The sequence below is a fragment of the Haematobia irritans genome, chromosome 1 (genome assembly GCF_050003625.1).
Source record: "Haematobia irritans isolate KBUSLIRL chromosome 1, ASM5000362v1, whole genome shotgun sequence".
Classification (NCBI taxonomy): domain Eukaryota; kingdom Metazoa; phylum Arthropoda; class Insecta; order Diptera; family Muscidae; genus Haematobia; species Haematobia irritans.
In genome coordinates, this window is record NC_134397.1 from 131,876,136 (window position 1) to 132,020,314 (window position 144,179).

The following is a 144,179-nucleotide window of genomic DNA, read 5'->3' on the forward strand; positions in this document are numbered from 1 at the left end:
CTTTTGAATCATAAAAGATGAGTATATTTCCTAACACTTCAAATCGAAAAAAATTGTGGGTACGATTGAAAATTAGTTATAAAATTAATTTGAGTTTTTGATGGTGATGTTGAGCTAAGAGAATACACTAACTGGCATTTTACTTTAATTCCTAATGGGGATGTAGTATATATTTGTACATAAGTAAAGGGCGGTACTATGTTTGCTTTTCGAGTTGAAATTTCCGCGGTTATTTTATTAAAATAGTACCATTAAAATCAGATCATTTTACTCAATTGATACGCATTGTCTTTTTCATCAAGTTTTGATTAAGATTTAACAAAAATATATTTGTTTTCAATATTTAAGAAAAAGTAATCGCAAAAATAAAGTGATTTTCAACTCGAAAACCGAAGATTGTACCGGCATTAAGTTAGGAATTATTAACTTCATAGGTGTTATTGCTGTCATATATTTCATATCGGCTTGTGAGTTTGGAAATTAAAGAAAAGCTACAGTTTGACAACGTTAATTCTCGAGGAAAATTGTATGTGGAGAAGTTATTAATATAAATTTTTCTAAACCCCATATTCAAAAAATGTAACGCAATCTTTAAAGCTACACAGAAAAAAATATCACCAGAATATTTCCAATTAAAAAGTTAATTGAAGTTGAATGTTTTTTCAATTAATAAATTAATTGATACAATTAACTTTTTAATCAAGATAGAAACATTAGGTTAATTAAGTCAATGATTGAAAATTTTAAAATTTTTAATTTAAAAAGTAATTGATAGGATTAACATTTTAATCAAATTCAGAAGACTAAGTCAGTTAAAAAAAGTAATGAACATTTCTTAATCAAAATAAAAACTCTAAACCAATTCAGAAAGTAGTTGAAAATAGTTACCTTTTTAAATAAAAAATTAATTGGGGTTTGCATTCAACATCAATTAAATTTTTAATTGAATCAATTAAAAAATTAATTGAAAATTGCTAATGACATCAATTAATTTTTTAATCAAGGATTTTTTCTATGCCCAATTAAAACTGTGATTGATACTATCATTTTCGTGATTGAAGACATTTCAATTAAAAAATTAATTGGATCAATTAATTTCGTGATTGAATCAGAAAAATATTTTTTTGTGTGTACTTTTACCATACAAACTTCCTTCGATAAGTAGTATGAGGAACGGTTCAACCATCTAGTTCAATATTATATGATAATCATATAAAATAATGTCCACAAATCAAATGGCCCACAAACTACTACACAGAAAAAAAATTCACGAAAATTTTTCCAATTAAAATTTGAATTGAGTTTTAAAAAATATTCAATTAAAAATTTTATTGATTCAACAAATTTTTTAATTGAAACAAAAATCAATCACAAAAGTTAATAGTATCAATTAATTTTTTAATTGAATCAATTAATTTTTTAATTGACCTTCAATTAATTTTTTAATTGATACTATCATTTCTGTGATTGAAGACATTTCAATTAAAAAATTAATTGCATCAATTAATTTCGTGATTGAATCAGAATTTTTTTTTTGTGTACAATACAAATTTCAACATTTTACGTCTATATCGTATTCGTGTTTTGAATATGGGCGTAAGATAGCAAAAATAGGATAAGAGCCAATTTTAAGAAAAGCCAATGTCAATAAGTTTGTATTTGATTGACTTTGGAATGTCGATTATAAAATGTGAAATATAACCGAATATAATGTCGAGATCTTTGAATACTTTATTTATTCATGCTAGTCAAAAGAACCGATGCATGTGGAAAATTACGAAATTGGGTGTTATTTAATCTTTTAAATTTTTGTCAATTATTCAGCATATTTAGAAAGGTCGACTTAGCTGATGGCCTCTGTAACCAATGTTTTTTCTAATATTATTTTTATATAATATAATAAATATATATAATATTGTTCTTATATTATGCTGCTATAAGTCTAATCTTGTAAATAAATAAAAAAATCTACTTTTCAATGAGGAGAATTCTGGGATCTTTGCACAATAGTGATCTTCTACAAAATGAATTCATTTCAAATTGTATACTTTTAATTAATTTCTATAGGTGGAATGAATTTGTCTGGTGTATATTTCACTCATGTGCGTTTCTGCCTCCTTATAATAGATTTTTCCAAACATTTTCCAATACCCACACCAAAAGCTCTGTGTACCTAGAGTTATATTATATATAGGGTATTCCAAAATGAAAAAAAAAATCACATTAATAACAATTTTTGACATCTGACGTAGCTAATATCACTTTAGAAATCTTCTTACCACATTATTTATTTAAAAAAATGTATGACGAAAAATTGAGCTCTAAACGGAAAAATATTCTATTCGGTTTCTTTAACAACATTGATAATCTTTTTCGATATTTGAAGGTTTTTTGCTAGAAAAAAAAAATAAACAAATAAATAGATTCGTTATTGGGAAGTTCAACTGCATATACATTTGGCTCTTCATGGTCTGTCATATGTTGTAAATTTGTGATATTAATGAATGTAAAATTTGGCAATCCCAAATTGTTTTATCAACTATATAAATGTCAAATTTCCTCGCATATATTGTTTTACCGAGAACCAAAGGATATTCATATTCCCCATGAAAATTCTATGAGAGACAAAGAATAACTTTTCAAAGAATTCTATTTTCATAGCCCCTTCAGAACACCAAAACACATACTGTTAAGACCTGAGATGCTCTGTAGAAAACTGCGACGTATTTGACATAAATTTAAAACATATTTTTCTTCAATCTCCAATTAATTTTTTCAGTAAATTATTAATCAATTTTGTAACAGCACCAACGTCAGTTAAAAAAAAATAATTGATCCAATTAAACAATTAATTGATACAATTAATTTTTGGTTAAATTTTTATCCGATACAAGTGTCTTCAAACAACCAAAACTCCACAAGAGGATTTTATGTCGTATGTTGCTAGATTTAACGAATTTCATAAACGCTTTCAATTATCTCAATGTAGTGCTGACCAATTCAAATGTTTAGTTTTTGTATGTGGGTTACAATCGAATGGGTTACAAAACGATGCTAGGCATTCCAAAAACACATTAATGGATTTGTGGTTCCATGCATTAAGGTAAACCGTAAAATCGTAATTTTTCACTATTACTTTCCTTTAATAATCCATTACAAAGAATATAAAATTTGTGAATAGTTGCTTTGGGCTATTCCCCAACAAGTTATAATAAAATTTGCATCAAAGAGGTATAAATTTATACTATTTTTACGGATTTATTTTTGATTTTAGCGGCTAAACTCGAACTTACTACCCACATTTACGCAAAATATTGTAATTTTCTTAATCACAAATGCAACGAAAGGACAAGTAAAGAAAGGTTGGAAATTTCTTCCATCAATACCGAGTCTGAATAAGTGGTAAGAAATCCCAAGCCTCATTATTGGATGAAAGGCTATAAATCTTTTTAATGAAGGAGGCTTTTTGACGTGGTATACTATTTAACCACAATTTACGAATGAATTTAATGTAAAGAAAAAATAATTTTGAGTTGATATCACGGTTACCACAGTTGGTAGAATTCTACCAAAAATGGTAGATTTTTTACTGTTTGGTAGATTGGTAGAATTCTTGATGTTTTGGTAGATTTTGGAAAATATTCCTTTATAAAAATGTTCTATAGAAGTAAAATGTTGGCAAAAATTTTCTATAGAAAAAAAATTGGCAAAATTTTCTATATAAATAAAATTTTGGTAAAATTTTCTATAGAAATAAAATGTTGCCAAAATTTTCTATAGAAATAATTTTTTTTGTTTGGTAGTTTTTTTGGTAGAATTTTCTCGGAATTTCGGTAGATTTTTTTGGCTCGAGTGGCAACCGTGGTTGAAATACCTGTAAAAATATAACCATCCAACCATCAATGTTTCTTTCTGGGTACTTTTAATACTTTTAGGCATATTTCTAAAAAGATTTTGTATAAAAGTAAAGTTGTTGTCATGTCGTTGTCTTATTTCGTGCAAATTTGCCGCAACCTTTGGTGGATATTTTCTTAGACATCATTTTAGAATCGATCACGAATTGTCGATGGGATTGAGTTAGGGGGATTGTGTCGACTAGGCAATATTGCCGACATAGTCATTATTTTATAATGTTGATCGGAAACAAAAACGTGTGTAAGAAGTATGTGTAACATTATGTTGGTCAATTATTCTAACTTTCATATTTATTTTCTTTTATGAATTCGCACAACAGTTTTGTTAGAATTTTGTAACGAGTACAATGTAAAAAGAAAAATTGAGTTTGGTTGATAATATTTATATACACACAAAAAATAATTTTTGGATTCAATCACGAAATTAATTGATTTTTGTTTTAATTAAAAAATTGTTGAATTAATTAAAATTTTAATTGGATATTTTTGAAACTTTAATTAAAATTTTAATTGGAAATATTTAGGAGTAATTTTTTTCTGTATTGGCACATCAACTCTAATGTATAAAACATGTGCTCAGTTTTGCAAAGTTAAGCCGAGAGAAGATATTTGTAATTTACTTTCTGTTAACAGGCTGTTAAAGCCAAGCGGGTTACATGAAAATGGCCGTTAATGATCAACAATTCTAATTTTTTTAGATACATTTTATATGTTATACCTTTAAATATTACATCCACCTCGAATTAATAAATTAATTGATACAATAAATGTTGTAATCAACATAGAAATATTAAGTTAATTAAGTCAATGATTGAAAATTTTAAAATTTTCAATAAAAAAATTAACTGATGGAATTAACTTGTTAATCAAACTCAGTTAAAAAAGTGATGGGAATTTGTTTTTAATTAAAAATTTATTTCAAATCAAATTAAAAACTCTAAGTCAATTCAGAAAGTAATTGAAAATAGTTACCTTTTACAATTAAAAAAATAATTGAGTTTTGCAATCAACATCAATAAAAGATTGAATTGAATCAATTAAAAACTTAATGAAATTATCTAATGAAATCAATTAATTTTTTATCAAGCCTTTTTTATGCCCAATTAAAAACGGTGCTTGATTCTATCGTTTTCGTAATTGAGGACATTTTAATTAAACAATTAATTGGATCAATTAATTTTGTGATTGCATCAGAAAAAATTTTGTGTATGTATTCTTAAAAGCTTATTTAAAGCGGTGTCTATCGACAAATATTTTGTTAGTTGGTATGGTTTAATTTGAGACTGCTTTTTCTTTTTGCCAGACTTGATGTATTAGCAAATTTTTTCGTCTATGTTTACTAAGTAATTTCTTTGAGTATAATATACAAAAATTATTATAGTAGTTTTTTTTTTTTTTTGATTAAAATTTCCTTACTCACAAACCAGCACCAATGTATATTAACACTGCAATATAGAAATATATCTCAACTTTTCGGATGCAAAAGTCTGTGTACATATATAGGTAATGATAAAAAAAGAAATTTTGGTTGTTTATAATTACATAATAATAATACAAAAAGAACAAAGATATAATTAAAAAACAAAAATTTTAATAATAATAATAATAATATAGTGGATGTGTTTGTGTTTTTCTTTTTTGCTTTTAAGCCATTAGATATCATTGAAAGAAATCAAATGATTGTTGTATATTATTGTTGTTATTGTTGCTAAAATTATTATTGCTGGTAAATCCTTTTTGTGGTTGGGTTGCTGGTTGCATCAGGTTATTCATTTGATTAAAATTTGCAAATTGTGATGACGGAATGTTATTCGGTGATGTTTTATTAATGAAAACACCTCCACCACCGATGACACCTGGTGAAATACCCGGTGATGTAGCTGTTGCAGCCCCAAAAGCAGCAAAATTACCCATCACTGGTGTAGTTTGTACTGCTAAAGGAGGCATTTGTGGTGACATTGTATTCATCATTTGTGGCATGTTATTGGGACTTTGCACTTTCAAAGCATTCATCGATAGAGCCGGAGCATTTGATTTATTCGCTTTACTCGAAAGTAAATTATCTAAATCTATTTTTAAATCGCCAGCTTTCAGATTGTCGGACCATGTTGAACCCACCTGAACATTGGCATTAGACATTGTACTATTTTCACCGGCAGTCAAGGGTGGTTGTTGTGTATTATTGTTGTTGTTAGCGCTAACTGGTTGCAGAAGGTTATTGCCCGCATTGGCAACTGTTGGAAGTATATTGTCTAAAATCGAAAAATAAAATTGAAAGTTTTAGCACAAAAATAATTCAAAGAAATTTCTATAAGTACTCATGTATAAAATATATTGATAAGTATAATTATAAACGATCTTAAGGACAGTAAAAGGGTTGGAAAATCTGTTCACACATACTATATTGGGGTATTCCATAAAATGTTTAACAATAAGCTAATAATTTAAATCAGAAGAACTGTTGGTGGTGCAATACATATAGCATAGATAGGCAAATATCATATTTAAGAATGGAAAAGGGAACTTTTATGGCCGTCCTCGAGAGTTCAAGGATTTTATTGTAGGTTTACTAAGCATATACTTATGTCAATATTTGTAGGTAATCTTTTCGCGATTTTAAGTTACAGGTCTTTTGACTATATTCCAAAACCCACCCCAATGGAGTCATCGGTATAGAAATCTATATAACTTTTATTCCCCAGGGTCTTTGTGCACCACGCTTCACTTCTGGGATCTCAGGTGTAAACACGCCACCTCTTAGTGAACAGTAAGAAGCCACAGTGGTTAGCATACCCGCCTTGTATATAAAGGGTAGTAGGTTCAATCCCAGTTATCGACCAAGCACCAAGAAATTTTTCTGCGGCATTTCGGATTGATTCAAAGTAATGAGAAACAACTCGGCTATAACAAAAGAGGCCCTTATCATTGAACCCATGTTCCGGATTACGAATTCGCAAAACGCAAAATTTTTAACTGAACGTAATCAATTAAAAAATTAACTGATATATTTAATTTGTTAATCAAAATAAAAAAGTCAATTAAGAAAATTATTGAAATTTTTACGTTTTAAATTAAACTCTGCATTATCCAAATTAAAATTTTAATTAAATAAAAAAATATTTCTAATAAAAAATATAATTGAACTTTTTGTTCGAAAATAATTATAATAGAAAAAATCATAAGAAAATATAAACTCTTATATAAATAAATACAAGAAAATTATTTCATCTAAAGGAAAAATAATTATAAATAATATAAAAAATAAACTATTATATTTCATGTTAGCCTGATACCGAAACAGGCAATTGACGTCCAAATACATTATATCTAATTATACAATTATTTTTCGAGCCATTGAAAAGAAAACGCCAGATACAAATCTATACACGCCTGGACTGTACATGCTTTGGTTCGGGCGAATGAACCTTTCCACAGCCTTTAGTATAGACCTGGCTGGGAGAGATAACTCAATTTTGGGCCCTTTATGCTAACTCCTTATGGAGAAAATATTTGGGAATTTACCTCTTACAAATTGAATCATCTTTTATCCCACTGTACATCATCTTTTCATATAACTTACAAGTCCTTTAATCTTATTTTTATTTCGTTTTGTTACATAGCAATGCAACAACACGAAATTTATTTTTAGAAAGCTAATTTGTTAGAATTCACCTAAGTGGTGAACAGTCGAACAATGCTTATTGTTTCTACAGTCAACTACAACAACATGTGACAAATTACAGAAACTGGTTTCCAGGATACAACAACAATTCTAACGCGTACATTAGTCGTGTTTTTCCTAGTTTTACGACGGGCTCATCGTTGCTTATTATATTTCATGTTCGCCTGATACCGAAACAGGCAATTGACGTCCAAATGCATTATATCTAATTATACAATTATTTTTCGAGCTTTATGGACAGATATAGATTATGGAACATGGTTAATAGAGCCATTGAAAAGAAAACGCCAGATACAAATCTATACACGCCTGGACTGTACATGTTTCGGTTCGGGCGAATGAACCTTTTTTTCCTTGCCCAAAAGTCGATAAACTTTTCAATGAAGTCATATTATCCTTATAATTAAGCGATTTCACTTAAAAATGGGTATCATAACATGAAAGAAAAAATGTTTGGCCTAAGGTCAACTTAACTTTAATAATTCAGAAAAATTCTTTAAATTTAGTGAAATTGTCTTTAAATTTGTTGTCTTTTTGCATCTTGACTACAAAGAAAAAATTCGTTCAAATATAGGACATGTTTTTCAACACTTTATTTTAAAAAGGTTTTTTACTTGAAACATAGCATAATTTCTACTGGAAGTCGATTCTTAATTTGGAAAATAAAGTTGTCGTTAACTCGTTTTTAAAGGACTTTGATAGCATATAAAGCTGAAAAAGCGAAAAATTAAAATTTACTTCCTAGAAGCAAGTACACAAAACCGAAATTTAAAAGAGAATTGTGTCTTAAAAGTATCCTTACTTGTATTCTCCGCTTCTTTGGCTCGGAATCAATACCGAATTTTTTAAAGTAAAGACAAAATCTTTGGAACCGGGCATGCTTCTTTTCAGTGTAGATAAAAAATAAACAATTAAAGATTTAGTTGTGTACTTCGACCAAAATCTATTAAATTAAAACATTATTGAAAGTGCCGAAGTAATGAATTAATTTTTTAATTGGTTCTTTAAAAATTTAATAGATTTTTTTTTGAAACACGCAATCAATTTTTAATTGATTATTTATTGTATTATTTATTATTATTCATAATTATTTTACCTTTACATGAAATAATTTTCTTGTATTTATACAAGAGTTTATATTTTCTTATAAATTTTCCGATTATAATTATTTCCGAATAAAAAGTTCAATTATATTTTTAAATAGAAATATTTCTTTATTAAATATATATTTTATTAAATATTTTTTAAAGGAAAAATAATTATGAATAAATAATACAATAAATAATCAAAAACTTAGTTGCGTATTACGAGCAAAATCTATTAAATTTTTAATTTTAATTTAATTTAGTATATTTTGGTCGAAATACGCAATGAATTTTTTTAATTGATTAATTATTGTATTATTTATTCATAATTATTTTTCCTTTAGAATAATTTCCCGATTGAATCAGAAAATGTTTTTTATTCGGTGCAGAGATAGTCCTTGTCATTGTGCTTAACATGGAATTGGGCAGCACTCAGTGATCGGGCAGCACTCAAGTTCACAAATGTGGTATCACAATGGACTGAATAGTCTAAGTGAGCCTGAAATATCGGGCTGCCTCCTAACCTAACCTAGTCCTTCGAAAACTATAAAGTTTTTGATGTACATTTATAACGTATTTTACTATTCGTCAAAGACATTCTTAATTTTAAAACATCTATCTTCCCTTTCCTTTTTGCCTTTTCAACTTTCTACTATGCAGCATTGCCAATTTTACTTTTTCAGCATTTTCTGGCATTTAAAGTATTTTAGGAGGAAAATCATTTGACGGTCTTTCACAAAAAAATATTTGTTTTTTTCTGACTTTTTTAGGGGAAAATCTAGCAGTTTTTGTTGTGCAATGGCGCTATGATACATACGAATCCTAGCGGAATCACCTCTGAATATAGCTGCAACAAGATATTCATTATAAAATTTCACCAATGTGCCAAAAGCGCGGACGTGAGTCGTGTCTTAACCCATTTCTTGCCATTGTACTCGCTTGAGTACAGAAAATTGGTAACATTTAATCTCGCAGAACTTTGTTTATAAATGAAATTAGGTAACGTTTCTTTTTGTTTTTTTGTGTTTATGTTTATATGTGAGAAGAAGTTAATTGTAAATATATAAATGAATTTAATTTTTTTATTTTAAATGATCTTGGCGTCTAATGGGTTAAAAAATCAACAAGTTTACGTTTCAAATTCCCAAATTGGTTCCGTGTCGAATTCTCTAATAGTCCAATTCTGAATAACAACTCCCTGGGGATTTTTTTCCTATTCCCTGCTGCACAGAAAAAAATATTTTTTGTCTTCAATTACGAAATTAATTGATCCAATTAATTTTTAATTGAAAATTCTTCAATCACGGAAATGATGCGAGATTAAATGTTACCAAATCAATTGAACAATTAATTGATATTTTAATATTTAGGTTAGGTTAGGTGGCAGCCCGATGTATCACATTGGTGAACTCTTTAAATATTTTAATATTTGTGATTGATTTTTATTTCTATTAAAAATTGTTGAATCAATTAAATATATAATTGAATATTTTTTAAATTCAATTAACATTTTAATTAGAAAATTTTTGGGTGTAGCTTAGGTTAGGTATAGTATCAGCCCGATATTTCAGGCTCACTTACTATTCACTTTAGGTCATTGTAATACGACAGTGGTGAACTTATTTCTTATAACTGAGTGCTGCCCAATTCTATGCTATGCTCACGATGTTCCACATTGCGGTAAAACCAATTAGAGAAGCTTTGAAACACTCGTAAATGTCACCAGCATTACTGAGAGGGGATAATCCATCGCTGAAAAAATTTTATGTTTGGTCGAAAATGAATTGAACCCACTAACTATTGCACCACGGTGGCTCCCTATTCCCTGTTGCCTATTTTCCTCAGGGAATGTTTCTCTTTTCCCTTATTCTAATGGGGAAACTCTTCCCTGGGAGAAAATTGGTATTACGAATGCATAAATGTGGAAAAACATTGACACTTTTTGGGAATAAATACTGGTGTACCCAATATGGGGTGTATAGGTCCATTTTTATACCCACCACCATAGAATGGTGACGGGGGTATAATAAGTTTGTCATTCCGTTTGTAACACATCGAAATATCGATTTCCGACTATATTATCGGACCATGTTTTTATATAGCCCCCATATAGACCGATCTCCAGATTTTATTCTTGGGCTTATAGAAACCGTAGTTTTTATCCATCTTGCCTCAAATTGGAAATCTAGAGGTATTTTAGGACCATAAAAAGGTATGCCGAAAATGGTGAGTATAGGTCCATGTTTTGATCTAGCCATCAGGTAGACCGATCTCCCGATATTACTTTTTGGGCTTCTAGAAACCGTAATTGTGGTCCACTTTGCCTGAAATTAAAAATCTGTTTTTAGGAATACAAATAAGTGTGCAATAAATGATTTTATTTTTTAGGCTTCTAGAATCCGTAGTTTTTATCCAATTTGCCTGAAATGAGAAAGTTCAAAGGAAATAATCCAAAAGAATACACATGTCATTTTGGGACCTTAAATATGAGAGCCGAAAATGGCGTGTATTGATCCATGTTTTGGTTTATCTCCCAAATAGACCGATCTCCCGATTTTACTTCTTGGACTTTAAGAAACCATAGTTTTTATCAAATTTGCATGAAATTTTAAAACTAGAAGTATTTTAGGAACATAAAGGGTGTGCCGAAAATGGTGAATATCGGACCATGTGCACTGATAATGAAAATTGCTTGAAACTGAATTATAGATTCCAGATTTTACTTCTGGTAATCATTTAAATAATGGGGGCAAAATCGACAGATGTTAGATTTTAAATCAAGGCGTTATTTCATTTTCATTTCATTGTCTTGCACACGATGTTTATGATTCCTCTAAAACTCAAACAAATATGGTTCTTATAAATCCAGTATCTGATCTAGTCTTCATAGGTAAAATCTTTGATTTATCTTCGGGAAGTGTACTGGTTGAACTGATCTGCTTGTCACCAAATCCCCAGAAATTTTCACAGGAAACTATAATATTTGATTCATGGTGGTGGGTATTTAAGATTCGGCCCGGCCGAACTTACTGCTTTATATACTTGTTTGGTATATGCCCTGTATGGACCGATCTCTCGATTTGATTTCTTGGGCTTCTAAACCGAAATTTTTATCCGATTTCCGATATTGGTTTAGGTTCCGGATATAGCCCCCATATAAAGCGACTCCCGATTTGAGGTGTTCGTCTTCTAGAAGCCGGTTTAAATTTTACCTGCAATTGGAAATCTTATGGTATTTTAGGACCACAAACAGGAGTGCCGAATATGGTGTGTATCGGCCCATGTTTTGGTACATGGGGCCTATACCAGACCGATCTCCCGATTTGACTCCTTGGGCTTATAGAAACATCTATTTTTATCCGATTGGCCTGAAATTTTAAATCTATTGTCCTATTTTAGACCCTCCAAGACCTGTGTCGAATTTATCGGTAATTTTTTCATAGAAAACGCATTGGTCAACCAAATAGCTCGAAACTAAAAGTAAAGTATCCAGATTTTACTTCCCATTTACTTCGAATAATGGGGGACAAGAATCTACAGAATATAGATTTTAAATAAAGGCTTTATTCCATAATTTTCTTGCACGCTTATACGAGATGTTTAAGATTCATATAAAAAATGGTTGTTATAAGTAAAGAACTTTATTAAATCATATATAGAAAATTAAAATTTAACTTGGAGAAACGTATCATTTGAACCGATCTTCTTGAGGTTGAAGTGTCTTAAAATACACCTGAAATTCTATATATTTTCAAGTAACCCGCTACGACGAGGAGATTTCAGAGGAAACTATTATATGTGATTTTTGGTGGTGGGTATCTAAGATTAGGGGGCCCAACCGAACGGCTTGTTACTTTATGAAAAAGAGTGCCACTTTTAAGAAATTTCTATGGGCAACCTCCAATTTTTTAAAAGCTTTTGTCCATATTAGGATTTTAAGAGGCAACCATAGTTTGTTTGTGGTTAAGATTTTTACTATTCATGCAAATACAAAACACAATAATTCATTCAACTGAAAAATTGTAGTTGAAGATAGCAGAGATCATTGTTAAATATTTGTCTACATTTTAAAAGATAGAAAATGGGGAAAAAAATGTAAAGCAGATTGTTATAATTTATGTGGAATAACTCCCATATATATGTATGTAGATAACTTTTTTTTGAAAAAATTGTAGAAAGTTAAAACAAAAGAAAATTTATTTCAAGCATTTGCTAGGATAAAGAAAACAAAGCAAAAATGTATAAAACAAAAGAAAACATTTAATGGTCGAAAGTGAATTCCTAGGCATTTCTAACATAAAAGAAGAGGATACATAGCGATACAAATTGTGTTTCAAAAAGCAATTAAGGTTTTTCTTATGTGATAGTGCAGCAGAAGCATTGCATATAATAGGCATTACATAAAGTTCAAAGGAAATAATCCAAAAGAATACACATGTCATGTACATTTCAGAAGATCTATATATGCATATCAATTGGTGTTCTTACTCTACTAAAGTGTGAGTATTTCGGATTATCCTTCATGTGAGGGCATTGCAGTTATAAGTTGTGTTTATTTGTTTTACCATATATATATATATAAAGTTGATTACCTAGTGGGTCCGCGGTTGTATTATTCCCGGTATGTTGAGAAAAGCTTTACATTTTGTAATGTAATGTTTCATATTTTGAGCAAAATGAAAATGAATAAATAATTAATAAAAAAATATAGTTGTGCTTAATTTCCAATTTTGAAAATAATTTAGTAAAACTTATATTAGAAAATAAAAAAAAAAACTTCTATAAAGTTTTTAATGAATAATAAAATACACATTTCCATTGAGATAGATAATTTTACAATAAATTGACAATACAGTTTTAGTAAAAATCAGCAATACATTATAAGGAAATATTAAATATCGTAATATTGGGTAGCTGAAAAATTCTTTTTCTAATCAAACTTCAATTCTTTTTTATATTTATACTGAACTTTATTGAACCAAAAAAAAATGTGATTGCCCGCAAATGATATTATACAATCAGTATTAAATTTAAAGTTCAACCATCCAGCTCATAGAGGATGGTTCCTTTCAATTGCACCAAACACTCAGTATAAAGTTTCGATGCGTCAATCCAGGCTTTGCGACAATTTTTTGAATATTATTAATGTAATTGATTCACTTTTCACCTCTTGTTACCATTCGCTTCTGATTTAATTGCTGTTGGGTCACTTAAGCTGTTCATAGAAAAGGGCGAAATGCATGTTTCACATTGAAATTTCCAGAATGGAAGCGAGTGTAAAACAGGAACTGATATAGAATCGTCTCCGTAAATCTTACAAATTTCATTGGTGGCTTGAGGATCCTTACAATTTAATTTTCAATTTTCTATTTATTCGAGCTTATTGAACAAGAAAATTAAGGGAATTGATACAATTAAGTTCTTGAACAGAAAATGCCAGATACCAATATTACAAGTCTGACTATAACAGGTTGGCTGATAAGTCCCCGGTCTGACACATAGATGGCGTCGCTAGTATTAAATACATACATATATATACATAGTACCAACTTTCAAATGATTCGTGTTAAAATTTGACGTCTGTAAGTCAATTAGTTTGTGAGATAGAGCGTCTTTTATGAAGCAACTTTTGTTATTGTGAAAAAAAAATGAAAAAAAAGGAATTTCGTGTTTTGATAAAATACTGTTTTCTGAAGGGAAAAAATACGGTGGAAACAAAAACTTGGCTTGACTCTGTCCCAGGGAAATCAACAATAATTGATTGGTATGCAAAATTCAAGCGTGGTGAAATGAGCACGTAGGACGGTGAACGCAGTGGACGCCCGAAAGAGGTGGTTACCGACGAAAACATCAAAAAAAATCCACAAAATGATTTTGAATGACCGTAAAATGAAGTTGATCGAGATAGCAGAGGCCTTAAAGATATCAAAAGAACGTGTTGGTCATATCATTCATCAATATTTGGATATGCGGAAGCTCTGTGCAAAATGGGTGCCGCGCGAGGCTCTTATTTGACCAAAAACAACAACGTGTTGATGATTCTGAGCGGTGTTTGCAGCTGTTAAATCGTAATACACCCGAGTTTTTCCGTCGATATGTGACAATGGATGAAACATCACTACACTCCTGAGTCCACTCGACAGTCGGCTGAGTGGACAGCGACGGGTGAACCGTCTCCGAATCGTGGAAAGACTCAAAAGTCAGCTGGCAAAGTAATGGCCTCTGTTTTCGAGATGCGCATGGAATAATTTTTATCGATTATCTTGAGAAAGGAGAAACCATCAACAGTGACTATCCGAAGTGTGGAAAGACTCAAAAGTCCGCTGGCAAAGTAATGGCCACTGTTTTTTGAGATGCGCATGGAATAATTTTTATCGATTATCTTGAGAAAGGAGAAACCATCAACAGTGACTATTATATGGCGTTATTGGAGCGTTTGAAGGTCGAAATCGAGGCAAAACGGCCCCATATGAAGAAGAAAAAAGTGTTGTTCCACCAAGACAACGCACCGTGCCACAAGTCATTGAGAACTGTGGCAAAAACTCATGAATTGGGCTTCGAATTGCTTCCCCACCACCGTATTCTCCAGATCTGGCCCCAGCGACTTTTTCTTGTTCTCAGACCTCAAAAGGATGCTCGCAGGGAAAAAATTTGGCTGCAATGAAGAGGTGATCGCCGCAACTGAGGCAAAATCGAAGGAGTACTACCAAAATGGTATCAAAAAATTGGAAGGTCGTTATAATCGTTGTATCGCTCTTGAAGGGAACTATGTTGAATAATAAAAACAAATTTTAACAAAAAATGTGTTTTTCTTTGTTAGACCGGGGACTTAACAGCCAACCTGTTACATATATTTCAGTTTAGGCTAATACACATTTCCATAGTCTTTAGTAAGATCTGGCCAGGTGAGATAATTCAATTTGGGTCTTATATGTTAATTTCTTATGAAAATTACACACGATTTCTTCATAATTTTCACAGTCGTAACATTTTTTAGACTTCTCAGAATATGGGACTCCAACGATTTATATTATAAAATGCGGAAAGTTTTTTCCGATTACTTTAATATTTTATAGAAAATGTGTCGATAGTGGTTTCAGCTTTAAGCCTTGAAATATTGTTTTCCACCATACTTAATATAATAAATTGAGTGAATGGAATATTTTCTTTAGAGTAATTCATAGCAATTTGCTACATCGGACTCTTAAAGCCTTTGAATTGCTTAAATAAATTGAAGTAAAAAATATAAATAAAAAGACATATTCTCCTTTCGACAACTAAACAAGATTTGTCAACTCTCTGTGCAGTGTTTAGCCATCGTAATTCCGGACCCTCCGATTATTGTTTATCATTAATAAAATAAAACAGGATATTCAATTATTACAAAATACTTATCTATTTAGTTACAAATTCATACGGTTTATATGTATAGATTGAAACAAAATAAATACAACAGAAGCAAACAACCAAATACAATAAACTTGAGGAAGATAGGAAATTGGCTTGCGTCATACCAAATGTTGCATTTACCATGTTAGTTCCATACATGTTCGTAATTCTTTTTATTTGTTTATCTTTTTTATTTTTTAAATGAAAAAACTTAATTTTCTTAATGAAATAATGTTAAATTTTAGGCAACAACAAAAAAATTACATTTTCCCGTTTAAGGAAATTTATTTCGTGCACTTAATTTCTTTTTATTTGCATTTTAATGCTATGTCAATACTTGTCGTATACGCGTTTGGTTCGAGTATGAAACTAACACGGTAAATGGTTTGATCCTGTCTCTGACATCAAAGTGAAAAAAAATACTAATAAATACAAATTTTATGGTTAACTCTTTGTACATTATTAACATTTTTACATTACAAAGCCCTTACTAGTGTAAGATGTACTCCTTTACTCTTGGATAGATAAAAACCCCATATGTTTTATAAGTAGATTTTTCTCAATTCTAAAAAAACGCACTACTTTCCACAACTAAAGGACTTTGTTTTTTAAGCAAACAACAAAAATCGGTTTTATCCAAAACATAGTGTTAGGTTAGGTTAGGTTAGGTGGCAGCCCAATGTATCAGGCTCAGTTAAGCTCAATGACAAGGGACCTCCTTTTTATAGCCGAGTCCGAACGGCGTTCCATATTGCAGTGAAACCACTTAGAGAAGCTTTGAAACACTCAGAAATGTCACCAGCATTACTGAGGTGGGATAATCCACCGCTGAAAAACTTTTTGGTGTTCGGTCGAAACAAGAATCGAACCCACGGTCGAAACAAGAATCGAACCCACCAAGGCGGGCATGCTAACCATTGTACCACGGTGGCTCCCATAGTGTTATACGGTGTTCTCACCAAGTATGTTTTGGGGTTTGAAATATTTTCCCTTTATAAGCACTTCAAAACGAGTCGTTTTCGCCATACTAAAAAACAAGTTCAAAACACAAGTTTTCCTCCAAAACACGTCAATTTTAGAATGTGAACCCACCTAATTTGGAATATACCCCGAATAACATACGATATTCCCAATATAGGTCAAAATATTGAAATAAATTTCATAGAAAAAAAACGGAATAAACAAAGGCTTTGAAGAACATGGACATGTGAAAATAACTTAAAAATTAGTTTCCCTTTGCGTTCGCGGTAATTATTTGAACATACGTTGCATATATGTGAATGTGGCAACCGTCAAACTAAAACATCTCAACTCGGTGTGAACGGTGAAATGTTTTGGAAAAGCGAATGAAGAAAACGAGTCAGTGGGAACATAGCATTATGTCCTCATATTTACTTAATATGGTAACACCAACTATTATCATTCAGTCCTGTCATCACGTTCTTATGATTGTTATTTTTGAAGTATCACAAAAGTCATAAAAGGCATAAAAATGGCGACAAAAGAAAAACGTAAAACAAAACCATGAATTTTCTAATTATCGCAAATTATTACACAGAACAATGGATGCTCGATACCTTTACAAAAGCTCAAGCGAGTTGATACAGAAAATTTCGCAAACCACAAATAACCAGCCCCAACAAACAACAAGTGAATGTCACAACTGGGTACACTTGCGTTGCACGGGACTCAAGACTGTAGGAGATTACAATCCTGCATTCATGTGTCTCATCTGTATGCGCCCGCCCTCATGTCGCACCCACCTGTAGTCACTGTAGCAAGGCTTTCATATATTATGACAACAAATCCGACATCACCGGTCATGACTTATCCCCCACATCTACACACCAATCACACACCACTTTTTCACCACCCACAAATCCGAGTCCTTCCGTAAACAACTGTATATCAAGTCCAGAGTCATGTCGGGCTTGTAGAAGGAAATTCACTAAGTCAGCTAAACCGATCCGGTGCTCCATTTGCAAGACCTCGACGCACCTGAGATACTCAGGCCTCAGGAATTCGGATCAATATACCCCTGACTTTGTTGGAAGAACCGAACAATTCCAGCGATTACCGACCATTGACGACAGCCATAGCACCACGACGATAATAGCTGAATCTTTCTTGCCAGCACATTCAGCAACACAGTCGATTCTTTCCACTGTTAGGAACCAGTTGAGTAGGCACAAAATCTAAAGTGGTGCTGCAATGGGTTGACAAGGAAGATTACTGAAATTACAGATTTCATGGACAAGAAGAGTATTCTCATAGCCGCACTCCAGGAGACTAAAATCTCCAGTAGGAATGGTCTCTATATCATCTTGCTACCCTGTTCTTAGACAAGACAGAGAAAGGAATTCTGGAGGGGGAATAGCCTTCGTTGTCCATAACTCTGTGAGATACAGGAGGGGGAATAGCCTTCGTTGTCCATGACTCTGTAAGATACAGACCCATGCCACTTACCACGACTGACCCGCATTTAGAGATACAGGGGATAACAATTCACGGTGGGGGAGGAAGATATATACTAAACGTATATATTCCTCCCGATTCGGCTTGCCAGACAGGATATAAGCCAATGCTGAGACCATACCTCAGTACTGAGCAAACCATCCTGTTAGGTGAACTGAATGCTCATCATGACAGTTGGTATACAGAGCTTGGATGTGTCGCCAGAGGAAAATTGATTGCGGATCAAGTGGAAGACACAGATTTCTGCGTGTTAAATGAAGACTACCCGACTCGAAAAACGGCCACGTGTCGCAGCCCTCCTGACGTCACCATGGTTAGCTCTGACTCGTATACCACCTCCCGATCACAGTAAATATCGACTTGGGAACAGACGCCGTTATTCCAGAGAAGAGAACGTTTATGAAATTTGGTAAAGCTAACTGGAAGCTATTTACCTCGCTGAGTACAAGTTTGCCACAACCCACTACCAACGTGAGTGCCGGCTGGAGAGAAATTCTTCAGTGATGTCTTGAAGAGAGCATGTAAAAGATGTATACCTGCGGATCCCATCCCCGACATGCGTCCGAACAAAATCGCTCTACGGAGGAAGAATGTAAACACAATTTGGTAGAATGTTCAAAGCAGTTTTCATTTGAAACGAAGCAAGTGCTCATTTTTCCAAGCCTAACGTTGATTTAATGAATTTTGACTTCAGGAATTGTGATGAGCTGGTACGGCCTTGTAACAAGCTCATCACAATATTACACTAATATTGAAAAACAATTTTTTATAGATTCAATTGAGTTTGAATTGTCAGATCATAATATAAACTGCGTTGAAAGTGCGAAATAGTGAATTTAAGTATGACGATTATCAAGTTAAAAGTGATATGTTGAATACTTATTTTGTGGAGTCGGTTCAGAGAGTCAGATCAGGCATTGAAGAATTCCCGAATGATAAACTCAATGATTTAGGAACAATGGGCACTTGCAATCAAAGGTGTCAGTATAATTACACGTCTATTGAGGAAATGCATGATGTTATTTTTGGCTTATCTCCTACTGAGAGTAGCAGACATGATGAGATATATCCTAAAGTCGTTTTAACATGTGTTAACATATTAACTCCAAGCTTGGTCCGGATTTTTAATGATATGGTATGGACATCAAATTATCCACAAATACTTAAAATACAATAAGTTGTTCCAATACCTAAGAAAAGTAATGCTGTCGAATTGAAAGATTTTCGTCCTATATCAATATTGCCTATAATTGGCATTCTTTTTGAGCGTTTATTACATAAACAACATTATATGTATTTGTCGGAAAATCGTTTATTGAATGATTATCAATATGGGTTTCGTAAGGGTTGTGGCACTGAAGAGGTAATTGTTAACGTTCATTGGTGTATCTGCAAAGGATTGGATGAGGGTCACAGGACTGTTGCTGGTGTATTTTACGATTTGTTGAAGACCTTCGATCTTGTCGATCACAATTTATTAATAAAAGAAGTTTAGTTTTTTTTGTGGAAGTGAATCGATAGTTATTTAAGTGATTGCAAACAATTTGTGCAATTTAAGAAACAGCCAAGTTCTATAATGGAGGTCAAGTACGGAGTACCCCAAGGTGGTGTCTTAGGGCCTTCTTTGGATGGTCTTACTTTGGATGGGAACATATTTATTTATATAGATGGCATTTGTCTTATGTATCCATATAACAATGATACCATGGTAAAACGTTTTATATAAAGCGAGATGCTTCGTTCATATTTGAGTTTGTTCGTCCCAACAAGCTCTTTGTAAATTTTGATAAGACTCAATGAGATTTAAGCCTCGTGTTAATGATAATTTCTTTAAAATTCATATTAACGGAAGGGAGATAGCGGAAGTTCCCACGGTTAGATACTTAGGTTTGTACTTACAAGGAAAACTTTCGTGGGATCAACATATACAGTACCTAAATTCTAAAATATCACCAGCTTTTGGCTTACTGTATACGTTTTGTGAGAAATCAAGAGGCGGCTAATACGAGTAATAATAATCTTCTAAAAGTAGCGTTGAGTCAATCTGAAACAAGCAGGCAGCGTATTGATCATATTGGTTTTAAACATTTTAATGATCTACCTCAATATTTAAAAGAGATTGAAAATCTTTCTATTTTTAAAACTAGTCTGAAGAAATACTTACTAGAGCTCCTGATATGATGTTTGTATTATTACATATTTCAGTTTTATATAATAAATTTTTGATAAATGAATTGTATTTAATTTTTGTTATTTTGTGAGCACATATAAATGTATGTTATATATTTTCAAGTCAGTCTCAATAATGTCTAATGGCGCAGAGACGTAGTAGAGCTAAGTTTTGTAATTTTTTCTCAATAACAATTATATAAAAAAACCGTAGGTAAAGTAGGTAAAAATAAAGCAACATTGAAAAATTAGGATTTATTTTAATTTTTAAAGACTTATTAACAGGTTGGCTGATAAGTCCTCGGTCTGACACATAGATGGCGTCGCTAGTATTAAATGCATATTATTTTTATAAAGTACCAATCTTCAAATGATTCGTGTCAAAATTTGACTTCTGTAAGTCAATTAGTTTGTGAGAGCGTCTTTTGTGAAGCAACTTTTGTTATTGTGAAAAAATGGAAAAAAGAAATTTCGTGTTTTGATAAAATACTGTTTTCTGAAGGGGAAAAATACGGTGGAAGCAAAAACTTGGCTTGATAATGAGTTTCCGGACTCTGCCCCAGGGAAATCAACAATAATTGATTGGTATGCAAAATTCAAGCGTGGTGAAGTGAGCACGGATGACGGACCGACGAAAACATCAGCAAAATCCACAAAATGATTTTGAATGACCGTAAAATGAAGTTGATCGAGATAGCAGAGGCCTTAAAAATATCAAAGGAACGTGTTGGTCATATCATTCATCAATATTTGGATTGCGGAAGCTCTGTGCAAAATGCGTGCCGCGCGAGCTCACATTCGACCAAAAACAACAACGTGTTGATGATTCTGAGCGGTGTTTGCAGCTGTTAACTCGTAATACACACGAGTTTTTCCGTCGATGAAATGGAGTCCAATCGACAGTTGGCTGAGTGGACAGCGACCGGTGAACCATCTCCGAAGCGTGGAAAGACTCAAAAGTCCGCTGGCAAAGTAATGACCTCTGTTTTTTGGGATGCGCATGGAATAATTTTTATCGATTATCTTGAGAAGGGAAAAACCATCAACCGTGACTATTATATGGCGTTATTGGAGCGTTTGAAGGTCGAAATCGCGGCAAAACGGCCCCATATGAAGAAGAAAAAAAGTGTTGTTCCACCAAGACAACGCACCGTGCCACACGTGATTGAGAACGATGGCAAACATTCATGAATCGGGCTTTGAATTGCTTCCCCACCCACCGTATTCTCCAGATCTGGCCCCCAGCGACTTTTTCTTGTTCTCAGACCTCAAAAGGATGCTCGCAGGGAAAAAAATTGGCTTCAATGAAGAGGTGATCGCCGAAACTGAGGCCTATTTTGAGGCAAAACCGAAGAAGTACTACCAAAATGGTATCAACAAATTGGAAATTCGTTATAATCGTTGTATCGCTCTTGAAGGGAACTATGTCGAATAATAAAAACGAATTTTGACCAAAAAATGTGTTTTTCTTTGTTAGGCCGGGGACTTATCAGCCAACCTGTTAAAAACATATTTGTTGACTAAAATTGACGGCTTTGCACGAAATGGATTTCCTTTTCTTTTATTTTGTAGCAAATATTTTCTTTCCATACAATAGATACCGGGAATCTTAAGGCTGATCTTTAACGATATATTATATTTTACAAATCTCTTGACTTTCTCTATACAAAGATCATGACCAGAGAATGAAGCCGCCAAAATATATCGACTCATCTCGACTCAAAATTAGACGCCAATCAATCAAAACCATTGGTTTAAATCAGAAAAATGTATTAATAATTGTGGTATTTTTTTCCGCACAAAATTCGTCAGTATCAAGTTGTTATAATAATTTTGCAAACATTTAGCTCAGAAAATTTGAATGATATTTAAATGTGATAGTAAAATTGGTTGTACAACTAATTTCATTACCATTCGGATAACTTCAAATTGATTTTATAATGAATAATTAATTTTCCGCCGCCGAATAGACAAATTTGTATCAGCTTAGCCGCCGCCGCTGACAAAAATGTGTCGGCTTCATTCTCTGATCATGACCACTGGTCTATATAAGCCGACGACAAAACCATATTGCAAAACATTTGAATATTTGTTCTTTAATATAAATTAGAAATTGAAGCCATTTATTGCGTGTGGTGGCAATATTTGTAGATCTCCCCTTGCCTATTAAAACAAAGCAAATTAATAATGAAACTTTATTTCAAGAATACGAAAAGAATCACTTCAAAAACGAATATTATACATATTCATAAAATCCAACTTAAAACTAATTCAATGTGCCTCTTCTTGAGGCTGCATTATTTTATAGCATGTGTTCAATATTTGTGCTGCAATTTCTCGACATTCCTCTGATGTTTCACCACCCACTAGAGGCGATTTTATAAAGTCCTCTAACCAATATCTCAAATCCAATAAACGCTCATTGAATTGATCCAGTAATATAAAGCCAGGTGTTGTCACCAAAGTAATGCCCAATAATTCCAGACATGACAAACGTATACGAGATTCTGGACTGAAACGTACAAACGAGCAAATATCGAATATTTCACGAGTCATGACAGGCAAGAGAGGGCAATTTTGGGCAGACATGACAAAAATCGATAGTGTATGGAGGAAATTAACCATAAGCATGGTATCTATGTCATGTGCCAAACGATCGTATTTAACGTATAACATTTGCTTGGTGCGATCTCCCCGTACTAGTGAAAAGAAAAATGTACCCACCACTGTGTGAAATCGATTTGGTTTGCCATTTGAGTTGGAAGCTTTGTTGTTTTTAGAAAAATATCTAGTGGTTTTCTCTTTCAGTCGAGCTCTAATGATTTGTTGGGCTTTGACCTCACGAATTTTCTGCTCATTTTCGAAATTAAATTTTCTCATAAAAACTTTCGTGGGGTTTCTGGCCATTACGGTAGCAGCATTATTGGTTTCCTGGTTTTGTTCTGTAGCTATTCCGGTTAATTCTTTTGCTGTTGCTGATAAAATTTGTAACATTAGAATGCGTAGATTAACACTGTAGCATGAGTTATCGGTATGGAATTGTCGACATAGATATTCAGCACATTCTGCTGGATGAGCACTACATATGGCCACACAACATTTAAATTTAGTTTCTTCGAAATTTTCATAGTAATATTGCATATCAAGGGGTAAAAACCGTTGCATTAAATCAACTGCCAAACTTGAATCGCAACGTGGTAATTGTGTTCTTATCAGTTGTTCCGCTGAAGTTAGGGCTGCTTCAAAAATTTCATAGTTTTCACATTTTGTAGAGAATGTCTGTAATAGATCGAAAAGGAATTTGGGTCTTTTTTCCATTAGCTGGGTTATATCATTGGACATGTCGTAAGGTTTCAAATCATCTTCGTCTTCATCATCATCAGAATCTAACTCCATTCTAGGTGATTTAGCAGGAGGCGCTGTTATATCCTCTTCTTTAAGTTCTATTGTGGGTGGAGCTTTGGTAGAGGGTTCAGAAGGCTGGTTGGATTTTATACTTTTGTTTGTCATAAATGATTGCAATAATTCTTCCAAATGTTTCTCATCTTTCTCATTGTTCATTACAGAGCTTTGTTTAAGTACTTCTTCCATTTCTTGGAGGGGTTTACCCTTTTCAGTCTCCATAATAGCTGTATAATCGAATTTTAATCTGTCTTCATCTTTAACATCTGGACTAGTCATTAAATTAAATATGATCTCCACACATTTCATACCAATATGTCTTTGTAAGGCATCTGGACACTCTAGATGGTGGCGTAGTCCTTGATGCAGTAACCGCTTTATATCATTGTCTTCAGCTGCTGCTGTAGAAGGACTAGTGTCACAATAAAATTTACCACATAGCATAAGCAGTTTGGTTAAATTAAAATGTTCGCTTTGGGAAAATTTCTGTAAAATTGTTCGTCTTGACCATATGCTTAAAATCGTTTCGAAAAGTTTCTTCAACATAGTCCAGTCAAGTTTTGCAATATAGTTTACCATGCCAATAAGACAATTGTTACTATCTGGTATTCTTTGTAGGGCCAACTTTTGCATAAAGCAAAATTCCCAAGATTCACAATCTTTGGCACATGGGCCCAGCATTTTATATAGATTCAAATCACCTTTTAGCATGCATAAAGTAAGTCGATATATGGCTATGCTATCATTAATTTGAGCAAAGATTTTATGGATTATATTTTGAGCTCGGGGAAGATTGCATAATGATTCAACAATCTGTAAGAACTCGAAAAGATTTGAATTCGAATCCACATCTTTACAAAACTCAATTACCAATCGACTCAATAAATCCGAAAGAAATTTTGTTTCAAAATACTTTTCATGCTCTTCACAGTGTATTAGAAACCATAAATCCTTAATAAAATGTTTCAACAACAGCTTGCAATAATTGTTTGTTAGGAATACATCACTGACTTTGCCTTGCAGAAGATTAGCACAGCGTGTTGGTAATGAAATCTGCATCTGCAGGAATTGTTTCACTTGAGCATTAAAATATTCAACTCTCTGTTCTGGTACAAATTCTATTGTATCCTTAAATTCCTCCAACAAAATCGCCTTTTCTTTGCACAAATGCAAATAAGAAATGAATAGCAGATTTTCATCTTCTAGTAGAAATTCAAATATTTCCATAATTGTCTGAGGTAGCTGGGGTAACTTTTCAATTAAACACGACCAAGATTCATATATGAAACGAAAATTATAATCAATTTTGAATACATTCAGAATGAAAAATTCCGCTTTGCCAATATCTCTTGGCCAATCTACACTGAAGAGTTTTAACATGGCTTGTAATAAATCAACATATTCATCTTCGGCGATTAAATGCCATGGTATCGTGGCCTTATCCAAATTGCATATTCTCTCGGCTGTTGTGAAACCTGGTAGACATCCTTTATACCACAGACCATTTAGAATTTCCTTCATCATGTCCACATCCTTAGAGCATTTAATTTGATTTAGGCTCTGTAATTGTATTATAGCTTCTTTTAGATATTCTTTTAGGTTAGGGGGAAATATAACATCCCTGTCAGTGGTATCATCATCCGCTGAAAGTGGAAAAATTGAAGGCATCCAATTGGCATATGTTTCCAATTAAAGAAATTATTTAATATGTAAGATTTCTTCTATTCAAAGAAATATTGAAACATATTTTTAAATTGTTTTACTAGTTGTACGTTTGTTTTTTTTTTTTTTTTCAAATAATACTTTTCAAAATCAATTACATGTGGAAATATCTACGTTTTTAGTACACATGCACTTAGAACTATTCGCATGACGAAAATACAAGCAAATCCGTAAAGTTCTTATCAAACCATACGGAATTGGACGATTTGAATATGATAACAATCGTTTAGCCGAAGCTCACTTTTCAACGTAATCTAAACGGTTCAATGATTATCAATTTAAGGCTTTAAAATATTTGGTATATATTTCAAACGATCCTATTAGAAGAGCGATGGGTACATTTTATACATCTCTTATGAAAATGGACCTTCTTTTTTGTTGCAGCAGTTCCGGCTTCATATTTTTAGAAATATTTGGAAACGACGTTACCTCTGATAAAATTGTTTGTGGTTAGGTTCTATGTGTTGCCCATACTTATTAATATCGACGAAATGTTCCGTAAAAATTAAGCTTAGGCGATTTTTTTTCGTGAACAATTTTCTATGAAAGGCTAATGTTGATTTTTAATCTATGTTTAATAATTTTTCAATGGAAATCAAAATTTTATATATCATATAACAGGTTGGCTGATAAGTCCCCGGTCTGACACATAGATGGCGTCGCTAGTATTAAATGCATATTATTTTTATATAGTACCAACCTTCAAATGATTCGTGTCAAAATTTGACGTCTGTAAGTCTATTAGTTTGTGAGATAGAGCGTCTTTTGTAAAGACACTTTTGTTATTGGTAAAAAAAATGGAAAAAAAGGAACTCCGGGTTTTGATAAAATACTGTTTTCTGAAGGGGAAAAATACGGTGGAAGCAAAAACTTGGCTTGATAATGAGTTTCCGGACTCTGCCCCAGGGAAATCAACAATAATTGATTGGTATGCTAAATTCAAGCGTGGTGAAATGACCACGGAGGACGGTGAACGCAGTGGACGCCCGAAAGAGGTGGTTACCGACGAAAACATCAAAAAAATCCCCAAAAATGATTTTGAATGTCCGTAAAATGAAGTTGATCGAGATAGCAGGAGCCTTAAAGATATCAAAGGAACGTGTTGGTCATATCATTCATCAATATTTGGATATGCGGAAGCTCTGTACAAAATGGGTGCCGCGCAAGCTCACATTTGACCAAAAACAACAATGTGTTGATGATTCTGGGCGGTGTTTGCAGCTGTTAACTCGTAATACACCCGAGTTTTTCCGTCGATATGTGACAATGGATGAAACATGGCTCCATCACTACACTCCTGAGTCCAATCGACAGTCGGCTGAGTGGACAGCGACCGGTGAACCGTCTCCGAAGCGTGGAAAGACTCAAAAGTCCGCTGGCAAAGTAATGGCCCATGTTTTTTGGGATGCGCATGGAATAATTTTTATCGATTATCTTGAGAACGGAAAACCATCAACAGTGACTATTATATGTTATTGGAGCGTTTGAAGGTCGAAATCGCGACAAAACGGCCCCATATGAAGAAGAAAAAAGTGTTCCACCAAGACAACGCACCGTGCCACAAGTCATTGAGAACGATGGCAAAAATGCATGAATTGGGCTTCGAATTGATTCCTCACCCACCGTATTCTCCAGACCTCAAAAGGATGCTCGCAGGGAAAAAAATTGGCTGCAATGAAGAGGTGATCGCCGAAACTGAGGCCTATTTTGAGGCAAAACCGAAGGAGTACTACCAAAATGGTATCAACAAATTGGAAGGTCGTTATAATCGTTGTATCGCTCTTGAAGGGAACTATGTTGAATAATAAAAACGAATTTTGACAAAAAATGTGTTTTTCTTTGTTAGACCGGGGACTTATCAGCCAACCTGTTAGACATATACATATTTTTATACCCTCCATCATAGCATAGAGACCTTATAAAGTATATATATTCTGTATTTGTTAGACCGGGGACTTAGCAGCCAACCTTTTATACATATACATATTTGTATACCGTTCATCATAGCATAGAGACCTTATAAAGTATATATATTCTGGGTCGTGGTGAAATTCTGAGCCAATCTAGCCACGTCCGTCTGCCCGTCGGACTGTTGAAATTACGCTAACTTTCGAAAGAAACATGCTATCTACTTGAAACGTTGTGCAAGTAATTGTTATTAATGTAGGTCGCATGATATTGCAAGTGGGCCATATCGGACCACTTTTGAAATAGCCCCCATAGAAACCGACCCCCAGATTTGACATCCAGATATGTGGTATATGACGTAAGAATATGCCCTCTAACAACCGTGCAAAAATTGATCCATATCAGTTCACAATTATATGTACCGATCCCTCTTGGCGTAAATTGGTTTAGATCATTCGATATATAGCCCCCGTAACCAATCGTTCCCTTGGATTTGACCTCCGAATCCTCTTGGAAGAGCAAATTTAAACATATAATATTCTACAATATAGGCTCCGTTCTGTCCTAAAATATGTATAGCTACTCTATAACAATCAGTGGTGTCGAGAAATAGCCAATTTTATTCAATGGATCACACACATCAAAACGGAAAATAATGACCAAACCAGTGTGGAATGGACCAATTACAATTTAGTAGACTCGACAGGGAAGTCGAGATTCGATCCCCCAGTGTTAATTGAAAAACGAATTTTCCAATTTAAGAATGTACTTTTTTTTAGACTAAAAAACAAAACCAAAATCGGGCAAGCAAAGTCGAATATCATCCAATTTTTCGTTTTATTTTCTAGTAAGAGTAACAGTAACAGAACATGAAGCAGACATAAGAAAAGGCAGACATACAACAGCTTTAGCACAACACTGCATTGAGTTGGGACATAAAGCAGACTTTGAGAGTGTCAAAATCTTAGACAAAGAGAGAAAGGAGAATAAACGTTATACTCTAGAGAGTCTACGAATACAACAAATAGTTCAATGTGCAATAAACAGAAAAGAAGACAAAGATAACACTAATGCTGCCTATACATTAGCTATTATTTAGTTTACGTCCAATCTTCTATGATCGTAGTCATAAGGAAAAACATCTGTGATATTTTAATTTAGTTTTGTAATTATTTTTGAAATTATTTTAAATATTTGTTTAATGTCGTGGTGTTCCTGTGCCGTTACTTTTTACAATTTAAAATTAATTCTAAAAAATATGACAAGAGACTAAATGTAAGTTTAGAGTTTAGCTTATGATACGCTACATAGAAGTAATTGTATGTTATTTTTTCTGTTTACAATATGGTTGCCAGATTTCAATAAGAAATTCATCCCAGAAGAAGTTGGAAATCACCAACGAAACGTCGGATGTAAATATGAAATAAAGTCTTTTTATTTGCATATTGAGAGACCTTGAAAGCCCATTTTAGAACAGGTCTAAAAACAACCACAAATTTCTAACTTTTATATAATTTTTACCATTTTTATACCCTTCACCACTACTGTGGTACAGGGTTTAGTAAGTTTGTGCATTTGTATGTAACGCCAAGAAGGAGTAATCATAGACCAACCTTTCAGTATACGGATCAGCTTAGAATTAAATTCTGAGTCGATTTAGCGATGTCTGTCTGTCTGTTGATGTATTTTTGTGTGCAAAGTACAGATCGCAGTTTTAGTCCGATTGTCCTAAAATTTGGTATAGGGTCCTGTTTCGGCTCAAAGACGATCTCTATTGATTTTGGAAAAAAATCGGTTCAGATTCAGACATAGCTGCCATATATTTTTCACCGATCTGGTCATAATTGGCGTGTATATCAACCGATCTTCCTCAAATTCCGAACATCCGAATATTTTATGAGTCTCGAAAAACGTGCAAAATATCAGCCAAATCGGTTCAGATTTAGATATAGCTCCCATATATAGCTTTCGCCCAATTTACACTCAATTGCCCACAGAGGCCAATTTTTTGCTCCGATTTAGTTGAAATTTTGCATAGGGAGTAGAATTAGCGTTGTAACTATGCGTGCCAAATTTGCTTGAAATCGGTTCAGATTTGGATATATCTCCCATATAAAGCTTTCGCCCGATTTACACTCATATGACCACAGAGGCAAATTTTTAACTCCGATTTAGTTGAAATTTTGCACAGGTAGTAGAATTAGCATTGTAGCTATGCGTGCCAAATTTGGTTGAAATCGGTTCAGATTTAGATATAGCTTCCATATATATGTTTTTCTGATTTCGACAAAAATGGTCAAAATACCAACATTTTCCTTGTAAAATCGCCACTGCTTAGTCGAAAAGTTGAAAAAATGACTCTAATTTTCTTAAACTTCTAATACATATATATCGAGCGATAAATCATAAATAAACTTTTGCGAAGTTTCCTTAAAATTGCTTCAGATTTAAATGTTTCCCATATTTTTTTACTAACATTGTGTTCCACCCTAGTGCATTAGCCGACATAAATTTTGAGTCTATAGATTTTGTAGAAGTCTATCAAATTCTGTCCAGATCGAGTGATATTTAAATGTATGTATTTGGTACAAACCTTTATATATAGCCCCCAACACGTTTGACGAATGTGATATGGTATCGAAAATTTAGATCTACTAAGTGGTGCAGGGTATAATATAGTCGGCCCCGCCCGACTTTAGACTTTCCTTACTTGTTTCTTTCATTTTTTATGATTTCATGAGTTACCAAAAAATCAAATGTTTTCCAAAATGTCCATAAATTCAGACCAATTCCGCAGACGAAGTACGAAATTTTGAAAATAGTTTCTTTATGATACAATATGGTAAGTATTGGGATATACTATACCCCCAAACTTAATCATAATGTATTGAATCAATGAATATAAATTCCATATATGATTAAACAATATTGCGATCAAAACCGCGATAATGCGGAATTCACATACGACACAAAACCAAATGCCGGAATATTAATATCTGGAACAGAGTATTTTTAGTAAAAAAAATCGAAACGAAATATGAGAAAATTTGCAACTGACACATGTTTTTTGCCGAAAGAAATATATGATTTATGAAATCTATAATATATACTTCATATGAGTAGGATGCGTCTGTATTAATCGCCAAGTACACTCGTTAAGGCATGTGTATTTTGTGTATATCTAAATACATACAGTTATGGGTTTTCTGCACTGTACTATGGATGCAAAAACCGACCATCAGAAAAATCGATTAATCGACTTTTTTGATTTGTAATTTATTTTTGGCCAAAATCGAATAAGTGACATATAGCTGCCGCCGACCATTTTATGTCATTTGACGCCGCCGCCGAATATATCGACTAACCTCCACTCAAATTTAGGCGCATATTAATCAAAAGTATTGATTTAAAATTATTAATACCACCACAAACAATATAAAATTGCCATAATAATTTTGCTGAGACGGTTTGAATGAAATGAAAATTTGATAGTACGCTAATCTCATTATCCATAACCATAAACTCAGTTTGAATTTATTAAGGATAACTGACCGCCACCAAATAGACAAATTAATATCTGCTTTGCCGTCAAGCCGACGTCGCCGGGGCAAACATTTAGTGTCAGCCGAAGTTGACAAAAATGGGGCCGTTTCATGGACGCCGACCATGGAATTTCTACTTTTAGATCGAATAAGTGACAATTCCTACACTGTACAAACCAACATTATTAAATTCCGATAACATTGATTTAAATACCATATACAAGCAAAATTTCCGATAAAATTTTTTTTGTCGATTCTTTGACAAATTCCAACACATTTCTTTCATTTTTTGTTAATTCTGTCGAACTTCTACAGAAATTCGAATTTAAACACAAAAATAAACCAGGACCCTGTGTGTATTAATGTGTTTAATAGTAAAGGCTGAATTACACACCATGCGTCAATCCGTGCGTTGATGGAAGGGTTGATTTTTTTCCGTTTGCGGCAGACTATTCGAGCTTTTGATTTCAAAGAGAAATTTGAACTCTTCAATCATCTATATTCAATCATCGTAATTCTACCTTAATTATTTTTTTGATAGTTAGTGTCTCACTGACGATGTGTAGAACTCGTTAAAGAGTTATACACTGTTTTCATTTTTTGTTTTTGTTTTGAGTCTGTTTCAAAATTGCACAAGTATTATGGTTATAGTTAGATTTAAGCCAAATTAAAAAAATAAAAAAATAAAAAAACATTAAAGAAAAGCAATGCTTATTCCTCAATTTCGGCATCAGAAAGTTTTCAAGCTAAAACTACTTCGTATAGAGGAAAAGTATAAAAAACAAACTTACCCATTGGCATACTTTGGTGAATCGAAAGATCTCCTAGACCAGCCAGTAGATCGGTAGCAGTTGTAGCACCCATGTTCGAAGTTATTGCTGCATTATTGGAATTTGATGATGCATTGAAAAGATCAAATGAATCATTCGCTGGGTTCGCGGTGGTGAGAAGGTTACCTTCTAAACCACCTGGTATTGTATTATTGCTGGTAGTTGAACTACCTTGGAATGCGGAAAAATCGGCAAAATCATCGCTAACCGTTGTAGAGGTTGCGACCAAACCGCTAGAGGGAGGATCTAACGATGAATTACCTCCAAACGCCGATGCAAAATCACCAAATTCTCCTTGAGGCTGTTCAACAGCACGCGGATTAAAATCGTCCAAATCATCATTTATGATAGCGGCGCTATTAAGAGTTTTTTCACTTTTCGGTGAGCATGTCGGGAATAGATTTTGAATGTTATTATTATTTGTGGCGGTTGTTGTATTATTGCTTTCCAAATCTGATATGCCCAAATTTAAATTGTTATTAACGGGTGAATATCCAATTAAATCATCATTATTCATATCAGCGGGAGTATCTCGATGAGTTGGCGAATGTATACCAGCCGCAGCATTTGATGACTTTTTGCCAAAACTCGCAGCAGCGCCCATATCAATTTTCTTATTGCCAACATTTGCTTTATTTTGAGGTTGTTTTGTCACCGGAGCTGATGTGTTTGTAGACATAGCAGACTTGGCAGGACGTATATTCATATTAATATTGCCAGATGTTTTTGTCTCCGTGGCAATTTCTGCAGGACTGGCACGATCATTGTAACGATAATTTCGTCTATTATGAGAAATAATAAGGAAAATATGTTTAATTTTTTTTGATGATGTTGATAGGAGGCCTACTATGTACTTTAAAACATGATAGTTATTTATCCGATACTTTAGTCAATTATTATTATTATTATTATTATTATTATTATTATTATTTTTTTTTTTTTTGATATCGAATATGCGGTTTCAGTAAATTCAAATTACTAACCTTGGACTGGGTGAATCACTATCGGAGAACTCTTTTTCGCCTTCATACTGAGCATCATCATCTTCGTAACGATCACCAGAACGAGCATCGGAATCTGTAAAAAAGTTTAAATTAAATGTTAAGCTTACGCTTCAATTTCGATTCGATGAAAATGAAGTTTTTTTTGAAGTACTAGCGCCGAAATCACTGTAGCAATGAAAAAATTTATATCAAAATCAATCCTTTCGGTCTTTTCGAATATGGAAAAGTCTGTAAATACATAAACTGCACGCCAAAAAAGCCAGCTTTTTTGTCTAGTAAACCGCTCCCTGACTCAACAAGTTAGAGATTAAGATCTATTATGCAATTGCTCGATGTTGTTTTCAGATACACAACTTTACCGAGAATTTTTGCTATTTAACATAATCTCTCCCTGCTGTCTCTATATATTTTGAGAAAATGTCCACAAACAGTAAATTCACTCACACTCCTAGTGTAGTGACTGGTATTTCAACCAGTGGCTACATGTCCTCAAATCTAATCTTACCATCTTTTTTTTGAAATATAGAAATGGAAATTAATCTGTATTGGTACTTACACCAATTTTCACCATGATCCGAACGTGATGTTCTCCAACCACCATCATTAAATCCACCACCGTAGCCACCGCCACGCACACCCATTACATCGCTGCTCATACCAATGTATTTGTCTTTATTCTTTTTGGCCTTTTTACGTTCTTCACGTAAACGATCATCGTCCTGTATAAAGTCTATCAGTTCTCTAACCTACAAGAAAAAAATAGAAAACCAACAACAAATAATTAAAATTCAAATCACATAGCTAACGTTGTGGTGTTTCTTACCTTATGCCTAACATTAATACCCTGATCTTTTCCACCTTCATCAGTGAAAGTGTAATTTTCCAAGGAACGTAAATCATAAATGTGCTCACGCGATGAAGTAACAACACGTTCTGAACCATTGCGTACGAGATAGTTTAACAATAATAAGCTCTATTGAGATTATAAAAAAAATCATTAGTTTTGTTTTGTTTTCTAATGGAAGATTTAAATTTTTTACTGTACCTTGTAAGTTCTTCTCCAGTTTGTTTTATTGTCTTGCAGCATACGTTTCCATAGCATTGACATTACTTCAGGGAATGTTTCATAGGAAAACGTTGCATGTGCTAATTCTTGCATAAGCGGACCAGTCGGACCCCATGGATCATCATTAGTGGCTTCACGAACTTTTCCTTCGATTTCGGTGTAGTTCATAACAACATTTGTGCTGTAATTAAATGGTATTAATTGACATAAAATTATTTAACTTCAACACAAAAACGTTTCAAAATATAAAAAAAAAACAAGTAAGTAAAGTCTAAAGTCGGGCGGGGCCGACTATATTATACCCTTCACCCCTATGTAGGCAAAAATTTGTGTTACCATCTCAACTACTTCACATTTGCTGGAAGCTATATAAAGGAAACAATTTTTTTACTTCTACAAAATCTCTAGAATTAACATTTAAATCGGCAAACGCTATCCAGTTAATTGGGAGGAAACTTCCATTGAAAATGGGTCTAAAATGTGTAACAGTCTACCATATTTCCCCAACTCTGGTGTACGTATATATGGGAGCTATATATAATCTGAACCGATTTTGACTAAATTTGACATGTATAGTTAGAATAATAATTCTGCTATCTATGCGAAATTTCACGTAAATGGGAGTATAACTTTGGCCCCCCTGGTCATATGAGTGCAAATCGGACGGAAGATATGTATGGGAGCCATATCTAAATCTGAACCGATTTCAACCAAATTTGACACAATTACCGATACTACTAAACGTACTCCTTGTGCGAAATTTGAAGCAAATCACGGCAAAAACCTGGGTTTTGAGGCCAAATAAGTTCAAATCGGACGAAAGATATAGTATATGGGAGCTATATCTAAATCTGAATCGATTTTGACCATATTTGGCACATGCAATAGTATCGTTAAAAGTACCGCTTGTGCAAAATTTGAAGTAAGTCAGGGCAAAACTCTGGCTTTTGTGGCCAAATAAGTTCAAATCGGGCGAAAATAAATTTGAACCGATTTCAATCAAATTTACCAAGCATTGCCAATTCTACTCTCTGTGCAAAATTTCACGAAGATCGGTAGTAAACTTTGGCCTCTGTGGTCATATGAGTCTAAATCGGATGTACGGTAATTCAAGAAAATCGGTTGATAAACACGCTAACTATGACCAAATCGGGGATAAATATATATGGCAGCTATATCTAAATCTGAACCGATTTTTTCCAAAACCAATAGCGATTGTCTCTGTCCCAAGAAACGGCCCTCTGCCACGATCGGACTTAAATTGCGAGCTGTACTTTGTGCACAAAATTACATATACACAGACGGACATCGCTAAATCGACTCAGAATTTAATTCTAAGCCGATCGGTATACTAAAAGATGGGTCTATGACCAGTATTTCTTGGCGTTACATACAAATGCACAAACTTATTACCACCACAGTAGTGATGAAGGGTATAAAAAAAGAGTACTAAAAACTATGAAAATCTATATATGTATATAATCCAAATTATATATTTGTAGTAAGCTCGGAAACAACAGATTTACTTGAAATTTTCGGAAACTTACGAGTGTGATCATGTGGTGAAAATAGGGTACCTCAATTTTCGATATTTGGCCGGGGAGATGGACCTCCCCTTGCCCGACTCTTTTAAAATTAGATCAAAGTTCTTCGATTTACTTGAAAATTTTAGGATAGGTTGTACAAAGATCCGCTACTTTATTTTTCGATATATGGTTGGGGAGTGGATCTCCCCTTGACCTACTTTACAGTGAAAAAACTAAACTTCTCCTATTTACTTGAAATTTGCAGATGACGTGGGCAGTGTTGCCAGTATTGGGGATTTGTCCCCCAATTGGGGATATGAAATTTTTTGGTTGGGGACTTGGGGGTTTTGTGGGAATTTTTTTTCGTTTCAGTATAATAAATTATTTTATTTTTATAATACAAATAATAATAATAATAATAAATTCTTTTATTTTTATAATACAAAAAAAGAAGCTCAGTACTGAAATTTGCTATGGGAGCCACCGTGGTACAATGGTTAGCACGACAGCCTTGCATTCACAAGGTCGTGATTTCGATTCCTGCTTCGACCGAACACGAAAAAGCGGTGCATTATCCCACCTCAGTAATGCTGGGACATTTCTGAGTGTTTCAAAGCTTCTCTAAGTGATTTCACTGCAATATAGAACGCCGTTCGGACTCTGGCTATCAAAAGGAGGTCCCTTGTCATTGACCTTAACATGGAATCGGGCAGCACTCAGTAATAAGAGAGAAATTCAGCACTGTGGTATCACAATGGACTGAATAGTCTAAGTGAACTTGATACATCGGGCTGCCACCTAACCTTGCTCATCTATTTTACGGCATAAACTAGGGTTCAAATGGAGAATTTGAACTAGAAACGGCAACAGGATTTCATTTTGCGGCCCTAGCACTGATTTATAATTTTAGTTAGCTTGGCTTTTCTACAAATGTGAAATCATTTAAAGTAGACTCAGGCCTAACGCTTGTATGACAATAATTTTATATTCCTTTTATTTTTAATTATTGCTGATTTACTACATTTTGTCAAAAACAAATTGGGGGTTTTTGTGGGGAATTTTAATTTAACCTGGGGATTTTTGGGGATGAAAGCATCTCAATTTGGGGACAAGAGCCAGAAAAATACTAGCAACACTGCACGTGGGGGAGGTTATGAAATTAATGTTGGTTACTTGATTTTTTTTATGTTTGAACGGGGAGTAGAGTGATCAAAACCGGTGGTCCGGTTTATCTTCTTACACCGATTGTCTGTTTTCGTGAAAAATCCCATTTTAAGTGGACCGGTAGAACCGGTGTTTTCAAAGTCCCAACAAACGGCTTTCGGTTTTTATATTTTCATTGTAAAATTGCAAAATTAACGCCTAATTTATTCATATACATCTGTTCTTTTTTTATTAAACAGCAATGAAAATTTACATTTACATTTACAATTTTAATAAATTATCGAATTATTTTTTCCCGTTGAATATCGAATTATTTTTTCCCGGTTAAGTTCTCCGATTTCCTTGAAATTTTCAAGGAAGGTTTGGGTGGCTTTTAGACAATGATCCGCTAATTTATTTTCTGATATTCGGTCGGGTATGGGGACAGTTTATGAAATTAATATGGGTTACCTGATTTTTTGATGGTTGAACGGGCAGGGAGATTCCCGTTTTCCTTACTTTTTTCAAAGCTCACTTAATTAAACGATTTACTTGAAATCCTTGAGATAATACTTCTCAAAGAATATCTAAAAATTTAACTTCATAATAAAATTTGAATTAAAATATCAATCAAAGTAAAAAAAAACTTGTTGATAATAACCAACGACCTCATGCCATCAACAGGTCTTTTAGAAAAAAACGTTTTGCTGACAAAATTTCAAAAAGAGTAATTCAACGTGTGCCTTCACTCATAGGAGTAATGCCATTATTAAATAAATTGACATTATAATAATGAAGAAATTCCAAAAACATGCATCAACAACAAATAGCAAGAAAACAAACAATCTGAACACACAATTGATATAGTGAAAGAACGAATAGATCGTCACGCCTTTCGGAGTTTTTTTTTTTTTTTTTTTTTAACAGAAATACCACAACAATACGAATAATTACATTGTTGTAGAGCATTGCTTTTAACTTGCCACCCACCACCCCAGCCATTGCTTGGTGTCTAGCATAGCGTGACGGAAATAAAACCTACTGTTTATTTCCGTCAATGGCAAGAATTTTATTTTACGACAACAACAAATTTATGGGCAATAAATGTAAATGCAGATACAATCAAGCTTTCATGCAAGCGAGCGAATGTATTTATTTCAAAAATTACTTTTTAAAATGGATATTTTATAAAATAATATTGGATTGACAGGTGCCATAATAAAAGAAAACAAGATTTGTAGTGTTATTTCTAACAATCTACTCGAAAAAGAGAATGGGACAATACTCGTTGGCAAGACGATAAACGATTGTTGCTCACATTTTATGTTTTTATTTTTTTCTCATTTCTTTTAACTGATAAGTTACGTTTATAGATAATTAACGTTATTCGTTTCGTTTTGTTAATAATTGTTTTATTTACTTATTTTATGATTAGACTTTTCTTGTAGTATTCACATGAATTGTGTAATATGAGACATTTTTGTTTCTTACACATCTTCGTAGATTTGGAAATCTTCATAGACATGGGAAAACTTGGGATGTGTTAAATTGTTTGTCATGGTTTTCTGGTATTTGCTTAATCAATTGTGGGGCATATTAAAGTTCCTTAGCTATAAGTGGAAATAACATTTTGTTTCTATTGTTTGTATCCTATACATTTGTTAAACGGATCCAGTTTAAATATGGCTTTAAAATTGGTACAACATAATATTATATATGTAGTAAAATATCGTTCTCATTAGTTCAGTTTTAGATATATTTCCGATCAGGAAGAGGATGCAGTATTTTTTTTTTTTGTACTCGTCTATATTGCACTGATGTTTTAGCCAATATTAAAATTTGGTATAGAAATATACGACCGAAAATTCGGCTCAATTTAAATATTGTACTTTACCTAAATATAGAGTGCCTGTTATTAAATGTTGGAACTACGATATTCACTTATTATTATCAAATTATCATTGCTCGTGTCTCCTACATGGCCTTTTCAAATATACTTTACTTTGCGTATGGCTTGTAGTGAGTATCAAAAAGTCGATATATCAAAATTTAAGATGTGTGAAATAAATAAATTCACGAGTTAAATTCGTGGTTTGTGTCTCAGCTAACCAAAATTCAAACTTGTGGAAAGAATTTATCCTGTGGAAGGCATTCTAAAAAAACGAGTTTTACCTAAAAAGAGGCAATTTAGTGGTGAAAAACTATTTTATATATAGGCATACCAAGCATTAGTGGTTTATTATTGAGCCATAAGGGATAACTGCTACTAACTATACAGTTGTATAAAAATGTCAAAAAATGCCTGATTTAATGGATATAAGATAGTAAAATGAAAACATCTAATGGGTACGAAAATGAGATTCTTAAATAACTTCAAAAGTCTCATGCACAGTATTTGGGCTATAGCGTCACCAGATATCGGCTATATATAGCCCCGATATTGGATCGTCTATATCTAAGAAGGAAGGAAGAAGAATTGGGTAGAAATATTCCAGTAGTAGATATTGGCCAGGGCATAACATAAAACCAAAATTTAAAAATCAAAAGTTTTATGAACAGTATTTGAGATATTAAATTCGCGAATTTATCTTCACACCCTTTCAAAATTTTACAAATAGGCTTTTCGAATTCTCGATAATTGGAAAATCGACTTTTGATGGCACATCTTAGGCCGGTTAGATGTGTTGTCAGCACAACTCAGCGTGATATGATTGTTGACGAAAGAAACTTGACTATTTGACTCCATAGCATCAACTGTCGAAACGAGAACCTTGAATATATTGGTACAAATTGCCACTGAAATCCTATTGGATTGACACATTGAAACTCGACCAATAATCGGCTTCGGCTCGCATTCGGCAAAATTCGACAATCGGCCACGATTCTGTGTTATGAAGTCGAAGCTTTTTGAATAAATTTTTCCATATTGATTTGTCCCAGTGTCGAATTTGTCAAAAGACCCAGTACGAATTAAACGTAAAAAATTCTTGTTTGTCATTATAATATAAAAGTACTGAATTTTGAATAATATGTCGGTTATTTCTAAAATAATATTATGAGATATGTACCGAATTACCTTTTATTGTTGTTTTTATGCGTTTGTTGAAAAAAATATGCTAATATTGAACTAAAACACACCAATGTCTTTAATTACAAATATCAGGAAAATAATCGGCTTCGGCCAAATATTCCACTTTGGTCGAGCTCTAGTACACATTTACTGAAATAAAATAATCAGAATAATCTGTTGTTCAACATATTCCCAAACATTTTCCTTTCTGATGTTCAAAATGAAACAGGTTCAAGTTTTTCCCAAACTGGTTTATGAGAACGTGTCTATGGGATGGTCCTACTAAATTGTCCTAGGATTTGTCCCTTGAAATGAGTCCAAGTCGTGCCCACAAGTGTAAATTTACCCCGTCAATGACAATGTAAAGTGGCCGGTCCCTTCCATACGTTTTGACCAGAAATGGTACTGGTCCATACACATCAGGGACTAGTTCTTAGCCATTGCTTCATTTTCCGTGGGGTAAGTTTTATATAAATTCAATTTATTTTAGATTGATGCTAGGAACATTTCTTTTAAGTAATAAACCTATAGTGACCATGTATTAATACGTAATTCTTTATATGAGTATCATAATTCTTTATATAATATCAAAAAAATTCGGCTTCGTCCAAATATCCCGCTTTGGTCGAGCTCTAGTACACATTTACTGAAATAAAATAATCAGAATAATCTGTTGTTCAACATATTCCCAAACATTTTCCTTTCTGATGCTCAAAATGAAACAGGTTCAATTTTTTCCCAAACTGGTTTATGAGGACGTGTCTATGGGATGGTCCTACTAAATTGTCCTAGGATTTGTCCCTTGAAATGAGTCCAAGTCGTGCCCACAAGTGTAAATTTACCCCGTCAATGACAATGTAAAGTGGCCGGTCCCTTCCATACGTTTTGACTAGAAATGGTACTGGTCCATACACATCAGGGACTAGTTCTTAGCCATTGCTTCATTTTCCGTGGGGTAAGTTTTATATAAATTCAATTTATTTATTTTAGATTGATGCTAGGAACATTTCTTTTAAGTAATAAACCTATAGTGACCATGTATTGATACGTAATTCTTTGTATGAGTATGGAATGATATATGCGATACATCAACACATTATCTACTCTACTATTATCGATTATTTATTATATCTTAATAAATTAGAAAAGTCGGCATTTTATGTTTCCTCACTTTGGTGCAACCATTCACATATGTAAGTCCCAAATATGGCGCTTGGTGGAAAACAGGTGGTCAATAAGACATACATGAATTGACAATTTATAAGAAGTGGGGTGGGCAAATTGTCAAGATGTTCAAAACAAAAAACACTTGACACAAGATATCGGCTGTAATGACGATACTAGATGATAGCGTTAAGATAAGATATAAAGGAAGGAAATCAAATTGATTCCTCAACGCTTGCACCAAGCTATGCTTAGACGACAAATAAAAACAAATATATGTATTTATATATTGAATGAGAACGTGTAGAAAAAGAGGAGTGTAGAAGAAAACCTGTACGAAAACGTTGTTTCCTACAAACTATGTCTCAATACAACAAAAGCAACAAACAAAATAGACACACAGAGCAAGTGCATAAGTTGTTTTGTCGCATTCTATGGTCGGAATGACAAGAAATGTCTGTTTGTTGGAGAAGAAGAAGCGACTAGACGGATTAAAGAGACATAGAGGGTGTGATGTGTGTATTCATGTTCGGCTATGTATTTGCAGGTTAGGCTGTCGTTAGTCGTTACCTTGACCAGATTTATGACACATATTTGTTAATTTGATTTACCACAAAGTCTGTCTTAATCGAAAGGCCCCACTTTGTGTGGGGGTACGTGATAGGCTACAATCATGATGCATGATTTTATTTCAATTGATCTCCCCACTTAAAATATAATTTCACTTACACTTTATCCGCCAATTCACGTACTTTCCACATATTTATGAATTTATCAACCATTTTGTAGAGTTAAAGTGGTGCTTCCCTTTTTGGTGTTATGGAATTTTATTTTATTAGAGCTGCTGTTATTCTTTTTCTTGCCACCACAGCTATTTCAGAAAAAATTAATATCACACATACAAGCACACACACTCCCAATCTTGGAATCCGAAAGAAAATTCTGTACTAGTATTTTTTTTTAAATGCCTTGTTACTTTCTTTTGAAGACTAGGTCTGGATTGTATCACTTATTAGCGCGTTTAATACTTTGGAATTGATAAAAAATTAAAAACGTTTTACAAAAAAGAATAAATCAAAGGAAATTAGCTGTCGTCGCCATCAATTTCTGCCAAGTAAGTTGGCAATTCATTATCGACTATTCATCAAGCATTGACTTTTCAAGTGGTATCGATTTCCATGGTTGATAACAAATTTATCGATGTTCTAATCCGATTACATATATTGCTAGTGGTAACACTAAAAAATGCATATGAGCGAAAAAAAACTCAAGCAAAGACTAGAATTGAAAGGATAAAGCTTGAATTCAATTTGAGAAAATTGAACACAATAGAATTCAACAATTCAACAACCATTTGGCAAAATAATCTTCAAATTAAGATCTATTACTATTATCTGATAATTTTCAATTTGAAAAACATTAAAAACTAGCAAAACATCATGAACGTCTCAGTAATAAATAAAATTTAGAAAAAAAAATAGTACAACCCTGCCAGCATTTCAAAGTTCCATTTCATCCTCATCGCTACCACAGACTCGTAAATGTCACCACAACCATCGCGAACTGTGATGGGGAAGTATATCAAAAAGTACAAAATGTACATGAAAGTATTTTGCCATCACTACTGTTAGAAGAGCCATTTTATTTTTTGTGAAACGCCAAGCGCAACCAGCTTGTTATATTTTATTTAAATAAAAACGAAAATAAAGTTCTGAAAACATAGATATTACGCTTAAAATTGTGAAAGGTATATGGTGAACAATTTTTGACTTTCGAAATGGAATAAAGTGATAGTTTTTCAAATATTTTTCCGGACACGCTGCCTCCATTGGGAATAATAGTATCGGCTGATAGACGCTACAACATTTAACTTACAACTTGTAACTCAACATCAATCTCTTATTAATGCATAAAAATGTGTTAAATGTGATGTGATAGTCGTATAAATGTTATATTTATGAGTATTTATAAATGTTTCATAAAATTAATAAACATCTAAACAATCGTGTTTTACTTGACCACAATGATTTTTTTACAACTATCTTAAAATGCACTTTCTCTGATTGTTTGAAGGGGCTCTTATTGGCGTCCTTCTAAATGTATCCAGAAGGGCTCCTAATAATTGCACTCATGCGATACTTTTTTGTAGTAACTTGGCGTGGTACAACTTCTCAATAGTGACGGCGCTTTTCCGAGGAGTTTTGGATATCGTATACGACTGTTTTCGACGTAGTGGGGATTCTCAGAAGCGCCCCCAAATTCAAAAAATGTTGGCAGGGAAGATTCACTTTTTTTCCTATTGGTTGCGCAAATTAGTAATGTCGCATTAAAAAAGGATGGCGTTGTTTTGGATATACGCTTTAGACAATACTGAAACTACATTCTTGGCTTAAACACATTCCTTAGCTTTAATATCCAGTATGTTTTTTTTTGGCTCTCAATGGGTCCAATTTCGAACCCACTCAAAAGCATTTGTGGGAGCAGGATAGTTTATTTTTCATCAGTAACGATTACTTCTGATGAAAAGTGGACTCAATACGAAAATCTCGAGCGAAAAAAATCATGTGGTTACTCCGGTCATGCCTTAACATCGACAGCAAAGCCGAATATCCATGAAAATAAACTTATGCTATAGCATAAACGGCCACCGTATTTGCAAAAGCACGGCAATGCGTAAAAGCTTGTTTGAAACACTCTAATAGAAAGTTGTACCCCACTCGGCTTATAGCCCAGACATTGTTCCTTCTGATTAGCAAATGTTCCGATCGATGACGCATGACCTGGCTGATCAGAATTTTAGTTCTTATGAGGAAGCAAAAAATTGGGTCAATTGGACAATATTACTACGATTAAACTGTTATTAATCTGTCACAATTTTCTTCGAAATAAATTGTCAAGCTTTTTAAAAACTCCTCAATTTGTTTAAATTGATGATACATATATCGACATTTATAATAATTTGATGCGCCTTAAATTGAAAATTGAGGATTGAATAGCTTGAGCAATGTTTGCTGATGTATCGTTCTGGGCAATGTGTTTCTTTACTTGAAAACGCGATTTTTCAACAATTTTCCCGCTTCAATTCAAGGCTTTCCTTGTAAAATATATTAGAAATATAAGGTGAGTACTATGTTCGGTTTTTTCACCAAAACACAAAATTGAAAGTACAATTATATTTATGAAGACGATTATATTGTTATCAAGTCTTGCCAAATAATGGATGGAAAAGATCCAAGGAATTGATTGCAAATAATGTTATATTTCTAAATTAATTAATTAAAAAAAGTAACCATGAAAACAAACTGGTTTTCAGCTTGAAAACTGAACATAGTACTCAGCTATATATGTAAACATATTTCTAATTGTTTGTTGTTTATTTTTGGATATTGCTATCATGACTTGTATCGATAACAACAGCAATGACATTCGATACAATCTGTCGAATTGTTGCCAATGCAGGCGCATTTTTGGTGGTATCGTTACCAACCGTATACAATGTAAATATCAATTTTGACAACCAGCTGATTCTTGTGTGCTGTCATTTTGAAGCCCCGTGCCGAGATTTTTACTCATCAATTCAAAAAAGTAAAATATAATGGGTTTCTCTATAAAAACTATAGCAAAAAGTTCGATATATTCAAATCTCCTATTTTAGGTTTCATTTAGAGTTTTTAGAAAGTTTATATTTGAGAAACCATTAACCACTTTTTCATTGAAAATTAAATGAAAACAAAGGTTATGTAAACTTTTATTCTCTTTGATTCCAGCAGCGGTAACCATAACTGTTGGAAAATAATCGCTTCAAAATGATGGGTCTAAGATTCTACTCTGCTTCGGCTACCCACTTGTTCAGGCGAGCAGCATTTGCTGGAACTAATGGGATGAGATCATCTTCAAATGTTACAGCTTTAGAGGCCGCAGCATCATCGAGTTCTAGTAGCAGTGCTCATAGCGGCAAGCAGTCTACTACGGCAGAAACCTCTACAGACGAGGGGGAATCATCAAAAAGACCAAAGTGTAAACAATTTCCTTAACACCACAATTTCCCAATTTACAGTAAGGTGATTTTTTTTTTATAGATTCTTTAGTAGCTGCCGCTTTTGAAAACCTCCAGAAAGAAGGCGCAACTAATACCAGCTCCGCTGCAGGTTCAGCATCAAATCAATCAACGGCAAACAACATTGATGAACGCATTAACAATGCCAAGACCATAAATGGTCTTCTGTCTGTATCCGAAGGCAATGCAACTCTTACTCGTAAACAAGCCTTAAGGATCGTATCAATTTTAGCCGAATGGAGTACAATGAATAAAGTGAAATTGAATGAATTTGAAAATGATTCCCGATTTCTGAAAGTATGTCGTATGCTTGGACGAACTGTGGGTAAAAATGGAAATGGTAATGGTGGTGGTGATGGTACTAATTCTCAGAAACGTATATCTGGATTCCGAACTGACGATCTCAATACGGTATTGGGTGTAGCTGGTGATGATGAGGCCGCAAAATTGATTGCCAGTATAAGTTTACCACAAATGGTTAAAGTTATGAGCACTTTAGCTTCGCGAAAACGAAGAAGTACTCCTCTACTACGCTCATTGGCCTTTAATATAAGCAGTGCGACTGAACATTTGGATTTGAAACAATGTGGAGATATATTCTTTGCCATGGCTACATTGAATTTTCAAGATTCTGTTTTAGCAGCTAAAGTATGTGCAGACATTCAGGTTGCTTTACCCAAAAACACAGATAAATCGGCTGTAATTGGATCTATTCTTACGAGTTTGGGTATTCTTAAGTACAGAGATTTGGGTAAGTTTAATGTAAATAACCGTTATATTGGTATGTGCGTAAGATCAGGAATATCTATCTGAGTGCATAGTTATTGGGAAAAACTTAGCTTCACCGATTGTCTAGCACAAGGCGGGCAAATTCTCGTTTCTGTTGTTCACGGTGATTGACCACCCCTTGTCAATTAATTAAAACCATCAGAAAAAATGAATGCATTTTTGAAATGTAAATAAATTATTCTGAACCCTGTAATGTAAATAATGGGGTTACCTACCTTCTTTGCGATTCAATTTTCTTAAATCCACATCGCTTTACAATTTTGTTCAAAATTTCCAGTGAAGGTGGTATTCTTTGAACAGAATATTGGATTAGTTTTGTAATTGGGAAAGAGAGTTTATTATAAGTGCCTTTGATCCGTTTAAAATATTCTGGAAACGTACAGAGGTACCTTGTGAAATTAAGATGTCTCTTTTATTAACGTAAGAACGGAGAGAGGTGACTGTTATAGCTTGGAATTTTGCAGGATACTATATAGGGAGTTTCGAGGTGACTGATGTATTTTCTTAACGAAATATCTCAAATGACGACCTAACATTTATCAGAGAACCTAATAACTGGACGGGATAGAGGACCTCGTCTTATATATCTGCATATCTGAAATCGTTCGAAAAGCAAGGGAAATGTAGGTAGTTTACATTGCCACCTTTTTAAAAGTTAATGTAACCTGATTCGCTTGAAGCGAAGAGCCCTTTTACACTATCACGTAAAGCCCCATGCTTTCTCATTCTCCAATTCTTTGCGACAATCTTTCCGCCCTGGCCTCAGTTTGGGGCAGGGATCCGGAGCGGTCCATTTTTTTCGCTCCGCTCCGCTCCCGCTCCGGAGAAAAAAAAACCGCTCCGCTCCTCGCTCCGCTCCGAGAAAAAAAAAATCGCTCCGCTCCTCTTCGAGAAAATTATAGTACAAACATTGTATTATTTGTTCAATTGAGTTTTATTTTATTTAGAAAAATCGGGCGGTACATATATGGGAGCTATAGCTAAATCTGAACCGATTTCGATGATTTTTTGCACATATAGTTAGTGCTATAGAAGATTACATTTCGCCAACTTTGAGTAAGATCGGTTGATAAATAAGGGTTTTATGACCTAATTTGACAAAATCGGGCGATACATATATATGGGACCTATATCTAAATCTGAACCGATTTCGATGAAATTTTCAGACTTAAAGGGTGATACAGAAGATTATTTTGTGCTAAATTTGACGACGATCGGTTAGTAAAAAAGTGCAACGTGACCCCATTTGTCGAAATCGGGCAATACATATATATGGGAGCTATATCTAAATTTGATCCGATTTCCTCCAAATTCAATAACGTTCGTCCTTGTGCCCAAAAAAACTCCCTGTACCAAATTTCATAAAAATCGGTTAATAATTGCGACCGAAATCCTGTGAACAACAAATACATGGACAGACGGACGGATGGACGGACGGACGCCAAGCGCTAGATCGACTCAGGAGGTGATTCTTAGTCGATCGGTATATATTTTATGGGGTCTAAAATCAATATTTCTTGTAGGCACATTTTTTGGCAGATCAAACTTATTATACCCTTACCACTATGTGGTTTAGGGTATAATGACTTTAAAACAATGTGTTGAAATATTTTATTAATTTTGAAGATTTTTTCAGAAATATTAAATCCATTTTGACTTCATTAAAACGAAATTTGCATTCATGTTAGGATACACATTTTTATGTCGAATCACTTAGCTATAAGGACAAACAGACTTCATTGAAAAGTTTAGAGACTTTTAGACAAGGAACAACTTTTTTTCAGAGAAATACGTCTTCTATTCTAAGCAAAATTCGTATTCGTATTTTAAGCATGTGAAATATTTGGCCTCCCGACAATATTCTTTGCGGTGCACCATCTACTATTTAATATGTGATAGAAACCAAATTTATGAAAATGGAACAAAATGGACCAAATTCTGTTTGGTCTGACCATAGGACCAAATTTAAAAATTAGAAATCTTTTGGAACAATTTTGGTCCGATCGGACCACACATTTTTCAACCAAAATTGAAACTATCCATAATTTTAATTAAATTTTCGAGAACTAATATCAGAAATAAGAGAATGCTAGGATATAGTACAATAGTAAAGCAAATGTGAATGAAAAAAAGCATGCCCGGTTCCAAAGATTTTGTCTTTACTTTAACAGTTTGGGTATTAATTCCGAGCCAAAGAAGCGGAGAATACAAGTAAGGATACTTTAAAGACGTAATTCTCTTTTAAATTTGGGGGTTATGTACTTGCTTCTAGGAAGCAAATGTTAATTTTTAATTTTTTTGGATTTTTTTTTCGTCAGTTGTTATCAAAATCCTTTAAAAACGAGTTAACGAGTTATTTTTCCCATATTAAGACTCGACTTCCAGTAGAAATTATGCTATGTTTCAAGTAAAAAGCGTCTTTAAAATAAAGTGTTGAAAAACATGTCTTATTTTTTAACGATTTTTTGCTTTGTAGGCAAGATGCAAAAAGGAAACAAATTTAAAGACAATTTTATTAATTTTAAAGAATTTTTCTTAATTATTAAAGTCACTTTGACCTTACCTCAAAAATTTTATCTTTCATGTTATGATACACATTTTTAAGTAAAATCACTTAATTATAAGGACATTACAACTTCATTCAAAAGTTTATTGCCTTTTGGACACGAAAAAAACTTTATTTTAGAGAAATGCGTCTTCCATGTTAAGCAAAATTTGCATTCTTATTCTAAGGACATGGAATCTTTGACTTCACGACAATATTTTTTTCAGTGTAGAAAACTAAAAAATTAAATATAAATAAGATCGTTTAATTGCATTTATTTGACGTTCATTACAAACATCTTTGTAGTAATACGGGATTAAATTGATCGAAAGTACTGTTTTTACTTTTACAACACATACTAGATATATATTTTGACATTTGCCGTTTTTGAAAACAATTACTAAAAAACACGTTGTGTTTTCCCCAATGTACGTACGTACAAAAATACATATCGTACATTTTAAACGTTTACTCACACTACGCTAAGTACTAGCTAAATCTGAAATTACCTACACAGTGTAATTTCAAAGTTACACATTTCATTCAAGTAAAATTTTATTCGGAGCGGAGCGGTTTTTCATTTGGAAACCGCTCCGCTCCCGCTCCGCTCCGGATTTTAGAAATGCCGCTCCCGCTCCGGCAAAAAAAGGGCTTGCTCCGCTCCGCTCCACGCTTCGCTCCGCTCCGGATCCCTGGTTTGGGGAAGCTAAAACACCTTATATGCAATTGTCCTTCTAATCTATATTATCTCCCTCTATTTCAATTTGCAGATATTATGGAATCTCTTACACAATGGACCATAAAACACATCGATATTTGCCGGCCACAAGACGTTAGTGCTCTCTTTCTTTCTTCAGCCATATTAAATTTTAAAAGTTCCAATATTGATGCTCTACAACAGAAACTTATTAAAACTATAGTACAGCAAGATTTCAGTAAAAGTATCGATTGGCTAAATCATGTGTGGGCATTAACAATGCTTGGCATGTGTAGCAATCAACATTTGGAAAGTGTTCTAAATAGTACATTTATTGAACAAATGCAAGCCGATAAGACGGGTCTGTCAGCTACCTCGAAGATGAAGCTACTCAATATCAATAGTTATGCCCAATTAGTGGCAACTGATTATAAAGGTTCTCTACTAGCCAAAGATAGTGTGGTATATAATGTACCAATGGCCCATCCGAAGGGAAAACAAGTTCTAGTTAATGGTTTGTTAGATGCTTTGAAGAGTTTATTACCTGCCAATAATCATGTGAATAGTTTGGTTGATAGTAAAATGGGATTCCTAATAGGTAAGTACACAACTAACAATTATGTTGCTTGTTTGGTACATCGAAAATTTTTGTTATTTGTGTTTTGTATTTGTTATTTTCATTTTTTCTCATTATATTTATTGTTTTTAAATGTACATATACGCTTATTAACTAAATATGTTGAGTTTGGTAAGACTGCCTTTAACGACTGGACCTGTATTTACAATTTTGAAATTTTTTATTCCTATAACAAGGTTTACTAATATTTATGTCCACATCGATTCTTCATATTGCATTTAATACCCATCGCCAATAGGCTGCATTAAGGTAGCTGGCTATTTTAAAATTACACAATAGATTTAGATAGCTGCAAACACATGCTGATATTTGTTTTTTTTTTCTCCGAAACAATCAACCATTTTGGAACAACAGAGACACTACTGATATGTTCGTAATTTGGTAATGATTTGTGATGATTCAAATCAAATTTGAAATTTTAATTTTTTAAGCGTACACAGAAAAAAATTTCACGAAAAATTTTCCAATTAAAGTTTTAATTGAGTTTTAAAAATATTCAATTAAAAATTTAATTGAATCAACAAATTTTTTAATTGAAACAAAAATCAATCACGAAAATTAATAGTATCAATTAATTTTTTAATTGGTTCAATTAATTTTTTAGTTGACCTTCAATTAATTTTTTAATTGATACTATCATTTCTGTGATTGAAGACATTTCAATTAAAAATTAATTGGATCAATTAATTTCGTGATTGAATCAGAAATTTTTTTTGTGTGTAGGATGTTTTTAGAAGGGACGAAGTTGTTGCTTCGTCAACAAGGTTGCCGCACAAGCAAACAATTATCTACCAATTATCTTAGAAAAATTCTACCAAATTTATAAAAATAGGATTGTACAATATTATGTATCTTGGAACTCATTGGAAAAGTTTTCATACATCGATGTCTTCATTCCAAAGTACGCTAAGTCTAAAAAGTGAATTTTGCAGGAAAGAAGTTCAATTTTTTTTTTTTGACCACCGTGGTGCAATGGTAACATGCCCGCCTTGCATACACAAGGTCGTGGGTTCGATTCCTGCTTCGACAGCGGTGGATTATCTCACCTCAGTAATGCTGTTGACATTTCTGGGGGTTTCAAAGCTTCTCTAAGTGGTTTCACTGTAATGTGGAACCCCGTTCGGAATCGGCTATAAAAAGGAGGTCCCTTGTCATTGGGCTTAACATGGAATCGGGCAGCACTCAGTGATAAGAGAGAAGTTCACCAATGTGGTATCACAACGGACTGAATAGTCTAAGTGAGCCTGATACATCGGGCTGCCACCTAACCTAACCTAAGATAATTGTACTGATATACTCCGTACACAAGTAGTAAAGGATTTTACGCTTTGAGTAATTTCGGGAATATATAAAAATTTGCTAAATTCTTTGTATAACGCCGACAATCACGATATAGTTGTTGCCAGTCTTTTCGTGCATGTCCGGGAGATTTAAATTTTAAAATAATTTTCTTGTCACTAGATCGTCCTTGAGTCCCAATAAACGTCCAGTTTCCTGACTAAAATGTTTATCCAATACTTGCAACAATATTTTTGATTCTAATTCGCTATATGAGCATTTACTAGTGTAAAAATGTTTTATTAAAGTAATTTTCCATAAAGGTGAGTATTAAGTTCGAGTTTAGACGCTAAAGCGAAAAATAAATCACTAAAAAAGGCATAAAATTATACATATTTGTTGCAAATTTTATTATAACTTGATGGGGAATAGTCCAAAGCAAATTTTCACAAAGCTTGTATTGCTTAAAATGGATAATAAAAAAAAGTAACCGTGAAAAAATGACGATTTTAGCGGCTAAACTCGAACTTAATACCCACCTTAAGGGTATATTTTATTTTACTTGGTGTTGAATTTTTTTGGTTTGCCTGGATTTTTTTATGATTTTTATTTATTATTATGCACTTTTTTACATTTCATATTTCATCTCATAAAACTAACTTGTTAAAGTTATTTTCGTTCTAATTTGTAATTTTCTTCGAGTTTATACTAATTCATATAAAATGCTTATAAATTTCATTGACATCTTCATTTCAATGATTTTGTATATGTGCTTGGTACGCTTGTTTGTATATTTGTAACTGTTAATAGCAATAAAAAAAATTAAAAAATGAAACGCAGCGAAATTTTAAAATACCAAATAATTTACAGATGCTATGTGTGTATTTGATGCGAAACGTAATCCTTTGCCCCTTGACAAGGAACATAAAGATGCTATCAAGTAAGTTTTGCTTTAGAATATAAACATGAAAAATATTAACAAAAAATGTTTTTTTTGCAGAGTGGCGTTAATTGTGGTCGATTATCATGATATATGTCATGGCACCCACAAATCGGCCACAGGTATAACATCGCTAAGCTTTGATCTGCTGGAGAAGAGTGGTTACAAAGTCATACCCATACCATATAATGAATTCAATACCAGCGATAAATTACTGAAGCGAGTGCAGTATTTGGAAAGTAAATTCAAGGCACTCATTAGTAGTAAATAAAATCAAAATAAACCTCCTCCCACAAACACCTTCTCTTATCGGAGAGAAAAATCTTAGTTTTTAATATAACCATTGTTAAAAAAAGAAAACAAGTGTCTATACTTACTTATGATTGATTTTGTTATTTATAATGCTAAAACGATCGAAACAAACAAAAGAAAACATACGGAAACCTAAACACAGTTTTTATTTTAGTTTACATTTTATTAAAATAATTTTAGTTGAAAATTTTACTAAACTTAAAAAAACAATTCTCGTGCACGATCGATTTTATTTCAGGAAATTACATAGAAAGTGGTGGACAATGTGATTTAGTGCATGTATGGGGATTGGTTTTAACAAATTTAAGATTTTTATTTTTTGAAAAATACAATAACATAAATATATTTAAGAAGCCAAAAGGTTTAGAAAACCGGATGGAACATAATACAAAAGAGCCTTTCTTTCAAAATTTATTATTCCAAATTGACATATTTTATTTCAAGGTAGGGTTTTGGTTAATGTTTATAATCTCCTTACAATAATTTACCCAAAGTATAATTGCGATCTGAGGGTTTTGCCTTAGAACGCATATCAACTCCTTTCTCTGAAGTCATGTGATCCACACGATTGTGACGTTGACGATTTAATCCTACATTCCACCATTGATTGGTTTCTGTAAATTCTACCGAAACTGTGGCCAAATTATGGAAAGCACTCTTGGCCAACATATGACGATTGGCAATTTCCAAACGAGTTTTAAGATCATAGACTTTTTCCAAATCCTCTACACGATTATGATTTCGGGTTTCGGTATCTGTTAGACATACACAATTCCAAGGTGACCACTCTTCGCTTTTATTCCAACGTGGTAATCTGTTCGAAATGAGATGAACACCAAAAATTCCAACTAAATCTCCTTTCAATTCCAAATAGTTACCTTAATCTTGCCAAATTATTGCATTTACTCAATACCGAATGCCCATGCCATATTTGATCCACTATGTGACGTATATCATCCACTTGCATAATGAAAGCACATGAGCTACTACAATGTTTCTTACGCTCATCACGTTGTATTGATCTTAGGATACCTGTATAAACAACGTTTTCTGTAGATGCCACCTGTATACAGAAAAAAGATTTTGGCATGTTTTGGGTTATCCGGTTTTCTCTGTGTCCTTCTTACCTTTAAATAATAACATTTCTTACAAGTGTCCACTTGAAATTGTCTTGTTCGTATGGCAAATTGTGAATATGGTTTTACTTGTTTACATACCCAGCACATACGATTTCCTTGTTCTGAAAATTCAAGTATAATAATTTTATGGGGACAAATTTATGTAAGCATATAAAATAAAACACACAAATACACCTAACCCCTAGGACAAGGTACGCATATTGTCAGTGAAAGAAATGAAAAACATATTGAGAAATTTAGATGGCATAGCGTTCATATCAAGTTCGAAGAAGCGGCTGGTTTTGTCTATAGCAATTCAGGAGTGAAGCATACAAATAGATGTCTCATGAGCTGAGTTGAATGACCTCATTCAATCTGGATTGCTGGAGCGTCAGGTGGCTATTAAGGCCCCAACTCAATCCCACGGCGCACAGTGGTTCCAAATCGGTTTTTAGAAATAATTCTGTAACTTTTGAACGATATCAACATAATTTTTCTGTGTGTGAAAGCTAAAGTGTTTTCCTCTAGGTTTGCATTTGTGGGTCCCTAGTGGGCCCACGGGCTTACCTGTAGGCGTTGAAAGTTGGTAACCTCGGGGGTATGAAATTTTGTTTTAGCTGTCAACGCAATTTTGAACCGATTTCGATGAAAACAAGTAAGTAAAGTCTAAAGTCGGGCGGGGCCGACTATATTATACCCTTCACCCCTATGTAGGCCAAAATGTGTGTTACCATCTCAACTACTTCACATTTGCTGGAAGCTATATAAAGGATACAATTTTTTTACTTCTACAAAATCTCTAGAATTTTTAAATCGGCTAACGCTATCCAGTTAATTGGAGGAAACTTCCATTGAAAATGGGTCTAAAATGTGTAACAGTCTACCATATTTCCCCAACTCTGGTGTACGTATATATGGGAGCTATATATAATCTGAACCTGATTTTGACTAAATTTGACATGTACCACTGTGGTATCACAATGGACTGAATAGTTTAAGTGAGCCTGATACATCGGGCTGCCACATAACCTAACCTAATCATAGTTAGAATAATAATTCTGCTATCTATGCGAAATTTCAAGTAAATGGGAGTATAACTTTGACCCCCTGGTCATATGAGTGCAAATCGGAGGAAGATATATATGGGAGTCATATCTAAATCTGAACCGATTTCAACCAAATTTGGCACAATTACCGATACTACTAAATGTACTCCTTGTGCGAAATTTGAAGCAAATCACGGCAAAACCCTGGATTTTGAGGCCATATAAGTTCAAATCGGACGAAAGATATATATGTATGGGAGCTATATCTAAATCTGAATCGATTTTGACCATATTTAGTACATACAATAGTATCGTTAAAAGTACCGCTTGTGCAAAATTTGAAGTAAGTCAGGGCAAAACTCTGGCTTTTGAGACCATATAAGTCCAAATCGGGCGAAAGATATATATGTGAGCTATATCTAAATCTGAACCGATTTTAACAAAATTTGACACACTTAACGATACTATTAAACGTACCTCTTGTGCAAAATTTGAAGCAAATCACGGCAAAAGTCTGGCTTTTGTGGCCATATAAGTTCAAATCGGACGAAAGATATATATGGGAGCTATATCTAAATTTGAACCGATTTCAATAAAATTTACCAAGCATTGGTAGAATGTCAATTCTACCCTCTGTGCAAAATTTCACGAAGATCGGTAGTAAACTTTTGCCTCTGTGGTCATATGAGTCTAAATCGGACGAAAGATATATATGGGAGCTATATCTAAATCTGAACCGATTTGCCTGATATTTTGCAAGATTTTCGGGATTCATAAAATATTTGGATGTACGGAAAAGAAAATCGGTTGATAAACACGCTAACTATGACCAATTCGGGGATAAATATATGAGGCAGCTATATCTAAATCTGAACCGATTTTTCCCAAAACCAATAGCGATTGTCTCTGTCCCAAGAAACGGCCCTATGCCAAATTTGAGGACGATCGGACTTAAATTGCGAGCTGTACTTTGTGCACAAAATTACATATACAGACAGACAGACGGACATCGCTAAATCGACTCAGAATTTAATTCTAAGCCGATCGGTATACTATAAGATGGGTCTATGACCACTATTTCTTGGCGTTACATACAAATGCACAAACTTATTATACCCTGTACCCCAGAAGTGGTGAAGGGTATAAAAAGAAACGAAGAAAAAAATGTGTGCTCATGTGTTTTAGATTAAAAGTTATAAAGTCCACAAATTAGAATTTCAAAAATATCGAATTTTGACCATTTTTTTTTTTGGAAAGAGGCACATACATTCTTTCTGGCGTAACATTTTTTTTGTAGATTTCTCCCAACCTTTTTTACTTGTTTCTTATAGACCACCAAATAAGGATACATTTTAAGCTTTTCTCGGCAATTTTGGTCAAGTAGTATAGGAATTCTTCTCCCCCCAAAATCGGCAATTTTTCAAAAAGAAAAAAAATTTTTTTTTCAAAAATTCTCATTCGGCAAAGCGTCGATTGCTTAGCCGATCTGTTTTCCAAAAAGCCCTATGTGTCGACTGTAAAAGGTAAAAGTTTTCAACATCCTACCAGTAAACAGCTGAGAAATATGCAAATTACAAAAAATAACGGTTTTTTAATATATGTCCCCACTTTGGGGATATTGGGGATTTTTGATACCAATTTTGGGAATGGTATATTTAGCAATATTTCTTAAAAAATCAAAAGTTATTAAGATTTCAATTCATAAAGGGTGATACGGTCAAAATTTGGTCAATATAAACTTGACGTATTTCTTTCAATTTTGCATTTAAAAAACCTGAACACCCCTCATTTTGAAGGTGTGTGTGTGTAGAATGTTGCTCCTGTTTTGATTTTGAAATTCACTCTTCAGTTGTCAAAATGCCGTCCAAGCAAGAAGAGCAGCGTATCAAAATTTTGCTCGCACATTGCGAAAATCGGAGCTACTCGCACGCAAAGCTGGCAAAATCGCTAAAAGTTGCCAAATCAACCGTTACAAATGTAATTAAAGTGTTTGGGGAACGTTTGTCGACAGCCAGGAAGTCTGGATCGGGGGGAAATCGAAAACCGGAAGCCGCTGAGACGACAAAGAGAGTTGCCGGTAGTTTCAAGCGAAACCCTAACCTCTCTCTCCGAGATGCCGCAAATAAGCTGGGTGTATCGTCTACAACCGTGCATCGAGCCAAAAAACGAGCCGTGAAAGAGTATTTGAATAAACGTCTGCTGCCTTTCCTGAAGAAACACGGTTGTTCCGTACTGTTTTGGCCGGATTTGTCATCTTGCCATTACGGTAAAAAGGCCATGGAGTGGTACGCCGCCAACAACGTGCAGGTGGTTCCCAAGAACCCTCCCAACACGCCAGAGCTCCGCCCAATTGAGAAATACTGGGCTATTGTCAAGCGGAACCTAAAGAAGGCAAAAAAATTGCTAAGGACGAGCAACAGTTCAGGGCAAACTGGCTTTCTGCGGCGAAGAAGATGGACAAGGTGGCTGTACAAAATCTGATGGCAGGTGTTAAGCGTGAGGCCCGGCAATTCGGATTTGGAAAAGCGAAAGCCTAACTGAATATTTTTCCTGAATTTTATACTAATTTAACTTGAAAAAGAAATTTAATTTGATTTTTTAAATAAACGATTTCACCGATTTACACGCGTTTTCCCTTGACCAAATTTTGACCGTATCACCCTTTAGAAATAAAGCTCTCTCAAATACCTTTCCAATGATGTATTATATTTATACCCGTGCTTATCCAAATGCGCCAAAAACTTGCACTAAACGGCATTAACTCGGGTAAAATAATGCAATTCTGCAAATGTACATTTATATGGGGGCTATACTTAAATCTGAACCGATTTAAATCAAACTCGGCACACTTGACGATACTATCAAATATACTTCTTGTGCAAAAGTTGAAGCAAACTCGGCATGCGTAGCTAGAATGTTAATTATGCTACCTGTGCAAAATTTTAAGTAAATCGGAGTAAAACTGTGGTCTCGGAGTGAAAATTTAGTTTCTGGTGGCCATGTAAGTGTATATCGGACAATATATATATGTATATGGGAGTATCTAAATCTGAACCGATTTCCACCAAATTTTGCACACTTGACTGTACTACTAATAAGACTCCTTGTGCAAAATTTCAAGCAAATCTATGTAAAAAAACAAGTATATATGGCCGTAAGTTCGGCCAGGCCGAAGCTTATGTACCCTCCACCATGGATTGCGTAGAAACTTGTACTAAAAACTGTCATCCACAATCGAATTACTTGGGTTGCGGTAAAGCTTGGCAATGTATCTTAAAACCTTCTAACTCCGTCTTGTAAATTGTAAGTAAGTCCATACGTGGTATATATTAAATCAAAAATAAAGACCGATTGAATGTATATAATTCAGTTTGACAAAATTTTCTATAGAAAAAAAATTTGACAAAATTTTCTATAGAAATAAATTTTTAGCAAAATTTTCTATAGAAACAAAATTTTCTATAGAAATAAAATTTTGACAAAATTTTCTATAGAAATAAAATTTTGACAAAATTTTCTATAGAAATAAAGTTTTGACAAAATTTTCTATAAAAATGAAATTTAACAAAATTTTCTATAGAAATAAAATTTTGACAAAATGTTCTATAGAAATAACATTTTGACAAAAATTTCTATAGAAATAAAATTTTGGTAGATTATTTTTGGCTCGAGTGGCAACCATGATTATGAACCGATATGGACCAATTTTTGTGTGATTGGAGATCGGCTATATATAACTATAGACCGATATGGATCAATTTTTGCATGGTTGTTAGAGACCATATACCAAAACCAGGTACCAAATTTCAGCCGGATCGGATGAAATTTGCTTCTTTCCGCAAAGCCAAATCTGGGGATCGGTTTATATGGGGGCTATATATAATGATGGACCGATGTGGACCAATTTTTGCATGATTGTTAGAGACCGTATACCAACACCATGTACCAAATTTCGGCCGGATCGGATGAAATATGATTCTCTTAGAGGCTCAGCAATCCAAATCTGAGGGTCCGTTTATATGGGGGCTATACGTAAAAGTGGACCAACCTACATTTCAATACCATCCGACCTACATCAATAACAACTACTTGTGCCAAGTTTCAAGTCGATGGCTTGTTTCGTTCGGAAGTTAGCGTGATTTCAACAGACGGACGGACGGACATGCTCAAATCGACTCAGAATTTCACCACGACCCAAAATATATATACTTTATGGGGTCTTAGAGCAATATTTCGATGTGTTACAAACGGAATGACAAAGTTAATAAACCCACATCCTATGGTGGAGGGTATAAAAACGGAACTTCTAGATTCAAAATACTGACCCAACTTTGTCAAAATTTTGCAAAATCTCATACCCCCGAGGTGACCAACTTTCAACGCCTACAGGTCAGCCCGTGGACCAACTAGTGACAAATTTGCAAACTTAGAAGAAAACACTTCAGCTTTCACACACAGAAAACATTATGTTGATATCATTATCAGTTCAAAAGTTACAGAATTATTTCCAAAAAAAAGCGATTTGGAACCACTGTGCGGCGGCGGGTTTTTTGTTCCGGATTGACCCAATGGGTCCAACTCATCCGCCAGTAGCTGCCACATCAGTGTACGTGCTGTTTGGTCCGTATTTTTGAGTTGGAGAAACCCGGAGAAACTTCTCTGTTTGCTGTTGGTACGAGTCGGGATAAAGGAAAACCCCGCACTATGGTACTATTCGGTTTGCCGAAACCTGATTCACCAGTCTTCGGTATCGGTGAGGTGTAACCGGTGCTTGGAATGAGTGCACTTCCGGAACTGCTCTGGCCCAACATCTCTGCGGGAGTATAGTCATAATGACTACGTGGCAGGATGTTGCGCCGACGTCATCAGACTATGTGACCCCCGACATCAGCACAACAATATTCTCCGCCGCAGCATCTTACACCCAATGTTGTTGTACCAGTTCCGGATAGTGCATCGTTTTTGCAATTGAATTGCAACGGGCTCCGATGTAAGATTAGTGAGATCATGGACTTTATGAATCGGAAAAGGATTAGGGTTGCGGCGATCCAAGGAATTAAGCTGAATGCCACCTGAAGCCTATGCCATTGTGATGGCAATGTGCTACGAAAGGATTGTACAAGAAGTGGAGGTGGTGGCCTGGCTTTCATATTACATCGTTCCGTGCAGTATAGACCTATCCAGCTTGTGCCAGAGACTAGTGGTCCGAGTCGGGATAGAGGAAAACCCCGGAACATGGTACTATTCGGTCTGCCGAAACTTGGTTCACCAGTGTTCCGTTTCGGTGAGGTGTAACCGGTGCGTGGAATGAGTGCACTTCCGGAACTGCTCTGACACAACATCTCTGCGGGAGTATAGTCATAAGGACTACGTGGCAGGATGTTGCGCCAACGTAATCAGACTATGTGACCCCCGACATCTTCAGCACAATAATTTTCTCCGCCGCAGCATCTTACACCCAACGTTGCAAAAACGATGCACTATCCGGAACAGGTACAAGTTCCGGATAGTGCATCGTTTTTGCAATTGAATTGCAACGGGCTCCGATGTAAGATTAGTGAGATCGTGGACTTTATGAATCGGAAAAGGATTAGGGTTGCGGCGATCCAAGGAACTAAGCTGAATGCCACTTGAAGCCTACGCCATTGATGGCAATGTGCTACGAAAGGATTGTACAAGAAGTGGAGGTGGTGGCCTGGCTTTCATATTACATCGTTCCGTGCAGTATAGACCTATCCAGCTTGTGCCAGAGACTAGTGAATGTATGGGGTAGCAGTCAAGCCTAGGGCTGCCGATGTAGAGCTATACAACGTGTATATACCGCCAGTTGGTAGGTGTGCTCCAGGTTATAGCCCATACATTGAGTGGCTGTTGGGTGACCAGAGAGGCATAGCTTTGGCAGAGCAGATATATGACTTCACATTTTCAACGGTGGCACCCACGAAAATTATGGGTAATGTTCGCCAGATATATCTTTAGCATCGCCTGGTCTGATTTCATAACCTCTGAACTTCGGACGTTTATCTACCAAAAGAAAGCCTACTGGGAAGGCTTCAGAGAATATACAGATCGCCGCATCAGTGAGCTCCCATCCCTCTCTCATGTTCATGTTGCCCAGAGGGTGTTCCGGGACATCATAAACGCTGCAGCCGCCCGATGGTCGAATTACCCAAGTGAGGCACAACTTCCCAGTAGAAGCGGCGGGACTCGCAGATGAGCGTGATGAACGCCGTCGTGCTAACCCTGCTGATCCTAGAATCAGGGAACTGAATCTAGTGGCGGTAACAGATGCGTAAAGATTTTCAACATATACATTATATTCCATGTTAAGCTCAATGACAAGGGACCTCCTTTTTATAGCCAAGTCCGAACGGCGTTCCACATTGCAGTGAAACCACTTAGAGAAGCTTTGAAACCCTCAGAAATGTCACCAGCATTAGGTTAGGTTAGGTTATGTGGCAGCTAGGCTTGCCAGATGGCCGGGATTCGCCTGGATTTTCCCGGAATTTCGTCTCTATGAAGTGTCCCGGATCTTTCACAAAATTTACCAAATATCCCGGAATTTCAATTACTCAAGGCATATGTTTTATTTTTTTTACATTTCTTAAAAATGACAACGATTTAAAATTAAATCGCTTTCAAAAATATTTTTGGTTTTGGATTTTCATACATTTTAAATGTACATTTGTTTGTCCGTTTTTGTACCATTTCATTTAATCTCACCACTTTGAGAAAAAAATCAAATCACTGTCTTGCGAATCATCAGCTGTCACTTGAGTAGTAAATGTAAAAAAAATATACGCAAATATCCAATTCACGTTTTTCTGCAAAATGCATTTTAACAAATTATAAGTCAAGTTTGTGCTCCCTGCCATCATTTCAAAGTTCGATTTTATCCCATGATTACCATAGACCCTTTAGTGACACTATAACAATCCCCAATTCGGATACGAAATATACCTAAAACCATGTCCATGGCGATATCCAAATTCCCAGTCCAGTCGAAAGCCACTACAAAAGAAGCAGCGATTGTCACCTCAGAGCTTAAGTTTGTTTGCCAAACCCGAAAGTAATATGCCAGTAAATATGAGTTTCGGTTTCCGTTTAAAAAAATATATTCCCAAAATTATTTACGTTTTATATAAAATCGTCGCAGCCATCTTGGGAGAAAGTTTCAGAGGCTCCAATATATTTAGGAATTTCAAAGCTTGCTGACAATTACGACTACGCCATGGCGTTTATGCAAATTTACCAAGTGATAAAATATGGGGAACTAATATCGAAAAATATGACTGTTTTTGCTTGTCCCGACAAATCCCGGAATGTACGGCGCAATGTCCCGGATTTCGGCAACCATCATCTGGCAACCCTAGTGGCAGCCCGGTGTATCAGGCTCACTTAGACTATTCAGACCATTGTGATACCACAGTGGTGAACTTCTCTCTTATCACTGAGTGCTGCCCTATTCCATGTTAAGCTCACTGACAAGGGACCTCCTTTTTTATAGCCGAGTCCGAACGGCGTTCCACATTCCAGTGAAACCACTTAGAGAAGCTTTGAAACCCTCAGAAATGTCACCAGCATTACTGAGGTGGGATAATCCACCGCTGAAAAACTTTTTGGTGTTCGGTCGTAGCAGGAATCGAACCCACGACCTTGTGTATACAAGGCGGGCATGCTAACCATTGCACCACGGTGGCTCACCAGCATTACTGAGGTGGGCTAATCCACAGCTGAAAAACTTTTTGGTGTTCGGTTGAAGCAGGGATATAACCCACGACCTTGTGTATGCAAGGCGGGTATGCTAACCATTGCACCACGGGGTATCATACAGACAGGTCTTTCTTCATTCACCAGTAGCCAAAATACTTGAGGCATTACACCTCTCGTGTGGCGTTTGATAAGCAGTTCCTCATTAGCAAACAAAGAATTGGGAACAACAATTTTTGGTGCAAAAAAAATTCTTAAGCTATTCGCTGTACCTGGAAGAAATATAAAGAGATTGTTCAAAAGACCTACAATCCAATACAATCGGTCGTCCCCTTATCTCCCAGTATTAGTGAAGTCTGATCGAGAAATCTCCAGGTTGTGCAAAGATTGATCGGATGTCGTTCAAAGATGCCGTAACAGCATGCGTTCAAAATGCTCTTATAAACTGCATTTGGGTAAAATACCATTGTACCTCAATGAAGTCAACTTCTGGACGTGCTATAGCCGTTCGGTTCGATTTTAGGAAGATGAATTAGCATTCACTCACCCGATCGCCGAAAACGAGTCAGAGAACGGTTCACAATGGCTCAGAGAACTATGTATTTATTCCTATCAGTCCAGTGTCGTATTGGGCATACTAAGGGGGATGAATGAAAGAGAGATGCCAAGGAAGATCAGATTGGTGCTATCCCAGCAACGATATGGAGTCTCTGGGAATATACAAACGTCTTATTTGGGGATCTCTCTTGAAATAATCTGGCGACCGTGGTGGCGAATTGCCTTTACATCTCGATGTCTACAGTTTTTCATATCATTCATTCGTTCCATAGCCATATCCGTAATTACAATCAGTATTTTACTCACTATGCGGCTTTGGTTCTCTATCGAATTTAATCAGCTCTAAAAATAGAATATTCTGGCGTTTTCGCAATATTTCCACATCGCAGTGTTTGGTGTAGACCAATAAATTACGTTCACGATCAAACAAATCGAAAAGCTTTAAGAGAGAAGAAAACATTAGAGAAATATCACAAAATTATGAAACTAGGAAAGGCATTTCCATACTAACCTCTCCGAAGTCGGGAAAATCCTGTTCGTTAACCAAAATTTCCCGAACTTTGTTAATTAAATCCAAACGTGCAGCTTTCTTTAGAGGTTTTTGCAAATCCTTGTAGATTTCGGTTAAAAAGCGTACCCTTTGTGTCCTCAACAAATCCAAGGTGACAATAGTATCTGGAGAGAGGGAGAGAGAAAAGAAAAATTTACATATGCTAAATTTGAATTTCTCCCAAATCAGGTACCTCCATAACCAACCCATTTAATAGGTTCTCCCATTTTCTTAAGCATTTGCTCCTGCCGATAATCTCTCATTGCTTCAGCTACCACTTGTCGCTGACGCTCAATGCCATTCAGCAATTGTATTTCTTTGTCCAGTAGAACATTGACCTCAGCCACTCTTGCTGGACCTTCATACATGCTGGCAATTCTTTTTAATTCGGCGATTTTCCATTTTTGTACCTCGCCATAAAGTAAATCAAAATCATCCTGAGTTCTTGGAAATTGTTTTGCCCTTTCCTCACGTTTTATACGTCTCTCTTGAACTTGTTGGAATGTCTCTTCTTCAGCTACACGATTGGCCACAAGGCGTCTATATGGTAAACGAAGAGTTTAAAGCAGATCAGAGATATTTTCAAATTCAGATGTACCTGTATTCCTGAGCACATTCACGCATCCACTTCATCCATTTGTAGCGGCGAAAATTGCGTTGTATCAAACGAATTTTACCCATTCTATTTTTGGCTCGTTCCTGTTGGGCGTAGGTGACATAATTTCCGGCAGTTATATAATAATCAGTAGCTTCCGACCAATATCGGACATTATTGCCATCCAACCAACATTGTGATGTTTGGTCATGCATTGTATCCTAAGTTGGGGAAAAAGCGGGAAAACATGGAATATTTATTGAACAAGAGCAGAGAAAGTTTTTTTTTGAAGCAGATGGGAAATTCGCAACTTTAGTCAAAAATACCCTATCACATTAATATTGATTTTTCACACCACCATTCAGATACATCGCGATGATGTTCAGATACTCTATGTTTCATATATGCACTTTATTTTCCATATTCGAATAAATAGGTGACGTTGTGATAGAAATGAAAAACCTTACGGGAGAGAACCGCATTGTTTAGATTTCGTTGATTTCAGAAAATACTTACAATTAATTTTACTTTATGCTCAAATGTTTGTGTGTCTCGACAGGCCAGAGTTTCCACTTTACATTTGTTGATGAATGGTCCTGTTTGGGTAAAGGCATCTAAATACTCTATACCTGTTAAATAGATGTAAATTTGAGAGTTTAGATCTTCTCTGCATAGACCTTTTGATTGGCAAATAAAAACTCTGAAGAGATAATTCCTGTAAAGAAATTGCAGAGAACTGGTATATGAGTGTGATTGAATTTTCAAGGGTCGATTTGATGTGTCATTTAGTTTGCGATGAATTTGAAACCGTTGCTCTGTACGTCAGATTGGCGTATATGGAAGAGAAGTCTAAGAGACATTTTGGTTCTTTGTGAAAGCGCTATTGATGTACTACACCGAAAGAACATTCTGCGTTAAAAAAAAATCTTCATAAAAAGTACGAAACATTTTCGTTGACATTATGAAGAAGTTTCATTGTAGTTGTAAAATTTCCGTTCGCGACATAAAATTGTCTCTGATAGTGTGTTTCCAGAGTATTCCTTTATTCAATTTTTTAATGCATGTCTATACAACTTCTCAACTGGGCGATAGGATGTTATGAATAAAAGTGAGGCAACAAATCTGAAAATTAGTCAAAAATGTAAGCTATAAAGTAGTGATGACATTTTGCAATCTTGTTAGTACAACCCATTGTACTTAAGATATTTTTTTCTAACTAGGAGGTTAGGTTAGGAATAGTGGCAACCCGATATTTCAGGCTCACTTAGACTATTCACTCTCTTATCACTGAGTGTTGGCAGTGTTGCAATTATTGGGGATTTTTCCCCAAATCGGGGATATTTTTTTCGTGGATGGGGACAAAATTTTTGAGTTGGGGACTTGGGGATTTGGTGGGGAATTTCCACAAATTTGGGGATTTTTGTGGGGAATTCTGGTCAGCATACCAAATCAGGTTTTGAGTTACGGTTTATATGAAATTCTTTACGTCTACATGCTTAAAAAGGGGCTTAAAGAAGTACAGAGAATCTTCAAAATATGAAGAAAAATTCTATTCCAAGAGTTACTTTACAATTTACTTTGTTTCTAAGAAATTTTTTATACCCTCCACCATAGGATGGGGGGTATATTAACTTTGTCATTCCGTTTGTAACACATCGAAATATTGCTCTAAGACCCCATAAAGTATATATATTCTGGGTCGTGGTGAAATTCTGAGTCGATCTGAGCATGTCCGTCCGTCCGTCTGTTGAAATCACGCTAACTTCCGAACGAAACTAGCTATTGACTTGAAACTTGGCACAAGTAGTTATTGATGTAGGTCGGATGGTATTGCAAATGGGACATATCGGTCCACTTTTACGTATAGCCCCCATATAAACGGACCCCCAAATTTGGCTTGCAGACCCTCTAAGAGAAGCAAATTTCATCCGATCCGGCTGAAATTTGATACATTGTGTTAGTATATTGTCTTTAACAACCATGCAAAAATTGGTCCACATCCGTCCATAATTATATATAGCCCCCATATAAACCCCACAAGTAGTTATTGATGTAGGTCGGATGGTATTGCAAATGGGACATATCGGTCCACTTTTACGTATAGCCCCCATATAAACGGACCCCCAAATTTGGCTTGCAGACCCTCTAAGAGAAGAAAATTTCATCCGATCCGGCTGAAATTTGGTACATGGTGTTAGTATATGGTCTCTAACAACTATGCAAAAATTGGTCTACATCGGTCAATAATTATATATATCCCCCATATAAACCGATCCCCAGATTTGGCTTGCGTAGCCTCTAAGAGTAGCAAATTCCATCCGATCCGGCTGAAATTTGGTACATTGTGTTAGTATATGGTCTTTAACAACCATGCAAAAATAGGTCCATATCGGTCCATAATTATATATAGCCCCCATATAAACCGATCCCCAGATTTGGCTTACGGAGCCTCTAAGAGAAGCAAATTTCATCCTATCCGGCTGAAATTTGGTACATTGTGTTAGTATATGGTCTTTAACAACCATGCAAAAATAGGTCCATATCGGTCCATAATTATATATAGCCCCCATATAAACCGATCCCCAGATTTGGCTTGCGGAGCCTCTAAGAGAAGCAAATTTCATCCTATCCGGCTGAAATTTGGTACATGGTGTTAGTATATGGTCTCTAATGACTATGCAAAAATTGGTCCACATCGGTGCATAATTATATATAGCTCCATATAAACCGATCGCCAGATTTGACCTCTGGAGCCTCTTGGAAGACCAAAATTAATCTGATTCAGTTGATATTTGGTACGTGGTGTTAATATATGTCCTCAAACTCCCATGCAAAAATTGGTCGAAATCGGTCCATAATTATGTACAGCCCCCATATAAACCGATCCCCAGATTTGACCTCCGGAGCCCCTTGGAAGAGCAAAATTCATCGGATTCGGTTGAAATTTGGTACGTGATGTTAGTATATGGTATATAACAACCATGCATGAATTGGTTCATATCAGTCCATAATTATATATAGTCCCCATATAAACCGATCCCCAGATTTGACCTTCGGTGCCTTGTGGAGAAGCAAAATTCGATCTGGTTGACATTTGGTACGTGGTGGTAGTATATGATATTTAACAACCATGCCAAAAGTGGTCCATATCAGTCCATAATCATATATAGCCCCCATACAAACCGATCCCGAGATTTGGTTTTGGAGCCTCTTGGAGGAGCACATTTCATCCGAGTCAGTTCAAATTTGGTACATTGTGCTAGTATGTGGCCGTTAACAACCATGCCTAACTAGGTCCATATCGGTCTATAGTTATATATAGCCCTCAGATAAATCGATCCATATCAAGTTCATAAAAATTGGTCCATATCAAGTTCATAATTCTATATAGCCTCCACATAAGCGACCCCCATATTTCAATTCTGGCTCCTTACGTACCGTGCATACCTTTTTGTCTAATATATACCACGTGTGGACTAACTCACAACTTAGAAAACGATTTAAGATACCACAACCCAAGTAATTCGATTGTGTATAACAGTCTTTCGTAGAAGTTTCTACACAATCCATGGTGGAGGGTACATAAGATTCGGCCTGGCCGAACTTACGGCCGTTTATACTTGTTACTATTGTGAAATTATTTCGTAAGGAGTTGGGTCGAAGTGTTGGCCCCTCATCTTTGAGTTACGGTTTATATGGAATTCTTTACTTCTACATGCTTAAAAAGGGGCTTAAAGAAGTACAGAGAATCTTCAAAATATGAAGAAAAATTCTATTCCAAGAGTTACTTTACAATTTACTTTGTTTCTAAGAAATTTTTTACTATTGTGAAATTATTTCGTAAGGAGTTTGGTCGAAGTGTTGGCCCCTCATCTGCATTCATCGCTGATTTGGAAAATATATATCAAATATATATAATAGAGTTCATTTCTTAGCTATTCAGAACTAAGTTTTGATTCGTAACTACACATGTTGACCCAACTTCTATTTTTATTTCTCGAGCATTTAGAAGATGATTTGCATAAGACACAAATTCGATGACTCTTCCCAGCAAAAAATGGAGCACTAATTCAGCAGGATTGTAAGGGAGAGAGGCAGTACCAACTGCTTACAAAACAACCGAATCAGCGCTGATTTTTGTGAGGGATGCTCGATTTAGAGCAGCTTCTACATAGCGCTGATATAATTGCTCATTTTAATAGCAATATTGCTCCGAAATGATATATGATCTTGAGTTTCCTATTTTATAGAATTGTTGGTACGAATGAAAACAGCACTACCTTTCATGCATCTATACTGCATGACTTGGTTGCAATAACGTAAACGAATGATCATAAACTAGTTTGATTACTCGTTTTTGCCACCGATTCGTGCAGTATGGATGCACTGCCTACTTTATTGTATACCAAAAAGCGTAACTAAACTCTTACTGCTGAAGTATTTTTTGCTGGGTTTATACCAATAATTAATTCTGATGAGGGATTCTATCAGTTAATATTTTGAGCACCCGTCTGATTTTTTGGATTTTGAAATCAATCTTATTGTAACTCGCAAACTGGTATAACAAAAATTGCATATTTTTACAATTTTTAGATTTTGACGGATTTTTTACAGCAGAGCTTATTCCTTTTTTCAAACAACTTGCCAAAAACTGTATGGGGGATTTTTGTGGGGAATTTTAAATTAAATTGGAGAGTTTTGGGGATGAAAGCGACTTATTTTGGGGACAAGAGCCCGAAAAATTCTGGCAACACTGTAGAGAAGCTTTGAAACACCCAGAAATGTTACCAGCTTTTTGGTGTATGCAAGGCGGGCATGCTAACCATTGCACCACAGTGGCTCCCAATTTTTCTAACTAAAAAACGTACGAACATTACGAAAACTGTTTCATTAGAAGTATCAAATTTTTTTATAAACAATACGAAATGTTTTGATAAAAAGTACGAAAGTTTTACATACAATTATGAAGAATAAATTTCGGTAAAAGAACGTAATATTTTCTTTTAATGAAAAGTTTCTTTAGTAGTAAAATAATGAAAAAAATTGTAATTTTAACGAAATTGTTCGTTCTTTTTACGAAAAGAACTCTTTCGGTGTACAAAACTCTGATATTTAAAACATTCGTAATTTTTGTGAAAAACTTTCGTACTTTTTATGAAACAGTTTCGTACTTTTCATAAAAAATTTTCCTACTTTTTATGAAAAGCTTTCGTACTTTCGCAATTTTTGTGAAAATGTTCCAACTTTTAGAAATAAATTTTATAGTCCGAGGTGCATTTGGTTGTAGTAACAAGTTTTGAAAAATGTCATCACTACTTTCATCTTAAATTTTTGAATAATTTTTAGTTTGGTTGCTTCACTTTTATTCATAGCATACTGTCACCCAAGTGAGAAATAGCATATTCGAGTACATTAAAAAATTGAATAAAGGAATATACTCAAGTACATTATCCAAGACAGTTTCAAAGAAAATGTATTTTTTATGAAGACAATTTAATGCAGAATGTTTCGTAAAATATTCATAAATTCGTAAAAACTTCATCACAAAAATCAAGAATTTTGAAGAAAGTTTCGTTAAAAGTACGAACTTTTTACGAAGAAAAGTTAATGTAGAATATTTCGTTGGAGTTTCATATATTCGCAAAATGTTCTTCTTAAAATTTACGAAAATTTCGTTGTTTTAATGAAGAATACACAGTTACAGTTAATGAAGAATTTTTCGTAAAATTAACGAAGAGATTTTTTTTTTCGGTGTAAGATGAGCTCAACAACACAGCTTCCGAAAAAGTAGTTTGGATCCCCAACTTATGATTCCAAAGTTGTGTAAGTTTGTTTCATCATAATAGGACACAGCCACAAATGTCATTGATCACGAAGAGTCAAAACGTACACAGAAAAAAATTTCACGAAAAATTTTCCAATTAAAATTTTAATTGAGTTTTAAAAAATATTCAATTAAAAATTTAATTGAATCAACAATTTTTTTTACTGAAACAAAAATCAATCACGAAAATTAATAGTAGCAATTAATTTTTTAATTGGATCAATTAATTTTTTAATTGACCTTCAACTAATTTTTTAATTGATACTATCATTTCTGTGATTGAAGACATTTCAATTAAAAATTAATTGGATCAATTAATTTCGTGATTGAATCTAAAAAAAAAATTTGTGTAGGTTAGGTGGCAGCCCAATGTATCAGGCTCACATAGACTATTCAGTCCATTGTGATACCACATTGGTGAACTTCTCTCTTATCACTGAGGGCTGCCCGATTCCATGTTAAACTCAATGACAAGGGACCTCCTTTTTATAGCCGAGTCCGAACGGCGTTCCACATTGCAGTGAAACCACTTAGAGAAGCTTTGAAACCCTCAGAAATGTCGTCAGCATTACTGAGGTGGGATAATCCAACACAGAAAAAATATCACCAAAATATTTCCAATTAAAAAGTTAATTGAAGTTGAAAATTTTTTCAATTAATAAATTAATTGATACAATTAACTTTTTAATAATGATAGAAACATTAAGTTAATTAAGTCAATGATTGAAAATTTTAAAATTTTTAATTAAAAAATTAATTGATACAATTAACTTTTTAATCGAATTCGGAAGACTAATTCAGTTAATTTTTAATTAAAAATGTATTTCAAACAATCATTTGTTAATCCAAATAAAAACTCTAAGCCAATCTAACTAAGTAATTAAAAATAGATACCTTTTTTAATTAATAAATTAATTGAGTTTTGCAATCAACATCAATTAAATTTTTAATTGAATCAATTAAAAAATTAATTGAATTTTGCTGAAAAAATCAATTAATTTTTTAATCAAGAATTTTTTCTATGCCCAATTAAAACTATGATTGATACTATCATTTTCGTGATTGAAGACATTTCAATTAAAAAATTAATTTGATCAATTAATTTGGTGATTGATTCAAGTAAAAAACGTCTTTAAAATAAAGTGTTGAAAAACATGTCCTATATTTGAGCGATTTTTTTGCTTTGTAGTCAAGATGCAAAAAGACAACAAATTTAAAGACAATTTCGTTAATTTTTAAAAATTTTTCTTAATTATTAAATTCAAGTTGACCTTAGCCCAAAAAAATTTTCTTTCATGTTATGATACCAATTTTTAAGTCCAATCACTTAATTATAAGGACAACACGACTTCATTGAAAAGTTTATCGACTTTTGGAGAAGGAAAAAAACGTTATATTAGAGAAATACGCCTTCTATTCTAAGCAAAATGTGCATTCGTATTTTAAAGACATGAACTCTTTGGCCTCACGACAATATTTTTTTCAGTGTATTTAAACTCAACAAAGGGAGCCACCGTGGTGCAATGGTTAGCATGCCCGCCTTGATTCACAAGGTCGTGGGTTCGATTCCTGCTACGACCGAACACCAAAAAATTTTTCAGCGGTGGATTATCCCACCTCAGTAATGCTGGTGACATTTCTGAGGGTTACAAAGCTTCACAGTGGTTTCACTGCAATGTGTAACGCCGTTCGGACTCGGCTATAAAAAGGAGGTCCCTTGTCATTGAGCTTAACATGGAATCGGGCAGCACTCAGTGATAAGAGAGAAGTTCACCACTGTGGTATCACAATGAACTGAATAGTCTAAGTGAGCCTGATACATCGGGTTGCCACATAACCTAACCTAACCTAACTCAACAAAAAATTTAAAATTCTCATAATTTGTAAAACCTTCTCAAAAGAACTTCCTTGGATGTGAAAAAGTCAACTTACACAGGTTCTAATCCGCCGCAAAGGTGAAATTTTTAATTTTTTCTATTGTTTTTTTATTTCCAATTTTTTTGGCGACATTTAATTGTCCAAAATTTGAATTTTGACTTTAAAGGTCAATTGGCGTATTTTATAAAATTGGTCCAAAATAACTTCATCGGAAGTGGGAAATCTTGGAGCCCGGAACGCTCTTAGAAGAAATGTTTGGGGAACATCTGTTGGGGCTCATTTTCATTATGACGCGTAACCCAACATGTTTGACCCTGCTTCATTTGGGTTTTAGGGCTGACTTTTATACCGCGAGTTGGAACTTTTATATGGAACAATGGATTAGAATTCAACAAAAAAAAAAGAAATTCCCACCAAAAATGGAATAATTCGGTAATTAACTACACCTTATACGCCCCAACAAAATAAAAGATGTTGCCAGTAATAAATCAGAGATCAAAGATACTCTTCTACAGATTCTTGCCAATGAGAAATGCATTAGCGTAGCTAGACAATTTTCCTAGGGGGGGCTATAGCCCCCCCTAGCTAGAAATTTATATTTCATTTATTTATATTTCAATTAATGTTTTATTTCATAAAAATGAATAAACAAATTAGACATCAAAATAACTCGAAAATTAATTTATAATAAAGCAACTAAAAGTAGTTCCACACATTTCCCAGCAAAAAAATTTGGAAGTTCTTCCAAAGGCACAACTTTAAAAGAATTTCCAGAAGATGTACTCCCAATGATGTTCTTTATTTTAACTACTCAGGAAGTTCTTTAAATTCAATTTCTGATAACTTGGTTTTTTCATACTTTTAATGGGAAATATTAACTTTTTTGTTTCAAATACCTTAAAAACGAAGTAAGAATTCATAAAATGGTACAAATAATTTAAATTTTGTCGAAAAAAATTCTAAATCCAATCTGAAAAACTTGTGAATTTTTGAAAATATTTGAGGTCAAACGTTTCCGATAAGCATTATGATCCATTAAAAATTATAAAAATTATTTATTTGACAAAATATAACAGAATTTTTTAATTTACATTCAAAACATTGAATTCGGATCACACCTAAAGAAGTGATGCAAATTCAGTGCAACGGCTGTTGAAATGGAGGACTTCCGTCCTATGACAAGCCCATGTTAAATTCATCGCTTCTTCGCCAATTTTGCACCGCTTCCGGATCCAAAAAGATCATTTTCATTACTTTTTTGGCGACGCTTTTTTGGCTGGGCTTGTTTATTTTTTATAAAAATGGAAAATCGTAAATAGGTTTTCAAATTCTGGGGGGGGCTAAAATTTTTCTGGGGGGGTCTAAGCCCCCTCCCCAGAGGCCTTCCTACGCTTATGGAGAAATGTTAACTTAGAATTTTATGCGTTAGTAAACTACACACAAAAAAACAAATTCTGATTCAATCACGAAATTAATTGATCCAATTAATTTTTTAATTGAAATGTCTTCAATCACAGAAATGATAGAATCAATTAAAAAATTAATTGACAGTCAATTAAAAAATTAATTGATCCAATTAAAAAGTTAATTGATACTAATAATTTGTGTGATTGATTTTTTCCCAATTAAATTTTTAATTGAATATTTTTTAAAACTCAATTAAGATTTTAATTTGAAAAATTTTAGTGAAATTTTTTTCTGTTAGTAAAAGGTTCAATAGTAAGGCTTTGATAGAAACCAAGATCCAAGATTTATATAACAGAAAAGCGAAGATATATAATTTGAAGAAACAGATAAGCCATGCAAGAATGAACTTCAATAGTCGCTTCGTCCTTATACCCAGCAAAAAAAGCGTCGCCAAAAAAGTAATTGTCTAAACTACAGTTTAGACTTATCTTTTATATTTATTATTTTATAACTTACATTTTTTAAACTGAAATCTACTTGAAATTTAATTGAATTATTGTGAATTATAATATTGATACAAGTTTAAGTCTTAAGTGAATTATCGATTAATTTCCCAAGCATATTATTGTGAATTATCAACTTTAAAACATGTATGTTTCTTGGTAGGTTTGTTAACATAAAATCTACAATTCAATTTTGCATCTCAAACGGTGAGCACAGGCAATAAACCAAACCTCCATAACTCTAACTCTTTTGTTTTCTCTATTTTATTGGTTTGTACCACTGTGGTGTCATAATTTCTCATATGCTGAGAAATTATGACAAAGATCTAACGTCCACAAATCTCCTAGCTCCAAAAGGTTATCCACATGTTGTTCCGCCCAGCTACCCACAAATACAGTCCACACACACTAAAGGAATTGGTGTCCACCTACTCATCTGCTTCGTCCACAATCCCCCCAAACCCCAATTCTAAACAGTAATGAAAATGTTCTTTTTGGATCCGGAAGTGGCGCAAAATTGACGCAGAAGCGATGAATTTAACATGGGCTTGTCATAGGACGGAAGTCATCCATTTCAACAGCCGTTGCACTGAATTCGCATCACTTCTTTAGTGTGATCCGAATTCAATGTTTTGGATGTAAATTAAAAAATTCTGTGATATTTTGTCGAATAAATAATTTTTATAATTTTTAATGGATTCTAACGCTTGTCAGAAACGTTTGACCTCAAATATTTTCAAAAATTCACAATTTTTTCAGATTGGATTTAGCATGTTTTTCGACAAAATTTAAATGATTTGTACCACTTTATGAATTCTTACTCTATTTTTAACCTATTTGAAACAATAAAATTTAAAATTACCCACTAAAAGTATGAAAAAACCAAGTTATAAAAAATTGAATGAAAAGAACTTCCTGCCTTTGGAAGAATTTCCACATTTTTTGCTGGGTAGTTAAGTGAAAACAAAATAAATTCAAATCTATTTTCTACTATCAATTATGCTATTTTTGGCTCGAAATCAATACCAAAATCATTAGTAGTAAAGACAAAATCTTTCGAACCGGACAAACTGAATATTAATCTGTTTGTTACACTTACCAGTATTTTTATCCAAATAACCACATAGAAATGGTTTTGAAATTGCTTTATTTTGTATTTCCACAACGATATTTTTAGGTTTTCCATTGCGTGAATCTTCCGGAGGTATATAAACCGTAATAAAATCGGGTAGGCGATGTTTACTAAAATGAGAAGAAACAAAAAAATACAATTTCTTGGACATGGGATACATACACTAAATTACTTGTAATAGACTTCCAAATCCAATTTTGGTTCACGTTCATTATCCTCATTCGGAGTTGCTGTATCTGTGGTCAAACTTTTACGTTTCTCTGTAGGTTTCAGAGACAAAGCATATTCATGGATACCAAAATCATCATTGTCAGTTTCACGTATACGACATTCATCCGATAGAATGCAATTATTTTGTGCTAGAACTAATAGGTCCGGAGCTACTTCAAAACGGCGTCCAATATCGACTTTAACTTCTCCCAGAGTCATACAGTTGGGATACACTTGAGCTATCACTTGGTTAATGGCTAAACGAAATTTCACCGTTACATTCTCGATGGTCACAATTTCATCCTGTTCATCTTCGGTATTTTTGCAAGAGGATATTTCTGCTGGAGTTTTTGTTGGTCGCGTAGAATTTGAAGATGTTGGTGATTCGTTTAAGGGATTTATTAATACTTCCTTTGTGGGTGTAGGTTTTAGCTCCACCTCATTAATGGTGGGCAATTTCGGTTCACAATTCATGATTGGTTATTCTCAAATAGTTATTTTATATTGGATTTATTTCCAGTTGTCAAATTATTTGAAGTTTTTTGTGTTATATTTTCCCTGTGGGGAAAATGCTTTAGACCCTTCTACAATTTACCACAGAATAAAATAAAGATATTTGTGTTGTACGTCATTATGCAGATAGGGGTAGACATATTCTAAACAACAACAGTTTCCTTGGCTGCAATAGCCATTCTATTCCTTGTTGATTCCGATTAATGTTAATAAATTCCATCGGAGTGTATGTAAAGGTATTTTGTCCATTAATTGAACCCGGGACGTACTTATAGGTATTTCTAATGTTAATTAATATGGGGTTTAGTCACATTAATGAGTTGACATAATATTGCACTGTGTTTTTCGTATAAAATATCAGATGTGTTGAGGATTTCCATGGATTTTTTAAGGAGTGATCACAAATGAACATTCTTATTAAAAGAAACTAAGTTAAAAACAAGTATATACGGCCGTAAGTTCGGCCAGGCCGAATCTTATGTACCCTCCACCATGGATTGCGTAGAAACTTCTGCGAAAGAATGTCATCCACAATAGAATTACTTGGGTTGTGGTATCTTAAAACTTCTTAACATCGTTAGTCCATACGTGGTATATATTAGACAAAAAAGTTATGTATTGGTAAGTCTACAAATAATTACGAATCGATATGGACTTTTTGCACGATACGTAGAGAGCCAGAATTGAAATATGGGGGTCGCTTATGTGGGGGCTATATACAATTATGAATTTCAACTGACTCGGATGAAATTTGCTCCTCCAAGAGGCTCCAAAACCAATTCTCGGGATCGGTTTATATGGGGGCTATATATGATTATAAACTGATATGGACCCCTTTTGGCATGGTTGTTAAATATCATATACTAACACCACGTACGAAATTTCAACCGAATCGGATGAATTTTGCTCTTCCAAGAGGCTCCGGAGGTCAAATCTGGGGATCGGTTTTTATGGGGCCTATATATAATTATTAACCGATGTGGACCAATTTTTGCATGGTCATTAGAGACCATACAATTACACCATGTACCAAATTTCAGCCGGATAGGATGAAATTTGCTTCTCTTGGAGGAATCGGAAACCAATTTGGGGGTCCGTTTATATGGGGGCTATATATAATTATAGACCGATGTGGACCAATTTTTGTTAGAGAACATATACTTACACCATGTACCAAATTTCAGCCGGTTCGGATGAAATTTGCTTCTCTTAGAGGCTCCGCAAGCCAAATCTGGGGATCGGTTTATATAGGGGCTATATATAATTATGGACCGATGTGGACCAATTTTTGCACGGTTGTTAGAGACCATATACTAACACCATGTACCAAATTTCAGCGGGATCGGATGAAATTTACTTCTCTTAGAGGATTCGGAAGCCAAATTTGGGAGTCCGTTTATATGGGGGCTATACGTGGCCCGTTTGCAATACCATCCGACCTACATCAATAACAACTACTTGTGCCAAGTTTCAAGTCAATAGCTTGTTCCGTTCGGAAGTTAGCGTGATTTCAACAGACGGACGGACGGACATGCTCAGATCGACTCAGAATTTCACCACGACCCAGAATATATACTTTATGAGGTCTTACAGCAATATTTCGATGTGTTACAAACGGAATGACAAAGTGAATATACCCCCATCCTATGGTGGAGAGTGTAATAAAAGTATTGTCATTCCTCAATTTTTATTGAAGGTCGCCCTACAACGAAAGAATTTTCTTCGTAAAATGAACGAAAAATGTCGTTAACAGTACAAAAGTTTCGTTCTTTTAACGAAATTTGTTCTTCATAATTGTATGTAAAACTTTCGTACTTTTTACGCAAATTTTTCGTACTGTTTATGATACAGTTTCGTACTTTTAATGAAACAGTTTTGTTTTTTTATGAAAAACTTTCGTACTTTTTGTGAAAAATGTTCGAACTTTTAGAATAAAAATTTATAGTCCAAAGTGCATTTGATTGTACACGGATGAAAAAGACTGCTTTTCATATGTTTGGCTATAAACATTATATGTTTGGAACACAAATTTTTAAACACAATATTTTTGAGTGCAAGCATATAATGTTCATAAACTAGCATAACATGTTTGGGACATATATGTTAATATGTTAGAACATATTATGTTTGGGACATAAAATGTTTGTAAATATATGTAATATGCTTGGATGCAAACATATATTAATTTAGAAATAGCCTATAAACATATATGTGTTTAGTAGCTTGGAGCGCTATTTAACAGGGAGCGATATTGAATTAAGTTGGTGGTTGTTGCTTGTTATTACAAAATTAACATTTTATTTTTCCTTGGGTAATTGATCAGCTACTTCTTTGATCCTTACAAACTGTGTGGTCCGCTGTTCGAATCCCTGTCCGGCAAAAGGTAAAATTAAAATAAAAAAATCATACAATTGAATAATTCCTTCTACAATGTTTGTATTACAGAAAAAGGTGCTAAGAACTAACAAATCTCGTGGAAGTGGGAAAGATGTGGGGGAATATACAATTGGGCAGAAACAAAATTTTGAGCATTCAGGTCGAAAACCTATGTTGTTAGCACCTATATTACCTGTTTATTTTCATAATTCATTATGATTGTAAATATATAAATAAATAAATAAAATTTTGAGCACAATATTGTTTGGGAGAATTTTTTTAAGCATATAATATTTTTGGGTGGAAAATGCTTCCAAACATATTATATGTTCACATAATAACATATTGTTTTTTGGAAGACAACATTATTGAATTTGGATGCAAAAATACAAAATGTTTGGAACTTAGACTACCCAAACATATATTGTTTAGACCAATATGCTTTCAAACATATTATATATTGGAAGAGATCAAACATATAAATGTTTGGGCAATACCCAAAAATGTATATGCTTGAAGCAAAATATGTTTGGGAGTATATGTTACAGAAGCGATTTTTTGTGAGCGTGTAGTAACAAGTTTAGAAAATGTCATCACTTCTTCATATTTTGAATAATTTTTAGTTTGGTTGATTCACTTTTATTCATAGCATGCTGTCAAAAAATTGAATAAAGGAATACACTCAAGCACATTACCAAAGACAATGTTATGTCATGAACGGAAATTTTGCAACTTCTATGAAACTTCTTCGTTATTTCAAAGAAAATGTTTTGTACATTTTATGAAGAAAATTTAACGCATAATGTTTCGTAAAATCTTCATAAATTCATAAAAACTTTTTCTCGAAAATCATGAAATTTGAAGAAAGTACGAACTTTTTACGAAGAAAAGTTAATGTAGAATATTTCGTAGACGTTTCGTATATTCGTAAAATGTTCTTCGTAAAATTTACGAAAATGAATGAAAATTTTACGAAGAACATTTTACGAATATACGAAACGTCTACGAAATTTTTCGAGAAAATTTCGGTGTAAAAAGAAGGCAGAATCTTGAAAAAGTTTCGAATTCTCTTGTGAAAATTATGCCAAGCAAATTAAGGGCAATGTATGGGCTATACAGCGGTTGGGTTAGGAATTCCCATTTGACACTGAAAAAAGTTCCGGTTTCAAAGATTTTGCCTTTAGACTAATGGTTTTGGTATTGATTCCGAGCCAAAGAAATGAAGAATTGAGGATATATACCTTTTAGACACAATTTTCTTGAAACTTGAGTTTTGCGTACTTGATACACCGAAAGAATTCTCTTCGTAAAAAGCACGAAAAATTTCGTTAAATGTACGAAATTTCTCATTGTTTTACAACCAAAGAAACTTTTCATTAATAGTATGAAATGTTACGTTATTTTATTTTTTATTTATTCTTCATAGTTGCAGTTTTTATGAAAAATGTTCGTACATTTTATGAAACAGTTTCGTACTTTTCGTACTTTTATGAAATATGTTCGTACCCATTGGTAGAAAAAAATGTATGATCTAAACTAGAGTTAGGTTAGGTTAGGTGGCAGCCCGATGTATCAGGCTCTCTTAGACTATTCAGCCCATTGTGATACCACATTGGTGAACTTCTCTCTTATCACTGAGTACTGCCCGATTCCATGTTAAGCTCAATGACAAGGGACCTCCTTTTTATAGCCGAGTCCGAACGGCGTTCCACATTGCAGTGAAACCACTTAGAGAAGTTTTGAGACCCTCAGAAATGTCACCAGCTTTACTGAGATGGGATAATCCACCGCTGAAAAACTTTTTGGTGTTCGGTCGAAGCAGGAATTGAACCCACGACCTTGTGTATGCAAGGCGGGCATGCTAACCATTGCACCACGGTGGCTCCCTAAACTAGAGTTGAGCGTGAGTAATATTTTACTCACGCTCACGCACACTCATGACGGAAAAATCTTACTCACGCACGATATTGTTTGGTAGGACTCACGCTCACGCACATTCATGAAAAGAAAATTTGTACTCTCGCACGAAAATGTCGTGACTCACGAAAAATACCGTGACTCACGAAAAATATCGTGACTAACGAAAAATGTCGTGACTCACGAATAATTTTATGAGTAATTTACCTTAGGGACGTGTCTGAAAATATGAGCATGATTAAAATCAAGAGCGTTATTAAACTCTTAACATCCCAGGTGTCACTAAAATTGAAAATGAATTCAACTCGTAAGCGTTTTATATCCGAGGGCGGGATTATTTTCGTCAGCGTATTTTTCCGAATTTCGTTACTCACGCACACTCACGAAGAAATTATTTTCGTGACTCACGCTCACGCTCGACATTTGGTTTCTTAATCACGCTCACGCATACTCACAACGTTGCCATCAGCGTGACTCAAAACTCACGCGTGAGTAACGACAATTTCATGTCACGTGCACACCTCTAGTCTAAACTGCGATTGGTTGTAGTAACAAGTTTGAAAAATGTCATCACCTTAAGTTTTTGAATAATTTTCAGTTTCGTCGCCTCATTTTTATTAACAATACCCTATGCCCCAAATGAGAAGTAGCATAGACATGCACTAAAAAAAAAATAAAAAAGGTATACACTGAAAAGCACATTATTAGGGACAATTTTATGTCACAAAAGAAAATTTGTTATCTTCAAATGAGACTTTATCGTAATTTCAACGAAAATGTTTCGTACTTTTTATGAAGAAATTTTAATGCTGAATGTTTCGTTCATAAAAATTTCTTCAAAAGAAGAAAAAGGTGAAATGTATAGAAAGTTTCGTTAGAAGTACAAACTTTTTACAAAGATAAGTATATTCGTAAAAATTTTCTCGTAAAACTTACGAAAATCAATAACATTTTCTTTGTTTTGATTAAGAATAGTTAATGAAGGATGTTTACGAAGTTAATTTGAACAATTTGGGGAAGTACTTCTTGCGTTTGACACGGGTCCTCATCGAGTAATGTATCTAATTCAGTATTTTCAAACTACATCGGTTCTCCAGGACGTACATTATCTTCCACATTCAGAAACACTTTTCTCCAACTTCAAGAACTTTGCAAGTACTTCTAAAGGCACAACTTAAAATGCACTTTAAAAAAATACCCTTCCAAAGATGTTCTATATTTTAACTACAGAGACAGTTCTTTTAACTCAATATTTTATAACTCTTTTTTTCATATTTTAATGGGTAATTTTAACTTTTTTTGTTTCAAAGAGGTTAAAAACAGAGTACAAATTAATAAAATGCTACAAATTATTTCAATTTTGTCGAAAAATATATACAATATCCATTCTAGAAAAATTCTGAACTTTTGAAAATTTTTGAAGTCAAACGTTTCAGACAAGCGTTAGAATGCACTGAAAAAAAATCATACTCGGTTCCAAAGATTTTGTCTTTACTTTAAAAAATTTGGTATTGATTCCGAGCCAAAGAAGCGGAGAATACAAGTAAGGATACTTTTAAGACACAATTCTCTTTTAAATTTAGGTTTTGTGTACTTGCTTCTAGGAAGCAAATTTTAATTTTTCGCTTTCTCAGCTTTTTTTCTTCATATGCTATCAAAGTCCTTTAAAAACGAGTTAACGGCAACTTTATTTTCCAAATTAGGACTCGACTTCCAGTAGAAATTATGCTATGTTTGAAGTAAAAAACTTCTTTAAAATAAAGTTTTGAAAAACAGGTCCCATATTTGAACGATTTTTTGCTTTGTAGTCAAGATGCAAAAAGACAACAAATTTAAAGACAATTTCATTAAATTTAAAGATTTTTTCTGAATTATTAAAGTCAAGTGGACCTTAGCCTATAAATTTTTTCTTTCACGCTAAGATACCCATTTTTAAGTCAAATCACTTAATTATAAGGACAATACGACTTCATTGAAATTCACATCCAAAACATTGAATTCGGATTACAACGGCTGTTGCGTTGTGGACATCCGTCCTATGACAAGGCCATGTTAAATTCATCGCTTTTGCGACAATTTTGCACCACTTCCGGATCCGAAAAGAACAGTTTCACTGCTTTTTGGCGACGCTTTTTTTGCTGAGTAAATAAAAACTTCCCACAAATGCTGTTGGGGTGACGAAACTTGACATATTGAATGCCAAACCAACTATTTTCTTTACACTCCGGGAAAATGGCAATATTAAAAATGAATGTTATAGAATGTATGTATATAGGTTCAGTATTGTCCCAGCAAGGAAATGTCCTCCTAAAGAAGTTATTTATTTTAACTATACAGGAAGTTTTTTTAATTCAATTTTTTATAACTCGCTTTTTTCATATTTTAATGGGTACTTTTAACTTTTTTGCCTCAATTAACATAGGTTAAAAACAGAGTAAGGTTAAAATTTTGTTGAAAAAATGCTAAATCCAATCTAGAAAAATTGCGAATTTTTGGAAATATTTGAGGTCAAACGTTTCAGACAAGCATTCGAATGCATTAAAAATCATAAAAAAATCTAAAAATTATTTATTTGGCAAAATATTATTTTTTTTAATTCACATCCAAAACATTGAATTCGGATTACACCTTAAGAAGTGATGCAAATTCAATTCAACGGCTGTTGCATTGTGGACATCCGTCGTATGACAAGCCCATGTTAAATTAATTGCTTCTGCGCTAATTTTGCATCAGTTCCGGATCCATAAAAAGAACATTTTAACTACTTTTTGGGCGACACGTTTTTGTTGTGGTCAGATATCTAAATTATAATTGTTAAATAAATTATAATTGTTAATTTTAGTCTCTAGAATGCGTTATGGCACCGAGACGATATTAATGTCCCAGCAAAAAAATGGAAGTTCTTCTAAAGGAACAACTTTAAAAGCACTTCCAAAAATGTCCTCCCAAATATGTTTTTTAGTTTAACTACAGAGGAAGTTCTTTTAATGCATTTTTTTCTAACTCACTTTTTTCACATTTTTAAAGGGTAGTTTTTAACTTTTTTTTGTTTCAAATAAGTTAAAAACTGAGTAAGAATTAATAAAATGGTACAAATTATTAAAATTTTGTCGAAAAAAATGCAATATCAATTCTAGAAAAATTGCGATTTTTTTAAATTTTTGAAGTCAGACAAGCGTTAGAATGCAAAAAAATCATAAAAATTAAATAAATTATTTATTTAGCAAAATATCACAAAAATGCATTCGTTTTGTTTGTTATTGTTGGCTTCTCTTCAATCGTTATTGTTGTTTTTTTTTATCTCAGCTTAAAGCCATGCATTGACTAAATTACAAGTGTAGCTTAACCAACAGAGGAAAAGTATGCTTGTCAAATTTATTTGGGCAAAGCTCTAATACTGCAAGATGGTTGGATGTACAGCTGTTTCGGAATTACCACATTCCTCATCAGCATCCTCTACTTGCAGCAAAACTATCAACCAATTATCAGAATAAATTCGGGTAATTCACTCAACCCAAAGTGAACTACACTTGAACCTCCCGAAAAAGGGTTTGATAGTCGGCTACTGCCTAAACAAATTTGCCAGCATATCTCTTTTCCTTTGCCAAACTCAAATCATCGATTTGAATGTATTTGGCTGGGTTTGTTTTTGAGCGTGCTTCCTCTATCTTCATTCGTTTTGTTTGTTATTGTTGGCTTCTCTTCAATCGTTATTGTTGTTTTTTTGATCTCAGCTTAAAGCCATGCATTGACTAAACTACAAGTGTAGCTTAACCAACAGAGGAAAAGTATGCTTGTCAAATTTATTTGGGCAAAGCCCTATAGACTGCAAGATGGTTGGATGTACATTTGACAAGCATACTTTTCCTCTGTTGGTTAAGCTACACTTGTAGTTTAGGCAATGCATGGATTTAAGCTGAGATCAAAAAAACAACAATAACGATTGAAGAGAAGCCAACAATAACAAACAAAACGAATGAAGATAGAGGAAGCACGCTCAAAAACAAACCCAGCCAAATACATTCAAATCGATGATTTGAGTTTGGCAAAGGAAAAGAGATATGCTGGCAAATTTGTTTAGGCAGTAGCCGACTATCAAACCCTTTTTTGGGAGGTTCAAGTGTAGTTCACTTTGGGTTGAGTGAATTACCCGAATTTATTCTGATAATTGGTTGATAGTTTTGCTGCAAGTAGAGGATGCTGATGAGGAATGTGGTAATTCCGAAACAGCTGTACATCCAACCATCTTGCAGTCTATAGGGCTTTGCCCAAATAAATTTGACAAGCATACTTTTCCTCTGTTGGTTAAGCTACACTTGTAGTTTAGTCAATGCATGGCTTTAAGCTGAGATCAAAAAAACAACAATATTCACAAAAATTTTTAATTCGCATCCAAAACACTGAATTCGGATCACACCTTAAGAAGTGATGCAAATTCAGTGCAACAGCTGTGGTGGACATCCGTCTTATGAGCCCATGTTAAATTCATCGCTTCTGCGCCAATTTTGCACCACTTCCTGATCCAAAAAGAGCATTTTCACTGCTTTTTTGGCGACGCTTTTTTTTATGGTTTTTTTTTTTGTAATTTCTACAATGAAGATAATAATAGAAAAAGACTCGCCCCAGCAGTACTTTCGCTTATACGTAGGTGTCCGAATTCTCTGATGGTATTATGGCTTATAAGTGGTGGTGTTGATGCTGTCGGTGTTAAATTGTTGTTATTTATCATCTTGGCCCTTAATGGCAAACAAATTAAATTTCTTGTTTTATTGGTGACATAGAAATGAAGAAGTGTTGAAAATGCTTTTAGATACCACCATTAATTTTCATACCATTTCTTTTTTTTTCATCTAACCGCTTTAGAGAATAATGTGTCAATTGGTTACTTATCAATAGATAGATATATCATTCTGTAAAATGAATGATGAAGCGGATAGTATGCTATAATATATAGTGTGGATGATATGTAATGCAACAAAGTAAAGCGCTATATCGTTATAATTTGTTTTGTTTTTATTTTTACTGTTCAAAAGCATAAAATGTCGAAAATAAAGGCAATTTTTTTGAGCTATTATCTTTTTGGCCTCAAAATTGGTACTCATTTAGTACCAGTGTTTGAAGTTTGCTCAAAAATGAGCTGAAAAAACATAAAAACCCTTTTTTTTTGATTGCCGTAGAACACATGCAGCTTGGCACTTTTATGAATATGGGTGCCGACATGACAGCTCCGCTCACAAGTGCCAATGAAATTAGCAGCACTATTCAAAAACTCGTAGAACTGTTCTATAAAATGAGGGTTGTTTTGAATTTTGTATACATAACATAGATGCCATATTGTAAATTATAAAAATTTTTCTCGGGAAACAATTGGAAATAAAATAAATAATAAACAACAATTGGAAAAGCAAGAAAACAACTGCAAATAAAAAAATATGAAAGTATGTGAAAAAGTTTAACAAAATTCATAATAACGCCCATATTCTTGAAAGTCAACGTAAACGTTATATCTACACGCAAAGAAAAAAAAAAACGTTTGGAAAACGTGTACCGAAAACATTTTTCTTTTGTTAGAGTTTTTTGAATTTTTTCGAAAATTTTAAACTTTTATCACCACAAAAATCCATTTGTTACAAAATTTGTATTTTTTCAATAAAAAAAAACAAATATTCTTGAATCAAGAACACAGTCCATTTCGTTTATATCAAGCACTGTTCTTTTCTAACTTGAAGTCTTTATTAAAACACATTTTACAGTTCATAGTAAAAATTTAATATAGTAGTATGTAATGTTGAACATCTTTTCGGAATTTTCCGAACATATCTGGAATATATGTAAAAAAAACAAGTATATACGGCCGCAAGTTCGGCCAGGCCGAATCTTATGTACCCACCACCATGGATTGCGTAGAAACTTCTACGAAAGACTGTCATCCACAATCGAATTACTTGGGTTGTGGTATCTTAAAACGTCTTATTCCTGCATGGTTGTTGGATACCATATACTAACATCACGTACCAAATTTCAACCGAATGGGAAGAATTTTGCTCTTCCAAGGGGCTCTGGAGGTCAAATCTGGGGATCGGTTTATATGGGGCCTATATATAATTATGGACCGATATCGACCAATTTTTGCATGGGAGTTTGAGGCCATATATTAACACCACGTACCAAATTTCAACTGAATCAGATGAATTTTGGTCTTCCAAGAGGTTCCGGAGGTCAAATCTGGTGATCGGTTTATATGGGGCTATATATAATTATGACCCGATGTGGACCAATTTTTGCATGGTTGTTAGAGACCATATATTAACATCACGTACCAAATTTCAGCCGGATCGGATGAAATTTGCTTCTCTTAGAGGCCTCGCAAGCCAAATCGGGGGATCGGTTTATATGGGGGCTATATATAATTATGGACCGATGTGGACCAATTTTTGCATGGTTGTTCGAGACCATATACCAACACCATGTACCAAATTTCAGCCGGATCGGATGAAATTTGCTTCTCTTAGAGGCCTCGCAAGCCAAATCGGGGGATCGGTTTATATGGGGGCTATATATAATTATGGACCGATGTGGACCAATTTTTGCATGGCCATTAGAGACCATATACTAACACCATGTACCAAATTTCAGACGGATCGGATGAAATTTGCTTCTCTTAGGGGCCTCGCAAGCAAAATCGGGGGATCGGTTTATATGGGGGCTATATATAATTATGGACCGATGTGGACCAATTTTTGCATGGTTGTTAGAGACCATATACTAACACCATGTACCAAATTTCAGCCGGATCGGATGAAATTTGCTTCTCTTAGGGGCCTCGCAAGCCAAATCGGGGGATCGGTTTATATGGGGGCTATATATAATTATGGACCGATGTGGACCAATTTTTGCATGGTTGTTAGAGACCATATACTAACACCATGTACCAAATTTCAGCCGGATCGGATGAAATTTGCTTCTCTTAGAGGCCTCGCAAGCCAAATTTTGGGGTCCGTTTATATGGGGGCTATACGTAAAAGTGGACCGATATGGCCCATTTGCAATACCATCCGACCTACATCAATAACAACTACTTGTGCCAAGTTTCAAGTCGATAGCTTGTTTCGTTCGGAAGTTAGCGTGATTTCAACAGACGGACGGACGGACGGACGGACGGACGGACGGACGGACATGCTCAGATCGACTCAGAATTTCACCACGACCCAGAATATATATACTTTATGGGGTCTTAGAGCAATATTTCGATGTGTTACAAACGGAATGACAAAGTTAATATACCCCCCATCCTATGGTGGTGGGTATAATTAGGTCGAAGCAGGGCTCGAACCTACGACCCACACCCAGAAAAAAGGGGCTCTAATGCCAACTGAACTTTATTTTAGTTCATGAAGATTAGTGATTTTGGTTAAATTTTGCACAATATGAGTAAATGTTCCTTATTTGAATAATTTTTTGCTAACTTTAATGACGTGAACTAAAAATAAGAAAAAAAGTTGTATATAAATATAGTGCACAATTTTACTAAAAAATAAAATAGTTCATTTTTTCCCAAAATGGCAAAAGTTTGCTTAAATTGAGATCATAAGTCTCTCAACTGGGTAAATTTTACTAAAATTCTACCTGTCTCGAACTTCGTACAGCGCTAAAGACATTTTAACAATTTTTAAATCCAATTTTTTCTTCCAACATATGAAATTTTCTTAAACAACAGAAAAAAATGATTTATTTTTAAAAAATTTCAATTTGACAAAAAGTATTAACTTATTTGTAACCTGTTGCAATTAGAAAACAATTTTAGTTAAAATTTTCTAAAATAAACCTACACGGTTGGGTCACTTTTTTTGGGTGCATGGCATGCAAGGCGGACGTAGCAACCACTGCTCCACGGTGCCCAACTATTTAAATGTTTGTTTCTGTTAAATAATCTTTGTTTAATTCGCTCGTGGGCGCGCCAAGCTATGCTATATTTATATAAAACTTATATGGATAATTATCTATTGATGACAATAACAGCTACGTAGCTCAGTGGATAGTGTGCTGGCTTACAAATTGCATGGTCCGCGGTTCGATTCTCCGTCCAGGCGAAAGGTAAAATTTAAAAAATTTATAAAACCGAATAATTTCTTCTACATTGTTTGTATTACAGAAAAAGGTGCTAAAAACTAAAAAACGTCGTGGAAGTGAGAAAATTTGAGGGAAAATGCCATTAACCAGAAAATATTGTTTTTTGAGTTAGTCTTTATGAAATTGTTTTTACATCCTGGAAAAGAAAAAAACGTTTATCACAAAAAGTATATACTTTTCTCTGAAAGAAACTTCCTTACAGCGAAAAGCAAATGAGAAACGAACTTTGTCTAAAATTTCGTTTGGGAGGAAAGAATTATTTTTTTGCGTGTACTATTACTATACAAATTCCTTCGATAAACTGTCTGTAAATTATTGTGTATATGAGCATAAATGTAAAGCGTCCTGGAAAGCGGTAATCAGTACAGTGTAGAACCAACTACGGCCCATTAAAAGAAAAATGTTTAAAAAACAATCAAGAATTTGTGGCATCTCCTTAACAACTGACTTTCGATGTTGTTGAATATGTGGTATTGACACTTACATATAAAATTTACAAAAGCTTTAAAATAACGGAAATGAAGAGAAATTTTGCCTGCAAAGAAAGTTTTGAAAATCAACAATTTGCCGTACAAAAATGGATATTGATAATTCGCCGTGGATATATTTTCAAACCAATGAAGAGTCTAGTGAAGCTGTTTGAAAAAAATGTAATCGATCAATGAAATCAATAAACTTTCATAGTGGCTTACTATCGTGGTTTAATATTTAGAGGGTTACATACAAATTGTATACGAACACAATTAAAAAATCAAATCAAAACTCACAACGTGTTTGCCTGTCTCCATTCATTTCATTTGTATTTCAACTTAAGGCCGGTATGCACCTCTAGCGAAAAGTTTCATTCCCATAAGAAATGCATTGCTATTTATGCTAACGAAATTTTCGGCAGCGTTCAATTTCGTAAGCTGATACGCACCTCTAATGAAAATAACAGGGTTGTCAGAAGCATATTTTGGCAGCAAACATTTAATTTATTACAATCATTGTGTGCGTAAAAGTTTTAAAAGGTCTGTAAATAATAAACTATTTATTTGAGGAATATTTGGAACATATATTAACAATTTTTAAAAGCGATTAGCTGTTTTAAAATTTGTGTACACAGCCCTGTTTTTTTGTTGTGGACTTTGCTACCGAAAATTTCGCTAAAGGTGCATACCGGCCTTTAAAAAAATACGCATATGGCATCACCAATTTCAATTTGTGCATGGACAAATTAGAAGAAGACGCAGTCTTGTCATTGCAAAACTGAAGCACCAGTTGTACTGCCGTACTGCCGTTTGCATCGGAAAATATCATAACATTTGTGTTTTTCATAAATTTCTGAATTAAAACCCATAAAAGCAATACCAAAACGATTATAGAAAATTAAAATAAAACGTATGGGTATAAGCGAATATTTATTATGGTTTTATGTGAATATTGCTGTTTTTACTTATTCCTGGGTAGAGCTGCCTTGGAAAAAATTGACAAATAAAACATTTTTTTGCTCATAGCCCTCTACACCTTGGCATTTGTTTTCTCTTTATAAGAGCACAAGGCTTAATCTTGTTATTCTCAATTATCTTTGATTTGTGTCATACATACTACTACATATTTTTTGTGTCACATATGAAAGAGCTGTGTGAGCAAGATTTTTTCGTTTAAATTAGCTCGTAAAGAGCATATTTTTCAGTGCCGCTCATTCGTTTTGGAACTTTATTCATAGGGCTCCGAGAGCAAGAGCTAAAAAACTGAACAGCCCTTTTTTAAAAAAAAAGTGCTGAGCCCGAGCCATTTCGAACACTGTTTAGTACCATTCTCTGGTCTAACCCTTTTATATTAACGTTAGTAAGAATCCAATCAAATTCTCTTATCTCTAATCTAATATGCAAAAAAAAAAATTAAAACACTTAATAATTCATGTGGGAAAACTTAATAAATAATATTTTTATTAAAATAAAATGATGATTTAAGATTTTGAGGCGTTAGATTATATTTAGGTCCAGCGTGGGCCACCTGTAATCGGAAGGGTCGTCCATTAAAGTAATAATCATGACGATCCAAACGATACACTTTACTCTCCGCCACATTACTGGGTTTCGAAGGTGTTGGCGAAGGTTTCGTTGTAACTACGGCTACAGGGATTTGGTTAAATGTGGATTCATGATGCGGCTTCTGATGATGTAGTTGCTGCTGCTGCTGCGGACCTCCAGATTGATAAAATGAATTTTGCAATTGTTGGTGATAATGTTTGTATGGATTTTGTGGTGGACTATAGTTCGGAAAATCTGTCGAAATGGGTCCATCGCCAAGTGATGAGGGTTCAACAAGGAGAGGTTTAATCTTCATCGGTTGATAATCGTAACCAATGCCAGGTATATAACGATATGGCAATGGTGGTATGGGTATATAATAGATACGTGAATCCTTTTTAGTTTTCTTTGTTTTTGGTCGATTTGGATATTTGCGCAATGTTAAGGGTTTCGTTGATACTATAAACTCCTTTAGGATATTCTCAACACTTGGACTTTCGAATATCACCTTGGAACCAAGTGCTGAGTTCATGGATTTCTCGGTGACATCGGCTAGAGAATTTGGATCGATTACATAGGAGGAGACTAGAAGAACAGGAGATATGATGAGAGTTGTGAGTAGTGTGCTAAACAGTGTAGATGTAGCAACAAAAATTCCTTTTTCTCTTGTCATTGGCATTCTGAAATGAGAGAAAATTATATCGTTATTATTCCGAGAAGAATTGAATGAAATATTTGGGTTAGATTGAAAAGAAAGAGTTGGAAATTAATCGAAAATTAATTGAAATTTTTAATCAAAATAAAAATCAACCGGACAAATTAATTGAATCAATTCATTTCTTTTTGAATCGATCAATTAATTTTTGATTGGGTATGAGACATCTCAATATAGGTTATAGGTATTATCATATAACATATGTGATTGAAGTACATGCAGAGAAGGAATATGATCAGCCCCTAGAGCGAAATGTTATCTTTGGATGGACAATAGAGGTGATCATATTGTGTATTACTAAAGTTGGTACAATTTTCTCCTTGGTACAATTAAAAAATTGATTTTGCATGCCTGAGTGACAGCAGTTGGCCTCTCTCCAATCGTTTTCGTTGCGGTGTTAAAAAGCAAGGTAGTGTTGCCGTTGCTAGCTCTAAAGAGCCAAATTGGCTTGTTTTTGAGCCGCTCGCTTTAACTGCAAACTTTAAAATTCAAGCAAAAGTTCTTTTAGTACAATTGCATCAAACGCTTAACTTATTCCAGTCTTCTTTGCAGAATATGAATTTTTAATACCTCTTCTTCCAACAAAATTGATTTTTAAAATTTGGTCTTTATTTAAGAATTTACCTTTCTTAGCTCTTTTTCAAAAAAGTCAAGGGCAACGCTAAAGGTAGGGACTCAAAATGATGTCAGTATGGATGCATTGAAGAAAGCCATTGCGCAGTAGATTACGTTAGGTCTGAATGCAACTCGTTTTCAAACGACTCCGAGCAATAGTTAAGGCAAAAAGTGGTCATATAGATTCAAAATAAATTTAGATTAAACAAGTATATACAGCAGTAAGTTCGGCCGGGCCGAATCTTAAACACCCACCACCATGAACCAAATATTAGGGGTTCCTTTGAAATTTCAGGAGGGCTTGAGGACTTGAGGACACTTCCCGAAGATAAATTTAAAGATTTCACCTATGAGGACTATATCAGATTCTGGATTTATAAGAACCATTTTTGTTTGAGTTTTAGAGGAATCATTAACATCTCTTGTAAGTGTGCAAGAAAATTATAAAATAACGTTTTGATTTGAAATCTTAAATCTGTAGAAGTAAAATCTGGAAATTTTACATTGAGTTTCAAGCAATTTTCATGATAAGTGCGCTTTCTACACCCTCAAGAAGTGAAGTCGGTCTATATGGAGGCATTACCAAATGGACCGATAAAAACTTAATCCGATACACGTTTTTGTGAGCCTAAAATACCAGAATATTTACAATTTAAGGCAAATCAGATAAAAACTACGGTTTCTAGAAGCCCAAGAAGTAAAATCGGGGAATCGGTCTATATGGAGGCTATACGAAAATATGGACCGATACTCACCATTTTCGGCACACCTCTTTATGGTCCTAAAATACCTCTAGATTTCCAATTTCAGACAAATTGGATAAAAACTACGGTTTCTATAAACCCAAGACCCCAAATCGGGAGGTCGTTTTATATGGGGACCATACCAAAACATGGACCGGTATAGCCCATCTTCGAACTTGACCTGCCTGCAGACAAAAGACGAGTTTGTGCAAAATTTCAGCACGATTGCTTCATTATTGAAGACTGTAGCGTGATTACAACAGACAGACGGACATCGTTATATCGTCTTAGAATTTCTCCCTGATGAAGAATATATATACTTTATATAGTCGGAAATCGATATTTCGATGTGTTACAAACGGAATGACAAACTTATTATTCCCCCGTCACCATTCTATGGTGGTGGGTATAAAAACAATACAAAAAATGGTCTTTTGAATTGAAATCCACAATATTTTCTCATAAAAAATACATTTCTGCTTATCATTGATTACTGTTATAGAGTGTAATAATTATCACATTAAAAAATCATTCACTTTTGCTACTTATAAAACATGCGAAATTAATTTCAGATTGAATTTCTACAATGGTGTCATTGTTGGTCATTTCCAACGGCTACAAAAAGCCCACAGCCTTAACCCACATAAGTTTTGCTTAATGCGAATTATCTGTAGCGGAATAAACGCCAAATCGAACAAAGCAAAATGAATTGAGAAATCGAAAGTATTCCCAAAAAATTCAATAAAACATTCGAGTAATTTCAAAACGACGACAACAAATCAATCTTATAACCCATTCGAATCAAATCGATTGACAATTTAATTACATTTCCAAACGAAACACTACCTCACTATGATACCAGATAATTTCACTTGTTTGCCATACAAATGATGGAGAATTTACGAATAATTCCTTAATCTAAAGTCGATCAATGACCATAGGCGAAAAGTAAACTTCTCGGATGATGATGATCAATAGACTCTATTCTCTTTTGGTTGGACAGAAAGTGTGTCACTACAAATTTCTATAATTTGTAGCAAATATTGTTTATAATCTTCTGCGACTTCACTCGCCCCCATTAAATACTATTGGTATCATATAATTTTTTTGTTAATAATTTTAGACAACTAAAGTAGTTAATGAGACGGAAATTTCTTCGGCTTCTTCTCATCTTCCATTTATTAAATTCGTTGTTATACTCTCCACAATGATACACTGAAAAAAATCGTGATTTAATTAAAAATATTATATTATCTATAGTGGAGCTGATATGGAAGTCTATAAGGAGCTGAATTTATTTGGATATTTATGCGCAGTAGTCTGTTTACTTTACACTGAAAAGCAAAGCTTGTCCAGTTCCAACACTGAAAACACAGTGAACCCACCAGGAAGAAAATTTCGGTTAATTTTAGAAAATTTTGAATATTTGTAGAAAATTTTAACTAAACAGTAAAAATACGAGGGCAGTTCGGAAACTTCTTAGCCTAGCACAAAATGCGTGCTGTCATTAAATATTTACATAAAAAAGGTTTATCGGGAGAAGAAATTCATAATGATATGGTGAATGTGTTAGGTGAAAGTGCTCCTTCATATGCAACAGTAAAAAATTGGGTTGCTGAATTTAAACGTGGTCGTACAAGCATTGAAGATGAACCACGTAGTGGACGTCCAAAAACAGCAACTACAACAGAAATTGTAGCCAAAGTGCATGATATGGTATTAAATGATCGACGAATAAAAGTGCGTGAAATTGCTAATATCATGGACATCTCAAATGATCGAGTCCATTTAATTTAGCATGAAGAACTACAGATGAGAAAGCTTTCTGCAAGATGAGTGCCGCTTTTGTTAACAGTCGATCAAAAACGCATAAGGATGAACATTTCTCAAGCTTGTTTGGCTCGTTTTAAACGAAATAAAATGGATTTTAAGCGTCGTTTCATAACTGTTGATGAGACATGGATCCACCACTATACTCCAGAGACAAAAGAACAATCCAAACAATGGACTGAAGTTGGAGGAAGTGCCCCAAAGAAGGCAAAAACAATTCAATCGGCTGGTAAGGTTATGGCAACGGTTTTTTGGGACTTCAAAGGTATTTTATTGATTGACTATCTGCAAAAGGGTAAAACAATAAATTCAGAGTACTATTGCAACCTTTTGGATCAATTAAATGTACAAATTCGAGAAAAACGTCCTGGCTTACAACACAAAAAAAAAAGAAATAATTTTTCATCAAGACAACGCACCAGCGCACAAGAGTGTTTTAACAATGGCTAAAATCAACGAATTAAAGTACGAGTTGCTTGACCACCCACCTTCCAGTGAATTTTACTTGTTCCCAAATCTAAAAAATTCCTTGTTGGCAAGCTCAAATGAAGATGCAATTACAGTTGTAAACCACTATTTTGAAGACCTTGAGGAAAACCATTTTAATCAAGGGATAGAATTGCTAGAAAAGCGTTAGACTAAGTGTATTGAAGTTTCAACAGATTATATTGAAAAATAAAAATATTTTGAAAAACTAACTATTCTCTTTCATTTATAGGCTAAGAAGTTTCCGAACCGCCCTCGTAAGTAAATATTTTTCGACAAATTCAAGAAAATTTATTAGACATAACTAAGTTGTTTCACTTGTTAAAGAAAATTTTTGTAGTTTGAAGGAAAAACTTGGAGTTCAAAATGGCAAGAATGTCTTTAGTGACATACGAAGTTCATGATGGACGCATTTTTTGTAAAATTTACAAATTTAAAGAAATTCGGAACTATTTTGTTGAAGACACGAATTTAGCTAATCTTTAGGCTTCATTTGAGTATATTTTTAATTTAACTAACGTAGTTAATTTAACTAACATACACAAAAAATTATTAGAGTAAAGGAAACTTTCTCCAAACATAATAATTCCATGAACTAAAATAAAGTTAAATTGGTTTTAGTGAAATAGAGAGTTCACTTTTTTGGAGTGAAGGATTTTGTCTTTACATGAATGATTATACCCTGCACCACACTGTGGAACAGGGTATTACAAGTTAGTGCATATGTTTGCAACACCCAGAAGGAGACGAGATAGACACAAGGTGTCTTTGGCAAAAATGCTCAGGGTGGGCTCCTGAGTCGATATAGCCATGTCCGTCTGTCCGTGAACACATTTTTGTAATCAAAGTCTAGGTCGCAGTTTTAGTCCTATCGACTTCAAATTTGGCACAGATATGTGTTTTGGCTCAGAATAGAACCCTATTGATTTTGGAAGAAATCGGTTAAGATTTAGATATAGCTCCCATATATATCTTTCGCCCGATATGGACTAATACGGTCCCAGAAGCCAGAGTTGTACCCCAATTTGGTTGAAATTTTGCACTAGGAGTACAATAGTAGTGCAGTCAAGTGTGCCAAATTTGATTGAAATCGGTTCAGATTTAGATATAGCTCCCATATATATCGTTCGCCCGATTTACACTCATATGACCACAGTGACCAATCTTTTACTCCGATTTAATTGAAATTTTACACAGGGAGTAGAATTAGCATTGTAGCTATGCGTGCCAAATTTGGTTGAAATCGGTTCAGATTTAGATATAGCTCCAATATATATCTTTCGGCCGATTTACACTCATATGACCACAGAGGCCAATTTTTTGCTCCGATTTAGTTGAAATTTTGCACAGGGAGTAGAATTAGCATTGTAGCTATGCGTGCCAAATTTGATTGAAATCGGTTCAGATTTAGATATAGCTCCCATATATAGCTTTCGCCCGATTTACACTCATATGACCACAGAGGCCAGTTGTTAACTCCGATTTAGTTGAGATTTTGCACAGGGAGTAGAAGTAGTATTGTTGCTATGCGTGCCAAATTTGGTTGAAATCGGTTCAGATTTAGATATAGCTCCCATATATACGTTTTTCTGATTTCGAAAAAATTGTCAAAATACCAACATTTTCCTTGTAAAATCGCCACTGCTTAATCGAAAAGTTGTAAAAATGACTCTAATTTTCCTAAACTTCTAATACATATATATCGAGCGAAAATCATAAATAAAGTTTTGCGAAGTTTCCTTAAAATTGCTTCAGATTTAAATGTTTCCCATATTTATACCCTTCACCACTACTGTGGTACAGGGTATAATAAGTTTGTGCATTTGTATGTAACGCCAAGAAATAGTGGTCATAGACCCATCTTTTAGTATACCGATCGGCTTAGAATTAAATTCTGAGTCGATTTAACGATGTCCGTCTGTCTGTCCGTCCGTCTGTCTGTATATGTAATTTTGTGCACAAAGTACAGCTCGCAATTTAAGTCCGATCGTCCTCAAATTTGGCATAGGGCCTTTTCTTGGGACAGAGGCAATCGCTATTGGTTTTGGAAAAAATCGGTTCAGATTTAGATATAGCTGCCATATATATTTATCCCCGATGTGGTCATAGTTAGCGTGTTTATCAACCGATTTTCTTGAAATACCGTACATCCAAATATTTTATGAAACTCGAAAATCTTGCAAAATATCAGCCAAATCGGTTCAGATTTAGATATAGCTCCCATATATATCTTTCGTCCGATTTAGACTCATATGACCACAGAGGCCAAAGTTTTCTACCGATCTTCGTGAAATTTTGCACAGAGGGTAGCATTGACATTCTACCAATGCTTGGTAAATTTGATTGAAATCGGTTCAAATTTAGATATAGCTCCCATATATATCTTTCGTCCGATTTGAACTTATATGGCCACAAAAGCCAGAGTTTTGCCGTGATTTGCTTCAAATTTTGCACAAGCGGTACTTTTAACGATACTATTGTATGTGTCAAATATGGTCAAAATCGATTCAGATTTAGATATAGCTCCCATATATATATTTCGTCCGATTTGAACTTATATGGCCTCAAAATCCAGGGTTTTGCCGTGATTTGCTTCAAATTTCGCACAAGGAATACGTTTAGTAGTATAGGTAATTGTGGCAAATTTGGTTGAAATCGGTTCAGATATATATCTCCCGTCCGATTTGCACTCATATGACCAGGGGGGGCCAAAGTTATACTCCCATTTACGTGAAATTTCTCATAGATAGCAGAATTATTATCCTAACTATGCATTTCAAATTTAGTCAAAATTGGTTCAGATTGTATATAGCTCCCATATATACGTACACCAGAGTTGGGGAAATATGGTCGACTGTTTCATATTTTAGACCCATTTTCAATGAGATTTTCCTCCAATTGACTGGATAGTTTCCTCAGAATATACAAATATGGCCAAAATTCTCACACTTTACACAAAATTTTGTGATGATTTCCCCATATCTTAGCCATATCCTACACACTGCAATGCCAAAATTTCCACAGAACGGATGAGTTTTAAAAAATGCTCCAAGTCACCCGACTAGACCAAATAATATATCACAACCCACACTTGACCACATATCTTGGCGAGATCTAACCAATCCTTGTAAAATCGCCACTGCTGAGTAGCAAAAATTGTAAATATTACTCTAATTGTCCTATATCTCGAATACATATTTATCGCCTGAAAAATCATAAATCTCTTTTGTACAATTGCATTAAAATTTCTCTCGCTTCATATTTCCCATATTTTTTTACTAACATTGTGTTTCATCCCAGGGCGTTAGCCGATTTAAATTTTAATTCTAGAGTTTTTGTAGAAGTACAAAAAATTGTTTCCATTAAAAGTATTTGTATCTGGAAATGCAAACTTTTATATAGCTCCCAGCAAATTTTAAGTAGTTGAGATGGTAACACAAATGTTTGTCTACATAGTGGTGAAGGGTATAATATAGTCGGCTCCGCCCGACTTTAGACTTTACTTACTTGTTTTTTACTAACATTGTGTTCCACCCTAGTGCATTAGCCGACTTAAATTTTGAGTCTATAGATTTTGTAGAAGTCTATCAAATTCTGTCCAGATCGAGTGATATTTAAATGTGTGTATTTGGGACAAACCTTTATATATAGCCCCCAACACATTTGACTCAACTTCAACTTCAAGTAGAAATAATGCTATGTTTCAAGTATAAATTCCTTTCGCATTGACAAAGCTTGGCGATTGTTTGAATCGGGCGGTCCAGGTGTTGTCAGTACAGTTCCGAGTTAAGAGTTTTGTCATGTGGAAGCAGCTCAATGTTTTTTAAGTGGCTTCACATAGCCACTTTAGTAAAATGTTCTCTTACTCTCATGCAAAATGTTTGCTGGATATTTGTGTTCTGAAACAATACATGACCATAAAAATAATTTAAACTGGCTTTATACTTAGTTTAGATCTTCCAAGAAAAATCCAATCAAGGTCGAATATAATTTATTTGAAATTTATGTAAAATTTTACTCAAAAGTACTCATACGCCTAAGAATCTTTAGACAAAAGAAGATCCACTAAAACCCAGGCAATTAATCTAGGTTCCCTAAATTGCTGTCCGCCTTCTTCTTATTCTTTCAATATTCAAGCTAAAAGTTCATATGAATATGACGATATAGTGGAGGTAATTAATAAACCTATAGTTAGACTGCCCATATGGAGATAGGGTTTAATTTGTTTTTTTTTTCGCTCCGATGTTTATCTTTAACCTGTAATCGTTTGGTCTGCAAGATCGCATTTCAACGCCTGATGATTGATTAATGGGATCGTCTTCAAACCACGATTATTTAACCAATGATTAAGTGAATTTGAATAGAGCCATTCTCTAGTCATTCCCTCACTCAATCTCAATCACTTATTATTTATTTATGATTTCTTTTACTGAGATGAAAGCCACAGGCAAAGGTAAATCAACATCAATAGCCAATAGCCCGTGAAGGGGCCATTGCGCGAAATAAGCAAATAAAATGGCAGTGACTGCGATGGGGAGGCGTTGGGGCTTTCTTCAAAGTTTAAAGAAAATGATCGCAAAGCCGCTTGATTATTATTATTTTTGTTTTTGGCTTCTGTTTAATTTCGCGTGCATAAAAGTTTTTTCTCTAAAACTTAATGGTTTATTGAAAATATTTGACTTAGGGCTAAGGTTTTTACTTTAACGGATCAATATTTAGATCCAGTGACTTTTTAAAATATATTTGGATTTATCTATTGTTTAGTCAGAGTTGGTATTGATTTTCGCATGTACTTTGATGCGTTTTCGATGTAAAAAAATTATTTATATAATTTACTTAACTGAATTGATTTTAATAAAGTTCAGTGAATAAGCTCCTACACAAAAAAGAAGTGAACCCACTAGAACAGGACAGAATTATCCCCTGGTTGTCGGCGATATATATAGGATGTATCAACTTAGCATATATTCCAGGAAAGTGGAGGGAATCAAAAGTCGTTTTCATACCTAAAGCGGGAAAAGCCTCTCACTCGAATGGGTGGATTTCCGACCAATCAGCTTATCATCATTCCTACTTAAGGCTCTGGAGAGGATGATAGATATTTATCTTAGAAATAGCGTCGATTTAAGTTTGCTCTCGAAACGACGACATACTCGAAGGGCAGGTCTACTGAGACCGCATTACATGAACTAGTCAGCTTTATTGAAAGCTCACTCTCTGTCAAAGAATACACAATCGTGGCGTTTCTAGACATCGAAGGGGCGTTCAATAACATCCATCCGAGCTCGATATTAAATGGACTGACAACTCTGAATGTTGATCCAGGTATACTTAAGCTGTTAGACGAACTTCTAAGGAAGAGACGCATTTCAGCCACACTAGAACAAGCAAACATACAAAGGTATGTGAACAGAGGCACTCCTCAAGGAGGAGTTCTATCACCTCTTCTTTGGAATGTTGCTATAAACAACTTCTGGTTTCCCTAGAAAAAGAAAGGATACAAGTGGTGGCATACGCAGATGATGTGGCGCTAGCAGTCAGGGGAAAATTCCCATCAACAGTTAGAGATATTATACAGAGAGCCCTCCGGATGACTGAGAAATGGGCGAAAGATAATGGTCTTGGGGTACATCCTGCAAAGACAGAACTAGTCATGTACTGCAAGGATCGCAAAACTCCCACGGTTAGGCCCATTTCCTTAGGGTGTATTGAAATTCCCTTTAGTGAGTGTGCAAAATACCTTGGCGCTATTTTGGACAGGAAGCTGAACTTTAAGCTTAATATTGAAGAAAGGGCGAGGAAAGCAACGGTAGCTTTATACTCGTGCAAAAAGGCAATAGGGAAAAAGTGGGGACTAAAACCAAAAATTGTGCATTGGCTATACACGGCAGTGGTTAGACCTATAATGCTATATGGTGTTGTAGTCTGGTGGCCGGCACTTCACCAGTCGTCAAGTTTAGACAAAGTTCAGCGTATGGCGTGATTGTGTATCTCAGGTGCATTCAGCAAGACAGGAACAAATTCCCTTAATGTCATACTGCATCTATTGCCTTTAGACATTTTGGCCAAACAGTCAGCTGCAACAACGGCTGTGCGGTTGCGCGAGCTATCGCTGTGGTCGGAAAAAAGTTACGGGGCCTCAAAATAATCCCAGATGTGCCTAACGTAGTTGATTACACTTTGGCGAGACCACTTTTCGACAAAAAGTTTGAGACTCTACTTCCCAACAGTGAGGCGTGGTGTACACGGACCCCGGGGAATAAAAGATATATAGATTTCTACACTGATGGCTCCAAATTGCATGGACAAGTGGGTTTCGGAGTATATTCTAAAGATCTGAAACTTCGAATAGCGAAAAGATTACCTGATCACTGTAGTGTTTTTCAGGCTGAAATATTAGCAATAAGAGAAGTGGCTGAGAAGTAATGCTCCAATCAATATTGGCATTAATATATACTCAGACAGTCAACCTGCAATAAAATCCTTGGACTCTGTGTTCCTCAACTCGAAAACGGCCATCGACTGCCGCAAATCTCTCAATGAGATGGCTGAGCAGCACAATATTCACCTAATATGGGTGCCTGGCCATAGGAATATATCGGGGAACTGCGAAGCAGATGAGCTAGCAAGGCTAGGAACTACCTTACATATTCCAGGGAAACTAGAATCTGTTGGTATGCCTCTGGCTACCTGTAAGCTCTTACTGCGTGAGAAGGCTGTCATGATGGCAAATGTTCGATGGGAGAATTGCAAGGGTTGTAACGACACCAAGCAAATATGGTCCCATTTAAACTTAAACCGCACACTAGATATGCTAGTGTTTTCGAGACGCCAGATATCACTCCTGATATCTGCTATAACGGGTCGCTGCCTGATAGACGATTTTGCAAAAACCATTGGTGCGAAGTATAATGACTATTGTATGAGCTGTCATGATGCGGAGGAAAGGGAATCAATAAAACACCTCTTGTGTGAGTGTCCTGCATTTTGTGTAAGGCGTAAGCAAATTTTGGGGGCATATAGCTTCAGATTACTGGCAGAACTGGAAAACGTTAACTTAAGCAGTCTGCTAATCTGGTTGGTTCAACAGAAGAAAATAATCGAGCGGTTAAAACTAGAAGTGCCCATATGTAATGGGTACTTTTAGTTAATGTGGTATCACAATGGACTGAATAGTCTAAGTGAGCCTAAATCTTAATCGGGCTGCCACTTTAACTTAACCTAACCTAACCCACCAGAAACGAAAATTTTGGTTAATTTTGGAAAATCTTAACTGAACTTTTTTAATACAGTTTTTCACTTTTTAAAGAAAATTTCTTAAAGGGTGATACGGTCAAAATTTGGTCAATATAAACTTGACGTATTTCTTTCAATTTTGCATTTAAAAAACCTGAACCCCCTCATTTTGAAGGTGTGTGTGTGTAGAATGTTGCTCCTATTTTGATTTTGGAATTCACTCTTCAGTTGTCAAAATGCCGCCCAAGCAAGAAGAGCAGCGTATCAAAATTTTGCTCGCGCATCGCGAAAATCCGAGCTACTCGCACGCAAAGCTGGCAAAATCGCTAAAAGTTGCCAAATCAACCGTTACAAATGTAATTAAAGTGTTTGGGGAATGTTTGTCGACAGCCAGGAAGTCTGGATCGGGGGGAAATCGAAAACCGGAAGCCGCTGAAACGACAAAGAGAGTTGCCGGTAGTTTCAAGCGAAACCCTATCCTCTCTCTCCGAGATGCCGCAAATAAGCTGGGTCTACAACCGTGCATCGAGCCAAAAAACGAGCCGGACTATCGACTTACAAGAAGGTAGTGACTCCAAATCGCGATGATAAACAAAATACGACTTCCAAAGCGCGACGATGCTGACGAAGTTTGACTGCGTGGTAATGGACGACGAAACCTACGTCAAAGCCGACTACAAGCAGCTTCCGGGACAGGAGTTTTATACGGCAAAAAGAAGGGGAAAGGTAGCAGATATTTTCAAGCACATAAAACTGTCAAAGTTCGCAAAGAAATATCTGGTTTGGCAAGCCATCTGTACCTGTGGCTTGAAAAGCAGCATTTTCATAGCTTCCGGGACTGTCAACCAAGGAATTTACGTGAAAGAGTGTTTGAATAAACGTCTGCTGCCTTTCCTGAAGAAACACGGTTGTTCCGTACTGTTTTGGCCGGATTTGGCATCTTGCCATTTACGGTAAAAAGGCTATGGAGTGGTACGCCGCCAACAACGTGCAGGTGGTTCCCAAGGACAAGAACCCTCCCAACACGCCAGAGCTCCGCCCAATTGAGAAATACTGCGCTATTGTCAAGCGGAACCTAAAGAAGACCAAAAAAACTGCTAAGGACGAGCAGCAGTTCAAGGCAAACTGGCTTTCTGCGGCGAAGAAGGTGGACAAGGTGGCTGTACAAAATCTGATGGCAGGTGTCAAGCGTGAGGCCCGGCAATTCGGATTTGGAAAAGCGAAAGCCTAACTGAATATTTTTCCTGAATTTTATACTAATTGAACTTGAAAAAGAAATTTAATTAGATTTTTTAAATAAACGATTTCACCGATTTACACGCGTTTTCCCTTGACCAAATTTTGACCGTATCACCCTTTAGTTGGAAAGAAAAAATTGCTAACATTTCGCCATAAAAATTTTAAGAAATTTTGAAATTGCGAGCGACTTTGTTAGTAACCGTGATACTGAGATTAATGTCAGCCGGTGTGACTATGATAGTCTTAATCGATATTTGCAGGTTCATTTAGATGGATTCGATGAAAGTTTAGGAGCATCTGAGTCAGCAGAGAGACTGGTCACTATTATTAATGAGGGTGTTTCGAATTCGACGACTGCATATACATATAGGAAGCCATTAAGGTTTTGTATTGCTCCGTGGATTAGTCGGAATTTACAATCTCTGATTATGTACAAGCAGAAACTATTGAAAAAACGCAGGAAATGCAGAAATGGGAAGTATGACGATATGGTGAAAAGGTTGAGTAGAATTATAAAAGTAGCTTTAAAGATATCTCGCAGTAATTACTATTATGACAATCTGATGCAAGTGGGTGAAGATCCTAAGAAATGTTGGCATTTTCTTAATAACGCCATAGGGAGAGTGAGGGAGAACAACATTTGCCTTGTCTCTGAAAGTGGGGAAATTGAATCAAATCACCAAGATATAGCCAATAGATTTAATGGGTACTTTATTGACTCGGTTTGTCATTTACGGCAGCAGATCCATATAAGGCCAGGTGATAGCTGTAATAGTATGCGGACGTTACCTCGCAGTGCGAACCGGTTTTCTTTACCAACTGCATCAATTGGGGAAATTGAATCAGTTTTGTGCGATTTGAATGTTAGGAAATCTACAGGATATGACAGGGTGTCCCCTAAGACTATAGTTTTCTGCAAGGAGATCTTGGCTCCAATATTGCTTAGGATCTATAATAAAATGGTTGAGTCTGCTGTTTTTCCCGACTGCTTGAAGGTTAGTAAAGTCATTCCAATTCCGAAAGTTGTAAACGCCTCGGCAGTTGAGAGTTTTCGTCCTGTTTCAGTTCTCTCGGTACTTGACAAAATATTTGAGAAAATTTTGTATCAAAGGCTTCGTTTACATTTCGAAGGGTATATTTATAGGTACCAGTTCGGATTTAGGAAGGGTTGTGGAGCTGAGGAAGCCGTTTTAAATGTTGTGAATAGCATATGTGATGGTTTAGATCGTGGATCAAAGGGTGTAGCAGGTTTGTTCCTCGATTTTACAAAAGCTTTTGACCTTGTTGACAGTGAGATTCTGTTAGAAAAGCTGAGGTATTATGGCGTGGATGGAAGTGAGAGAGAGTTGCTTAAAAGTTACTTGCGTGATAGAAAGCAGTTTGTGGAAGTCGGTAGTTGTCGAAGTAGCACTTCAGTTGTGAATTGCGGTATGCCACAAGGAAGTTGTTTGGGGCCCTTGCTTTTCACAATATATATAAATGACATAAGCAACTTGGATTTGGCGGGTAGAATGTTCATATTTGCTGATGACGTATGCTTGTTGTATCCGTATGGGAACGATTTGATGTTAAAGATTAATATGGAGAGAGATATTTCTCTTATTCTTGAATTTGTCCGTATCAATAAATTAATATTAAATCCGACAAAGACAAAAATTGTACGTTTTACTCCTCGCTCCAGTGATGAAGGGGATTTCAATATTCAAATGGGTGGACATACTATTCAGACAAGTAAATTCGTGAAGTACCTGGGTGTAACATTGCAGGCAAACCTATCATGGGATATGCACTTATCTGAAATTAAACGGAAGATAGCTCCTGCCATTGGGGTGTTATTCAAAATGAAGAATAAACTCTCCAAAAAGGCAAAGACTCTTCTTTATCAAGCGTTAATTCAGAGTCATTTAAACTACGCAGCAGTAATTTTTGCAAGCAGAAATACCACAACACTGAAAACTCTGCAACGACTGCAGAACAAGGCAATAAAGATTGTACATAAATTACCACAAACATATCCAACTTTTTCCCTTTATGCGGATGTGTGCAGGCCAATTTTGCCAATTCGTGGCATATATTTGTACCAATTGTTAATATATGTGTTTAAATCTATGAATAATATAGGTTATCGCACGGTGCAATATTTTCCAAATCAGATGTTATTTCATACAAGGAATCGCCATAACCTGAGAACGTCGCGTTGCAGACTTGAAGTCACGAAACAACGTATTGAATTCATGGGAGCTAGTGAATATAATAAATTACCTGACGAATTAAAGTCTATTACCAGGATATCTCAATATAAAGTAGCTATCAAAGCCTACATATTAAGTAAACTAGAAACGCTTCTTACCTAATTAAGATATAAATTATTTTAATTAAATTTAAACTTTAATTGAATCGATTTGTAAATAGTACATATAAGTAAATTGTTGCCAGCTCGTCTCAATAATGCCTTAAGGGCGCTGAGACCAACAAAGCATGGAAAATTTAATTTAAATGAAATAAAGATTATTAAAAAAAAAAAAAAAAAAAAAAAAACTCTGAACTACTTTGTTTTAAATTCGAATATAGTAAATCTTTATGCTTCATTTGTGTGTAATTTTTCTCTCTTTTTTAGTTCATTTATTTCTTTAAATCAAAAATGTTATTCTCTACTTTTTTAATTTTCTTGTCTTACTTCAAAGACATGTGCCTTTAAAAGAGGGACGCGAATTTCAAAGATTCATGTCTTAAACTTAAATAAGGAAGTTTTTAAATCACTGATTATAAACTTTCTTTTAATTAAAAATTCTTTGTTTTAAAGAAATTTGCCCTTAATATTGTGTAAATTACGTGACTTAAAATTTATACGGCATAATCTTTCATATTAGGTCAATATTTTTACACTGTATATATTATAGATATTTGTTTTTGAGTATATAAGACATTTCACTAGCAAAAAAATGTTTTATAATACAGTAATATTTTTCTTCTACTGTTAACACCGAAATTAGAGATTAAAGAAAAAGATTGAACCACAAATGTCTTCGGTTCACTAATTTTCTTTGTTTTTGTGAGAAATAGAAAAAGGGCGCCCCATACTTTATATAACTTATGGATTTATTTCAATTAGCTGTAAAAATAAATCTTAATTAAAATCAGTAAACCATACCCGGCGACTGTTTGTCTTCTTGATTACTATTTATTATACAATGATCACCATCATTTGTGTTACATTGGATGATTAATTGGCACATGATTGTGTTAAAAATGATTGTGGAAACAAGGTTATACAAATATTAATTACCTAAATTATGATGATGATTCGGTATACACATGTAATATTCTCATTATATTTATAATTTTTAGTTACAAAAAAGTAACTACTATAATTTCATAAAACATCAATTATTATATTAGCGAATCTTTTTATATGAACCAGGTGTTAATAAACGTCATACGTTATATAGCACATTGTTTAGAAGTAATATTAGCTACGGCTTACAATCGAAAAAAGTACTTGAATCCAAAGATTTTGACCTTTCTAAAGATGTGGCTTCTTTAAAATAAAGACAATTTTTAGGAAGCTATCTCTTTAAATCTAGTCTGTAACAGGTTGGCTGATAAGTCCTCAGCTTGGCACATAGATGGCGTCGCTAGTATTAAATGCATATTATTTTTATATAGTACCAACCTTCAAATGATTCGTGTCAAAATTTGACGTCTGTAAGTCAATTAGTTTGTGAGATATAGCATCTTTTGTGAATCACCTTTTGTTATTGTGAAAAAATGGAAAAAAGGAATTTCGTGTTTTGATAAAATACTGTTTTCTGAAGGGAAAAAATACGGTGGAAGCAAACACTTGGCTTGATAATGAGTTTCCGAACTCTGCCCCAGGGAAATCAACAATAATTGATTGGTATGCAAAATTCAAGCGTGGTGAAATGAGCACGGAGGACGGTGAACGCAGTGGACGGCCGAAAGAGGTGGTTACCGACGAAAACATCAAAAAAAATCCACAAAATGATTTTGAATGACCGTAAAATGAAATTGATCGAGATAGCAGAGGCCTTAAAGATATCAAAGGAACGTGTTGGTCATATCATTCATCAATATTTGGTATGCGGAAGCTCTGTGCAAAATGGGTGCCGCGCGAGCTCACATTTGACCAAAAACAACAACGTGTTGTTGTTTTTGGTCAAATGTGTTTGCAGCTGTTAACTCGTAATACACCCGAGTTTTTCCGTCGATGTGTGACAATGGATGAAACATGGCTCCATCACTACACTCCTGAGTCCAATCGACCGTCGGCTGAGTGGACAGCGACCGGTGAACCGTCTCCGAAGCGTGGAAAGACTCAAAAGTCCGCTGGCAAAGTAATGGCCTCTGTTTTTTGGGATGCGCATGGAATAATTTTTATCGATTATCTTGAGAAGGGAAAAACCATCAACAGTGACTATTATATGGCGTTATTGGAGCGTTTGAAGGTCGAAATCGCGGCAAAACGGCCCCATATGAAGAAGAAACAAGTATAAACGGCCGTAAGTTCGGCCAGGCCGAATCTTATGTACCCTCCACCATGGATAGCGTCAATCGAATTACTTGGGTTGTGGTATCTTAAATCGTTTTCTAAATTGTGTGTTAGTCCATACGTGGTATACATTAGACAAAAAAGTATGTGTAGGTAAGTCTACAAATAATTACGAATCGATATGGACTTTTGCACGGTACGTAGGGAGCCAGAATTGCAATATGGGGGTCGCTTATATGGGGGCTATATACAATTATTGATATGGACCAATTTTTGTGTGATTGGGGATCGATTTATCTGAGGGCTATATATAACTATAGACCCATATGGACCTAGTTAGGCATGGTTGTTAACGGCCATATACTAGCACAATGTACCAAATTTCAACTGACTCGGATGAAATTTGCTCCTCCAAGAGGCTCCAAAACCAAATCTCGGTATCGGTTTATATGGGGGCTATATGTGATTATGGACTGATATGGACCACTTTTGGTATGGTTGTTAAATATCATATACTACCACCACGTACAAAATTTCAACCAGATCGGATCTGGGACCGATGTGGACCAATTTTTGCATGGTTGTTAGAGACCGTATACTAATACCATGTACCAAATTTCAGCCGGATCGGATGAAATTTGCTTCTCTTAGAGGCCTCGCAAGCCAAATCGGGGGATCGGTTTATATGGGGGCTATATATAATTATTGACCAATGTGGACCAATTTTTGCATGGTTGTTAGAGACCATATACTAACAGCATGTACCAAATTTCAGCCGCATCGGATGAAATTTGCTTCTCTTAGAGGCCTCGCAAGCCAAATTTGGGGGTCCGTTTATATGGGGGCTATACGTAAAAGTGGACGGATATGGCCCATTTGCAATACCGTCCGACCTACATCAATAACAACTACTTGTGCCAAGTTTCAAGTCGATAGCTTGTTTCGTTCGGATTTCAGCGTGATTTCAACAGACGGACGGACGGACATGCTCAGATCGACTCAGAATTTCGCCACGACCCAGAATATATATACTTTATGGGGTCTTAGAGCAATATTTCGATGTGTTACAAACGGAACGACAAAGTTAATATACCCCCCATCCTATGGTGGAGGGTATAAAAACGAATTTTGACAAAAAAATGTGTTTTTCTTTGTTACACCGGGGACTTATTAGGTAATCTGTTAAAAAAATAAAATTAATAAAATTGTCAATCTGACAACGATAAAATGATACCATTCGTTGTCAAAATAACAACCAGCGTTCATGATCTGAAAACGTAATGGTTACGAATTTATAAAAAAAAATCCGCTACCGCGACTCGAACCTGGATTGTCTGCTCCATACGTACTAAAAGTTGCCTTAGCAAATTGCACCCCCGAAGGAGCTGTTATTACAACGTCTAACGAATATTTTAAGACTTTTCATGACCAAAGAAAAACGGACGAAACCGTGAACATTCCGTTTTAATTTTTCGTGAACGTTTTCGTTTCGTTTTGTTGCCTCCGTATATGTTACAGGGGCACTCAAAAATTGGGGGTGCTAATGCTGACTGAAATTTGTTTTACCAAAATTTTACCTGTCTTGAACTTCGTACAACGCTAAAGACATTTTAACAATTTAAAAATTCAATTTTTTTAACAACAAAAAAAGTATTATTTTTAATAAATTTTTTTCAATTTGACAAAAATGATTAATTAATTTGTATCATGTTGCAATTACTAAAATAGTTTAGATAACATTTTATAGTATAACCCTACATTTCCTTTCATGGCGGGTTCACTTTTTTTGGTGGGCGATTTTTGATTAGTTTTTTTTTTTAATTCTCAAATGTAGATTTGGTTTTGAGAAAATTTGGGTCAGCTCATTTGCCCATAGTGTCTGATGTTTTTTTGTTATGTTTTTACTCTTCGCCTTATATCAATTCTCTGCATATCAAATATCCTTGCCGAATTATCATACATACCTCGAAGAAATAATAATAATTATAAATCATGATCTGTCTATTTATCTCGGAGTACTTGCGAATACTTCATGCATTTCATACCTTAATAAGTGGGTAATCTCTTTTATCTGACAACTTTGTTATCAAAACATGTTTGCAATGCCATTAGTTCTACAGCCTCTGGTTTATAGTGGATAATGCAGGAAGATGCCTTCTGGGGGAATATATTCAATAGCAAAGATAGATCTCAAATAGAGGAGAGTAGTCTCTAAGTGGGCGACATTTAGATTGCAATGCAAACGGTTATAAAAATAACTTCGGCACAGGAACTTCACTTGTAATTATTTCCTTAGCTAACGTCTAACTTAGAAGATCCAACATATATGATATAAAATTTAACAAAATTCTTGCCAAAATAATTGAATTTGCGATAACCTTGAGAAAATATTTGCCATAGAAATTATGGATTCAATTGATTCGATTTTCGTAAGATTCTTCTTTTCATTCATTGTAGTAGTTTGCCTTTCAATTGGAGGGATATTAAAAAAAACATGAGGAAAGACCCAAGTCACCATGGAACTTGATGGCTGCAAGTCATTCTGATCATAGAAAGACAAAAAAAAATAAAAATGAATTATGACACATGAACGAACGAATGACGGACATGAGCCGTCGGTCAGAGTTGGACCAGAGAATTCAGAATACAATTGTGTTGCGTGCGGAATAATAATCTAACTTGAAAATAATTAACACAAAATATGGAATGGTCTTCTCCACCTCGTCTCCATAGGTTAAGTATCATTTCAATTGAAATCCGACTAAAGCACAGTGGAAGAAGAATATACACAAATAAACAATTATAAATTAAATTTAAATTGAAATAATTTTAATTAAGGCGATTTCAAATAAATTAAAATAGTATAATTTATAATTTAATTCAAAATAAATTACAATATTATATCAATTTGAATTGAATCAAAGAAAATTAACTGCCTGTTCATGAAACACAAAATCGACTCGAGACGAATCGTTCGTCTAGACTGAAACTAAAATAACTTTAGAAAATGCTCAAATTTGTCATGAACTCATTATTAATGATGTACTATCGAATACCGAAACAATTGGTATTCCACAGACTCTGATTTTCGAGATATCAATATGGGATATTTGACGAATCGTTCGTCCAGAGATGAACGAAAATTCTATGAACAGGCAGTAAATTAAGGTACACGGTTGCCACAATTATACTAAAAATGGCAGATTTTTTACTGTTTGTTACTTTGGTAGAATTCTTGATTTTTTTTGTAGATTTTACAGAATACTCATCCCCAACTAAGAGGTACTTATCAAATTGTCTCCAGAAATACAATTTTGAAATTTGACAAAATTGTCTATAGAAATACAATTTTGTCAAAATTTTCTATAGAAATAAATTTTGACAAAATTATCTATAGAAATAAAATTTTGACACAATTGTCTATAGAAATAAAATTTTCTCAATATTTTCTATAGAAATAAAATTTTGACAAAATTTTCTATAGAATAACATTTGGATAAAATTTGTATAGAGAAATTTTCCATAGAAATAAAACCATATGTTTAGAAGTTAAAATTTTGACAAAATTTTCTATAGAATAAAATTTGGACAAAATTTTTATAGAGAAATTTTCCATAGAAATAAAACCATATGTTTAGAAGTAATATTAGCTGTAACGGCTTACAATCGACAAAAGTTTACTTGGATCCAAAGATTTTGACCACAGATGTTCTTGAAAATAAATACACTTTTCAATCTAGTCTGTAAAAAAAATAAAATTAATAAAATTGTCAATCTTACAACGATAAAATGATACCATTCGTTGTCAAAACAACAACCAGCGATGATCTGAAAAAGTTATGGTTATGAATTAATAAAAAATACGCTACCACGATTCTAACCTGGATTCGCGTTAACAGTTGCCTTAGCACATTGCACCACCGACGGAGTTGTCATAAGAATTTTCATGACTTTTCATGACCAAAGAAAAACAGACGAAACCCTGAACATTCCGTTTTTACTTTTCGTTAACGTTTTCGTTTCATTTTATATAGAAATAGAGTTTTGACAAGCTATTCTATAGAAACAAAATTTTGACAAAATTTTCTATAGAAATAAAATGTTGACAAAATTTTCTTTCTATACAATAAAATGTTGACAAGATTTTTTATAGAAATAAAATTTTAACAAAATCTGCTGTAGAAATAAAGTTTCGACATATTGTCTATAGAAATAACGTTTTGACAAAATTGTCTATAAAAATAAAATATTGACAAAATTTTCTATAGAAATAAAATTTTGACAAACTTGACTATAGAAATAAAATTTTGACAAAATTTTCTATAGAAATAAAAATTTTTACAAAATTTTCTATACAATAAAATGTTGACAAGATTTTTTAAAGAAATACAATTTTAGCAATATCTTCTATAGAAATAAAATGTTGACAAAATTTTCTATAGAAATAAAATTTTGAATGAATTTTCTATAGAAATAAAATTTTGACAATATTTTCTATAGAAATAAAATGTTGACAAAATTTTCTATAGAAATAAAATTTGGACAAAATTTTCTTTCTATAAAATATAATTTTGACAAGATTTTTTATAGAAATAAAATTTTAACAAAATCTGCTGTAGAAATAAAGTTTCGACATAAATGTCTATAGAAATAAAGTTTTGACAAAATTGTCTATAAAAATAAAATATTGACAAAATTTTCTATAGAAATAAAATTTTGACAAAATTTTCTATAGAAATAAAATTTTTTACAAAATTTTCTATAAAATAAAATGTTGACAAGATTATTTAAAGAAATACAATTTTAGCAAAACCTTCTGTAGAAATTTTGACAAAATTTTCTATAGAAATAAAATGTTGACAAAATTTTCTATAGAAATAAAATGTTGACAAAATTTTCTATAGAAATAAAATGTTGACAAAATTTTCTATAGAAATAAAATTTTGACAAAAATTTCTATAGAAATAAAATTTTGACAAAAATTTCTATAGAAATAAAATTTTGACAAAATTTTCTATAGAAATAAAATTTTGACAAAAGTTTTTATAGAAACAAAGTTTTGACAAAAATTTCTATAGAAATAAAATTTTGACAAAAATTTCTATAGAAATAAAATTTTGACAAAATTTTCTATAGAAATAAAATTTTGACAAAAGTTTTTATAGAAACAAAGTTTTGACAAAATTTTCTATAGAAATAAAATTTTGACAAAATTTTCTATAGAAATAAAATTTTGACAAAATTTTCTATAGAAATAAAATTTTGACAAAATTTTCTATAGAAATAAAATATTGACAAAAATTTCTATAGAAAAAAAATTTTCACAAAATTTTCTATAGAAATAAAATGTAGACTAAATTTTCTATAAAGTCTAATCAGACCAAAAAATAATATATAAACTACACTGAAAAAATATTTATGTGATATTAAAGATTACGCAACCTATATTTAGGATACGAAATTTACAAAATATTAAAGACAAATTTCTTTAAAATAATGACATTTTAATTAAAAAAAAAGTTTATAATCTTTGCTTCAAAAATTTTTTTTCATTAAAGTTAGAACACAAAGAAACACATTTTTGATTTAAAGAAATTGTCCTTAAATTAACTGAAATATTGAAACTTTAGATTTAAGATAAAAACACTTCAAAAATAGGCTAAGATTTATTTTGAGGATTTATCGTCTTTGGTTTAAAGTTTTTTTGGAATTATGAAAACATTTTTTACTTTGAAGTATCCTTTATAATTTGAATTTTTAAATTGCATTTGTTTGTACGTGAGTACTTTTATTAATAAACCGCGAAAAGAGAATGAACATTTGATAAATGAGATTTGTATCCTAATATTAATTTTATTGGTCCTACATTTAAAGCGAGATAGGTCGCTCAAAAATTTCTTTATTTTAAAGAAGCCGCATCTTTGGCTCATAATCAATACCAAAATACTTAAGGGAAGGTCAAAATCTTTGGATCCAAGTAAACTTTTGTTTGAGTGTACTAAAATAAAATATAATATGATCACCTCCCATCATCAGGAGGTGATCATATTCCTTCTCTGAGTGCACATATGGAAATGCAGCGTTGAATCCTGCATTTATAATGAAGAAGAAATCACGGATGATGACGAGTATATCTTCTATAGATATGGGCGTTGGGCTACATCTTCATTTCTATTTATTTTTTTGAACCACTGTTCAATGAAAACTTCTTATTCTTCTTCTATACTATATGACCATAAACCAGTGTTTATTACATCTAAATGTGTATGTGTATTTACAGGGCAACCTGAAGCCATCATAAATCTGATCTAAGAAAACATTTGGTTTCTGGTTTCGGGATTTATGGAAAGCTAAAAATGGCTAGACTTAAAGTTCCAGAGATGAGACACAAAAAAAACAAAACGTCCACATTCACTATAATGAAATGAAATGTTTCGATTGAATGACATCTCACAATTACTTCGGATTTGGTTTTTCTTTTTTCCATCAAAGGCGTCTACTTGACATAGAATTTCCATCTGAGTTCGTTTTTATTTATTTTTTTTTTGTTTTTGTTTTGCTTTCTTAAATTAGAACTTGGTTATGAATAGTACAATACCAGTATAAAAAGCTTAGAATTGTGCCATTTGTCAAAGTGTTTTTTGTTTTCTGTGCTAGAACTCATTCTAGTTACTAGCTAGCCTGATAGAGAAATGTTACGTCAAATATGGCCATGGTCGGTTGATTCAATTGTTTTGCTGTCATCGAAATCACAGTTTTTTGTGTACAGAAACGATTTGAGATGCCTAACACTTTATACCGACCGAAATGACAGATATATACATTTTCAAATTATGGTCAATCTATATAAAATATGGTGAATCTAAATACAAAAATATATGGTTAAGGTAGAGGAATCTGGGCGATTGATCAGGCGGTGCGGTCTGCATTAGGGGTTTTGTATTGTTTCCGAACCAAAAATGCGGCTTTTTTATAGTAAAGACATTGGGTGAAAAGGGCACTAAAGCTAATTTAACTTTATTCTAGTTCATGGAAGTTATTACAACTTCTTCAATTAGAGAAAGTTTCCCTCACAATAATATTTTTTGTGTGTAAGCATATAAAAATTATACTCAAATGAAGTATGACGACTTACTTAATTCGTATTTGTCACAAAATAGTTCAGAATTTCAAAAAAATTTTAAATTTTACCTGATGGAGCTGAAGACATTTTTGCAATTTCTAATTCGAATATTTTCCTTCAAAAATTTCTTTAATATGTGAAAAAATAGTTGTGTCTAATTTGTTGAAAATATTTACTTATTTTAATCATATCTGCGTTTGTAATATAGTTTAGTTAAACATTTCTAAAACTTACCTAAATTTTCTTCCTTGGTGGATTCACTTTTTATTAGTGTAAGCTGTTAAAAAATAAAGTTAGGATACAGATGGGATTTATAGAATTTTCATTCTCTTTTTGCGATATATTAACTAAGCTTTTTACTTAAAAAATAAACGCTTGTTTAAAAATTCAGTTTTAAATTAACGTAGACTTCAAAGTACACTGAAAAAACAGTGAACCCACTAGGAAGAAAATTTTTGGATAATTTTAGAAAATTTTAAATAAACAGTATTACAAACGCTGACATCACGTCGATATCACAAAAATAAATAAATATTTTTCGACAAATTCAAGAATATTTATTAGATAATTAATTTTTTTCACTTGTTAGTGCCATACGAAGTTAAAGATGGGCGCATTTGTAGTAAAATTTAAAGAAATAATGAACTATTTTGTGAGAAGTGCGAATTTAGTAAATCTTTTTGCTTCATTTGCGTATAATTTTTCCCATTTTTTTAGTTCATTGAACTACCATACGCAAAAGATTACACAAATAAAATTTTTACAAAATAAAATTTTTTTCCTGTACATTTGATGCGAGGTGACTTTTCTTACGTATTTTGATTTGCTGAATTCGAAAAAAATTTTAATTTTTTTATATTTTTGAGATATCCCGTTAGTTTCTTTTTTTCGCTCTTTTTTCACTAAACAAATTATATCTCGAGTCAGAAATCTTCTGTAGCAATAAAATTTTGACAAAATTTGCTATACAAATAAAATTTTTATATCCACCACCATAGAATGGTGACGTTTGTAACACATCGAAATATCGATGTCCGACTATATAAAGTATATATATTCTTGATCGGGGAGAAATTCAAAGACGATATAACGATGTCCGTCTGTTGTAATCACGCTACATTCTTCAATAATGAGGCAATCGTGCTGAAATTTTGCACAGACTCGTCCTTTGTCTGTAGACAGGTCAAGTTCAAAGATGGGCTATATCGGTCCAGGTTTTGATATAGTCCCCATATAAACCGACATCCCGATTTGGGGTCTTGGACTTATAGAAATCGTAGTTTTTATCCAATTTGCCTGTAATTTGAAATCTAGAGGCATTTTATGACCATAAAGAGGTGTGACAAAAATGGTGAGTATCGGTCCATATTTTGGTATAGCCCCCATATAGACCGATCTCCCGATTTTACTTCTTGGGCTTATAGAAACCGCAGTTTTTATTCAATTTACCTGAAATTGGAAATCTAGAGGTATTGTAGGACCAAAAAATCCGTGTGCCAAAAATTGTGAGTATCGGTCCATATTTTGGTATAACCCCCATATAGACCGATCTTCCGATTTTACTTCTTGGGCTTATAGAAACCGCAGTTTTTATCCAATTTACCTGAAATTGGAAATCGAGAGGTACCGTAAAGAGGTGTTCCAAAAATGGTGAGCATCGGTCCATGTTTTGGTATGGTCCCCATATAAACCGACCTCCCGATTTGGGGTCTTGGGCTTATAGAAACCGTAGTTTTTATCCAATTTGCCTGAAATTGAAAATCTAGAGGTACTTGAGGACCATCAAAAGGTGTGCCGAAAATGGTCCGTATCGTTCCATGTTTTGGTATAGCCCCCATATAGACCGATCTCCCGATTTTACATCTTGGGTTTATAGAATCCGTAGTTTATACACAATTTGCCTGAAATTGGAAATTTATAGGTATTTTAGGACCATAAAGTGGTGTGCCACAAATGGTGAGTATCGGTCCATGTTTTGGTATAGCGCCCATATAGACCGATATCCCGATTTTACTTCTTGGGCTTCTAGAATCCGAAGTTTTTATCCAAGTTGCCTGAAATTGTAAATATTCTGGTATTTTAGGCTCAAAAAAATGTGTATCGGATTAAGTTTTAATCGGTCCATTTGGTAATGCCTCCTCACTTCTTGAGGGTATAGAAGGCGCACTGATCATGAAAATTGCTTGAAACTCAATGTAAAATTTCCAGATTTTACTTCTCGGGTGAAAATCTACAGATTTAAGATTTCAAATCAAAACGTTATTTTATAATTTTCTTGCACACTTACAAGAGATGTTAACGATTCCTTTAAAACTCAAACAAAAATGGTTCTTATAAATCCAGAATCTGATATAGTCCTCATAGGTGAAATCTTTAAATTTATCTTCGGGAAGTGTCCTCAAGTCCTCAAGCCCTCCTGAAATTTCAAAGGAAACCCTAATATGTGGTTCATGGTGGTGGGTATTTAAGACTCGGCCTGGCCGAACTTACTGCTGTATATACTTGTTTCGTTTTGTTATTGTTGGTTGCGTTGACTAAACTACAAGAGTAGCTTAACCACCAGAGGAAAAGAATGTTTGTCAAATTTATTATTACTCTGTTGGTTAAGCTACTCTTGTAGTTTAGTCAACGCAATGGTTTTTAAGATGAGATCAAAACAACAAATATGAAATAAAATTTTGACAAGATTTTCTATAGAAATTAAATTTTTACAAAATTTTCTATAAAAATAAAATGTTGTCTGAAATGTCTGATTAAATCGTTGTTTATACTTAAATGAAAGGTATTGAGATGACAAACAATTGTGTATAAGTACTAAGTTAAATGGGAGCCACCGTGATGCAATGGTTAGCATGCCCGCCTTGCTAACACAAGGTCGTGGGTTCGATTCGTGATTCGACCGAACACCAAAAAGTTTTTCAGCGGGGGATTATCCCACCTCAGTAATGCTGGTGACATTTCTGAGGGTTTCAAAGCTTCACTAAGTGGTTTCAAGCTTCTCTAAGTGGTGGAACGCCGTTCGAACTCGGCTATAAAAAGGAGGTCCCTTGTCATTGAGCTTAACGTGGAATCGGGCAGCACTCAGTGATAAGAGAGAAGTTCACCAATGTGGTATCACAATGGACTGAATAGTCTAAGTGAGCATGATACATCGGGCTGCCACCTAACCTAACCTAAGTTAAATGGTTAAAAAAGTATCAGTGCCAAAAGGCAAAAAAATCATGTTTTACAGTGACCCTTTTTCGCCGGAAAAGTACAAACCATTGAAAAAAAAATTGTTTCTCTTACGGTCGTATAGATGCTACTATAACGTAAGTAATAACACCAACTAGAAGAAAAACGACCGAAAAATAACAAAGTTATAAGCGATTGAGTGAATAAATCCGATGTGAAATCATGCAAATATGAGCCATTCATCCACACAAAAATCCGAGTGCAATACGACATTAACGGAAGAAAGCAATGATTCGTGTCCTAAATTTAAGGAATAAAATTTTGAAGAAAATATAATGAATTTTCTTTTAATTAAAATATCCTTATTTTAAAGAAATTTGACCTTGATATTATGTAAATTGCGTGCCCTAAATTTTAATTTACGTGATCTTTCATATTAGGTCAATTTTTTTTGGTGTATCTTTGGTCATAGTCCCCAATTTTTCGCTATTAACTTTTGTACGGACACAAGGCCACTATGGTCTTGCGCTCATTTATTCAATATTCAACTTGAAATCTAGCTTGCTGTCCAATACACTAAAAAATATTGTCGTGAGGACAAATATTCCCTGTCCTTAAAATTCGAATTAGAAGCATAGAACACGCATTTCTCTGATATAAAGTCTTTTCCCTCGTTTCAATTTTCAATGAAGCCATTTATAGTTAGGTAATTCGACTTAAAATGGGTATCTTTACATGAAAAGTAATTTTGTTTAACTACAATGAACTACCTCATGTGAAAATTGAACTACAAGAAAAAATTAACTAAAATTAAAGGAAAAAAGTTAACGAAAATTTCCATAGGCGATTTAAATTTATTTTAGTAAAAAAGGATTTTGTACAAATAAAGCACACCATTTTACGAAATTCAGAATTCACATAAAATTAATGCTATTTTTTTAAGACGAGTAAGTTTGATAGAGATTGTGTTTATAATTTTCTAATATAAGTAAATTTTGTTAAATTGTGTCAGTCTTGAATATCGCTTCTTTTACTCCACATAAGACCTTTTAATTATATTTCAGCGATAAGAAATGCGGTGATGATAAATACGACCCAATATGGACCCAACGTAGTAGCAGGGATAAAAGACAACTTCAACAATAAAAGAAAACTTCGTTGGTCTAATATTTCGTTTCAGAGGAAAGACATATTTTTTATATGTACATAAAACATTTTAAGATTATTGAAATTAATTCATTAAATTAACTAGGATTTTGAATATTTATATTAAAGATAAAGAAAATTTGATTACAAAAAAACATAAATAAAAAATGTATAACTCATATATTTAATGTTCGGGTTCTTCCTCAAACTATTTTTGTTTTGAAGAATCCACGTCTTTCGCTTAGAATCAATACCAAAATCCTTAATCTGATAAGGCAATCTCAAATTAAAAAAAAATACTTAAAATAATTGTACCCAATTCCGTTTCTTTTAGTTGTTGTTCCTTGAATAAAGATAAACTTTTTCAAATTGTCTTTTGTATTATTTTTGTGTTACAATTAAAGATATTTACGATTCCCCGCTTGCTATAAGCCTAAAAAACTAATTTTCAATTGAAAAAGAAAAAAAACTGTATAGGCCTAATTGATATAGAGAACATTGCTCCATGTTATTGAAATTTGCCCTAGAGTATTTCACACACAAAATGCTTTAGAGGAAAAGTTTCATTATTCGTAATCTAATTCTTGGTATGACTAAACATTTTTTGAATTTATAAATTTCAATTTAAGATTTCCGCTCCTTATTTTCAGGGGCAAAAAATAATGAACCGTGTGAAAAGTTTGCTGGTGGTCTTTATATGATAAACATTTGATGAAATAATTCTATCATAATTTAAATAAGAACTTTTTTTCTGGATACAAGCTAATCAAACCATTTAACAACAGGTGAGTGAATTTAGGAATTTTTTTAGTTCCCAAAATGAAACCTTTTTGATTAAGTATTTTATTTATGTCTATTAAAAACATCATTAAAATGGATAAATGCCTTAATAATTACACACACACACACATATTTATGATTCACCAAATTTATCATTTAAGTTAAGTTATCATATCCGTTTATTTTATGGACTTTCAACTTGGGTAGCAAGCCCCTTCAATGTTGAATTCTCATAATGGATCATAAAAAAAACATCTTTTTATTTTTCTCTATTTCATTCGCCCTCTCTTCTCTGTCTCTCCCTTTCTTCCTTTTAAAATAAATATTTGTAAGAAAAGTTCTGAGTATCTGAGTTGGCATAGTTGTTAAAGGTACAATAAAATTATGTGTGTAAAGTCATTAAAAAATAGACAGCTCATTATATATCTAAATTGATATAAAATCATATATGAATGTATTTTAGAATATCCGAGAGACCGTATGTAGCCATAAAAATTGCATATAAAAATTCATGTAAAAGGTTTCAAGTGCAAAAAAACTCCAAGCGTAATATCCAAAAAAATTAAAACAAAACGAAAGACCTAAGACACAAACACAAAACAACGAAGTAAGGTAAAATTAAGTTAGGTGGGACCAACTCGTTTACAACTAGCAATGGAGAATCAAATCTACTTTTTAAAATTATAAACAAATGATTTTCATCTTTTGCAAAGGTCAATTGTTATACTTTTTATCGGAAAATCACCTTGCTGCTTTCGACTTTTATAAAAATAATTTCAACTTTTGCGTTTTTTGAAAAATCTCTTTTAGAAGATCTCAAATATACATGAATACATATGAGAATATGCAAGAGTCACTAAGAGATAATAAAAAGTTATTAAGCAATAAAATCCATTAAGAGTTCAACACTAACAATTTCAACCCCAATGAACCGAAAATCAAACCAAACGAAAGACGTAAGACACGAACACAAAACCAGAGAAGTACAGTACATCTACAATCAGGTGAGATAAACTGCACTAGGTATTGTAAACAAAATAAAATTCACCACATTGAATTTTTAGCAAGACCGAATTTTTTCAACTTTTTCACATATTGAAAGAAAATAATTTTCGATTTAAATTTCGAAAACTCTCTCTTGTTTTCTATTTTATTCTCCGTTTGATATAAAATTAAACAAAACAAAAGCTTGCCCAATTCCAAGAATTTTGCTTTGCACTTAAGATTTCGATATTGATAACGAGCCAAAGAGGGAAGAATTACTATAAGTATGTATATAAAACGAAATTCTCGGTTAAATTTAAGTTTTGTATAAAGTTTTGCATAAATGCATAAATTTGATCTTATTCGTTGTTTTTAAGTACAAATTACTTTAAGTATAAAATATGCCATGTTTGAAGTAAAAAGCGTCTCTTTACAATGAATGATTTTTAGCTTTATAGTCAAGTTGCGAAAAGTTTTTGAATTAGTTTCAGTGTTTATAGGATAATTCTACCTCAGTTCAATGGAATTTTCTTTTATATAAGATCCCCATTTTAACGTCGAATCGGCTAACTCTAAGAACAAAACGTCTCCATTGACAAGTTTATTAACTTTTGGTCAAGAAAAAAAAAATTGTATCAGAGAAGGGCGTATTCAATGCTAAGCTAATATCGCATTCGTATTTTAAGGAAAATAAATCTTTGGACTCACGACAATATTTTTTTAGTGTACAAAACCTTTTGAGAATATCCAAACTGAATACCCGAATAACGGATCAAAACCACGGTTGCCACAGTTGGTAGAATTCTAGCAAAAATGGCAGATTTTTACTGTTTGTGTGGTAGAGTTCTTGATGTTTTGGTGCATTTTGCAAAATTTTCTATAGAAATAAAATTTTGACAAAATTTTCTATAGAAATAAAATTTTGAGAAAATTTTCTATAGACTTTGTCTTAAATTTCGTTCCGCAAGAAAGTACTTTTCTTTTTGGGTGTAGTTTTTACTAACATTGTGTTTCGTCCCTATTTAAATTTTAGGTCTAGGGGTTTTGTAGGATTGTCGCACAAATCGGCTCAGATTTAAAAATACACACAGAAAAGGAATATGATCACCTCCTGGGCAAAATGTTATTTTTCGAACATAGGGAATTTTTGCCACAAAATTGTTGTTTTTCGCCAAACATGAAATGAACATGGTTGTGACAGACATGTCACATGCTCACCGTCCGTCCACACGAACGAAAAAGACTGTTTTTCATATGTTTAGTTGTAAAAATTATAGGTTTGGAACTCAAATTTTTAGAACGTTATATTTAAGTGCAAGCATACAATGTTCATAAACTAGTATAACATGTTTGGGACATATATGTTAATATGTTAGAACATATATAGGTTTGGTACATTACATACGCTTAAATATAATATTTCTGGATGCAAGTATATAATAATTTAAACATTTCGCATAAACCTATATATATATATATGTTTAGAAATGTCAAAGAGAACGGGAGAGAGAATACAAAAAAATCGGAGTCTTAAAAAACATTGTCAGAGATTACATTAGTCCACAGGATAAGGCTTTTTTAGTTTATGGAACATTGCTCACTTCCGCTATTCAAAAGCAACCTACACAATGAAGGTTGTGTATGTTGCTGAAATGATTAGAAACTGTAATTAACTTTTTGGGCCTTATCAATTATATGCTATGTTTGCACAGAACAAGCATTTTTTTGTTTGAACAAATTCTGAAAATATATATGCTTGAAGCAATATGTTTGGGAGTATATGGCGATTTATTTTGAGGTTGGAAAAATAAGATTTTGCTCTAGAAGGTGTTCATATTCCTTCTTTGGACGTGTGTATATGCGAATAAAAACCTTTAGTATCCAAAAATTTTGATCTACACACTGAAAGAACAGTGAACTCATCGGGAAAGAAAATTTTAGTTAGTTTTAGAAAAAATAGATTAATTCTAGAAAATTTTAACTATACTGTGATAGAAGCGCAGATGTCACGACAAATTCAAGAAAATTTATTAAATAAAAGGAAACAATTGAAGTTCAAAATTGCAAAAATGTCTTTAGTGCCACACGAAATTCAAGATGGGCGCATTATTAGTAAATTTTACAAATTTTAACGAATTTAGTTCATATTTATGCTTCATTTGTGTATAATTATACCCTGCGCCACACTGTGGAACAGGGTATTATAAGTTAGTGCATATGTTTGCACCACCCAGAAGGAGACGAGATAGACACATGGTGTCTTTGGCAAAAATGCTCAGGGTGGGCTCCTGAGTCGATATAGCCATGTCCGTCTGTCCGTGAACAAATTTTTGTAATCAAAGTCTAGGTCGCAGTTTTAGTCCAATCGACTTCAAATTTGGTACAAGTATGTGTTTTGGCTCAGAATAGAACCCTATTGATTTTGGAAGAAATCGGTTCAGATTTAGATATAGCTCCCATATATATCTTTCGCCCGATATGGACTAATACGGTCCCAGAAGCCAGAGTTTTACCCTAATTTGGTTGAAATTTTGCACTAGGAGTAAAATTAGTACACCCAGATAAATGATTGGTTGGAATTCGATTACGACAACAGTTTGATAGTGGAGACCCACAATTTTTAATTGTGTGTAATAATTGTTAGTTATTTCTCTTGTTTGATAGTTTATATAATCAATATAACGGTGGTGTGACCAAAAGTTGGTACCAGGGATCCGGAGCGGAGCGGAGCAAGCCCTTTTTTTGCCGGAGCGGGAGCGGAGCGGGAGCGGCATTTCTAAAATCCGGAGCGGAGCGGTTTCCAAATGAAAAACCGCTCCGCTCCGAATAAAATATTACTTGAATGAAATGTGTAACTTTGAAATTACTTAGTACTTAGCGTAGTGTGAGTAAACGTTTAAAATGTACGATATGTATTTTTGTACGTACGTACATTGGGGAAAACACAAAGTGTTTTTTTAGTAATTGTTTTCAAAAACGGCAAATGTCAAAATATATCTCTAGTATGTGTTGTAAAAGTAACAACAGTACTTTCGATCAATTTCATCCCGTATTACTACAAAGATGTTTGTAATGAACGCCAAATAAATGCAATTAAACGATCTTATTTATATTTAATTTTTTAGTTTTCTACACTGAAAAAAATATTGTCGTGAAGTCAAAGATTTCATGTCCTTAGAATAAGAATACAAATTTTGCTTATCATGGAAGACGCATTTCTCTAAAATAAAGTTTTTTTCCTTGTCCAAAAGTCAATAAACTTTTGAATGAAGTTGTAATGTCCTTATAATAAAGTGATTTTACTTAAAAATGTGTATCATAACATGAAAGATAAAATTTTTGAGGTAAGGTCAACGTGACTTTAATAATTAAGAAAAATTCTTTAAAATTAATAAAATTGTATTTAAATTTGTTTCCTTTTTGCATCTTGCCTACAAAGCAAAATATCGTTAAAAAATAAGATAAGTTTTTCAACACTTTATATTAAAGACGCTTGTTACTTGAAACATAGCATAATTTCTACTGGAAGTCGAGTCTTAATATGGAAAATAAAATTGTCGTTAACTCGTTTTTAAAGGATTTTGATAACAACTGACGAAAAAAATCTAAAAAAAATAAAAATTAGCATTTGCTTCCTAGAAGCAAGTACATAACCCCCAAATTTAAAAGAGAATTGCGTCTTTAAAGTATCCTTACTTGTATTCTCCGCTTCTTTGGCTCGGAATTAATACCCAAACTGTTAAAGTAAAGACAAAATCTTTGGAACCGGGCATGCGTTTTTTCAGTGTAAGGACATTCATATTTGCTTTACTATTGTACTATACCCTAGCATTCTCTTATTTCTGATATTAGTTCTCGAAAATTTAATTAAAATTATGGATAGTTTCAATTTTGGTTGAAAAATGTGCGCATATACATTTATTTTAATTTTTTCTCACATTGAAAACTAATGACTTGATTTTATTATTGCATGTTATCTACTTTTTTGAGAACGAACATTTCTTAAAAACGCTGTTCGAAAATGTATTTTTACAATAAAGGGAAAAAAAGCGAAATTAGGTAACACTAGATCTGAGTAAGAATATTCGTAGGTATACAAACATACACTGAAAAAAAGCATACTCGGTTCCAAAGATTTTGTCTTTACTTTAAAAAATTTGGTATTGATTCCGAGCCAAAGAAGCGGAGAATACAAGCAAGGACACTTTTAAAACACAATTCTCTTTTAAATTTAGGTTTTGTGTACTTGCTTCTAGGAAGCGAATTTTAATTTTTCGCTTTCTCAGCTTTTTTCTTCATATGCTATCAAAGTCCTTTAAAAACGAGTTAACGGCAACTTTATTTTCCAAATTAGGACTCGACTTCCAGTAGAAATTGTGCTATGTTTGAAGTAAAAAACTTCTTTAAAATAAAGTTTTGAAAAACATGTCCTATATTTGAATGATTTTTTGCTTTGTAGTCAATATGCAAAAAGACAACAAATTTAAAGACAATTTCATTAAATTTAAAGAATTTTTCTGAATTATTAAAGTCAAATTGACCTTAGCCTATAAATTTTTTGTTTCATGTTAAGATACCCATTTTTAAGTCAAATCATCAAATATTACAAAACCTTTTCTCTACGTCTGTTGCAAAACAAAAAAAAAAAAAAACTTTCGGAGAGTAGTTACTTCTACTCTGTGTATAGACTTTCAATTCCAATTAGCGTTGCCGTTTTGGTCCGATCGGACCAAAATTGGTCCGAAAGATTTCTAATTTTTAAATTTGGTCCATTTTGGTCCATTTTCATAAATTTGGTTTCTATCACATATTAAATAGTAGTGCACCGCAAAGAATATTGTCGGGAGGCCAAATATTTCACATGCTTAAAATACGAATACGAATTTTGCTTAGAATAGAAGACGTATTTCTCGGATATACAGTTTTTTCCTTGTCTAAAAGTCTCTAAACTTTTCAATGAAGTCAGTTTGTCCTTATAGCTAAGTGATTCGACATAAAAATGTGTATCCTAACATGAATGAAAATTTCGTTTTAATGAAGTCAAAATGGATTTAATATTTCTGAAAAAATCTTCAAAATTAATAAAATGTTTCAACACATTGTTTTAAAGTCATTACACCCTAAACCACATAGTGGTTAGGGTATAATAAATTTGATCTGCCAAAAAATGTGCCTACCAGAAATATTGATTTTAGACCCCATAAAATATATACCGATCGACTCAGAATCACCTCCTGAGTCGATCTAGCGCTTGGTGTCCGTCCGTCCGTCCGTCTGTCCGTCTGTCCATGTATTTGTTGTTCACAGGATTCCGGTGGCAATTATTAACCGATTTTGATGAAATTTGGTACAGGGAGTTTTTGGGCACAACGACGAACGCTATTGAATTTGGAAGAAATCGGATCAAATTTAGATATAGCTCCCATATATATGTATCGCCCGATTTCGACAAATGGGGTCACGCTGTGCTTTTTTCAAACGGATCGTCGCCAAATTTGGCAAAAGGTAATCTTTTTCATCGCCCTTCAAGTCTGCAAAATTTCATCCAAATCGGTTCAGATTTAGATATAGCTCTCATATGTATGTATCGCCCGATTTTCCCAGATTTAGCTATAGCTCCCATATATATGTACCGCCCGATTTTTCTCGAAGAGGAGCGGAGCGGAGCGTGGAGCGGAGCGGAGCGATTTTTTTTTCTCGGAGCGGAGCGAGGAGCGGAGCGATTTTTTTTTCTCCGGAGCGGGAGCGGAGCGGAGCGAAAAAAATGGACCGCTCCGGATCCCTGGTTGGTACACACGACCAAATATTGGTCGTTATTTATACATTGAAGTAACCAACCATTTCAATTTATTCCACCCTGTTGTGATAACTGATTTGTTTTGCCAATGTGTCACCAAACCCAACTGAAAGTCCGCCTAGCCAATAAGTTGGTTGTGTTAACAAATTTTATAGTTATAAAGGAATTTGTTACTATGGACTACATAAATATGACAACAAATAAGTTGTTGTTTGATTTCATTAATTATAAACTCTAAATTCTCAAAATTTCAATACAATTCAAATTTTTCATGTCGAGTACCCAATATTAGAGAAAATTCTGGCCATAAAGACTTGCTGTGAATTAGGTATATATTTTTTTTAATTCGGTAGCTGCATTCTTAATTGGTGAGTAACATAATCATCAAATGAAATTAATACCACACACTCACTTACGTTCTTCCCAACTAGAGATATTTTAACAAATGTGACGATTTCCGAGGATGGGAATGGTAAATATATAGATTGGCTACCTCGCCATCGAACTTAAAATCGATCAGAACTGAAGAAAGATTCTGGTGCAAAGACATAACAACACGTCAAGGTCCATGCGTGAGTCACGATCGGGTAATTGTGAGTGGAGTATCAGCAGCATCTGCATCATTTCCATTCAGTTTTTAATTATTAATTAATAATTTAAATAAATACAGACTAAAATTAATTCACCAAATGGTTTCTTTAATTTCTCAAGCATTGGTTGTCCGAAAATAATAAATAGTTGTTTCAACAAACGAATAAAATCTTATTGGTTGGGATTACCAATTAGACTTATAATGTGCCCAAATTTTAGTTATCGAAACAATTTGATATACTGTTGTGCAAGACAACAATTGGTTGCTTTGACAAATTTTGTCAGTTATATTCTGGTAGTAGATGGGACCGAATAATTTGGTTGGCAAAAGAATTGGTTGGCACAACAAATTTGTTTTCTGTGTGTAGTGTAGTCAAATGTGCCAAATTTTATTGAAATCGGTTCAGATTTAGATATAGCTCCCATATATATCGTTCGCCCGATTTACACTCATATGACCACAGTGACAAATCTTTTACTCCGATTTAGTTGAAATTTTGCACAGGGAGTAGAATTAGCATTGTAGCTATGCGTGTCAAATTTGGTTGAAATCGGTTCGGATTTAGATATAGCTCCCATATATATCGTTCGCCCGATTTACACTCATATGACCACAGTGGCCAATCTTTTACTCCGATTTAATTGAAATTTTGCACAGGGAGTAGAATTAGCATTGTAGCTATGCGTGCCAAATTTGGTTGAAATCGGTTTAGATATAGCTCCCATACATATATTTTTTTCTGATTTCGACATAAATGGTCAAAATACCAACATTTTCCTTGTAAAATCGCCACTGCTTAGTCGAAAAGATGTAACAATGACTCTAATTTTCCTAAACTTCTAATACATATATATCGAGCGATGAATCATAAATAAACTTTTGCGAAGTTTACTTAAAATTGCTTCAGATTTAAATGTTTCCCATATTTATACCCTTCACCACTACTGTGGTACAGGGTATAATAAGTTTATGCATTTGTATGTAACGCCAAGAAGGAGTAGTCATAGACCAACCTTTTAGTATACGGATCGGCTTCGAATTAAATTCTGAGTCGATTTAGCGATGTCTGTCTGTCTGTTGATGTATTTTTGTGTGCAAAGTACAGCTCGCAGTTTTAGTCCGATTGTCCTAAAATTTGGTATAGGGTCCTGTTTCGGCTCAAAGACGATCCCTATTGATTTTGGAAAAAAATCGGTTCAGATTTAGATATAGCTGCCATATATATTTTTCACCGATCTGGTCATAATTGGCGTGTATATCAACCGATCTTCCTCAAATTCCGTACATACGAATATTTTATGAGTCTCGAAAAACTTGTCAAATATCAGCCAAATCGGTTCAGATTTGGATATATCTCCCATATATAGCTTTCGCCCGATTTATACTCATATGACCACAGAGGCCAATTTTTAACTCCGATTTAGTTGAAATTTTGCACAGGGAGTAGAATTAGCATTGTAGCTATGCATGCCAAATTTAGTTGATATCGGTTCAGATTTAGATATAGCTCCCATGTATATGTTTTTCTGATTTCGACAAAAATGGTCAAAATACCAAAATGTTCCTTGTAAAATCGCCACTGCTTAGTCGAAAAGTTGTAAAAATTACTCTAATTTTCCTAAACTTCTAATACATATATATCGAGCGATAAATCATAAATAAACTTTTGCGAAGTTTCCTTAAAATTGCTTCAGATTTAAATGTTTCCCATATTTTTTTTACTAACATTGTGTTCCACCCTAGTGCATTAGCCGACTTAAATTTTGAGTCTATAGAATTTGTAGAAGTCTATCAAATTCTGTCCAGATCGAGTGATACTTAAATGTATGTATGTGGGACAAACCTTTATATATGGTCCCCAACACATTTGACGGATGTGATATGGTATCGAAAATTTAGATCTACAAAGTGGTGCAGGGTATAATATAGTCGGCCCCGCCCGACTTTAGACTTCCATTACTTGTTTTTTCCTCGGTTTTAGTTAATTTAACTAATGTACGTAAAAAAATGTTAAAGTCATGGAAAATTTCTTAAAACGTAAATATAGGGTTCACTTTTTTTTGAGTGCAAAGTGTTGAAGGGTGTTATTTAGTTGGCCCGCCTGATTTTAGACTTTCCTTACTTGTTTATAAGTCAATAAAATGTTATATGACTTCTTCGAAAGAACCCCATACCAACCTCCAAAATTTGATCAAAATAGCAATTTGAAGTTGGTAGAACTCTCTAAAAATTTTGTAAATTTTTTTTCTCGTATGACAACCGTGATTGCTGCTCGATACCTCGTATTCCCCCACTTGGCCCCGTTCCAATTTTTATGTTTCAAACACTCGTTGGACACAATTATCAGTCGAATGTTATAGTAATAGCCACCAACGAGGACTTTTCTGCAGAAAATTTATTTAGAATTATATTATCACTTTTTTTAAATGTTCCTTATTTTTTTAGGCTTATCAGACCACCATCGTATATCTAAAGGCCTGATTGTTTGTCCACTTCTTTTTTTTATAAAATTTTCATTGATAATGAAATATCGGAATTATTTTTACAATGAATAATCCATATGACATGTAAATACTCACATTGATTTTTTTTAACAAACAGTAATTACCGGATAATATTTTACAATGTTTATGGTATTGATAATTTAGTATTTTTATTTTATGAGTTTAAGGTTTTTTAAAAATATATTTGCCCTTTAAATTCTCGTTTTCTATTTTCAAACAATCACTTGGGCTTTTTTACAATTCCATTGTAACGAATTTTTTTTAAAGCAAAACCAAAAGTAAAAACTTTTAATATTATATTATTTAAATTTTCTTCTAGTTTTTTTTTCGCGAAAATTTTTTGTATTAAGAATCGAGAGGGTTGCCGAGGTTGGTGGTATTCGATATCGTTGAACGGTGGTTGGTGTGAACACCTTGAGCGGCAGCAAATAAATGAGATCTTGCTGCAAAATAATTTTGTATTTCTTTAAGTCAAAAAGCCAAGAAAACTTTTTTTTTGTAAAAATATAAACAGCGACGTCGCTTCGATTCGGTAGCAGTAGCAACATCTTTCTTTATCTGTTTGTGAGCATAAAACAAAAGATTTTGTCAGCTGCTGAGTGCTGTATTGGTGGTGCTTGGTATTTTAGCCAACAAACAAACAAACAAACAATTAACAGACCTCCAAAGCCCCACAGAAACGCCTATGTAGACGTTTACATCCATCTAACGCCGCTGGCAGAGCATTAGCTCTTTGGAAGAGTAATAAAAAAAGAAACACCGGCTATTAAAACAACACCAAATTAGCAATGAAATGAATAAGCTGGCAACATTCATGTGTGTTTGAGCCATTGCCATCAAATGAAAATATCGTCAACACTTGTTGTGAGAGATGAACAACAGACGCTGACCGATATGCCAACAGCAGCAGCAGCAGCAACAAATGTATATTTATCATTCATCTTCTCACCTTCATCGTAATATCCCAGAGTATAGCTGAATGATAATGCATTCATTTGTTTCTATTTATTACAGTGGAGTAATTCCATATAACCATCGCTTAATTACAAAAATAGGATTTTTTTGTACATCAGTAGGCTTGGAGTTTTTTAATGCAGTTTATGTCATCAATCAGTTGTAACCGATCAGTTTACAATTTTTTTTAAACACTCTAAAGTGTTTCAAGTGGTGTCATGCATATAATTATTTTCCGTTCTAAGAAACCTGGATTTGGTCAGAACTCATTGTTTGTAATTTCATACAACCACTTTCCCTAAAACAAACCTACGGCCAAATGGAAAGAAAGTGTCGCAAAGGAATCATTGTATATGAATTGTCATATCATGATTTTCTATTCTCACCGAGGAAGTTCCTAAAATACAGGGAAAATATAAAATTCAATTTTATGCGAATTTTCATTTAACGAACGACAAAAAGCAAATGTCGGAAATTTAATATTTAGAACTGACTATGAAAATATGTCAGAAAATTAATCTTTGGAAGAGAGACATTTTTTCGCAGAGAGAAACGGATCATCTATATAGTTTATGTAACTATATACATAAACTATAACAGCAGTATTACCGTTGTGCGACTTAAGTCGTATTTTGCAACCTTTCTGGGTGTGACTTTTTTTTATACCCACCTCCATAGAATGGTGACGGGGGTATAATAAGTTTGTCATTCCGTTTGTAACACATCGAAATATCGATTTCCGACTATATAAAGTATATATATTCTTGATCAGGGAGAAATTCTAAGACGATATAGCCATGTCCGTCTGTCCGTCTGTCTGGCTGTCTGGCTGTCTATCGGTCTGTCTGTTGTAATCACGCTACAGTCTTCAATAATAAAGGAATCGCGCTGAAATTTCGCACGAACTCGTCTTTTGTCTGCAGGCAGGTCAAGTTCGAAGATGGGCTTTATCGGTCCAAGTTTTGATATAGTCCCCATATAAACCGACCTCCCGATTTGGGGTCTTGGGCTTATAAAAACCTTACTTTCTATCCAATTTGCCTGAAATTGGAAATCTAGAGGTATTTTAGGACCACAAAGAGGTGTGCCGAAAATGGTGTGTATCGGTCCATGTTTTGGTATAGCCCCCATATAGACCGATCTCCCGATTATATTTCTAGGGCTTCTAGAATCCGTAGTTATTATCCAATTTGGTTGAAATTTGAAATCTAGAGGTATTTTAGGACCATAAAGAGGTGTGCTAAAAATGGTGAGTATCGGTCCAGGTTTTGGTATATCCCCCATATAGACCGATCTCCCGATTTGGGGATTTGGGCTTATAGAATCCGTAGTTTTTATCCAATTTGCCTGAAATTGGAAATCTAGAGGTATTTTAGAACAATAAAGAGATGTGCCGAAAATGGTGAGTATCGGTCCATGTTTTGGTATATCCCCCATATAGACCGATCCCCAGTTTTTACTTCTTGGGCGTCTAAAATCTGTAGTTTTTATCCAATTTGCCTGAAATTAGAAATCTAGAGGTATTTTAAAATCCTAAAGAGGTGTGCTGAAAATGATGAGTATCGGACCATGTTTTTATATAGCCCCCATATAGACCGATTTCCAAATTTTATTCTTGGGCTTATAGAAACCGTAGTTTTTATCCAACTTGCCTCAAATTGGAAATCTAGAGGTATTTTGGGACCATAAAAAGGTATGCCGAAAAAGGGTGAGTATAGGTCCATGTTTTGATATAGCCATCAGATATACCGATCTCCCGATATTACTTTTTGGGCTTCTAGAAACTCAATTTTGGGCCCTTTATGCTAACTCCTTATGGAGAAAACATTTGGGATGATGTACAGTGGGAGAAAAGATGATTCAATTTGTAAGAGGAAATTTCCCAAATGTTTTCTCCATAAGGAGTTAGCATAAAGGGCCCAAAATTTAGTTATCTCTCCCAGCCAGATCTATACTAAAGGTTGTGGAAAGGTTCATTCGCCCGAACCGAAACATGTACAGTCCAGGCTCTATTGACCATGTTCCTTAATCTATATCTGTCCATAAAGCTCGAAAAATAATTGTACAATTAGATATAATGCATTTGTACGTCAATTGCCTGTTTCGGTATCAGGCTAACATTAAATATAATAAGCAACGATGAGCCCGTCGTAAAACTAGGAAAAACACGACTAATGTACGCGTTAGAATTGTTGTTGTATCCTGGAAATCAGTTTCTGTAAGTTGTCACATGTTGTTGTAAGTTGACTGTAGAAACCATAAGCATTGTTCGACTGTTCACCACTTAGGTGAATTCTAACAAATTAGCTTTTTAAAAATAAATTTCGTGTTGTTGCATTACTATGTAACAAAACGAAATAAAAATAAGATTAAGGGACTTGTAAGTTATATGAAAAGATGATGTACAGTGGGAGAAAAGATGATTCAATTTGTAAGAGGAAATTTCCCAAATGTTTTCTCCATAAGGAGTTAGCATAAAGGACCCAAAATTGAGTTATCTCTCCCAGCCAGATCTATACTAAAGGCTGTGGAAAGGTTCATTCGCTCGAACCGAAACATGTACAGTCCAGGCGTGTATAGATTTGTATCTGGCGTTTTCTTTTCAATGGCTCTATTGACCATGTTCCTTAATCTATATAAGTTCGGTCAGGGCGAATCTTATGTACCCTCCACCATGGATCTTCTACGAAAGACTGTCATCCACAATCGAATTACTTGGGTTGTCGTATCTTAAAACTTCTTAACATCGTTTTCTAAATTGTGAGTTAGTCCATACGTGGTAGAGAGCCAGAATTGAAATATGGGGGTCGCTTATATGGGGGCTATATACAATTATGAACTTGATATGGACCAATTTTTTTGTGATTGGGGATCGATTTATCTGAGGGCTATATATAACTATAGACTGATATGGACTTAGTTAGATTGTTAACGGCCATATACTAGCACAATGTACCAAATTTCAACTGACTCGGATGAAATTTGCTCCTCCAAGAGGCTCCAAAACCAAATCTCGGGATCGGTTTATATGGGGGTTATATATGATTATGGACTGATATGGACCACTTTTGGAATGACTGTTAAATATCATATACTACCACTACGTACCAAATTTCAACCAGATCGGATGAATTTTGCTTCTCCAAAAGGCACCGGAGTTCAAATCTGGGGATCGGTTTATATGGGGGCTATATATAATTATGGACCGATTTCGACCAATTTTTGCATGGGGGTTGTTTGACGCCATATATAAACACCACGTATCAAATTTCAACTGAATCAGATGGATTTTGGTCTTCCAAGAGGCTCCGGAGGTCAAATCTGGGGATCGGTTTATATGGGGGCTATATATAATTATGGACGATGTGGACTATTTTTTGCATGGTCGTTAGAGACCGTATACTAACACCATGTACCAAATTTCAGCCGGATCGGATGAAATTTGCTTCTCTTAGAGGCTCCGCCAAATCGGGGGATTGGTTTATATGGGGTTTATATAATTATTGACCGATATGGACCAATTTTTGCATAGTTGTTAGAGACCATATACTTACACCATGTACCAAATTTCAGCCGTATAGGATTAAATTTGCGTCTCTTAGAGGCTCCGCAAGCCAAATCGGGGGATCGGTTTATATGGGGGCTATATATAATTATGGCTTCTCTTAGAGTCCCCGCAAGCCAAATTTGGGGGTTCGTTTATATGGGGCCTATACGTAAAAGTGGACCGATATGGCCCATTTGCAATAGCATCCGACCTACATCAATAACAACTACTTGTGCCAAGTTTCAAGTCGATAGCTTGTTTCGTTCGGAAGTTAGCGTGATTTCAACAGACGGGCGGATGGGCGGACGGACATGCTCAGATCGACTCAGAATTTCACCGCGACCCAGAATATATATACTTTATGGGGTCTTAGAGCAATATTTCGATGTGTTACAAACGGAATGACAAAATTAATATACCCCCATCCTATGGTGGAGGGTATAAAAATGTGCATATTATTCCCCATTAAGATGTATACACTTTTGCATGCATTTGAACCAATTATCGAAGCACTTTTGCCACTCTGATTGAGGTATCTCCAAAACTTGTACTCTAAATGCATCAACCGTTTCCTTGGGTGTCGACCTCTTTCGGGATTTAGGTGGAATTTTCGTTTGTTTATGGGTGATCACGAGTTAAGGTCCTTCTCGCTCTAGGACGCATAGTTTAGGAGTTATGAGCAAAAATATGTTTTCATATAAATATTTCGAATTTTTCGGGATTGGGGTTGAATTTTGGATTTTCTATGGGTGGATTTTTTGGATTTTCTACGGGAGCCACCGTGGTGCAATGGTTAGCATGCCCGCCTTGCATACACAAGGTCGTGGGTTCGATTCCTGCTACGACCGAACACCAAAAAGTTTTTCAGCGGTGGATTATCCCACCTCAGTAATGCTGGTGACATTTCTGAAGGTTTCAAAGCTTCTCTAAGTGGTTTCACTGGAATGTGGAACGCCGTTCGGACTCGGCTATAAAAAGGAGGTCCCTTGTCATTGAGCTTAACATGGAATCGGGCAGCACTCAGTGATAAGAGAGAGGTCACCACTGTGGTATCACAATGGACTGAATAGTCTAAGTGAGCCTGATACATCGGGCTGCCACATAACCTAACCTAACCTAACCTATGGGTGATCACGAACTAACCTCCTTTTCGTGCTAGAATACATAGTTCAGTAGATATGAGTAAATGAGTTTTTCATATAAAAATCCGAATTTTTCTGGATTTGGGTGAAATTTTATTTTTTACGTACGAGAATAAAAAGAAGTCATTCATTGCCAAGTCCGGGCTATTGATTTTTTTTACGATAGAGCTGTCAGCCGGTAGATTGCAACACTAGGGTTGCCCCATCCTTAAATATAAAGGCAGCCACCATAAATTTTTGCTCTTGAAACAAGTTTGGGGTGATCGTATTCCTCCACTGGGCATAGATTTTTTTGACAGTTCTTCTATGCTTAATTAAAACACTGTGCAAAGTAAAAAATCTTCTTTCCTGCACATGGATCCATGCAAAACCATATAATGACTCAGTTTCATACAAACATATTTGCTACTTAGCATAGCACGAGTACATCTCTTTAACATCTCGTCGAATGAACCACCTGTTGTAAAGACGACACAGACACCCCTTTGATACCATATATACATACGTACCCCACTATTGTGTTCGCATTGTTTATTACTCTCGCTTTTCTGTGGTATTGAATATCGATTTATTATTCAGTTATGACATTGAAATGTTTATGACAGTCCTCTCTTTAGATTATGTTAGATATTCAATGTGCTGTTGACACTTCCTAACTAGGCGATTACATCAATACTATTACATACGTGAAAGTTAGTTACTATTGAGGAATTTTAGTCATATACACGGAATGACATGAGAGATGTAACCAGGGATCCGGAGCGGTCCATTTTTTTCGCTCCGCTCCGCTCCCGCTCCGGAGAAAAAAAAACCGCTCCGCTCCTCGCTCCGCTCCGAGAAAAAAAAAATCGCTCCGCTCCGCTCCACGCTCCGCTCCTCTTCGAGAAAATTATAGTACAAACATTGTATTATTTGTTCAATTGAGTTTTATTTTATTTAGAAAAATCTTGCGGTACATATATGGGAGCTATAGCTAAATCTGAACCGATTTCGATGATTTTTTGCACATATAGTTAGTGCTATAGAAGATTACATTTCGCCAACTTTGAGTAAGATCGGTTGATAAATAAGGGTTTTATGACCTAATTTGACAAAATCGGGCGATACATATATATGGGACCTATATCTAAATCTGAACCGATTTCGATGAAATTTTCAGACTTAAAGGGTGATACAGAAGATTATTTTGTGCTAAATTTGACGACGATCGGTTAGTAAAAAAAGTGCAACGTGACCCCATTTGTCGAAATCGGGCAATACATATATATGGGAGCTATATCTAAATTTGATCCGATTTCTTCCAAATTCAATAACGTTCGTCCTTGTGCCCAAAAAAACTCCCTGTACCAAATTTCATCAAAATCGGTTAATAATTGCGACCGAAATCCTGTGAACAACAAATACATGGACAGACGGACGGACGCCAAGCGGTAGATCGACTCAGGAGGTGATTCTGAATCGATCGGTATATATTTTATGGGGTCTAAAATCAATATTTCTTGTAGGCACATTTTTTGGCAGATCAAACTTGTTATACCCTAACCACTATGTGGTTTAGGGTATAATGACTTTAAAACAATGTGTTGAAATATTTTATTAATTTTGAAGATTTTTTCAGAAATATTAAATCCATTTTGACTTCATTAAAGGAAGCATTCTAGGAAGCATATGTTAATTTTTCATTTTTTTAGATTTTTTTCGTCAGTTGTTATCAAAATCCTTTAAAAACGAGTTAACGAGTTATTTTTTTTTCCATAGTAAGACTCGACTTCCAGTAGAAATTATGCTATGTTTCAAGTAAAAAGCGTCTTTAAAATAAAGTGTTGAAAAACATGTCTTATTTTTTAACGATTTTTTGCTTTGTAGGCAAGATGCAAAAAGGAAACAAATTTAAAGACAATTTTATTAATTTTAAAGAATTTTTCTTATTATTAAAGTCACGTTGACCTTACCTCAAAAATTTTATCTTTCATGTTATGATACACATTTTTAAGTAAAATCACTTAATTATAAGGACATTACAACTTCATTCAAAAGTTTATTGCCTTTTGGACAAGAAAACAAGTATATACAGCACTAAGTTCGGCCGGGCCGAACCTTAAATACCCACCACCATGAACCAAATATTAGGGTTTCCTTTGAAATCTTAGGAGGGCTTGAGGACTTGAGGACACTTCCCGAAGATAAATTTAAAGATTTCACCTATGAGGACTATATCAGATTCTGGATTTATAAGAACCATTTTTGTTTGAGTTTTAGAGGAATCATTAACATCTCTTGTAAGTGTGCAAGAAAATTATAAAATAGCGTCTTGATTTGAAATCTTAAATATGTAGAAGTAAAATCCGGAAATTTTACATTGAGTTTCAAGCAATTCAAGTGAAGTCGGTCTATATGGAGGCATTACCAAATGGACCGAGCCTAAAATACCAGAATATTTACAATTTCAGGCAAATCAGATAAAAATTACGGTTTCTAGAAACCCAAGGAGTTAAATCGGGAGATCGTTCTTATGGGGGATATACTAAAAGATGGACCGCTACTCACCGTTTTCGGCACACCTCTTTATGACCCGAAAATACCTCTAGATTTCCAATTTCAGGCAAATAGGATAAAAACTTCGGATTCTAGAAGCCCAAGAAGTAAAATCGGGAAATCGGTCTATATGGGGGCTATACCAAAATATGGACCGATACTCACCATTTTCAGCACACCTCTTTATGGTCCGAAAATACCCCTAGATTTCCAATTTCGGACAAATTGGATAAAAAATACGCTTTCTATAAGCCCAAGACCCCAAATCGGGAGGTCGGTTTATATGGGGACTATATCAAAACCTGGACCGATATAACCTATCTTCGAACTTGACCCGCCTGCAGACAAAAGACGAGGTTGTGCAAAATTTCAGCACGATTGCTTCATTATTGAAGACTGTAGCGTGATTACAACAGACAGACAGACAGACGGACAGAGGGACATCGTTATATCGTCTTAGAATTTCTCCCTGATCAAGAATATATACACTTTATATAGTCGGAAATCGATATTTCGATGTGTTACAAACGGAATGACAAACTTATTACACCCCCGTCACCATTCTATGGTAATGGGTATAAAAAACTTTATTTTAGAGAAATGCGTCTTCCATGTTAAGCAAAATTTGCATTCTTATTCTAAGGACATGGAATCTTTGACTTCACGACAATATTTTTTTCAGTGTAGAAAACTAAAAAATTAAATATAAATAAGATCGTTTAATTGCATTTATTTGACGTTCATTACAAACATCTTTGTAGTAATACGGGATGAAATTGATCGAAAGTACTGTTGTTACTTTTACAACACATACTAGATATATATTTTGACATTTGCCATTTTTGAAAACAATTACTAAAAAACACGTTGTGTTTTCCCCAATGTACGTACGTACAAAAATACATATCGTACATTTTAAACGTTTACTCACACTACGCTAAGTACTAGCTAAATTTGAAATTACCTACACAGTGTAATTTCAAAGTTACACATTTCATTCAAGTAATATTTTATTCGGAGCGGAGCGGTTTTTCATTTGGAAACCGCTCCGCTCCCGCTCCGCTCCGGATTTTAGAAATGCCGCTCCCGCTCCGCTCCCGCTCCGGCAAAAAAAGGGCTTGCTCCGCTCCGCTCCACGCTCCGCTCCGCTCCGCTCCGGATCCCTGGATGTAACAGGTTGGCTGATAAGTCCCCGGTCTAACAAAGAAAAACACATTTTTTTGTCAAAATGCGTTTTTATTATTCAACATAGTTCCCTTCAAGAGCGATATCACGATTATAACGACCTTCCAAGTTTTTTATACCATTTTGGTAGTACTCCTTCGGTTTTGCCTCAAAATAGGCCTCAGTTTCTGCGATCACCTCTTCATTGCAGCCAAATTTTTTCCCTGCGAGCATCCTTTTGAGGTCTGAGAACAAGAAAAAGTCGTGGGGGCCAGATCTGAGGAAACCATGGGGTGGGGAAGCAATTCGAAGCCCAATTCATGAATTTTTGCCATCGTTCTCAATGACTTGTGGCACGGTGCGTTGTCTTGGTGGAACAACACTTTTTTATACCCACCACCATAGAATGGTGACGGGGGTATAATAAGTTTGTCATTCCGTTTGTAACACATCGAAATATCGATTTCCGACTATATAAAGTATATATATTCTTGATCAGGGAGAAATTCTAAGACGATATAACGATGTCCGTCTGTCCGTCTGTCTGTCTGTCTGTCTGTCTGTCTGTTGTAATCACGCTACAGTCTTCAATAATGAAGCAATCGTGCTGAAATTTTGCACAAACTCGTCTTTTGTCTGCAGGCAGGTCAAGTTCGAAGATGGGCTATATCGGTCCAGGTTTTGATATAGTCCCCATATAAACCGACCTCCCGATTTGGGGTCTTGGGCTTATAGAAATCGTAGTTTTTATCCAATTTGCCTGAAATTGGAAATCTAGAGGTATTGTAGGACCACAAATACGTGTGCCAAAAATTGTGAGTATCGATCCATGTTTTGGTATAGCCCCCATATAGACCGATCTCCCGATTTTACTTGTTGGGCTTATAGAAACCACAGTTTTTATCCAATTTGCCTGAAATTTGAAATCTAGAGGTACTTTATGACCATAAAGAGGGGTGCCAAAAATGGTGAGTATCGGTCCATGTTTTGGTATAGTCCCCATATAGATGCTAGAGAATGCTAGCTATTTTTTAGCATTTTTTAGCTTTTTTTAGCTATTTTTTTGGGCAAATCTAGCGGTTTTTGGTGAAACAATTCTGGCAACGCTGGTTTCTAGAAACCGTAGTTTTTATCTGATTTGCCTGAAATTCTAAATATTCTGGTATTTGAGGCTCACAAAAACGTGTATCGGATTAAGTTTTTATCGGTCCATTTGGTAATGCCTCCATATAGACCGACTTCACTTCTTGAGGGTGTAGAAGGCCAACTCATCATGAAAATTGCTTGATGTAAAATTTCCAAATTTTACTTCTCGGGAGCAAATCTACAGATTTAAGATTGCAAATCAAGACGTTATTTTATAATTTTCTTGCACACTTACAAGAGATGTTAATAATTCCTCTAAAACTCTAACAAAAATGGTTCTTATAAATCCAGAATCTGATATAGTCCTCATAGGTGAAATCTTTAAATTTATATTCCGGAAGTGTCCTCAAGCCCTCCTGAAATTTCAAAGGAAACCCTAATATTTGGTTCATGGTGGTGGGTATTTAAGATTCGGCCCGGCCGAACTTACTGCTGTATATACTTGTTCTTCTTCATATGGGGCCGTTTTGCCGCGATTTCGACCTTCAAACGCTCCAATAACGCCATATAATAGTCACTGTTGATGGTTTTTCCCTTCTCAAGATAATCGATAAAAATTATTCCATGCGCATCCCAAAAAACAGAGGTCATTACTTTGCCAGCAGACTTTTGAGTCTTTCCACGCTTCGGAGACGGTTCACCGGTCGCTGTCCACTCAGCCGACTGTCGATTGGACTCAGGAGTGTATTGATGGAGCCATGTTTCATCCATTGTCACATATCGACGGAAAAACTCGGGTGTATTACGAGTTAACAGCTGCAAACACCGCTCAGAATCATCAACACGTTGTTGTTTTTGGTCAAAAGTGAGCTCGCGCGTCACCCATTTTGCATAGAGCTTCCGCATATCCAAATATTGATGAATGATATGACCAACACGTTCCTTTGATATCTTTAAGGCCTCTGCTATCTCGATCAACTTCATTTTACGGTCATTCAAAATCATTTTGTGGATTTTTATGATGTTTTCGTCGGTAACCACCTCTTTCGGGCGTCCACTTTGTTCACCGTCCTCCGTGCTCATTTCACCACGCTTGAATTTTGCATACCAATCAATTATTGTTGATTTCCCGGGCAGAGTCCGGAAACTCATTATCAAGCCAATTTTTTGCTTCCACCGTATTTTTTCCCTTCAGAAAACTGTATTTTATCAAAACACGAAATTCCTTTTTTCCCATTTTTTTCACAATAACAAAAGTTGCTTCACAAAAAACGCTCTATCTCACAAACTAATTGACTTACAGACGTCAAATTTTGACACGAATCATTTGAAGGTTGGTACTATATAAAAATAATATGCATTTAATACTAGCGACGCCATCTATGTGTCAGACCGGGGACTTATCAGCCAACCTGCTATATATAAAATATATTTTTTTACATTTCAATACTAATTCTTTTACTTCTTTTACATTTGAAAATAACTTTTATTAAGTTAGTTTTTATACCCACCACCATAGGATGGGGGTATATTAACTTTGTCATTCCGTTTGTAACACATCGAAATATTGCTCTAAGACCCCATAAAGTATATATATTCTGGGTCGTGGTGAAATTCTGAGTCGATCTGAGCATGTCCGTACGTCCATCCGTCCGTCTGTTTAAATCACGCTAACTTCCGAACGAAACAAGCTATCGAATTGAAACTTGGCACAAGTAGTTGTTATTGATGTAGGTCGGATGGTATTGCAAATGGGCCATATCGGTCCACTTTTACGTATAGCCCCCATATAAACGGACCCCAAAATTTGGCTTGCGAGGCCCCTAAGAGAAGCAAATTTCATCCGATCCGCTGAAATTTGGTACATGGTGTCAGTATATGGTCTCTAACAATCATGCAAAAATTGGTCCACATCGGTCCATAATTATATATAGCCCCCATATAAACCGATCCCCCGATTTGGCTTGCGAGGCCTCTAAGAGAAGCAAATTTCATCCGATCCGGCTGAAATTTGGTTAATGGTGTTAGTATATGGTCTCTAACAACCATGCAAAAATTGGTCGACATCGGTCCATAATTATATATAGCCCCCATAAAAACCGATCCCCCGATTTGGCTTGCGAGGCCTCTAAGAGAAGCAAATTTCATCCGATCCGGCTGAAATTTGGTACATGGTGTAACTATATGGTCTCTAACAACCATGCAAAAATTGGTCCACATCGGTCCATAATTATATATAGCCCCCATATAAACCGATCCTCCGATTTGGCTTGCGAGGCCTCTAAGAGAAGCAAATTTCATCCGATCCGGCTGAAATTTGGTACGTGATATTAGTATGTGGTCTCTAACAACCATGCAAAAATTGGTCTACATCGGTTCATAATTATATAGCCCCCATATAAACCGATCACCAGATTTTACCTCCGGAACCTCTTGGAAGACCAAAATTCATCTGATTCAGTTGAAATTTGGTACGTGGTGTTAATATATGGTATATAACAACCATGCATGAATTGGTTCATATCAGTCCATAATTATATATAGGCCCCATATAAACCGATCCCCAGATTAGACCTCCAGAGCCCCTTGGAAGAGCAAAATTCTTCCCATTCGGTTGGAATTTGGTACGTGATGTTAGTATATGGTATCCAACAACCATGCAGGAATTGGTTCCTATCATTCCCATATAAACCGATCCCCAGATTTGACCTCCGGTGCCTTTTGGAGAAACAAAATTCATCCGATCTGCTTGAAATTTGGTACGTGGTGGTAGTATATGATATGTAACAACCATGCCAAAAGTGGTCCATATCAGTCCATAATCGTGCATAGCCCCATATAAACCGATCCCGACATTTGGTTTTGGAACCTCTTGGAGGATCAAATTTCATCCGAGTGAGTTGAAATTTGGTACAATGTGCTAGTATATGGTCGTTAACAACCATGCCTAACTAGGTCCATATCGGTCTATATTTATATATGGCCTGCAGATAAAACGATCCCCAATCACACAAAAATTGGTCCATATCAAGTTCATAATTGTATATAGCCCCCATATAAGCGACCCCCATATTTCAATTCTGGCTCTCTACACTGAAAAAAATATTGTCGTGATGTCAAAGATTTCATGTCTTTAAAATACGAATACAAATTTTACTTAGCATAGAAGACGCATTTCTCTAAAATAAAGTTATTTTCCTTGTCCAAAAGTCGATAGACTTTTCAATGAAGTCGTATTGTCCTTATAATTAAGTGATTTGACTTAAAAATGGGTATCTTAACATGAAAGAAAAAATTTATAGGCTAAGGTCAACTTGACTTTAATAATTCAGAAAAATTCTTTAAATTTAATGAAATTGTCTTTAAATTTGTTGTCTTTTTGCATCTTGACTACAAAGCAAAAAATCGTTCAAATATAGGACATGTTTTTCAAAACTTTATTTTAAAGAAGTTTTTTACTTCAAACATAGCATAATTTCTATTGGAAGTCAAGTCCTAATTTGGAAAATAAAGTTGCCTTTAACTCGTTTTTAAAGGACTTTGATAGCATATGAAGAAAAAAATCTGAGAAAGCGAAAAATTAAAATTTGCTTCCTAGAAGCAAGTACACAAAACGTAAATTTAAAAGAAAATTGTCTCTTAAAAGTATCCTCACTTGTATTCTCCGCTTCTTTGGCTCGGAATCAATACCAAAGTTTTTAAAGTAAAGACAAAATCTTTGGAACCGAGTATGCTTTTTTTCAGTGTACGTACAAAAAGTCCATATCGATTCGTAATTATTTGTAGACTTAACTATACATAACTTTTTTGTCTATTCGTAATTATTTGTAGACTTAACTATACATAACTTTTTTGTCTAATATATACCATGTATGGACTAAATCACAATTTAGAAAACGATGTTAAGAAGTTTTAAGATACCACAACCCAAGTAATTCGATTGTGGATGATAGTCTTTCGTAGAAGTTTCTACGCAATCCATGGTGGTGGGTACATAAGATTCGGCCTGGCCGAACTTGCGGCTTTATATACTTGTTTTAATTAGGTTATATATAGTTTTTTATACCCTGAGTTTTATAGAAAACTTTGTCAAAATTTTATTTCTGTAGAAAATTTTGTCAAAATTTTACTTCTATAGAAAATTTTGTCAACATTTTATTTCTATAGAAAATTTTGTCAACATTTTATTTCTATAGAAAATTTTGTCAAAATTTAATTTTATTCGTTTTGTTTGGTTATTGTTTGGTTATTCTTCAATCATTATTGTTGTTTTTGATTTCAGCTTAAAGCCATGCATTGACTAAACTTCAAGTGTAGCTTAGCCAACAGAGGAAAATAATGTTTGTCAAATTTATTTATTTTATTTCGGCAAAAGCCGACTATCATAAACCTTTTTTCGGAAGGCTCAAGTTTGGTTCACTTTGGGTTTAGTGAACTACTAGAATTTAT

The 144,179-nt window shown here is 34.3% G+C and overlaps 4 protein-coding genes across 6 annotated transcripts; 1 reads left to right on the forward strand and 3 right to left on the reverse strand.

The window, feature by feature from the left end:
- Positions 1 to 2,193: 2,193 nt before the first annotated feature.
- On the reverse strand, positions 2,194 to 42,214 carry lqfR (clathrin interactor lqfR). 2 transcript variants are annotated; one of them, XM_075291647.1, is made up of 7 exons: positions 41,821 to 42,214; positions 34,168 to 34,369; positions 33,946 to 34,095; positions 33,679 to 33,868; positions 33,102 to 33,195; positions 32,080 to 32,900; positions 2,194 to 6,166 (listed from the first exon to the last, which is right to left on the reverse strand). In XM_075291647.1, exons 1-7 carry the CDS (start codon positions 41,871 to 41,873, stop codon positions 5,574 to 5,576), a joined length of 2,103 nt encoding a protein of 700 aa, XP_075147762.1. In that variant the 5' UTR covers positions 41,874 to 42,214; the 3' UTR covers positions 2,194 to 5,573. The 2 variants fall into 2 exon arrangements, with proteins under 2 accessions (XP_075147762.1, XP_075147761.1); XM_075291646.1 differs by lacking the exon at positions 2,194 to 6,166 and adding an exon at positions 22,896 to 25,759.
- Positions 42,215 to 44,568: 2,354 nt separating this feature from the next.
- LOC142221818 (FAST kinase domain-containing protein 4) lies at positions 44,569 to 52,483 on the forward strand. 2 transcript variants are annotated; one of them, XM_075291650.1, is made up of 6 exons: positions 44,569 to 44,676; positions 44,859 to 45,108; positions 45,171 to 45,899; positions 49,253 to 49,777; positions 51,965 to 52,034; positions 52,095 to 52,483. In XM_075291650.1, the coding sequence occupies exons 2-6, from the start codon at positions 44,898 to 44,900 to the stop codon at positions 52,303 to 52,305; spliced, it is 1,746 nt and encodes a 581-aa protein (XP_075147765.1). In that variant the 5' UTR covers positions 44,569 to 44,676; positions 44,859 to 44,897; the 3' UTR covers positions 52,306 to 52,483. The 2 variants fall into 2 exon arrangements, with proteins under 2 accessions (XP_075147765.1, XP_075147766.1); XM_075291651.1 differs by having other exon boundaries at positions 44,583 to 44,676; positions 44,862 to 45,108.
- Positions 52,484 to 52,556: 73 nt separating this feature from the next.
- Positions 52,557 to 75,420, reverse strand: LOC142221817 (IQ motif and ubiquitin-like domain-containing protein). Its single transcript, XM_075291648.1, has 10 exons — positions 74,840 to 75,420; positions 74,635 to 74,777; positions 64,440 to 64,552; positions 63,927 to 64,144; positions 63,522 to 63,868; positions 63,290 to 63,453; positions 63,085 to 63,217; positions 53,474 to 53,586; positions 53,225 to 53,409; positions 52,557 to 53,160 (listed from the first exon to the last, which is right to left on the reverse strand). The coding sequence occupies exons 1-10, from the start codon at positions 75,349 to 75,351 to the stop codon at positions 52,821 to 52,823; spliced, it is 2,268 nt and encodes a 755-aa protein (XP_075147763.1). The 5' UTR covers positions 75,352 to 75,420; the 3' UTR covers positions 52,557 to 52,820.
- A 14,292-nt stretch (positions 75,421 to 89,712) lies between these two features.
- LOC142221819 (uncharacterized) lies at positions 89,713 to 129,739 on the reverse strand. The gene is made up of 2 exons (XM_075291652.1): positions 129,378 to 129,739; positions 89,713 to 90,508 (listed from the first exon to the last, which is right to left on the reverse strand). The coding sequence occupies exon 2, from the start codon at positions 90,505 to 90,507 to the stop codon at positions 89,728 to 89,730; it is 780 nt and encodes a 259-aa protein (XP_075147767.1). The 5' UTR covers position 90,508; positions 129,378 to 129,739; the 3' UTR covers positions 89,713 to 89,727.
- Positions 129,740 to 144,179: the final 14,440 nt, after the last annotated feature.

Excerpts from the sequence above, each read along its gene's own strand:
- LOC142221817 (XM_075291648.1), bottom strand. The coding sequence starts at position 75,351 with ATGAATTGTGAACCGAAATTGCCCACCATTAATGAGGTGGAGCTAAAA. Across the intron at positions 74,778-74,839 it reads GATTTGGAAGTCTATTACAA|TAAACATCGCCTACCCGATT; the intron begins GTAATTTAGTGT and ends TTCTCATTTTAG. Across the intron at positions 64,553-74,634 it reads TTATTTGGATAAAAATACTG|GTATAGAGTATTTAGATGCC; the intron begins GTAAGTGTAACA and ends TCTATTTAACAG.
- lqfR (XM_075291646.1), bottom strand. The coding sequence starts at position 41,873 with ATGGTTGATAAATTCATAAATATGTGGAAAGTACGTGAATTGGCGGAT. Across the intron at positions 34,370-41,820 it reads CGTGAATTGGCGGATAAAGT|CACAAATGTTGTTATGAACT; the intron begins GTAAGTGAAATT and ends ATTTAATTACAG. Across the intron at positions 25,760-32,079 it reads TCACCAAAGTATGCCAATGG|CGGATGATGATACCACTGAC; the intron begins GTAAGTTTGTTT and ends TTCCACTTTCAG.
- LOC142221818 (XM_075291650.1), top strand. The coding sequence starts at position 44,898 with ATGATGGGTCTAAGATTCTACTCTGCTTCGGCTACCCACTTGTTCAGG. Across the intron at positions 45,900-49,252 it reads TCTTAAGTACAGAGATTTGG|ATATTATGGAATCTCTTACA; the intron begins GTAAGTTTAATG and ends TTCAATTTGCAG. Across the intron at positions 49,778-51,964 it reads TAAAATGGGATTCCTAATAG|ATGCTATGTGTGTATTTGAT; the intron begins GTAAGTACACAA and ends AATAATTTACAG.
- LOC142221819 (XM_075291652.1), bottom strand. The coding sequence starts at position 90,507 with ATGCCAATGACAAGAGAAAAAGGAATTTTTGTTGCTACATCTACACTG.